Here is a 101914-nt window from a genome sequence, read left to right as displayed (position 1 = left end):
TTATTTCTTCTTCTTATACTCTGAGATCCATAATCAACTTCATTGCTCTTTAAAATATAAAATAGCCATTTTTCGTCTTATTTGTTTTTGTTTTGCTTCTGAAAGAAAATCAGAAAACTGGTTCGAGTCCTGCCTTGTATAACAAGAAAACGTACGTCACATTTCCATCCCTTTCACCATTTGCCAAAGCAATTGTTTTTAAGTGTCTCTTTATAAGGAAAGAAAGACGGGGGGGGGGGAAGGACAGAGCAAATGACAAAAGCCCGGCGGTGAGAGGCAGGGTGAAAGGTGGAACATTTGAGGAGATGAGGGGAGATGATGAGGGTGGAGGTCAAGATTACTTTCCCATCTTGCGTGTTGATGCTTCGACCTGATTTATGCTCTGAGAGCGCACCTTTTTCTTAATGTTCTTCTGCGGCTGAAATTCAGACCATGGTGATATCTTCCCCTCCAGGCCCTGACAGCTATGCTCTCCCTGCCACAGCACCATTCTCTCTGGCAAATAAATTCAGCCTAATCCCAGAGCTGGCTCATAGCTTTCCAATGCAAAAGTGGGTGCGTATAAGAAACAGTAAACCTAGTTCCACTGTCTCTTTGCTTTGTATTTTTTAGGCCTCTTCTGGAGAGCAGGTTCCTATAGCCTGCTCCAGGCTTTCTACATCCGAGTCAAGTAAACAGGTGAAGGGGGAACAAATGTCCTACACAAACCAACCCCCTGCTGCTATTCCTGTTGAGCTCCCTGTGCATTTTGGAGTCCTCATCCTCGGGGGTTCATGCACAGAAGAGGCTCCCTGCTTCAGAAGTTTGCCCTCCGACACACCTGACTTGCGGTGTCTATGTGTGTGTGGAGCTAGCTTGCTTGTCTCCACCACCCCACTCGGCTGCAGAAAGCTTGTAGCGCCAACAACAGGAAGTTGAAGGGACTGACACTTCTATCAGGGATCTGTCGTGGAGAATTGGCACCGTGTACCATGCAACTTAGGGAGGGGGGTGGCGCTGTGGGTTAAACCACAGAGCCTAGGGCTTGCCAATCAGAAGGTTGGCGGTTCGAATCCCCGTGACAGGGTAAGCTCCCGTTGCTCGGTCCCTGCTCCTGCCAGCCTAGCAGTTCGAAAGCACATCAAAGTGCAAGTAGATAAATAGGTACCGCTCTGGCGGGAAGGTAAACGGCGTTTCCGTGCGCTGCTCTGGTTCGCCAGAAGCGGCTTAGTCATGCTGGCCACATGACCCAGAACCTGTCTGCGGACAAACGCCAGCTCCCCGGCCAATAAAGCGATATGAGCGCCGGAACCCCAGAGTCGTCCGCGACTGGACCTAATGGTCAGGGGTCCCTTTACCCTTTTTACCACAACTTGGCAGGCCTTTCATCTTCCAAAGTGCTACAATCTTTCAGCAGAGCCTCGAACCCCCATAGGTGTCACTACCCTCCTGTCCCTTGCTAGAGGTGGGAGGCAATATTCCTGACTATATGTGCATGTTCACTGACAAGAGATGTCTGATGTTAAACCCAACACAGCAGAAATCGCCCCTGCTGCTAACCCTCACGTTCTTTCTGCTTCTCTGAGTGAGTTGACAGGCGCTACTGGGAGCCAATCAGGTTCCTTCTGAAAACACACATTTCTTGGAACAGTAGAGACTGGAGATTTCGGGATCTGGGTGGGATCACTGTGGCTCCGCCACAGCCTGCCCTACTCCCTCCAAAGCGTTCCCCAACATCAATCTACCAGGAAACAGCAGTTCTTCTCCAACCTAACCTTGACCCAAAAGCAGCAACTATCTCACATTCACTTGCATTTAAAGAAACGGACACTCTGGGCAGTTTCATTTCTGACCCGTGAGGACCATCAGTAGGTAGGTAACGTTCTCGGCTAAAGCTGCCCACGCCGCCTCTTTCTCTGTTGCTTCTCCCCGCCCCTCAAAGGGCTTGAAATTACGCTTGGATTCCCCAGTAGAAAGTTAAAACACCAAATTCCTGGCCAAGACCAAACCCTGCAGTGGCCTTGAGGTAGCTCCAGCAGCTTCCTGCTAGTGCAAAGAACACCTTTAAATTAAATATATATATGTATATATGTGAATGTGCCCAGCCAGTCCAATCTTTTTGACCTCCTGCAGAAAGTGTCCTATGCCATGATTCAATAATACAAAACGGATCTTGGCTTTCACAACCCAAATCCGAGGCTCTGCTTTTCCAACTAGGATGATGCCTCTGGATGTAGACAAGAGATGGATGGCAAGAGCAGCAGTGTGTTCAATGGGGCAGGGAGTCTTCGCCGTTGACCCAAGGCAGCATCTTCATGGAGCTGAAAGCAAAGCTGTACACCGGTCCTCCAGGTGACTTCTTTTTGGGAAAGATGCCAGCCAGGAAGGTCCCTTCCCTCTGGAGCAGGGGAGACGGGAGCTCTTCTTTACGCAAGACCGCAAAAGCACAGGACTCCATGTCTGTTGAGACGTGCTCCAAAGGACTCCCCCTCTCCTCTGGCTGAAGTAACACCGTGTCGCTGCGTAATCGGTTCCCCGGGATGAATTTCCCGCGGCTTCATGTTCCGGGAAGGGTGGATTGGAGGGGGGAGGGCGTCTCCTGCAGGTGCTCGTTTCGGGGTTCGGCGGCTGCTGGAGCTCACAAAAGCTTTCCTTCATCATCCGGGACGTCAGCTGTGCGGAAGGGAACAAAGGCAAGTTGTTAGCGTGAAAGAAGGGAGACACACAAGCTTTCCGAGCAAGGGAGACAGTTGGTTGTGTATTAGCTCAGACCACTAACGGGAATATGTGTGGCCATAATCCAGCAGGCTGCAGAACTGGGCCAGAAGTAAGGGAGGGAAGACAGGTTCAGTTGTTTTCTATGGAAGTCTGCTGCATCAGGCAATTTGCTTATGGTGGTATCTCGGGTTAAGAACTTAATTCGTTCCGGAGGTCCGTTCTTAACCTGAAACTGTTCTTAACCTGAGGTACCACTTTAGCTAATGGGGCCTCCCGCTGCCACTGCACGATTTCTGTTCTCATTCTGAAGCAAAGTTCTTAACCCGAGGTACTATTTCTGGGTTAGCGGAGTCTGTAACCGAAAGCATCTGTAACCTGAAGTGTCTGTAACCTGAGGGACCATTGTACTTGTAAAGATGGAAATACGTGAGGATGGTATGGGCCTGACTTCATTCCTGGTTTCAATGTAGGATTGTAAAATTCCATGCTTGGGCAATTATATCAACTCAGATAGCCCAAGACTTGGAATTTACCTAAACAGGGATTTATTCTCCTGTTCCTCATGACGGCACACAGCTTTAAGTGGTGATAAGTCTTAGGTTAATTTTCCTTTATAGCTGCTTCAGATACAAAGCAATTTTTTAGGACATGGATCTGTTCCGATCAGGCCCTTATTAAATACACTACAATGCCAAAGTATTAAGTTCTGCTGATCTAGTCTGTTCTTGCAAAATTAAAGAGTGAACATGGCATTCTCCTCTAGCAATGAGTGACAACCTGTAATTAAATTGTGACTCTCTCAATTTATTTTACAACAGTCACATCCTGTCTGTGCTGTGAGAGAGCTCAAGCTGGCAAACACTGGCATTCCCAGGTGGCCTTCCATCCAGGAACTGAGTAGTCCTAGATCAGCTTAGCTTCATTGAAGGGCCTTCATCTCCCCACAGCTATAGGTCATGTGATGCTCCCACTTACGTTATGTAAGACCAGACAAGTCTTTTTTCTGGGGGAAATCGCTAAGCGGCTTTTTACATGCAAACATATGCAATGGTTTGTTACATGCCCAAATATGCAATGGTTTGCTGCTTGCAAATATATGCAATGAAACTATTATTTAAGCAGTACAGGTAAGGCTACATTTTGGGACTGGGATCAGCTAAAGGAAGCAAGGGGCTCACCCAGTTTTGGACCCCCAGAGTGGGAAAAGCCATTGTGGACTTGGAGGTGGGGATTTGGAGCAGGAAAATGGCAGGCTGGGGAAAAGTAAAAATGCCCGCTTCCACTTCTAGAGCCTAACTGCTCCTTCTGAAGTGGCATTTTCTGTATTAAAAATGGAGGGGCTGCTGAGCTACTAATACACTTGGAAAGCCTGTTTGCCTAATAATGTACCTAAAGTGATTAAAAAAGACTAAAAGGACTGTCAAATGAATCCCTTGGTGTTCATACGATTAAATTTAATCGCAACTGTAAGAGCTACTTAATAGGATTGTGCAAAGGCTCCTACTGGGATGGCCAGATTCCTTTTATGACTCCAGTAGATGCCCTGTGCAGCCTTTCGCTGCCTTCCAGGAATGCTCTGTTCAATTTAAGAGTCACTGAGGGGAGCCTTCAAGTCCGCCTACTCAAACCCACTGCATTTCCAATGCATGGATAGAGGAGCAACTCAATTCAGCATGCCTTTAAAGCCAGACATTCCCCATTTCTTCATTCTGAAAGGAATATGCACGAATCAAAGGGACCAAGCCTTCAAAATCCGCACTCATCTGAATTTTTCAATGCCCTATACAGCTTTACGGACACAAACGCTTCCGCCTTGTGGTTTCACAGGCTTCCTGGCCACAAGGAAGCCTTAGGCCAGCGGTTCTCAACCTGTGGGTCCCCAGAGGTTGTTGGGCTACAACTCCCATCATCCCTGACCTCTGGCCTTGCTAGCTAGGGGTGATGGGAGTTGTAGTCCAACAACATCTGGGGACCCCACATGTAGAGAAAGGCTGCCTTAGGCGATGTGCTCATTAATGGCTTAAAACACTGCTCATTAATGGCTTAAAACACACACACACACACACACACACACACACATCCCTAACTACTCTTCAAATCACGTTTGCATGTCATTGTACACATTTCTATGGTTGGATGTGTTTTTGAGCCGCCCTCCGTCAGCTGAGAGGCAGCGTGGATATCTTCATATATGGCTTATGTTTTCAAATCAGATCGAAGCTGTTCTTAGGGTAAATGCCCCCAAATACAACATTTCTCAAAAACAAACAAACAAAACACCCTACAAGACATCTGGATTGTGGCTAATGTGCGCACACAGCTTCACAAACCAGGAGCAGGAGTGCACTGGCTGCAGAGTAAATGGGGCTGGGGGCAGAGGCCTCTCTCTGCAGACAATCACAGAATCATAGAACTGTAGGGCTGGAAGGGACCCCGAGGGTCATCTAGTCCAACCCCCCATGGTGTAGGAATCACAGCTAGAGAATCAAGATGCCCATCCGACGTCTGTTTAAAAACCTCCAGTGAAGGCGAGTCCACCACCTTTGAAGGAGGTGTGTTCCACTGTGAAACAGTTCTTACTGTCAGAAAGTTCTTCTTTCTGCCCAGAAGTGGAAAGAAGAGGACGTACCAACAAAAGAAGAATGGAGGACTAAGATGATAGACTTTGCTGAAATGGCAAAACTTTCTGGGTAAGATCAGGCACCAAGATGAAGAAAAAGTGTAATAATGAACGGGGAATTTTTTAATAGATTATTTTAAAGAGCACTGGGGAAATGTGGAAGCATTAGCAGGATTGTCGTAGGATTTATAAACTGAAGGTAGAATTATGATGTGAAAAATAATCTGAAATTAAGTGGAAATATAATTAGATATAATTAGATGCATGGAAAATAAAGGGGGGAATGCAAATCGGTGAGGGGGGAATGCAAATTTGGATTTGATATGTAAGCATATGAAAACTGTTATTAGAAAAAATGAAAATATTCTAGATATAGATGGGTGGCGCCGTGGTCTAAACCACAGAGCCTAGGGCTTGCCTATCGGAAGGTTGGCAGTTCGAATCCCCACAATGGGGTGAGCTCCCGTTGCTTGGTCCCTGCTCCTGCCAACCTAGCGGTTCGCAAGCATGTCAAAGTGCAAGTAGATAAATAGGTACTGCTCCGGTTGGAAGGTACACGGCGTTTCCATGTGCTGCTCTGGTTTGCCAGAAGCAGCTCAGTCATGCTGTCCACATGACCCAGAAAAACTGTTTGCGGACAAACGTCGGCTCCCTTGGCCAGTAAAGCGAGATGAGTGCCGCAACCCCAGAGTCGTTCACGACTGGACTTAACTGTGAGGGGTCCTTTACCTTTTTTATAGATATATAGATATAGATATTAAAGTTTTTCTTTCTAAGGTTTTGCCAATCAATCAATGTTTATTAAGGCAAACAGCCAGCACACTCCTAAGGTTTTGTCAGAATCTCCTCCCTTGCATTTTGGATCCATTGGCTCAGGTCCTACCCTCTGGAGCAGCGGAAAGCAAGCTTGCTCTCTCTTCCATGTGACAGCCCTTCAGGTATTTGAAGATGCTCCCCTTCAACACATTTAGCTCCCCTTCAACACATCAGCCCAAAGGCCCAGCAACCACCTTCCAACCTGCACACAGAAGATGCACACATCTCTTTTGGTTTACTCACCGCCTTAGACTTTCACAGAGGCTGGAGGCATCATGAGTTGATTTACTCTGCAAAGCAAGAGGGGGAAGGAAAGGTATTAGCTAGTTCCAAAAATAAAAAAACCCACAGAAACTTTACAGACACAGACCCTGACATCGAGAGCAGCCGTCACTGAAGCCCATCCTGCTGGCTCACTTGTCATTTTTGGACAGGCGAGCCATTTGTGGAAGAGAAAATGTAAACAGGCAAGCAGAAACGGCATCACCCAGGTGCGCTGGGCATCCCTCCCACGGTGGCCGTGCAAGAGTCGCGCTGCTCCCACACTGGGAACAGTCAAAGACCCAGCAGCATAAACTCCCCAAAGGTTTCTGCAAGCGATGTCACCCCTTCTTTAGCTGGGGGAGATGGATGTTTTTGTACAGCGCATGTTGACAAGCCATCTTTAGACGACTCCCTGCCTGTCATCCATCCACCCCCTCTGGCAATACAACAACATCTGCCTATTTCCTGTCCTTTCCTCCCCATTATCTGTTTGTGAGAAAGTATAACAAGCACAGTGTGCCAAGCAGGGGTCTCGGATTACTGGCACAAGATATTAGAGGCAGGGTTGTGTGTGTGTTTAATAAAATGGCTATAACACTTTTCTAAAATAGAGAACAGAAGAGAATAATCAGACGACAGGCCAGCGTACAGCAATAGAAAACAGAAAACCAAACCAGCCGCTCAATAAAGTGAAAAAACAAGGCGGCTTTATATTAAAGTTAGAAAAAGCTAAAACAACAACAACCCCAAACTTCAAATTTTTAAAAAGAAGACCACCACACATTTGGCGCCCGGTCTAAAGCAATGCTGTCCTTGAGAAAGGCCTCCTTTGCCTGGGCTGCTTGAACCTGGGCACACAAAGCACAATTCCTGCTGGCATTGCCCCTCAAGGGCTTGGGTGCTGTCAGGTGTTGGTGTGGTTGCTCGAGAGCAAGGCAAGACTCCGACCTGTCTTTTCCAGCTTTACTATTATTAGTCCAGAATATTTACGGTGAAGAGCGTCGCAAGTTCATGTCTGGCTCAGTCGCTAGCAGAATCTGGGAGTGGCTGGTCCTTGTACCTCCGCCAGCATAACAGCCGTGTGACCCCCATCCTTCTCCTCCCCTCTCTGCGCCGAAACCTACTGCGCAGAGTGGGCGCTGGCAAAGGGGGGCTTTCCCCCCCTCTGCTTTGCACAGGCTCCGTGTTGAGGATCTCCCTAGCATCTCCTGGTCCCTGAACCTCCTCCCCACTGGAGGCGGCGCTTTCCTCCTTGCTAGAGGAGGAACTGCTTTGCAAGATCTTCGGAGGTTCCCTATAACACAACTGCCCTTCCACCTCTCGCCTCTGAGCTGATGGCAGCTCCCTGACAGGTGCTCTAAGGGAGGGAAGCAGCACTGCTTGGAGAGGGGGCTTGGTGAGCTGTGGGGCCCCCATGGATGCTTCCCCTGGACACCCTTTGCAGCACAGACTGCGGTCGCTGCCTCTGTTATGAGAAGGGCTGGGGAGCCAGTAGCCCTCTAGGTGCTGCCAGACCACGACTCCCATCCTCCTTGACCATAAGCCAGGCTGACTTGGGAAAACTGGAGTCGGAAGTCCACGAATATCTGGAGGGTCACAGATTCCCCTGCCTGGCTGTAAAGGAACAATTTGAGGGCCATAAGGCCTGCCTTGTACTCGAGGTGAGCCTGATGAACACGCTCCAAATAATAATAATCATATTCCCAAGCTTGGAAATATTGCCTGCTGCTCTTGTCACCCCAAGAGTGCCTGCTTACCCACCAATGGTTCAGGCTTTCTGGGTTGGAACAGGGCTGTAGTGTCTCAGGCCATATCTCTGCCTTATAGGGAACCTCAGGCTCAGGGGCAAACTATGGCCCCCAGACCCCTCTGACTGGCCCTTGGGAACTCTTGTCAAGTGCTTCTGCATGGTCAAATGTCATCAGGCTTCTCGGTTGCCTGGATGAAGGAGATGTGCTCTGCCTTTTTCGTGGTCCTAATGAGCACAGCCTCCTGTACCAAGAGTCACACCTGTTGCCACACCCACCAGTAGTGTGCCATCCCCAAGTTTTTTTTTTAAAAGCCCATTCCCATTATAGAATTAGAACTTCATTGAAAGCAGCTCGGATTGGTTACCTGAGAGCCCTACTATATCTCCACGTGGGATGCCTTATTTAAGTCGCTTTGAGTTCAATTTAAAAAGCGACAAATAAGTGCAGTAAATAACTAAAAACAAACCCACTCCAACCTACTGGGGACAGATCTCCTTTATAAACAGCCTTCCCAAAGAAATCTATTTTTCTTGAGATTGCAAATCTTTTTGTTCCTTAAAGAGGGGGAGGCAGCGACATCCTTTTCTGCTATTTTCTGAAAGGAAATAAGCTGCCATTGTTTTCTTTTTTTAAAAAAAGTAGCAGAAAAGTAGAGAAAAATGAGATCTTGGAATTCGGAAAAGCTCTTTGTCTGCTGTTGCCTTCTGCAGGGGTTTTTTGTTTTGTGTTGCTTTTGGAAAACACCCCTGTCCTGTTTGTCTGTTCCACCTTCTCACTCACTATAGTATAGCTTGCTGCAGTGTTTAATCCAGGACAGACTAAAACTCATTTCACAACCTTTGCGAACTTCTACAATTAAGGAGGGTTTGCAGCAGTTGCTATTTTATTCTCGCCTACCTGCTCCAAAATGAGTCATTCAATTATATCTAAAGGTATGTGAAAAAGGGATCTAATTTGATGCCCTGAAAGCTTTCCTGGAGAACCCTCAGGGCGTCTTTGCGCTTCTATGCCCCTTCTACTGGTCAACCGCTGGTTTCAGCGGAACGCTGCAATTTCCCCATATGTCACCAGCCTGCGTTTTGACCCTTCCACGTGTCACCTCCTGGCGTTGTCTTACTTTCTACGGCACTGGGAAGAAAGCCAAAAGCAGCATAACGTTCATTGTAGGAACTTCAGGTGGCCCTGGCCTAGGGATGGGGTGTGTAAACCTGTCAACTGCAGTTTCGCTTCTCCACGTTTCCACACCTCTTTGCCATTTTTAAAAGTCCTCAGGAAAATTCACCAGCATTTTAGTGCAAATTTCTCCCATGCACATTTTTGTACTCAAATATAGGAATTTTTGCAATGCATTTTCCTGCAACATAATGCATTTTGTGCATTACTTCCACACATATATGCATTTTAAAACACACACTTAGGTGCATGCGTTTTAAAAATGCGTTTTTTTAAAAAAACAGGATTAATTTAGGAGTGGGGAATCTGTGGCTCGCAACAAGTTTTTGAACTCCAATTCCCATCAGCCTCAGCAGCAAGGCTAATGGTCAGGGATGATGGGCTTTGGAGTCCAGCATCATTGGAAGACTACCCCTGATCTCCCCAATGAATCTGCTAAATGTTACAGCCCAAGAAAAGCGGAAAGGAGGAAAAGGCCTGAGCTGATTGAGCTAAAAATATTCCATCTAGTTACATATTGCTTGACAAGCAACGACAGTGACTCCAAGCCTTTAAGGGAGCTGGCTGTGCTTTAGGAACCAAAGGCCGGTTTGCTCAAAGGAAAAGTCACAACCGATTAGGCCACTTGAAAACATTAGTGCAAGAATGAGAGAGGATGCTGTTCCTGAACAGATCTGGGAGACTCGTGTGTTGAAGGCCAGCCAGGGGTTTGGACATATTAATGGAGGATAAGAGGGCCTTACCAGCAGTCATTTGCTACGAAGGGATAGACAGAATAGTGTGGCCGCACCCTCGACTTTATGGAGTTTTATTTGAAGGAGTCCTTTATTTCCAAGTCAACTTACAAAGCATGGGTTATTAAATTGGCTTGTGCACAGTTAAGATTAACCACAGTTTAGCATTCAGATGCAACACTAAACTGGAGTCAATCAAAAATGGAAGTGAGAGCTTCCTGACTCATGGCCAAGCTGGAGGAGTCAAGGGGAGCACATGAATCCAAGACTTGCTTTGGCTCATTCCAAATAACTGGTTGTGTTTGAGTGCTACACTAAACAACAGTTCATCACATCATCCAGATGTGGCCAGCTACTTAGCCCTGATTTGTCTCTTTCTGCCACTGCTATCTCCAATGCTTCTCTCAAGGTTTTTACCTTCCTTCAACAATTTGAAGGGGAGAAGGATTCAGGTCTGTCATCTAGCTCCTTTTCCTTCCAGAGGAAAACTCAGGAGGATAAAAGCCAGCATTAAAAAAGAGAGCAAAATCAATAGCTTTCGCTTCTCTCTTCCCCAGGCAACAAAGCGTCAAGGGCTCTTTATTAAGCAACCGAGTGTCGAGACAGAGATAAAACTCCAAAAGACAAAGATGCCCTACACTTTCAGCAAGTAGGACTGAAGCTCAAAGCTTGCCAGTCTCCTCCTTATAACGACGGATTTGCATACGGGTAACCTATATACCAGGTACCTGCAAGAAAGTTGTTCTACTCCAACTCCCATCAGCCTAAGCCAGCAGGGCTAAAGTCAGGGCTGATGGGAGTCATGGTCCAAGGCTAGATAGCTCAGTCGGTAGAACATGAGACTCTTAATCTGAGGGCTGTGGGTTCAAGCCCCACGTTGGGTGAAGAAATTCCAGCATAACAGCTTTCAACAAGCAGAGAGTTGCCATTTTGCATGGAGGAGCAGTCCATACCATGAACCCCTTCTGACCTGTAGTGGCACAATGCGAGGCACAACTGAAAGAGAACTAGCCCCTGGAGTCCGAAACCATCAATGGCTACCCCAGTCCTGTGATAAAGCCCTTCTCACCTTGCACAGCCTAACTGGTTGCAAAACAAAGATCTCCCACCTCCAAATCATCTGCCCTAATCATTTTTAAAGGATGCACTCGTCATCGCTCCTCCACACTTGTAAAAGCTGCTAAAAGCCTGCCAATATTTCTGTCACACAGGAATATTCGCAAACACACTGAGAGGGGGGAAATGTCAAAACTGTGTGTGCGCGCACTTGCAATTGCTTTTGAAGCTGTTGTGCCACATTTTGGTACATCGCAAATATTTGGCAGTTTACTTTCCTGGGTGACACCAGATTAAATGCAAAGAACTCGGGAATTGGGGCAAATCAGCCTGTTGTCTGAGCTTGAAATGAACCTTGTCTCCTGATATCTGTGAAAATGATTGTTACATACAGTACATAACCCACAAAAGGTTGGGGGTCGCTGGCATAGAACATCTCAAGGGAACTTTAGACAGCTCTGATCATAGCTGGACATTTTAAGCATTTGCCCCAGGTATGTTCCACAGAGCTACAAGCCAGCTCTATGCTTCATTTACATACATCAATACTTAAAAAACCCCAACACTTCAGGACTTTTCAAATACCACTTTGAAACTTAAAAGACTGTTTCAATACCACTTGTCTTTGTTTTAATAGCAGCTGGAAGATTTTTAGTTGATCAGGCTGCTTAACAAAGATTTCAAACTTTCTGCTTTGTGTGTGATTTTTATACTGAATTTGTCTACATTATTCTGTGTTACACTTTTATTTCTGTTTTAAATCTAATTGCTGTATAACAACTAATACCAGTGAACTAATACCAGTGTATTGGAAGAAGCAAAGATCACCAGTGCTGAAGCTTCAACATCAACTTCGTTGGACTGGTCATGTTGTACGGATGCCTGATTATCTTCTTCCAAAGCAACTACTCTATTCCGAACTTTAAAATGGAAAGCGTAATGCTGGTGGTCAACAAAAGAGGTTTAAAGACTATCTCAAGGCAAATCTAAAAAAATGTAGTATAAACACTGAAAATTGGAAAACGCTTGCGAGTGCTCCAATTGGAGAACAGCCTTCACCAAAGGTGTCATGGGCTTTGAATAATAAAAAATAATAATAATAATATTTATTATTTTTACCCCATCCATCTGGCTTGGTTTCCCCAGCCACTCTGGACGCCTTCCAACAAAATATTAAAATACCGTAATGCATCAAACATTAAAAGCTTGCCTAAACAGGGCTGCCTTCAGATGTCTTCTAAAAGTCTGGTAGTTATTGTTCTCTTTGACATCTGGTGGGAGGGTGTTCCACAGGGCGGGCACCACTACCGAGAAGGCCCTCTGCCTGGTTCCCTGTAACTTGGCTTCTCGCAGTGAGGGAGACGCCATAAGGCCCTAGCGCTGGACCTCAGTGTCCAGGTAGAACGATGGGGGTGGAGACGCTCCTTCACATATTGAAGACACTCAAACTCAGGACTCAAGGGAGATACGTCCTAAGAGGAAGGCATGCTTGGCAAATCCACACTGTGATAAACTCCCACACAGTAACCACTGTCCCCACTGTGGAAGGATGTGTGGATCCAGAATTGGCCTCCACATTCACTTACAGACTCATTGTTAAAACCGTGTTTTATGGAAGACAATCTTACTTGGCTACGAGTGATCACCAAAGAAGCAGCAGCAGCAGCAGCAGCAGCTGTATAATGTTTAGGGAACTTACATTATGAAGGGGCAGGCAAATGCAAGTAACACCTTAACCTCTCTATAATTGGAAGTGTGTGTGTGTGTGTGTGTGTGTGTGTGTGTGTGTGAGAGAGAGAGAGAGAGAGAGAGAGAGAGAGAGAGAGAGAGAGAAAGACAGGGAGAGCATCTTTTCATCCACTTGTCAAGCACTCTTCTTATAACTGTGATTATAGGGCAGTCAAGAGGTCTTAAGGGACACTCCATCTTAACCCTAGGATTTTGAAACAAGCAGCCTTTCAAGCCCCAACCTGTGCAGGCCAGCATGCGCTCAGAACGCGATACCAAGATTAATTCGTTAGCGAAGCCTGCGACCTTCGACCCCTTGTGTCCCAGTCTCGATTATGATAAATGGGTTTAATCTAAAGCTTATGTGCTGGAACCTATGGTCAACGAGTAGGTCCGCAAACCACTTACATCCAGCCTTTCTCCAGGCTTGCCATTGGTGGGATAAATCAGGGTCTTGCTCTGAATCCAATTGGGGAATACACATATCAACAAATGAGTCTGATTTCCAGGTAGGATTTTAGACACAGAGGGGGCTTTCTGGAAGGTATCCGCTGCTATTGGCTACACTTCTCTCTCTCTTTTGCTTACCGTACTTTTCCGTGTATAACAAGCCCCCATGTATAAGACGCCCCCTATTTTGGGGGACTCAAAATTCAGAAAATTGGGGGGGGGATTGCCCTGAGTTAGTGAGCTTTTGGGGGGGGAGAGAATTGCCTGGCCAATGCTGCCAGTAGCACATGTTGCATAAGCCAACAATAGTCAGCCCCCTCACCCGCCCAATTGACGCAACAACAGCCAATCGACAGCAGCCCTCGCCGCAGCCACCAATCACCAGAACAATCACCGCAAACAACCTCCTACTCGTGGCAGCAACCAATCACCTGTCCCCACTCTGAACTGCACATGTATAAGACGACCCCAATTTTTAAGCATTATTTTAACAGGAGAAAATCTTGTCTTATTCACGAAAAATAATGGTACTTAGAGACAATTCTTATCAGATTTACGGGTGAAGTAAAATATCTGCTTGTAGACATGTGAAGGACATGCATCTTATAAGAGAGCTCAAATCGACAACAGCAAGCATAAAAGGAGGTTCTTTGTAAACAGAAAAATTGCAGCCCCTCCAGCACCTTCTCTGTGACTGGCTGGGAGGCCAGAGTCCCAGTTTGTAAGTCAATCAAACGATGCAAAACAGGACCTGACCATTGTTCTGAGAAAGAGAGAGACTGGAAAGAAGCATGTAAGTCAAAATAATTATAGCAAATACTGGTAACAAGAGGAATCTGCGTCAGCATCTTTTTGGTCATGCAGTTCTCCAACCAGGCAACGTTTAAAAAATGCACATATTAGTGGAAAGTACGCATAAAAATGAAAGTACTGGTGAAAACAATATAGAAAAATGACTTGCAAAAATGCTATTTTGCACTTGCAAAAATATGTACAGTACATTAGTCCCAACTATACACAAAAATGTGCTTATTAGGAGAAATTCACACTAAAATGCTACCAATTTTTATGAGAATTTTTTAAAAAGTATCACAAATTGCTGCAGAAATGTGGTGGACTGAACTAATTATTGGAAAAATGAAAAACAGAGAGAAACAAAATGGATGGATCTCTCCACCCCTAATGTAGGGCGATTGCCTGCTGAATAATACCGCCTAGGCCAGTCAGAATGGAAAGAGGAAGGATGTCAGAAGGGAGACAGAAAATAAAAATAGACAGGTTGGTACCAGAGCGTCTCTCTAGAGAGAACGCACAGAGGACAGAGTTTGGATGATGCCTCTGGTTTTCAGAAACAAACTAAGCCGGAACACTCCTCAGAAGACTCAGCCTGGACTAGATAGCACTGAGGATATACCTGGCTGAGATCAAGGAATGAATCTACCACAAAAACATTAATCTGCTCATTGCCAAGAAGGGACTGGAGAATGTGATCACAGGGACATAAGAAGATCCTGCTGGATGAGCCCATCTAACCCAACATCTTGTTTTCACAGAGGCAAGCCAGATGTCTACAAGAAACTGGCAAAAAGGAGGTTCTTAGGTGGGGGGGGGGGAATCAAAACTTCTGAGTTCAGAATCAAGCATGCAGACCAGTCAGGCAAAGGAAGAATGCCAGAGATTTTATCTGCTTGCATAATTTCAGTTTGATATTTGAGCTCCTTCAAGGCGAAGTGGTAAACACAAAACACCCCCTTCCTGGACCCTGTAACCAGCAGTGACGTCAAGAAATCCTTGGCAAACGCCAATTCCTGACTGCAGAGGCAGCCAGAAAGGCATTTGGCAGTGACATCTGTAAGTTACATTTTAGGGTTACAGTTCTCTGATTCGGGCGCCGGCAAAAAAGGACTCTTCAAAGAACCATTGGAAGCTGGCCACAAGTCTCCCAACCCGCCCTCCCACACAACTTACTAACACATGCTGCGCTCCCTAAATCTCATAAGGAGATTATCATCTCGCTCCTTCCAGGAGAGACATTGCTAAAGGACTCACAGTGCAGTCTAATGACAAATACCTGCATTAAAATGTGCATATTCTTATTGGCATGTCTTGATGACTCTGGGAAATTAACAAGGCCAGGCCGGGCTGAGGTCCCACCAGCACTGCAATTTTGGCAGCTGCCTTATAAGTAAAGGTGTTTTTCTTTGGAAGCTTAAAAGCAGTTCAAAAAAGGTATTGTAAGAGTTGGAGAAGGTTCTGAAAAGGGCAACCAGAAAGATCAAGGAGATGGAGTGATTCCCTTTCAAAGAAAGGTTGCAGCATTTGGAAATTTTGAATTTAGCAAGAGATGACACAGTAGAAACTTATAAAATCATGCATGACGTGAAGTAGACTGAAATACCTTCTTCTCTCTGTCTCCTAATACCAGAACTCGTAGACCTCCAATGAAGCTGAATGTTGGAAGGAGAGATAAAAGAAAGTCCTTCTTCACACAGTGCCTAATTAAACTATGGAACTCATGTCCACATGAGGCAGTGATAGCCACCAACTTGGAGGGCTTCAAAAGAGGGTTGGGCCAATTCATGGAGGATCAGCCTATCAATGGCTAGTAGCCATGAATGCTATGCTCTTCCTCTACTGGAAACCCCAGGAGAGGACTGCTCTTGTGCTCCTGCTTGCCAGTTTCCCACATGCATCTAGTTGCATAGAAAAAGACATCTTCACTATACAGCTTTCATTTTATGCTGAAGATACACCTCTTTTCCCTGGTCTTTTGCGCTTGAGATGATTGACTCCATAATCCATACAAGGTGACCAAAGCTACTTGACATCTCAGATCGCATCCCTGAAACCCTGGAACCCTAGCGTTCTGTGCATCTAAAATTATTATTATTAATTATTGTTGTTATTAGGTTGATTGGTAATCTTGTGCAATACTTAAATCCCTGCAGATCTCTAGCATCGTCCACCAACCTCCACTTAGCAAATTTATCTAGGCAAGAGGACTTGTGGAAAGGTTGCTTGTATAGAAAGCTCACTCTCTAACCAGGAAACCCTGTAGCATATTTATTGTTGTCATCATTGCTAAGGGTAAAACGCCTAAACTTTCTTGAAGCTTTTATAGAACAATGCAAAACAGGACAAAGCAGAGTTATGATTCAACACCTGCAAATCTGAAGCGGACTGGAGACACACAGATCTGGCCGCCCCTTATCCCTGACCCCAACCACAAAAGAAGTATTCCTCCTTTCCCACCCCACAGGGAAGAAATGTCTCTTCCGAGATTGTGCAACAGGTGCACGTGCTGCCCACAAACAAAAGCTAGCGAGTTTTCTTTCATCATAACTTTCGGCTTTCTCAGGCGCAAATCTATGCAGGTTGAGCATCATCTAATTCCATCAAAATAAGGTTTCTTCAGTGGAGTTGCGTTGTAGGAAAAAAACAGGCTCGTTAGAATTAAAAGAGTCGGGATCCTAAATGCTATAGTGCCAGTGGCGGTGCTCAGCTGCAGGGAGTGCACGAGTGTCGTGACACAGAAATTCATGCAGTGCTATTGCAAAGCCTTCCAGAGCGTTTGATCTCAAGCAGAGATGGGGAAACGGGGGCCCGCAAGACACTGATGGACTCCGACACCCATCAGCCCCAGCCAGCATACCCAACAGCCAGGGATGATGGGAGCTGTAGTCCGTCAACGTCCCAAGAGCCACAGGTTTCCTATCCCAGGGCTAACGAACGACAAAGCACATGCTTTCAGAAGGTTCTCGCCTCCTTCCTCTTCCGCAGTGTAGCAGCTTTGCCAGCTCTCCCTGTGCTCTGTAATTGACTTAATGTCATGGTTTCATAGCCAGGTTCTCGCTATCGTTTGCTCCATGCTGTTTTTGTTTATTGTTTCAAATTGCAGGAGGTTGGCAATGCTGCATTCCTTCCGAGCAAGCAGCTAAGTAAAGGCTGATCTGCAGTTCTGCTGGCAAAGAGGAAACCCATCATATATGTAGATATTTGAGAAATCTCCCCGAAAGGGAAAGAAAACCAGCTTGGGTTGGGGGGGGGGGAGACAACAACCCAGGGAAGCTTGTGGAATAATCTGCTACGAAGGTTTCCAAGTAAAAGTGGACAGATATCCCACCAAGCGTGGTAGGATGCCACAAAAAACATTGAATGCGCTTTTGATTCCAGACTGCAGCTTCCTAAGAACCTCAGATTCCTTCTCAAAAACAACTGGCAAAGCTGATAGTCCTCATGGTTTTCCAGTAGGCATGTGATGCCTGCTGAAATTTCAGAAAGCAGAGGAGTGGTGTGAATAAGGTTTTCAGTATGGGGTGTGTGTGTGGGGGGGGTGCTTCAGGACCCCACATTAGCAAAACTGGAATAAATAATGCAAATTCGCTCGAGTTGAATGAATTGAATAGCTCACAGAACCAAGCCTCCTCCCCAAGCAGAGGATTCCGTAAATGTTAATGTATTTATTTATTTTAAATCACCTTAATGTAAAGTTTTAATGTCAGCTCTAGACGAAGGAAGAGGCCACAGGATGAGAACGGATGCCGTGCCAGCCACCCTGAGCCACAAAAGGATTGGGGTGGATTATAGGTCTAAATTCATAATGCATTAAAAATAAATACACGGCTATTGAAATCTGCCCAAAAACGTATCGCATAACGTAAGAGCAGATCCACAAACATGCCTATGGAACCACACGTTTTGGAAACAGCCGCCCGCAAGAAGCAGCCTGGTCCAAAAAATAAAAAACCAATTTCCCAGCAGAAAAGAAGTTCAGATTTCTGTGTGTTTTCTTTTGGCACTGAAAATATTTACATATATGGTGGGTTTTCTTCCCCTTTCCATCTCCTGGCCAGTGAGTAGAAGCCTTTTTTTTCCTTTAAAGAAAGAAGACAAAAACACACACCAACTAACCCCAAGTTGTAGCGGTCATGTGGCTGTGTCTTCCGAGTTACTGGAGGTGCCCGTGGCGAGGCGGTCCAGATCCGTGCTGAAAAACACGCAGCTCCAGGTTGGTTGGGTTTCACTTTTAACAAGCCCCCCCAAAGGCTCAGCAGAGATAATTACCGGTATCTTTTGAGGAGAGGAGTGACAGGGCACTCAAGTATTATTTCATATTGTAAACAATATCTAGTCAGACACTCTCTCTCTCTCTCTCTCTCTCTCTCTCTCTCTCTCTCTCACACACACACACACACACACACACACACACACACACTGTATTTGGTGTTGTTGTTTTTAATTGCATCTCTATCCCACCTTTCCTCCAAGCTCAAGGTGGCACAGTTTTTCTTCCCCACCTCATCCCCACAACAGCAACAACCCTGCGAGGTAGGTCAGGCTGAGAGACTGGGACTGGCCCAAGGTCGCCCACTGAGCTTCACGGCTCAGCAAGGATTTGAGCCTTGGTCTCCCGGCTTCTGAGTCCAATTCTCTAACTGCTACACCATGATGGCTTATATTTCATACAGTAAACCTGCAGTTTGCACATTCAGCCTTATAGGTATGGCCGGGGGGTGGGGGGTGGGGAGTAATTAAAAGAAGAAGAAAAATGACTTTGGCAATTCCACCCGCCATTGTACCCAATGTGTTTTGACTATGATTTTGGCATGAAGTGTGATCCCCAGGACGTAACCCCCCACGTAAGTTGTTGGCTTACTGTATATTATTAGGTAAAGGGACCCCTGACCATTAGGTCCAGTCATGACCGACTCTGGGGTTGCGGCGCTCATCTCGCTTTACAGGCTGAGGGAGCCGGTGTACGGCTTCCGGGTCATGTGGCCAGCATGACTAAGCCGCTTCTGGTGAACCAGAGTAGCTCACAGAAATGCCGTTTACCTTCCCGCCGGAGCAGTACCTATTTATCTACTTGCACTTTGATGTGCTTTCGGACTGCTAGGTTGGCAGGAGCTGGGACTGAGCAATGGGAGCTCACCCCGTCGCGGGGATTCAAACTGCCGACCTTCTGATCGGCAAGTCCTAGGCTCTGTGGTTTAACCCACAGCGCCACCCGCGTCCCTGTATATTAGAGCCGAGCTAAAATGGCTGGTATGATCCTTCTGAACATTTCCCATACTGCTCGGCAAAGGCTCTAGCCTGCTGTTTTCTGGGTCTAAATGGAACCCCTAATTTATATCCTGCCTTTCCTCTGTGCAGCTCAGGGTGGCGCACGAGGTTCTCCCCCGTCCCACTTCAACCTCACAACAACCCTGTGAGGTAGGCCAGGCTGGAAGGTAAGTGACAGGTCCAAGGTCACCCAGTGAGCTTTATGGCCAAGTGGGTGGGTGAGATTTGAATCAGGGTCTCTCCATTCGTGTTCTGCCACGCTATCTCACAGAGAAGTGGGGTGCGGAAGGAACCTGCCGGCCTCCTTACAGAGGCAAACATAGCTGAGGCTCTCTTGCATTGACCTGCCCACCCCACAGCACAGCCGAATGTACGTGTCCGTTCAAGCAGGCCCTTTTAAATTAATTAAACTGCCTCCAATCCAGTTTCTGGCTGTGACAACATTCCCCCCCTTCCCCTGCCCCCCGACTCACTACATGAGCTTTTAACTTAATTAAAATTAAAAGGTGGTGGAGGGAGAAACAGCAGCTCTTCTATCCTATATTGAGAGCAGCTTCTGATATTCTGGAAGGTTGTAACACTTGCTGGATTGGGGCCACTGTAGATCGCATGTGGCCTGAAGGTTTAACTTGAGCCAAGCGTCTGAGCACGTCCAGAGTTGAAAATGAATAACCGCAGCCCAGTCTTTAAAGTGTCGTATTAGGGGGCAGGGATTCCACAGCAAAGGGGTGCAGTTTCCAGATAATACTGAGCTCTGCTTCGCTCTTTTCTCTAACATTACGACGATTGCTAAATCAGTCAAGGACTGCCTATAGGCCTTCTTTCCCTTCCCTTCAATTATGACCCCAGTTGCTGCCTCATTATGCTCTCTTGCAGTCGCCGGGTATAAAATATGACCGAGATGCTGTGGTCTGCCAGAAGAGCTGGGAGTTCCAGCATTCCCTTCTTCAAATCAGATTTCCCGGTCTCAGAATAATGGGGCGTCTTTACAGCGAAGAGCTTCTTGTGCAGTTCGTCAAAGCTGCTTTTACAAGATGGTGATTTAGAGCTTTGCGGAAAAGTCTCGGGCCCAAGAAGCTGGAAAGTCATTCCAAGGGAAGGGAGCTTGTGCCAGTTTGACAAGTGCCAGGACGGGGAATCTTCCAGGCAAAGCACCAATAAACTGTGCCACGCTTATGCTACGAATATAAACTAGTCAGAAGTCCATTTGGCTACCAGGACTTGCTCCATCAGAGGCACCGGGCATTGGACGAGGCCCAGGAACTGACAGAGGGACAGGGGGCCACTGCCAAACTCCAGAGTCCCTTGGGCCAGGGGACGGGCTGTAGCACAGTGATGGAGCAAATACTTTGCATGAAAAAGACCCCCCAGCATCTTCAGACACACCTGAGAGAGCTGCTGCCAGCCAGAGCAGGCAACACTGAGTTGGATGGACCAGTGGTCTTACTTGGTCTAAGACAACTTCATATATATATATGCAAAATTCATATACCGCCAGTGATAAAAAAACATCAACAAAGCGGCTTACAACAACCATGCACAGAACCACACAATAAAAAACCACATACAAATTTGAAACCTGCTAACTATTATGGAAAGATGCACTATTCTTAATTGCCTGCATAAGCCAGCCAGATGGAAGAGAAAAGTTTTGGGACAGAAGGGGCCTGCTGAATCTCTCTTGACAATACTGAGCCAGCGACACGAAAGGCTCTGATTCTTGCTGCCATCAAATGAGCCTCACCATGACCCACGGTGCTCTGCAGATGTTCAACCCGGGATATAAGAGTTCAGGCAGTTCCCTGAGGTACCTTGCACCTGAATTGTTCAGGTCTTAGTAAATTATGTCCCTATGGAAAGGAGCTCACTCACAGAGGGAGAGAGCCTATGGAGGTCAACACACCCAGGTGCTCTCCAAAACCTGGGAACTGGCACCAGCTTGCTGCCCCCCAAACAGCCCTGGGAAAGATAGCTCCGTGAAGGCACCAATCTTGCTTTGTTAGAGATCGCGCTCCCTTTTCGTGTAACTGGGTTCCTTGATCAGGAACGGCGACGGTCAAATGGGTCTGAATCTCATTTGACTGCGTAGTGCGGACATGCTTTTTCCCCCCACCTGCTGTAGGGGGCACCAACCCAAAGCTGGCATATTCCATATCATGTGCAAATGGCGGATACTCACTGTTGCTCTGCTTTGGCTCGATCGCTCAGGAAGAAGAGGGCCGTGGCTAGGAAAAACATTCCCCCCAGGACGACGACGAAAGGGCAGAGCATAAGTGCGTAGCCTAAGCTGAGGAATTCCCAGAGCGGCGATTCCTTTGTGCTCTGGCGAATCAGGTCAGAGATCTGGAGAGGAAGCAGAATTGGGATCGGGGAGAGGGGGAGATAAGTTAGCATCTTTCCGGGTGCAGTTTATTCAGTATGACAGTGATCGCTCGCTTGCAAAGATGTGTGGGACACTCAAGAGGTGTCAAGAGGGAAAGAAATATGATGGTTGCTACGATAAACTGGCTCCTTTCCTCATTGTCAGTCAGGGTTTCCAATTGTTATGCTTCCCTCCTGCTGGTCTGCAAAAACCCCTGCATGGAGGGCAGGAATAGCCAGGCTAGATTAGTCATGGATAAGAGCAGGGAGTGTCACCCACAGCTTGGTGGTACTGCACATGCGTGGTTAAAGAGGGTCCCGGGTGCAACCCCAGTGAAGAAGAAGACGAGAGAAATGATTTTGCCTCCTCTTCCCCTGCTCTAGTCCTTGGTACTTTCAGACGCTCCAAGTGCCCCAATTTTCCAGGGACAGTTGCAGATTAACAGAAGCCATTCTGGTTTCTTATTTTATCCTGGAATGTCCCGCTTTGCCTTAGGACACCCCTATTTTCATCGGGGAAATGTTGGAGGGTATGGAGTTATGTGACCCCCGAGCCAAGGAGATAAGTTTAGAAGACATCGGAAGGCAGCCCTGTATAGGGCCTTTTTTAAAAAAAAGTTTAATGTTTTATTATGTTTTTATATAAGTTGGAAGCCGCCCAGAGTGGCTGGGCCAATCCAGTCAGATGGGTGAGGTATAAATAAATTAATAATGATGATGATGATGATGATAACAACAACAACAACAATAATAAGTAGTAGTAGTAGTAGTAATTGAATAGGACATCCCTATTTTCATCAGAGAAATGTTGGAGGATATGCACTTTCCTTCCTTTGATGGGGAGACACGATTGCCTTGCAAATGAGAGCCAAGCCTCTCAACACATCCCTGACCCAGACACCCCAAAAATTCACTTACAAATCCAATCAGGTAAGGGCTCCCAGCATCTCCCAGAAGGTGTGAGGTGAAGCTTTGCAAAGCTACTGCAGTTGCCCGGCGTGTAGGAATAACCACGTACTGGCAGGGAGAAATATATTATTTATTATTGTTGCATTTATATCCCTTCTTTCCTCCAATTAGCTCAATGTGGCATTTACGGACCTCCCACTCTGCGTATTATCCCTAACCACTGCCCGGCTCAGGGTGACCCAGTAAGCTTCATGGTCAAGTAAGGATTTGAACCCTGGTCTCCTTGGTCCTTGTCCAACACTCTATGGGTGAAGCATTTCAACAACCAGTCTGTCAAATGACTAGCCCACACTGGGATATGCCATTTAGCACAAGCATGCATTTGGGGATTACAGAAAAGAAAATGGCGGCAGAGCTGGCCTGATCTTGGTTGTACTTGTACCAATCTAAGAGTAGACCTACTGCAATTAGAGGCCTATACATTTAAAGATGTATCAAAACAACAATGGCTTCCCCCTGACTGCAGGAGAGAGAAGCCCACAGTTCTGTGGCAAGCCTATACAGTACTTGCCATGGACTGGCTGGATGGAGAAGGAATGGTGAGAGGAACCAGCCGGGGAACTCCCAAGGGATTGGTGGTGGTACATTAGGTCCCTCAGTATTGTGAACACCCAAGGTAGGGAACCTGCAGCCCTCCCAGAGTATTGACTGACTGGGGTATTGGCCCACCCTCAGTATTGACTGACTGGGGTATTGGCCCTCCCTCAGTATGGACTGACTGGGATATTGGCCTACCCTCAGTACTGACTGACTGGGATATTGGCCCTCCCTCAGTATGGACTGACTGGGGTATTGGCCCTCCCTCAGTATGGACTGACTGGGATATTGGCCTACCCTCAGTACTGACTGACTGGGATATTGGCCCTCCCTCAGTATGGACTGACTGGGATATTGGCCTACCCTCAGTACTGACTGACTGGGATATTGGCCCTCCCTCAGTATGGACTGACTGGGGTATTGGCCCTCCCTCAGTATGGACTGACTGGGATATTGGCCTACCCTCAGTACTGACTGACTGGGATATTGGCCCTCCCTCAGTATGGACTGACTGGGATATTGGCCTACCCTCAGTACTGACTGACTGGGATATTGGCCCTCCCTCAGTATGGACTGACTGGGGTATTGGCCCTCCCTCAGTACTGACTTACTAAAGTTAGTGCCTAACAACATGTGAAGGGCCAGAGGTGCCACATCCCTGCTCTGTAGCCACTGGGGAAATCTGTGGGGCCCTCTGGAAGTTATCAATCCATAATTCCCATCTGGAGGGCCAGAGTTTCCCGATACTTGTAGCAAAGGATGGTGGGTGGGTGCCCTTTTAAAGAGCACTTAGAAAAGAAAAAAAAACTCCAGCCAAACATTAGTTCCTGCCCAAGTTTGGAAAGTAAGTCAATTACAGGCCTGAGTGAACCAAAAGTGCACCACAGGAGCGGGCTCGGATATCCCTGCCAAAGATGGCGGCGTTGGTTAAGCCAGGAAGCAGAGCGTGGGATCGCCCCGGTTGCTTCGAGCTGAGCTGCACACACAACTCAGGAAGCCGGAGGAAAGACCACAAGGGTTGCCCTGGCAAGGCCTCACCTCCTAAAATAGAGGCCTGGGGAAAGGGCTAGCGTTGCCACCAATGTCCTCTTCGCACCACAAAAAAAATGAGCAGAGCTATTCGTGGCATCACACAGAGTACCACTAAGGTGGCTCTGAGGGCCAGGCAGAGAGGCCTGGAGGGACACATTGGGTGCCCGGCCCAGAGGTTCCTCACCCCATCCTTCTTAAGATTCCCCCATAATGGCAACAGGATGCTGAACTCTGCACCAGTGCAATTGCAACATTATGGACTGTGTGTGGCCTTCACCAACACAGTTAAGAGCACTCCCCATGCCAGCTTACCATGAGTATGTCAGCAGTGATGGCCCAGTTTGAAAACAAGAGTGTCTCACCGATAAAAATGCAGACCTGTTGATGAAACACAGACAGCACCAATTGTTTAGTTTTTACCACATTTTAAGCAGATTTCGTAAAACAGTAGTACTCGCTCCCAACACAGCCATATGCACAGCAATTTACTTTATTGCACTGCGAAATTGGGCTGCTTGTTTCCTTTTGTTTGGGAGGAAGATTGGAAATGTTCTTAGACAGATACTAGTCAAATTCTCATTAATTATGGTTGTGGGCGGAGTTAGCTGGAGGAGGGAGAATCTGTATATTGCAAGGAGAGAGATAAAGGGAGCTAAACAGCAGATAGAGAATATTTACTTTATTGATAGTATTTATGTATTCACTGTGAGTGTTTGCATAGTGAGTCAATGATTTCCATTGAACTCTATGGGAACATTTCTAATGTGTTCCTCACCACATGCGGGTCCAGATGTTTGGATATGTGAATCTCTGGTGCATAGCTGTCAACTTTTCCCTTTTCTTGCGAGGAATCCTATTTGGAATAAGGGAATTTCCCTTTTTAAAAGGGAAACGTTGACAGCTATGCTCTGGTGTGCATAGCAAGGTTTGGGTACTAATTCCTCGTGCTTGAATAAGTCAATTTTCGTATAAAGAGTGTTTGGGTAGCGGGACCTTGGGAGCTTGTGGACTTTCCTTCCTGGGAAGTTTTAAAGCAGAGGTTGGATGGCCATCTGCCATGGATGCTCTAGCTGAGATTCCTGCATTGCAGTGGGTTGGACTAGATGACCCTTGGGGTCCCTTCCAACTCTACAATTCTATGATTCTATGACCTGCGTGCAATTGCAATCAGGAAAGTCAGTCTCTTCCCCACCCCCAAACGCTACCCAAGCTGCTTCATACATACGTAGGCTCCCACAATGCTGCTCTTTGCCGCAACGAAGATCAGGCAAGTGAAGATAGCTGAACCCAACATCCCGACGGCACAGACGAGGGGATCCGCCCGCTGCGTCTTCAAACGGCACCACTTGGTCGCTCCGGCCCCGGTGATCACGCCCAGAAATCCGGTGAAGCAAGTGATAGCTCCGAAGATCAAGCTAAGGGCAAGGAAGAATTCCAAAAATAGAGGCCTCTCTCACTGATACGGGCATATTTTTATACACAGGAAGGTGAGAGGCAGGTGGAGGCCGGGATTAGCAAAGCAAAAGGCATGAGTAAGATGTGCTAAACGGACATTTATGGGCGAAAACCCAAAGCAGGGAATTCATAAAATTAAGACGCTGGCTCTGAGGACAGTCTAGACGTTTTCCATGGGAATCTGAGGTTCTCGGGTGACTGAAACTCGGGAGGGGGGGGAGGACCTTTTTCTGAAGGGCGGCAATCTGTAATTGGATTTTAAAATTCACCTGGTTCACTTATGTGCTCTGTCTCTCATAGGAGTCTATCTCTACCTTTTTGTTTTCTTTCTTTTATAGAATTTATTTATTTTGTGTTTCGAATTAAAATTTTACAGTCACATATTCAACATACAACATAAAAAACAAGATTCCAAGAAATCTCTTGGACTTCCCTCCTCCCTGTTGTGGGTCCTATTGTTAATCATTTCCTCCTGCATCTTTTATGATAATCCAAATCTTTTACCCCTCCTTTGTGTTCAAAATTCACTATTAAACTACAAGTGATATTCCAATCTTACGAACGATTTTAACTGGTCTTTAACATGGTCTTTAAGAAAATTATAAATTTTCCCCATTATCTATCTCCACTTTCCACTCATTGCCTAACCTTGGACAAATCCCTGATTCCTCAAGTTTGAGTTCCTCCAACCTTAAACAGGAACCCCCCTCTCAGTGGGTTGGCATGACAGCAAACCTGTCCAAAGCCAGTAAAAGGGCTCTGAAAAACTGAAAAGGACCTTCTATTAGTGAAGAGCCAGTGTGGTTCAGCATTTAAAGTGTCAGACCTGGGAGACCAGGGTTCGAATCCCCCACTTGGGAACGAAGCTCAATGGGTGACCTTGGGGGCCAGAAAAAAAGAAGTAGAAAGTTGGTTTAAAAGTGTGTGAAAGAAAGTAATAGAAGTGGAAAGAAATTACAATTGGGTAGATTAGAAGTCAAGCACAGGGTGGGGCGAGGGGTGAGGGATTTTGGGATTGAGTGTTGGTATGTATAAATATTTTTAAGGATTGTATGAAATGTAGTTTGTCTGTAATTTCCTAATATGTATGTATTAATGTGGAATTATTTTAATAAAATAAAATTTTTAAATTTTTAAAAATTAAAAAAAGAATGCATGTACTGACTCCCCAGAAATGCCTTATGTCCAAGGAGGGTGATATAGCTGGCACTTAAGAGAATCTTAGAGCAGGGAGACTGGGGGTGGGGGGCATCTAGCCCCACCCCACGCCAAATGCAAGACCGACAGCGCAGGCTGCCCCTTGCGGCATCCCCACTAGACGTAAAAGCAAAGCAGGCGCTCACCTGTCCTTGGTCCCGCAGGGCTGAGATGTGCAGGTCTCTGCGGTTTTCTGGACCACTTGCGCCCGGTGGAGGTAGAGGGGGATCCACATGCCCAGGGCCCCCGTGGCGAAGGAGACAGCCGAGGTAGCCAGAGAGGAAAAGACGTAGCTGCGGCTGAAGGGATAAAGGGGTTTTGGGTTAGGGCCAAGAAGGGGAGGTTTCATATTCCACGCATGCAGAGGAAGCTCTCGCTGCTTCCCCTGGAAGGTTTTGCTGCAAACCTGGAAGGTTTTGGTTTTAATTTTATAATAGCATGGACAGAACATCAGAATGGACAAACCAATATAAGATGATGATGATGATTACTATTATTATTATTACTATTATTACTATTATTAAATATTTATACCCTGCCCATCTGGCTGGATTTCCCCAGCCACTCTGGGCGGCTTCCAACAAAGTACAGTGGTACCTCTGGTTACGTACTTAATTCATTCTGGAGGTCCATTCTTAACCTGAAACTGTTCTTAACCTGAAGCACCACTTTAGCCCATGGGACCTCCTGCTGCTGCTGCGCTGCTGCCACCCGATTTCTGTTCTCATCCTGAAGCAAAGTTCTTAACCCGAGGTACTATTTCTGGGTTAGTGGAGTCTGTAACCTGAAGCGTATGTAACCTGAAGCGTATGTAACCCGAGGTATCACTGTATTAAAATACAGTGGTCTGTTAAACATTAAAAGCTTCCCTAAACAGGGCTGCCTTCAGATGTCTTCTAAAATAAAGCCATTCCAAAGAGCATGACGGGGGAAAGGAATGCACTGTGCATCTTCATTACCCACTTTGTTAAGAATATATCTGTAAATGTGTATACAATGAGTGTGATTTAAATGAAAATTTGCAATAGATAGATAGATGATAGATGATGATAGATAGATAGATGATTGATAGATGATTGATAGATAGATAGATAGAGATTAGATAGATAGATGATAGATAGATAGATAGATAGATAGATAGATAGATAGATAGATAGATAGATGATAGATAGATGATAGATAGATGATTGATAGATAGATAGATAGATGGATAGATGATAGATGATAGATATAGATAGATAGATAGATGATAGATAGATAGATAGATAGATAGATAGATAGATAGAAGAACATTAGAAGAGCCTGCTGGATCAGGCCAATGGCCCATTGAGTCCAGCATCCTCTCCTCACAGTGGCCAAACAGATGCCACAGTGGGAAACCAGCAAGCAGGTTTCACACACAAGAGATCTTTTCTGATCCCAGCACTTAGGATTCAGAAGCATTGCTACTAGCCATCATGGCTAGTAAGGTAAAAAAAGGTAAAGGACCCCTGGACGGTTAAGTCCAGTCAAAGGCGACTACGGGGTTGCGGCGCTCATCTCACTTTCAGGCCGAGGAAGCCAGCATTGGTCCACAGACAGCTTTCCGGGTCATGTGGCCAGCATGACTAAACCACTTCTGGAGCAACGGGACACCGTGATGGAAGTCAGAGCACAGAGAAACGCCGTTTACCTTCCCGCCGCTGTGGTGCCTATTTATCTACTTGCACTGGCGTGCTTTCAACTGCTATGTTGGCAGAAGCTGGGACAGAGCAGCGGGAACTCAGTACATCATGGGGATTCGAACTGCCGACCTTCCAATTGGCAAGCGCAAGAGGCTCAGTGGTTTAGACCACAGTGCCACCCATATCCCATGCTAGTAGCCATGACTAGTAGCCATCAATAGCCCTCTCTTACATCAGCAAAAAATCAGCAAAGAAACTTTGAATTAGGGGGTGCAAAACTGACACAGGATGGAAACAGGCTGCATAGTTCTCTTACTTCCTTATCAGGGCCTTCATGTCCCTCAGCCATGAGGTCCGAGCCTTCAGCTGCGCCCCCAGCTGCTCGGCGTTGCCCCTCTTAGCAGCTGGAACAAATATTAAGATGAGTGTGCCGGTGATCATACCTAAAAGCGGGGAGACCTGGAGGAGAAAGAGGTGTGCGGTGTGAGGAACCAGGAATCAGAAACATCTAGAGCACACGGCCTGTTTTTTTTAAAAGGGCGGATGACTGGGACAAAATGAACACCCAGCTTAACTGCAATCGTCTCTGAGTGGTGCACAAGAAACTCAATACAATGGAAATGTTAAAAAAAGATCAGAAAAAAATGATACAATTGCAATTGAGTTCAATATGCTTGCTGGAAGAAAAGTTTCAGCGGACACTGGATGTTCACAGGGAGGGATGGGAGACTCTCTGACCTCGACAGGAAGGGAGCTGCATAAAATTGGGTGTGCAATACTAAAAGCACAACTCCCTTAGTACGAGCTGTGTGTTCGAGCCACTGGGGACCACTAAGAGGGTGTCAGGGAACTGCCATCAGGGCCAGAGGGAGAGAGCGGGCTCCAGAGGGATTCCAGAGAGCGTCCCGGATGGGGAGAGGCAGCCCATCTTCTGGGGAAGAGAATCAGTGTAGCACCAGTGGAGAAGTGGGGCAGATGGGGGAATCGGCGAGGCGGTCCCATGACTCCTTGCCGGGGAGCAGCGGGGAGAGTAAGGGTCCTCGGCTGCCCACACCCTCCTTGCGCAGAAAGCTTCCGCGCAGGGAGAGTAGGCGGAGACTAGGCGTCAAAGAGCTTCTTTGCTGGAAGAAGTTCAAGAAACGCCCACTGACGGATTCTGCCAGCGATTGAGACAGCCATGGGCGAGTGGCTGTCCGGACAGAAAAGGTTCACTCAGGCAACCCAGCCAGGTGTGGCGCCGGTTTATGCACGAGCAACCCCTAGAACCATTACAGAGGGGCTCCCCGAAAGAGTTCCGCGATTAGGCTGGGATATAAAGAATTAGGTGGTTTCTTGGGGTATTCTGGATCAAAGTTGTTCAGGGCCTTGTAAGCTAGAACAAAAGCCTTGAACAATACCAGGTAGCAATATAGGCAACTGGTGTAGAGCTTTGAGCACCTGAGTTATGCGCTGGCAATAGCCTGGCCCCATCAACAGGCCAGGAGACCTGATTTTAGCATTATCTACAAAAGCCACATCTCCCATCCCATAGTTTTCACCTTCCTAAAATTCCATCCACGGGAAAAGTCGCCCCTCCACTGGCAAGGGGCCAAGCGGGGTCAAAGGTTAGGAAACAGTTTTGCTGCCCTGTTTCCTGTTGGCTTTTTCTTTTTTTCTGGTCAAGCGCTCTTTGTGTTTGCTGTGTCCACTGCACGCTTAAAGTGTTCCCCGCACATTTCTCAAGGTCCCCCAAAGTGTATAGAAGGAAATGGAGAAACCTTCATGCAGGAAAATGAATGCAAAAGGGAAACAATTATCCCTCCCGCAAAACAAGAAAACATCCCTGGCTGAGTTTCATGGCAGCCAAGGGACACTTTGACTAAAGAGCAGCAGAGGGAACGGAATGCTGCCGCGACCTTTCGTTTTCCTGTCCTGACAATAATCTACCTCAAGCCAGAAACATCCTAAATTCTTCCGCAGATTTTTCCTCCACTTCTAGCAAAACAGTGGTCCAGGAAGCTATTTAGCCTGTAATGTTTCCCATGACACTGGCATGAGGGGAGCATTCTAATATTTAGCCAACCGAAAGGGTGCCTGATTCTTGTTTATTATTATTATCTTGGGCAAGTGTTGGAAGGGGCCTTGATAGTCATCCTGTCCCCCACTCCTGATGCAGGAAACCAGCTGCTGCAGTGCCCCTGACTGATGGGATGCCCAGCTTGCCCTGTCACGAGGGTCTTCATAGTAATAGTGCCTTGTAATCTGCTGAAGAGGCTCTACGCGTGCACCAATGTTTGCAGGTAGAGCTTCTCTATGCTCTCCCTCGCATAGCTCTATGTGATAGCCAGCGTGCAGGGGCAGCCAGTGCAGTACCCCCCAGATGCTGTGGACTACAACTCCCATCATCCCTGGGACTGATGGGAATTGTAATCCAATAACATCTGGAGAGAACCAAGCTGGCTAGACACGGTGTAGATCTTCTTCCAGCACGCCGATGGTGTGGTCACTGGGGGTGAGCATGACTCACCCATAGAAGTCCCACATGTATTCTTTTCAATGTGTGGGCAATGTGATCTGTAAACGGCACCTCACTTAGGGGCAGAGCGGAGCAGATCCTTGAAACAAACACCAAAAAACAGGCTGCTTGCTCACCCGAAGGGCCCAGTGCCAGTCACCAGCTACTTGCTTGACGCTTGATCCAGTGATGTACCCTAAACCGCTGGGGAACAAAGCAAAAGACAAGAGGAAAAATAGGGGAATTAGTTCATTCATTCGTTCAAGTTCCTAGCCCACTTGATCTCCCAGCGGCACCTGAAGTGCAGAATCCAACATGCGTAGAACGGCTAACCAAACGGATTGAAAACATGGTACTTTAAAACTTCACCTGTACCAATCCAACAGCTGCACTGTGGCCGCCCAAAGCTTCTTTTAAAGAAAGCTTCACTAGATCATGGCTGAAAGGCACTCATGAATTTCATGGGGAAGGGAGTCCCACAGTCAAGGAGAACATCTAGAGCTGTTTGTGCATTCTGCAACCAGTCTCAGGAACTACACAAACAAAGCTACTGGTATTTTTTGTCAGCATCCATCTTTCTAGAGAGACAACCGAGTGTGCCTCTGAGGTTGAAGTCAACTGCTGCATTTGTAGCACCAAAGTGACACCCCCAGGGTGAAATCCCAGGCAGTGTGTATGAAGGTCCTGGGCTGTCCAATGACAAGGCTCCCCTCTTGGCCTCGCTGATGTGGTCCAAAGGAAAGCAGAGCAATACGTTTGGCACCAGCTTGGCCAAAGTTGCCGGAAGAAGGTATACCAGGCGCCATCCAACCGTCTTAGGGACTCTACTTTGGATTTGTGTAGGGTTTACTCCTTAGTCTTTTCTTCTTCCACAGATGTCCCTCAAGGCAGCGGGGGACTACTGGTATAAGCGTGCGGAATTCAGCATCCTGGCCATCTCATTTGAAAAAAGTGTGATGCAATTGAGCTTTACTCAGACCAGACACACTGAAATAATCTGACCCAAATTAGTCATTTCCATAGTTTTCAGTAGGTCCACTCTGAGTAGGAGTAGCATTGGAGAGCTCTCCAGGTCTTCAGCCCTTAAGGTTACAAAGTCCTCAAGGTGTTTCGTCTAGTTTAACAGCTGCTACCTGTTCCATAGGGACCCTTGGAAATCCATAGTGCTGAGAGGAGGCCTACTGAAATCCCCCTCACCAAAATGAAACTCCCAGGATTCTTTAAGAGAATCTAGGGCAGTTTGGTTTCACAGACAGATCCTGACCATCTCTAAGTACCAGTTGCTGAGGAGCAAACAACTGGGGCTGGCTTTTGCCTTTACAAGTAGCTTTGGGACTTCCAGGAATAATCTTACTGACCCCTCTCAGATAAATGGCCCAGGGACCCCATTTGATCTGACCCTCCTCACTACACCACCCAAACAATATCGAGCTTGCTATTTTAAAGCCAGCGTCACGGGCAAACTCACAGCCTCACTTCCTGCTGTTGTTCAGGAAAAAGCTGCCCCCAGCGTTCTCAGGCGGGCCTGGGGACGCATTTTTTCCTGAAGAGCTAAAAGGAATGCTTTCAACCCTTTGTCTCCAGGCTGGCCTGCAAACGGCGAGTTCAGGATAGCTTGTTCGCCAGCCCGCCACAGATGTTTTGTCACCCGACTGATTACGGGAAAGGTTTCCCCCGCGCCGATGGAAGTAAACATGCGGCGCTGAGATTCCCCGCAGGAAACGGCCCTGCCAGCTGGAATGTGGAGCGCCCACCCTGTCTGTCACCATGCCAGGCTGGGGCAAGGAGGCATTGTGAGGAGAGAGGAATCCCCAGAATGCACCAGGCTGATAAGGGCGGCTCGAAGAAGGGGCCAGGAAGCCATTAGCCCCAAGCTTGGCACCGTAGCCGAGGTGTCCAAACTGGGCCCTCAGTTATTCTGTACCTCAGGGACACTCTGTCGGGGCTACATGCCCCCGGTCGGGGGGCCAGGATGAGTGGTGAGTGGGGCTGAAGGTAACAGTGGGCTGGGCCAGAGCAAAAAACAAGGCCGCTTCCACGCCAGCCATTTAAAGCACTACAAACTCACTTTAAACACACCCACCCCAAGAATTTTCTGGGAACTCTAGTTTGTTAAGGACACTGAAGGTTGTTACTGCTTCAAATGTAAGGTGCAGACATGGCCCAGGGCTCAAGGCGTTTTCTGTGTTCAGAGTAAGAAAGCAAAGAAACGAAACACGATGCGTGTAGAAACAAGGAGTCAAGGGGTCCGTGGAGTTCCATACCTGCCCAAAGGGATTGCGAAGTAGAAAACGGAGAGCATGAGGGTCCGGGTGTTTTTGGTGAAGAGGTCTCCGATGATGGTGGGCGCAATGGTGGAGTAGCTGGCTTCGCCAATGCCGACCAAACCCCGCGAGAGGACGAACAGCCAGAAATACTGAGGGTGAGAGAAGGAAAAGGGGAGAAGGAGTCAGTCAGTTGTCATCACGATTCACATAGCAGTCCCAAACTCCCCCCAAATGACTGAGCCAGAGATCAGAAGGAACTCCCTCTCCAGTTCAAACTCTACTGTGGAATAGTGTGGTGTAGCGGTTAGAGCAGGGTTTCCCAAACATGGGTCACCAGTTGCTTTTGGACTAGAACTCTCATCATCCCTAGCTAGTGGTCAGGGATGAGGGGAATTGTAGTCCAAAAACAGCTGGAGAGAGACCCAAGTTTGGGAAATCTCAGTTTAGAGTGCTGGACTAGGAGTAGCACCTGGGAGACCAGGATTCGAATCCCCCACTCGGCCATGAAGCTTGCTGGGTGCACTTGGGCCGGCCACCGTTTCTCAGTCTAACCTACCTCACAGGGTGGTTCTGAAAACAGCATGGCAGAGAGGGAAGCACCTATGCTCTCTCTGGAGTAAAGCTGGGGCTGGAATATAATAGATAAATGGAACACCCCCAAGCCTCAGCCTCCCTCAGTTCCCTCTGGCCTGCCCTGCACACAACACTTAATCTGCTGCTGCCAGTCAGTGTCGACAATACTGAGTTAAATGCACCAGTGGTCTGATTTGGTATAAAGAGGCAGCTCCCTGTTTGAATCACTTCTTTAATTTGAACCATGAGGACTAGTATCTTACTAGTCTAAGGGAAGATACTAAGATACTACTAGTATCTTACCTCTAAGGGAAGGGCAGTAGCTCAGCGGTTTTGCATGCAGAAGGTGCTAGGTTCCTACGTTCCTCTGTGCAAATGCCCCGCCCGTCCTGCAACCCGGTCTAAAAGCAGGTGGAAATCTGCTGTCCCTGCACATTGGCTATGCACCGCGCTGCAAACCAGCCAACCTCTATTTGCCTTTTGTGCGCTTGGCAGCTCCACCTTGGTACCCTTTTTTGGGAACTGTTATGCTGCCGCCTGCCCTATAATTACAGGTCCAATTAAATGTTTCCTGCTGCCCTTGTCATATCAGAGACAGATGTGTGTGGGCTGAGCCCTAAAGGGCAGGCGCATGACTCAGGGCCATTTAATGAGTGTCCATCGCCCAACACTAAACCGCTCCGGAATACCGTGGGGAATCTGCTGATGCCCAGTCCAGAGGAGAGCCAAGAGGCCTTTCAAGGAAGCGGCCATTCTCACAGAGCACACGCTGAACAAATTAGCTGGCAAAACATTTGCAGCGGGAACAGACAAGGGGTGTTTCTGCTAACGCAAATGCACAAGCGTGCGCGCACACAAATATATATTTGAGGATTTTTACTTGAGGAGAAGAATCATAGAATTGTAGAATCAGAAGGGACCACGAGGGTTACCTAGTCCAACTTTCTGCAATGCAGGAATCTCAGCTAAAGCATCCATGACAGATGGCCCTCCAACCTCTGCTTTAAAATCTCCAAGGAAGGAGAGTCCACAACCTCCCCACTGTCAAACATCTCTTACTCTCAGAAAGTTGTTCCTGATATTAAATTGGCAGCTCCTTTCTTGTAACTTTTTCTGTGGGATTAGTGTTATGTATTGAGTTGAATAGGATCCAAAATGCAGCAGTCTGATTGGTCCTAGAACAATGCAGCAGTATGATTGGTCTGCAGAAGCCACCCAATCTACTCCAGATGGAAGTGAATCCCCAACCTGATTGGCCTACAGGAGAATTCTGGAATTAGCCAATCACATGCAGCCCATTGTGTAAATAACGTATATAAAGCAGATACTTTGACGGGACTTCCATTCCTCCTCACCACTATGAGCTGAATAAAGAGCATGAAATCCACTCTCGACTCCGAGTATATTTCAATTAGCAACACCTTTGAAGGACTATTTTGATTTAGAAACAAGTAGGGAAGGGAGACGTTGAACACCCACCCACCCACCTGCTTGTGCAAATTTCATAGCTAGAGAACTGGACTGCAAAATTCGGAGAAATTCTAATTTCGAAAGGTGGCTGCATTGAGGTCCCACACAGTGTTCCGGAAAGCGCAAATTTAAACACAAGCAGAACTGACTTTCTCCCTTTTCTCTAGCCTTGAGTGGACAAAGCCATGGAGAGCTGAGGTGCAAACCAGCCTTCACAACCTGCTTGGCACGTATACACAGAGACTTCAAGGATGCCCAGTCCTCAGCGGCCTGTTCCCAGGGTTTCCCTCACTCTGAGAGTTTCTGCCCTCTAATTTGTGTGTGTGTGCGAGCTTCTGCAAACTGGGACACTCCCTCAAGCCTTCCAAAACCTCCCTCTTATGCGTGAGGATGATAACAATCGGCACTCGCTGTCTAAATGTCGGAAGTAGAGGGAATGGCCTTCCTTTGGGAGCCAGCAGAATAACAACTACAGGAAAATGGAGGACAGAAATATATATATCTATACTGCCAGCCAACTCAGAATGGATGGTTAAAGTCTGGGACATTGTCCTTTTGAGTAAACAGATATATTACACCCATACAAAAGAAATGTCAAATGGCTGCTGAGTCATTAGCCTTACTTGCTGTATGATAATGACACGGCGACTGCCTGGCATTCCTTTCGTGTGTTTTTTGGGAATAATTCGAGACAGGACAAATAAACAAGACAACTTTTGATCCTTTTTAAGTCTGCAACAGTATTTTAAACCAAGGCTGTGGTGCAATGGGTGTGTGCAAGAATTTCATGGAACAATGACGTCCCCATTGTGAAATACCCTACTCCACTCCCTGAAATAACGGGGAGGGGGGGCTGCAAAAGGGGCACAAAAACACCCAACCATTCAGAGTGAGGGCAGGAAGTACAGTTCACATGTCAAGGCTTTGCGATGACATCACTTCCTGAAATCTGGTTGGCGCAGCGATGCTATGATGCTAGCTACATAGTTGGAGTAACTCGGAGCAGGGCTTTCAGTGCAGATGCCCCTGTTCTGTGCAGCTGTCGAGATACAACAGTATCTGCACTTTCCAAAGGCGATTTATATTTTTATTGTGACGCGCTTTCCCAGTTGGATGACCAAGTCTCTGCCATAGATGGCGACCTTGTATTGCTTCTAAACTAAGCTGCTGTAGGGAGCCTGTGTGGCCTAGTGGTTAGAGTGTTGGACTAGGACCAAGGAGACCAGGGTTCAAATCCCCTCTTGGCTATCAACAACAACAACAACAACAACAACAATAATAAACTAAGCTGCTGTTATTTTCCATTTTCCTTTTAACTGCTTTAGGCTGTTTTCATTGCATTATGTATATCGCTCCGAGACACATTTTTGGAAAGCGGTTAAATTACAGTTGCTATTTCCACTACCAGTACTACTAATACTAATAATATAAATCCTGATTGGCTTCATCGCAAGCCAGCAAAAGGAAAAAAACTGTCTTCAAAACACTGTACGAAAAGAGGGAAGCTGCGAACAGGCTGTGAAGAAAAAGACAGCAGCTTTGAGGAGTTTGCAGGAAACACCCCCAGCACACCAAAGCTCTTTGCCCGTCAAAATTTGGCTCAGCCCGGCAATGTACTCCTCCCTGGTATTCTTCTGCAATCTCTTTAAGTGCATTAAAATCGAAATAGTATTTTTTGCAAAGGTTCGAGAACCCCCTCCCCACGCTAGCATTCCTCACCAACACCCCATTCCTGCATCCGTGCACGGCCAGCCATGCAAGTAATCCATACTTTAATAAGCCTAAATGTGTCCCTGCTCCTCTTGCTCTCCTTCTAAATTGCTTAAGAAAAGGAGAATTACGCTACTGTTCTCCAAGAGCTCCGCAGCCAGTGATAAAGCGATAATCTGCTGAAGTATGTCTAAAGCCCAGGGGCAAACTGCCTCGCCATCTCAAAAAGCACATGATCCTTAAATCCCGGGGTCAGAAAGCATTAGAAAACGCATGTGATGTGATCGGAGGCTGCAGGAAATCCCGGAGAGAGCTGCGAGGCCTCTGGGCTAGGCTTCCACGCATCCAGATCCTGAGATACGTTTACGTGGAACTGAAATTCTTGTGGTGTATTGTTGTTTTTTTAGAAACACATAGCTGGGACCAAAATATCCTAAGGCCTTGTAGAGGAGAAGGCCATAGCTCAGCACACAGAACATGTCATTGCCATGAAGGAGGGGAAAAAGTTCCTGAATTTTTGTATTAGATTTTTGTATTAGATTAAAGCAAGGGGCAGGGAAACGTTCGTCCTGGAAAGTCGATTGGGGTCCACTATTGATGGTGGACATCTGGTGGTGGTGGTGGAGACACCAGAGTCAAGAGGTGGCACTTGAAGCCGTGGTGTATGCAGCACTGCAGCCGAACCACTGTGGTACAGGATTAGGACCCGGGAGACAAGGGTTCAAATCCCTGCTCAATCGTGAAGCTCACTTGTGTTGGTCCACTCAAAGGCTGTGTACACGTAAGGTTTTATTCTAGAATCAGTGGAGATGGAGGAGTTGTTGTTTTTCTACGTACTCCAGGCACAATCTAGATCTGTTGCATATACAGTACCTTCTGACCCTCAAAAGCATTTTTTTTTTTAGGAAACTGGTTTCATTTTGAAAACAAAACTTTGCAGATTCATGCTTCCTTGCTCCACCTGCAAGCAGTTCTTGAAGAAGAAGAGAAGAGTTTGGATTTGATATCCCGCCTTTCACTCCCTTTAAGGAGGCTCAAAGCGGCTAACATTCTCCTTTCCCTTCCTCCCCCACAACAAACACTCTGTGAGGTGAGTGGGGCTGAGAGACTTCAAAGAAGTGTGACTAGCCCAAGGTCACCCAGCAGCTGCATGTGGAGGAGCGGAGACGCGAACCCGGTTCACCAGATTACGAGACTATCGCTCTTAACCACTATACCACACTGGTTGAGCATGAGAGGCCTCTCCCCTCCTGAGTTTTCCAGCAACTGATATTCAGAAGCATTGATGCTTCTGACAGAGGAGGCAGCACACCATGCCTAGTAGCCATCGATAGCCCTCTCCACCATTTGTTTCATCCATTTTCAAAGACATCCAAACTGGTGGTCATCACTGCCTCCTGCAGGAGCCAGTTCTAGTTTGTGTTGCCTGAGTAAGTAAAGGTAAAGGTAAAGGGACCCCTGACCATTAGGTCCAGTCGTGGCCGACTCTGGGGTTGTGGTGCTCATCTTGCTTTATTGGCCGAGGGAGCTGGCGAACAGCTTCTGGGTCATGTGGCCAGCATGACTGAGCCGCTTCTGGCGAACCAGAGCAGCGCACGGAAACGCCGTTTACCTTCCCACCAGGGCAGTACCTATTTATCTACTTGCACTTTGACGTGCTTTCGAACTGCTAGGTTGGCAGGAGCAGGGACCGAGCAACGGGAGCTCACCCCGTTGCGGGGATTTGAACCGCTGGCCTTCTGATGGGCAAGTCCTAGGCTCTGTGGTTTAACCCACAGTGCCACCAATGTCCCTGAGTAAGTACTCTGTCCTAAATCTTCACTGCACATCCCTGAGTTGTAGTGTTGTGGGGAAGGGAAATAAAACCTTCCTCTACTATGTGTATAATTTTATATACTTCTAGCTTTCTCCCCCACAGGCTCCCCATTCCTGCTTTATTGCAGCATTTTTCTTCCTACCTCCCCCACAATTTTTTAAGATGCAGATTTAAATGGACGTTGCATGATTAATCGCTGAATATTTCTTTGAATTGGGTGGCTGCCTACCTTCCGAATTAACTTCCAGGAGGGTGTGCAGGCCCACCTTATCTTGGCAGGTGTCCTGGACGAAGCGCCAGCTGATTATGGGTTTCCCTTTCAGGATGCATGTGTTCCTGCCGTATAATTAGCTGTGCTTTTTATTGCTCCCTCTACATAATAGATCACCGGTTTCACCTTCAAATCGGAATGCTAAACTCCCCTTGTATTGATTTGCAACTTGCCTTGAAAGTAGGAGCGGTGGGATAAAAATAACGCAGGTTAAAAATAAAAATGAACACCTGGTTTCACGGGACAAAAGGAGTGACAGTTGTACCCTTTGGGTTTGGGGGATGTGGGAGGCCCGAAATCACACCCATGGATAGCCAAAAAGCTCACTGTCTGCCTTGAAGGTGGTAGTAGTAGCAGCAGTAATTTGTATCCCACCCATCTGACTGGATTGCCCCAGCCACTCTGGTCAATGTTATTTTTCTTCCTGGCATAAGTACTTCTGCAGCTTAGCGGTCGGCTAGCTGGCTGTCAACCTCAACAGGAGTCTTCCACTCTGCAACAATTTGTTGCAGGTACCACTTGGGCCATCCACATTGTGAGAATGAACTGGCAGTGAAGAGACACCAAAGGGCACGATAACTAAGCTTATTCCGGGAATTTCCAAGCCGGCTATCCATTCTCACACTGCACCTCACCTCCCAAATACGGGAAGCCTTTTGCTAGCTGCCAAAGTTATAAAAAGGGAGAGAGAGAGGGAGAACAAAGTCTGTATTTTAACATGCCAACATAGGAACAGGATGCTGCAAAGTGACCCTGTCAGATATCCTGTTAATTGCGTTCCCATTAATGGATTCAATGCTTCCCGATGACCGTTGCCGTGGCAGAGGAGAAAAACACAGAATAATAGAAATAAAATAATAAACGCAGTTGCGTGCACTGATGGCTGCAAAACAAGAGAACTGGACAATTCCATGGAGTTCCTTGGGAAGAGCGATTGATTGTTGTTAAAGCAGTTTCTGGAGGAAACTGTAGCTCTGTGAGAGGAACAGGGGTCTCCCAGCAGCTCTCAGCACCCTTGACAAACTATACTTCACAGGATCCTTCCCTGATGGGTTCTCCAAGGGCAGCCTTGACGAAGAGGAAGCTGATGGGCAGAACCAGCCGCTGAACTGGTTGTAAGGAAGGAGACAGGAACGGAGTTGTGGCTGGTGGGGCAGTGCCCCATTCTCCCTAATGGACCAGCCTTCGTTAGGGGCAACAGAGAAGGGAGACAATGAGAAAGTGGGTGGCTTTGAGGCACTGACCACCTCCCAGATGCCAGAATTTACATACTGGGCCTTCCCAGCTACGTTTTGAGGTGTCGATTGTAGGAGTGCCATTAGGTCAGTTAAAAGGTACACAAGGAAACACGATGAGGAATGAAATGTCCTCTTGCCTTTTGGAAATTGGTGGGAGGCAGGAGAAATGGACGAGGTCTAGAGCTGGCAGAGAAGGAGAGCCTTTGGCTGCTTAAATTAAGCAACATGTAGCAGCTGGTAACTGGAGGTGGGGGGATTCGTTTGGACAACGGTATTTGTCATGAGCACTGGAACACCAAAAAGCATGCCCCACTCTTCAACTGTGCGGGAAATGGAGAGCTTTATCATTCGATCATGACAGAACTGGTAACAAGCTCTCCCTGATATGTTGGAAGTAAAGCGACAAAGCATGCAATAAGCTACCTGAAGCAGCAGGCAGAAAGACAACCTTTTCTTCCCTTGCTGATTCCTTCTTAACTACCTGCAGGTTGGTTTTCTCTCTCAGGCTTTATTTCCTTCCTGCTGCTTCTCCAATGAGACCTTCTTATTGTGGCTCCATGACAGCAGCATGTGAGCTGGCACTCAGAATGGCCTTGTTTGCCAGGAATAATAAACCTTATGTTTCTATATTCTTTCCACCAGATTCCTACTTTGCAAGGGGTTGGACTAGATGACCCTTGGGGTCTCTTCCAGTTCTAGGATTCTGTGATTCTATCAGGCTATTTCTGTATGATAGGACACCTGCTAGAGCAGCAATGGGGAGCTTTGCATGCAGGCTTCCAAGTCCTCTCAATCTGGCCCATGGGACTCCCCTAGGCCACACCCACCCACCCCAGGCCACACTGCAACATTTTGTTGCAGATCCCACTTGTGCATTCTAAACCAGTTTAAAACTCTAGTGTAAACACACCCTGCAGGGTGGATATTCCATTTTGCTTCCCATCAATTAAAAAAACCCCACTCCTTGTGACTCTGAGGTGACTAGCCAAGCAAAGTATGATGGCGGCTCCAAAGGCTTTTAAGAAATACTCGCCTTTTTGTCACACCGCAGTCGGCAGCTGAGGAGCCCAGACATGCACCCACTGACATAATTAAATGTGTATTTTTATCCCCAAGGTATCTAAACTTGAAATGAAGGGTTTTGGGGGTGGGGTTTTGTTTTGTTTTGTTGTTGAGGCAGGCACAGACACGTTTCACCTCAAGATAGCACGCTTGCGGTAACCTACAACATGTGGCAAAACACCACTTCCTGACGTGAGGTTCGAAAAGGAAAAAAGGAGAAGTTACCGCATGATGGCCAACCACCAAGTGGAAAGTGTGAGGGGAAAGGTGGGGTCCTTTGTCTCCGAGGCACACCCAGCCACCCCTGGAAGTGACCGCAGCTATGAGGCCCTGCCGGCCACAAGGCCAGGGACTGTCGTAAGTGAAGCAAACAAGCTCAAAATGAACCACCTGGCCTTGTTCATTTATGTATCAACGGCTGCAAGAATACTCCTGGCCCAGAAATGGAAGCAACAAGAACTCCCCACCTTGGAAGATTGGCAAGTAAAAATGGTTGAGTATGTGGAGCTTGCAAAGCTGACGGGGAAGATCCGGAATCACCGTGATGAACTGTTCCAAAAGGACCCGGGCAAATTTATACTTTATATGAAAGAAAATTGTAAAAAGTTGAAAACGTTTGTAGGTTTAAGTTGAAATGTTTGGTAATGGGAAATTAAGAAGCTGATTTACATATAAGAAGGTGATTGCTTTAAGACTGATATAAGGTAAAAAAGTGAAATATAGGAATGTGAAGAAATTGGTAAAGTGATATGGAAGTCTGTTAAAGGGAGGGAAGGAGTTTGATTTAAGCAATGCTTTAAGCTATAAATTCTTTGATTTTTGATTCTGAAATGTAATTAAATATGGAAAACTTAATAAAAATTATATTTAAAAAAACACACCAAAATGAACCACCTGCCCAGCAAACTGAGAGGAAGGTTGCCCTTTACGCCGGGCACTAGCAACCAAACAAGTCTTGCCGAAGCAGATACCTGACCCATTTTACTGAAAGGAAAACTGAGAGGGCGAGAGAAGGGGGATTGAGGTCACAAGGCAAAGCCTGTGGCAGAGGCAGGAATCCCTTTTGGGAATGTAAACAGTGAATAGTCCTGGGAAATGGACCTGCGCTGCCGGCCGGCCTGCAACATCTGCCCCCTCCCTGCGAGGTGACAACCAGCATTCAATTATTAGAAACGGCACACCCCGTGGGATCACGTGGGTGGCTGCTCACCATCTGGGTGTGACAGGATGAGGGTGATCCCAGGAATGCAGATGGACCAAGGAGACGAGAGGAGTGTGGGATGGTTGGCTGGTTCCCTCCTTCTGGAGGGAAATGGCCCGGCACGACTTTGATTGATCTCGCCAGGAATACATTAATTAGCCCTCTTCAACAGCAGGTTGCAAAACAGGAGCATTTCTGTTCCCAGCTGTGGAGGACTGTGGCGTCACAGCGCTGGCAACAGAAAGCAGCAATGTCTCCGGCACAAACAACCCCTTCCCACTCCTGGGTCCAGAAACAGGTGTGTGACTTGGAGGTTGCTGGAGGATGCTATATTTAGCCTCCCAAAATTAGGCAAGAGCAGCGCCCGGCACGCCAAGACCAAATTGCACCTGACGAGCTTGGAGCTCAAAGGGCAAAACAGAGGCGACAAAGAGGCAACGGTGAGGTTGTTTCGGGGCAAATCTTCCCTGGGCGGTGGGGTTTTGTCACACGCTAGGGAGGGGAAGGTCTGTCCAATTCAGTTGACAAAAGTTTCTGCTGGTATTTTTCTATGTCACTGCATACGATTAATAAATAGACTTTTGCCTCTCTCTCTTTTTAAGCTAGCAAAACTTCCACATGGAAGCTTAGAAGCAAAGCTGCGATACTTAGTTGATCAAGACAGCCCAGAATAAGCTGCAGAGCACCCACTGCTTCCTCTGCACCTGATCTTACCTGCTCAGTGATGAAGGAGCTGGAAAAGGTGATGGCCGACCAGAAGAAAATGCCACAGCTGAGAATAATTTTCCTGTTGAAACGGTCCCCCAGGTAGCCGAATATTGGGGCTGCTACCATGAAGCTGCAGATGAAAACTGTAGGAGGAGAGAGAAGCAAAGAGATGGGTTGAAGAAGAAGCATTTCCCAAACTTGAGCAGGTGCTAACTTATGCTGCCCCCAAACCAAGCACCAGTCATCTCTCCTACTCGTGGGTGAATTGTCTGGTGTGCAATTCCTCACCTACAGCATCCTTTGCCAATCTGATGCCCTCCATATTTTGGGGACCACAACTCCCATTAGAGCTGGCAGGAGGTGTAGACCGATGACTGGGCTGAGAGCTTTAAAAGCAACTCCAGAAAGCTTTTTGGAATGGAGGATTTCGATAAAGAGGAATAAAACTATGACAGCACCAACAGTTGCCAAAAGATCTGCTTTATTTAGATATAGGGGTGAAATAATTTGCTCAATGACAAGGGGTGTCAGAAGACATCGCTTCCTGACCCGGTCTATATTCACTGCATGTTGTAGCTTTGTTTCTGTTCTGCTGCAGTTCTTCTTCCGTCAAAAACCACATGATTAAATAATAGAATCAATTGAATAATTATTAAATTATAATAACACAACAAGATGGAAGAAGTAAAATATTGAGATCACAGATGGGTGAAGGGGAGTGGGGGGTATATGAGAATCTATAATATCATTCATAATATAATTTGTTAATTGTGTTGTATTTACATATAGCAAAGGGAAGCCTAGAGCAATTAGATATATTTTAATTTAGGTAATCTATGCAATAGGCTTATGTTCAAAAATGAATATGGATTTTGAATTTGATGTTTGTATTTTTGGGGGGTTTTGAAATAAAAATTAAAAAACACACAAACCACATGATTAGTCTCAATGTCAATTTTGCAAGTTGCGTAATGGGTTACACACGTTGCGTTGTTTGGACATTATCCCACTCCATTCCTTTCAATGCAAAGGAAACATAATGCAAATGGGGGAGGGGAAACACAATTGTGTATCATAGAATCGTAGAATTGGAAGGGATCCTGAGGATCATCTAGCCCAAGGCCCTGCAATGCAGGAATATACAGATGTCCCATACGGGGATCAAACTTGCAACCTTGGCATCATCAGCACCATCCTCTAACCGACTGAGCTATCCAGGCCGTTTGCAAACTGAAAGCAATAACAGGAAATACCAATTGTATTTGCTAGATTGATCTCTGTTGCAGACATGAAAAGAATAGGTGAGCATCCACAAATCCCCCTGCCCCAATTTCTGTTCTCATCAGAATTATACAACATCCCTACTTGAGATACCTTTTTCAGAGTTGAGTATCTCCTGCTAGCACACACTGGAAAATTCCCTGCAAGATCTAGTAACCAACAGCATAGAATCCTGTTCTTGGGCGTTTCTTCTTTAGCCAACTCCATAAATACATAATGGAAGCTGTGCTGGTTCAGATCAAGGTTCCCTCTAGCCCAGCATCTTGTTCCCCAAAATGCCCAACTACATGCTTCCAGTTACCCCACTGGTACTAAATGAGAACAGATTTCCCTTGCTGTACAACCCCTCCTATGGGACGCGGGTGGCGCTGTGGGTAAAAGCCTCAGCGCCTAGGGCTTGCCGATCAAAAGGTCGGCGGTTCGAATCCCCGCGGTGGGGTGCGCTCCCGTTGCTCGGTCCCAGCACCTGCCAACCTAGCAGTTCGAAAGCAACCTCGGGTGCAAGTAGATAAATAGGGACCGCTTTCTAGCGGGAAGGTAAACGGCGTTTCCGTGTGCAGCTCTGGCTTGCCAGAGCAGCGATGTCACGCTGGCCACGTGACCCGGAAGTGTCTTCGGACAGCGCTGGCCCCTGGCCTCTTGAGTGAGATGGGCGCACAACCCCAGAGTCTGGCAAGACTGGCCCGTACGGGCAGGGGTACCTTTACCTTTTACCTTACAACCCCTCCTACAAAGGGTATCCAAAAGTGCAAGTTAATTAAGCTGGGTGTTGCAGTATGGAGTGTTCCTGCTCAGGGTTTCAGCCAGCCAGTCAGCAGTGCCCAGCTCCACAGTACTCCATTCCGTTCCCTCCCCCCACCAGCTCCCCCACTCCACCCCAGTCAGTGTTGCTTGTATAGCTGCTGTACTGGTTTTTTTTGGGGGGTGGGGTATATCTACAAACCTCAAGTCTGCTGCTAACCCTGAGTTAGGCTGCTAACCCTGCTGGCGATGTTCTGCCTCCACTGTCAGAGGCAATATACTTCTGAATACCAGTTGTTGGAAACTGCAGGAAGGGAGAGTGGCTATCCCAGATAACCGACATAAGCTTGCAACCAAATTAATAGGAGTCGTCACCCAATTAATGACATCTTAGCCAATTAATTTCATGGCCCTGATTAAATCTGCATTACCTTGCATATGAGAAAATCCAACCGCCTGCAAAGGAAGGAGGAGCCCATTTTGCTCATGCAGAGCAGCCTCAATTATATTAGAAAACCTGTTCCCATGGGATATAGGAAGCTGCCTCCTACAAAGTCAGACCACAGGTCTCCAGAGTTTCAGGCAACAGGCATTTCGAGCCCTATCTAGAGACATCAGAGGCTGGAACTGAGACCGTCTGCTTGCAAAGAAGGTGCTCTAACCACTAGGCTGTGCTACATAGGCATTGCTAAGTTGCCACTAGAGATGGAGAGACCTGTCACTTCCAGGTTTCCCCAATTCCCCACATTCCTGCAGCAATTTGTAAAAAACAATCCACCAACAACTTCTCTTGAAAAATCCTCTCGAAAATTATTCCACATTTTATGGTGAATTTCTCCCAATAGACACGTTTTTATATGCAGTTTTAATTAATGCAGACATTTTCTTGCCAGCTACGTCTCCAAATAGCATGCATCTTTGTATACTTTTAAATCGATTTATTCAATTTTAGGCACACTTTTACCTAATGAATGCGTTTTTATAAGCGCTGGTTGGAGAACTGCATGCAAAATTCAGATACACGTGAATGTCAAAGGATAGCTGTGTTTTGGTTCTCATGCTGTTTCATAAAGTGCAAACTTGACACGACTCATTTTAAAATACAAACCGAATTAATTTTCTCCCCGCTCCCTAGTTGTTATTTGCAATTTGTTACACATACTTGTGTTAAAAGTAAGTTAGATGTGCTCCACAATTCACCAGCAGTTCTTTAGTCCATCAGAATGTGAACTAGATTGAAATCTCAAACATGGGTTTCTGGTCATGTCACGAGTCAATGGCAGCCGCTCCCCGTAGCTCCTCTGTGGGCTGCAAGGAGGTCCAGGCAGAGGAAAGCCAGGATTTATGAGGCACAAATCCTGGCAACGCTCCCCAGTGGGGTCTGGGGAGCTCACTGCATCCTGATGTGCCGCTCAAGCCTGTGTCTGCCAAGTTGAAAGGCAGAGCGGGTGCGAGCTGGGAGTGTGTCCCTGCCATGGAACAGCCTCCGGCATGATTTATGGCTGGTTCCTCCATAATTTGGACAATTGGCATTAATCAAGAGGCACTCCTGGACCTACATATGCTAATCGGCTGCAATCAGTCAGCATGCAAGCCCATGCTTGCAGTGTTTGAATGTTTTCTTTGAAGCTTAAGAATCCTGACAATAGCCAGGAAAGGAAGGGGGAGAACAAGGTGTTTTGTGCTTTCTTGTGGTTTCCAAATGGTCTCTTTTTTTCATTGTCCTCCCTGCATAATGAAAGAGTCATGTGTAGCCGCTGCTACAGTGGTACCTCGGGTTAAGTACTTAATTCGTTCTGGAGGTCCGTTCTTAACCTGAAACTGTTCTTAACCTGAAGCATCACTTTAGCTAATGGGGCCTCCCGCTGCTGCTGCGCCGCCGGAGCATGATTTCTGTTCTTATCCTGAAGCAAAGTTCTTAACCTGAAGCACTATTTCTGGGTTAGCGGAATCTGTAACCTGAAGCGTCTGTAACCTGAGGTACCACTGTATGTTACTCTGTTTGTTAAATCAAAAGCCCCCCCCCCTTTTCGAAGTAAGCTCAACAAGGAATTTAACAAGGTTTTCCTATATGCCACCCCCCCTCGACTGAGGATGAATGGACTTTATTTAAAATTATTCCTGGACTGCTGTTGGAGAAATGCAGTGGGGGGAGGGGGGAATGAAATGCTGCTGAACAGATGTGGTAAAGAGGCTGAATTTGAGGGAAAGATCTTGCTTTTAACTGTGTGCTGAGGAAGAACTCCAGAGTGGAATTTTAATGGCGGAGTTTGGATATGCATTCTGTGAGTTATTTATGGCTGCAGCTCCTACGCTAGTCTGTAAACAGTGGAAGGAATGGAATGTGATTTTGTACCATCCAGATAAACATTGCAAAGAACTGAACAATGTTCCAGCAAACCCGGTCTGGAACAACAATGTATATGAAGGATTACACACGTGAAACGGATTATTTATTTATAAGATGTAACAGAGGTGATGCTTGTAAGGTGGAAAAAGCAGCCAGCTAGAAGAGTGGTTAAACAGCAAGTGAAGGATGTCAGCTGGACTCTAAATAAGAAATGATGAGACTATGAGAGAAAATAGTGGTGGTCATGTTTGGAACAGGAAAGCTGATTTTAAGAAATGGTATTAAATTTAATTTGGTTTGATTTGTAATGATTTGGAAAAATAATTTTAAAAAATTGTGTAATGAAATCTCAAGCATGCTTACAGTCCTATCAAACACAGTGAAAATGACTTCCAAGTTAAGCATAGGACTGTGCTGATAATCAATGAGATGAACTGGTAAACCTATAGTGGAATCCTATAGATGCGCACTAAGAAATAAGTCTCACTGATCTGCACAGACTTTGGCTTACTCCCAAAGTAAGTGAGTGCAGGATTGCAACCATTAGCGTAACAGCCTTACAAAATCACTGTCTTGGATTTTTTTTTGCGATGGAATTTGGGAGTGTTATTAAACGCACGACAGGACACAATCTTCCATGCACACACTTAATTATTACTCTAAGATGTTGGAGAAGCTGTTAATAATTCGAATAAAAATGAACAGCAAACTAACTTGCTCATCAGGAAACAGCAACCCATCAGGAAATGTGAGATCTGAGCAGCATTCAGTTCTGCATACATTTTCTCCCATTACAAATAATTTGTTGGCTAAAAGCAGATGTCACCCTGCGTTGTGCAATGCGTCTTGCTAATATTTTCCATTTTCCCTCCTTGTATTAGCAAGTTACATTTAAAAGCCAACAATTAAAAGACTGATGCTGATGTACAACATGACCGGAGAGGGGAAGAGATGCATAGAGGCGGACAAAGGAATAAATTCATTGCCAAGAACAAAGAGATGACAGAGCCCAGATGGCACAATAACGAGGCCAAGCCTGTCACAGCTATACATTTACAGGAGCCTCGAATTACGTGAGACATCCAAACACTGATTGACTTGTAAACAAATTCAGAAAACGACTCTTAGCCTATCAGACAGATTGCTTGCCAGCGAGTCTTGTTAGGCACAAATCAATACCTGTGACGCGTTTGCATGTGATGGGTGGGGCTTCTGAGCTCTGGTGACAGGTCTTTGTCCACCTAGCTTACCCTCCAGCACAACGGAATGCAGGTGAGCGCATACCTAGGCTAGTCGACAGGCAGACACTGGGCCAAAACCCAGGGATGGGGAACCTGTAGCCACGCAGGTGTGGTTGAAGGACAGCTCCTGGCCATTGGCCATGTTGGTTCAGGGGATGCTGGGGTTGCAGGCCTGCCCGACAACATTTGAAGAACCCTCTGATGCAGAGGAAGGAATAGATGCAGGATGCAGGGGACAGAAGTAGGTATGAAATTCCATCTAAAGGGGTGGGCAGGCCTTGGACCTGGCGCTCCCACAAGGCTGGGTTGAAAGGGACCTCGGCAAAGTGGGATCTGGTGGAACCCCATGTGGTTTCTGGAGGTCTTTCAACGATGGCACCGGCAGCTCCAGACGGTGGCCATTTCCACAATGCCCAAGAACAGTGGTTCTCAACCTGTGGGTCCCCAGATGTTGTTGGATTACAACTCCCATCATCCCTGACCACTGGTCATGCTGGCTAGGAATGATGGGAGTTGTAGTCCAACAACATCTGGGGACCCACAGGTTGAGAAACACTGCCCTAGAAGTTGAACCATCTTCCATGGTGTCATGGAAAACCAAGATGTTGGCCACCTGGAGCCTGATGGAGGGGAGGGTTTGGTGTCTGATCTTAAAGGATGCTTGGGGGAGGCACCACAGGGGGGTCCTGCCAGGGTACAGACCCCTCCCCCAGTTGCTAACTGGGAAGACATAGCTACTTACGGAGGATACACCACGAGCATATGGGGAACCTCCAGCCCACAAAGGGAGCTACAAAATGGTTCAACAATCAATCCCTCTTCATGGGGGACTTTGAGACTTCCAGCTCTGAGAGGGGAATAGAGCTCTCCTGAGAAATCTCAGCAACTTAAACAAACTACAATTTGCAGGATTGTGTGTTGGGGGGTGGGGGAAGCCTTGACTGTTCAAAGCAGCATCACAGCACTTTAAATGCATGGCGTGAAGGGTGGTCTTGGTTTGGGCAGCCATTTTGTAGACCAGGAAGGAGAAGCAGAAAAGGACCGCTTTCAGAGGCGAGCCACACCAGAGCCATTTAAAATGGCGCTGGTTAAGCTACCAAGTCCCAGTCTGGCAAATGCAAAACTGCTGGCTGAAAGGGAGAAGTAAACACGAAGAAACAGAGCATACGAGCTTCTATCCCATTTCTTTGAAAACTAATAAAATTAAAAATATATTTTTAAAAAGATATATATATATATATTTTTAAAAAAGAGATAAACATGCTTTTTCAGCAAAAGAACAGAAATTAGCTTTCCGTAATGCCACTGAACGAAAACTAATGTCAATTTCTGCATGACATGGTTGCTGAGCATTTATGGCAGATCGAGCGCTTCTGCGTCGCACCCCATGTTTCATTCCACCTTGCATTCTGTGGATCTATAATTTCATTAAAATGTTGCTTTTGGTGGGGGTGGGGAAAACAAGAGACGAGAAAAGAAACAGAACATACGCCCTTTCCATTTAAGTTCCTTCCTAAGGGAGGCGGATTTGGGGTGGTATTTTGGAACTACAACACACAAACACACAGAGGAAAAAATGCATTTGTTTCGCTATAATTGTGCTTTAAAAAAAAAATCAGAGGAAAGGCTGAATTAACGAGACAGGATGGGCAGTTCAGTATCTATTTCTGCCTTCAGTTGCCTGACCCACCCTGATACAGGTGGGCCGCTGTTTCTCTCAAATATGTCCCAGTTCTTTTTTGGTATGTGGTTGGATTCTTCGCTCTCTCTCTCTTTCTCTCTCTCAATTAAATGAAGAGGGAAAAAGCAGTTCATCCTCCCGGGCTCCATAGCTTCCTTCACGCACTGCTACCCATGAGTGTCCTGCTCAGTTATTCCGACTCGGGAGAAGCCATTCAACCGACAACTTGGCTCTCTGACAGGAAATGTGAGGTGCTGCTGATTTTTTTTGATTTGAAGAAATAAAATAAAATAAAACCAACACAGGGGATAAGCAGGACGTACAAATTTGATTTATTTTCAAATACAAAACCTGGGTGCTGTAGGAGATTAATATCATTAAACCTGCTGTGGTGTTTTGAAAGTTCCTCCGCAATGTCAGAATAAGGAGATTAACTGAGGGAAACCGAAAGCCCTCAAATGGGCTTTGGATTTCAAGATATCCCCCTCACAACCAGAGACGCGGGAGAAATTTGGTTCAGTTTGGATTTACTTGCTTAAAATTCACCCTTCCTGGAAAAATAACGAGACACAACCATCGTTCGAAGTGTGCGTTTCTCAGAGGTTAGGGCTGCAGTTCCCTAGCCAAATGAAAATGGATGTATTTGCGGAAATAACTTGTGAAATGCATTGTGCTAGGGGAGAGTCCTTCAAAAATATGAAAATCGGGCAAAATTTGCATTCCCTGTCAGAGGCAGCAATGTTTCTGAGTATCAGTTGCTGGAAAACTCAGGAGGGGAGAGGCCTTATGCTCAGGTCCTGCTTGCAGGACAGGGTAATGCAAAAATCAATCTACAATAAACTTTTGTTTTCAGAATGAAACCAGTTTCTCAAGAAGAGCTTTTCGGGGTCAGAAGATATGCAACCGATCTAGTTTGTGCGTGGTGTACGTAGAAAAAACAAATACTCGGTCTCCACTGATTCTAGGACAAAATGTTGTGTGTACACAGTCTGTGAGTGGCCCAAGGCTACCAAGTGAGCTTCACAGCTGAGCAGGGATTTGAACCCACGTCCTGGCCCAACACTCTAACCATCATGCTACCCTGGTCTCCGCTTCCACCCCAAGCACTTCCAATTTAAAAGGGATCAACGTTAGCTAGGATGGGAAGAGACTCTCTGCTTGGGGCACGGTTTCCCAAACTTGGGTCTCCAGCTGTTTTTGGTCTACAGATCCCATCATCCCTCATCACTGGTCCTGCTAGCTGGGGACGATGGGTTTTGTAGTCCAAAACCAGACGGTAGTCACTATCCTTCATTAATTTGTCTAATTCTCACTGCCCTGGGTTACTCAGAGCATGCCAATGCCCCCCTCTTTTATTTCTCAGCGGTTTCCATTTGGCTTCATTTTAACCAGCCCTCACCACCCAAGTCTGGCATCAGAACGAGAGATGCCCCAGTTTCCCAGTCAACAACAAAAATTCCTGCATTCAGCAACCCGGGGTTCCCAAGGTCTTTAAAAAAATAAAAGGAGAACGAAGTCTGCTAATTACCTTTAAGGAACAAGAAAGAAGCATGCAAATTAATATCTTTAGCCAGAAACACCGGCCTGTATAGGACAGATAAGACAGCTGAGAATCACATGTGAAGGGCTTCTGTTGGACACACCCACCCAATGTTAAGATTCCCCCCCCCCCCCATTTAACAGTAATATGGGCTTCCATGTCTCTCACTAATGGCAAGGAGCATACACGCCAACTCCTGGGGCCAAGGCAGTTTTGGGGACCCCAATGTTTTTTGGGAGGGGGCTGTACCCCCTCAATGTTCAGGTGGCATTTGGCTCCACCCCCTGGCTCCTTGTGATGTCACACGCGTGACGTCAGGCTGTCGCATTGGGCCCCCTCAAACAACTTGTGAAGGTGACGCTTCTGGCGAGGCAGTTGAGCGGGTCCCGGAAGCCATCAGCTTGAACTGCAGAACTGGGCTAGAGGCTGCAGTTATATAGGGCCAGGAGGGATCTTATTGGCTCCTCGGGTCACCTGAGCTGCTGGGCCTGAAAGCTGCAGTGCCTTTTCTGGCCACACGGAGAGGTGGCACTGTAGTGGCAAAACAGCACAGGGGCAGGAAACCATCAAATGATGTCACACGTTTGGCCCCTGGGGTCCCTGTCGCCCTTGCCCCTAGTCTGAGCTTCTCCCATCCCAACACACCTCTTCCTTCGTTGCAAAACTCCACAGGAACAGCTATTCAAAGGCCCAAAACCTTCAACTTCAAATTTTTAGAAGCCATAATTATGCTCAGATTTCTAAGCCCCAGCCTTGACCGCAGCTGAAAACAGAACTATAGGTGGAAATGGAGAATGAAGACAAATTTGCAGAGGAGGCGAACAATTACCTTGAACTGTTTATATACCATTCTTTCCCTTGCTTGGTTTTGTTTTTAGGTTTTCTCTTGTTTATGCTATGTTTGATTTGCTCCTTTCTATCCTTTTATACAGAGGATTCAGTCAACCCCTAGCAGCGTATATTTAGAAATCTACGGGGCAGAGAAATTTGTCGCCTTCTAGCCATTCTGGGGCTCCAGCTCTCATCAGCTCCGGCCGGTATGGCCAAGGAATGGGGATGATGGGAACTGGAGTCCACTAACACTCGGAGAGCACCCAGTCCCTTTCCATTTACTCCAACCATGGGGTGCCTTGCTGAGAACTATTCTGCCTTTAATAGGGCATCACAATCAGGAACAGCCCGAGACACTTTGTGGCCTGAGGGAAAGAATAAACTGACCCCCCACACACACACACACACTTGAAGGCAACTGATAATTAAATTTTAGTTCATCACTGCTGATGGGACCACAGAGAAGGCCAAGTGGGTGCCAGTCCATTAGGAAAACTGGGGCACCAAGCTCAGCCTAATCCTTCGCCAGTCCTCACTTGCTTAACAAGCACAGCAAGGGGGTGGCATTGAGTTTTGACACCCTCTTTCTCCTGCTCTCCAGCCTTAGTGTTGCCCACATGGAGAAGGATGAGGACAAAACCAGGCCTAGCTGCCCCTGCCTATCGTTTGCCTATGGCTTCACCCTAGTTGGACTCCCTGCCTTCTGACTTATCAGTCGCAATAAGCACCGGCCACCACGGGCCGCACACAGATCTCTCCTCCAGGGCCACCACCCAAGGGTGGATCAACTATGAAACTCAGGAAGCTTAAGCTTCAGGGTCCCCAGAAGTAACTTTAGTCCTCATTGCTTTAGAAAAAATGGGTCTAGTAGACCCGATTTCATCATTCTGTGATGCATCATGCTTGTATAGAACATTTCCATCCCCCTGCTTAACTCGAAAACTATAGGTAAAGGTAAAGGGACCCCTGACCGTTAGGTCCAGTTGTGACCGACTCTGGGGTTGCGGCGCTCATCTCGCTTTATTGGCCAAGGGAGCCGGCATACAGCTTCCGGGTCATGTGGCCAGCATGACTAAGCCGCTTCTGGCGAACCACAGCAGCGCACGGAAACATCGTTTACCTTCCCGTCAGAGTGGTACCTATTTATCTACTTGCACTTTGACGTGCTTTCAAACTGCTAGGTTGGCAGGAGCTCGAAAACTATAAGGCATAGGGAATTTTCGCTCACTTTATTGACTTTGGCATGTGTGGTAATGCAGGACAGCAATTTTAATCAAAATCTGAAATGCAGTCGTTAAAAAAATGCAGCCATCTGTTGTGGAGCAACCCCACTGAAGATGATAACAGTGGTTACCCAGACCTCATTGTTGTTTGTGAAGGGGCCCCCATAACAGTTCAAGCTTCAGCCCCCCCCCCAATGTAGATCCAGTACTGCCACCACTCTTTGCATCTGCCGCCCGAGGCAAGTGCCTTACTCTGCCTAATAGTAGAGCCGGCGCTGCTGACAAAGAAAGGTGCCAACAGTCAACCTGGTTGGGCAGCGGTGTTCCCTAACCCCGAAAAGGCAGGGCAGAAGGGCTGTGGTTTCTCAGCACAGAGGTAAAATGGTATCCTGTCTGCCCTGTGGCTTCCAGGCAAGCCAGAGAAATTGAACCATGGGTTATTCCAATGGAAAGGGGAACAAAGTCATACCACCAGCTTCCTAAAACCAGATCAAAAAACCACACCAGTGGCTTGGGAAAGCATTGTTGCTTTGATGTTGCTCTCGTGTAAAAATCCAGACCTTTCCCCCCAAAATGCACATTTGAACATGCACCGGCAGAGCAAAGCAGGAGAGAGCTGAAATGTCACCATTCTCCGCTCCACGCAGGGAATGCGTGAGTATCAGTTAAAGTGCAGGCGCAGAGCTGAAAACCATTCCTGCCTTTTACTTCTTTCCTGTGTCAAGGTTAATTCAAATCCCTGAAAACATCTGAAGACGCACAGCAAAGTGAGGCTGGCAGTAGCCTCTGCCGATCCTCATTCTTTAAGAGTCACAGAGACATTTGTCAAATTATATTGGAATTCAAGAAGGGGGGGGGAGTGCACTTGCAGAGGGAAGTCGCTCAGGGAATGCTAAAATAACCAGCCTTGGTTTACAGTCCTTGCTCATCGCTGGGCCTTGTGTTTCTGTATTCAGCCCCATCTGGGCTCTTGGGCTTTATGCAAACCTCTCTCTTCAGGGTCACCACCAACAACATAAGAAGATAAGATGAGGCTGCTGGATGAAGCCAATGGCCCATGTAGTCTAGCATCCTGTTCTCACAGTGGCCAACTTTAGCCTATCCAAGTTTCTGCCATAATGTGTTAAGCCTAACAGTTGCTTTTGCTCAGACAGCAAAATATACCAAAAGCCACAAATTGGTGCAAACCAAGGTTTAGTGTTACATCCAAACCAAGAAGCTCTGGTTTGGGGACATTGCTCCACCCTGCTGAGGATACTCAGGATATGGGGTGAGGATGCACAAATCAATGATTCATGTGCACATTTTTACCACATTGTGGTTTGGGAACCAGACTCATTTAGGGAAAACCATGGTTTGGTGTGAAACCTGAACCAACTGCAAACACCATCTTCCTTGCTCTACAGGAACAAGCTACTAATTTTGGTACTCTGGGGTGGGAGATCAGAGGGAAGACAGACGTACAGTCGGGTTCTAGGTTTTATATGAATAATATCCACCGTGCAACAAGGAACGGAATTAGTTAATAAGGTCCCTGATGCACACACGCCTACGCTGCGTTGGATGCAACCAAGAGATGCGGCTTCTTTCTAGCCGGGCTTGGAAAAAGCCAAGGCCGTCTGTCTGCAGTATGTGCCGCGTGCAGCAGCTTCACCAAACACCGCCTTTACAAAAGAGCACCATCTGGCCACGTGTTTTGCGAGCCAGGATCGGCTGGCAGAAGATTCAGAGAGCTCTGCAGCCGGGGTGGGGAACCCGTTTGGCTCCAGGTCTTCTTTGGAAGGTGGGTGGGACAACAGACCAGTCAATCATGTGGTGCCATCACAATGTGCCGTGATTGGCAGGTGGGTCGTCCAACCCACCTGCGAAAATCCCTTGCATGGACTTTGGGACGCACGAGAATAGGGCCGCCAATGAGGCTACTTTCTCTTTTCTCTAAATTCAAAATTCCCAAATACTGCAACTGTTTGATGTACAGCATTAAAACTGTATTGTTTCATGACCCCTCTTAGAACCTTCCTGTGATGGGCTAAATGTTCCAAAACCCTCTCAAAGCACGCACCCCTAATTTTATAAACTGGTACGGGATTATTGGGGTTGCCGTCCTACAGTATTGGAGAACCCAAGATTGAATCATTCATTTATTAAATTTATTAGCCACTCTTTTTTCTGTGGCAACTCAAAGCAGCTTACAAAAAAACCCCACAACACCCACATACATTAAAACTAGGGGAAAATGTCTTAAAGCATCCCACCCATTCTAATACGCCACAGATAGTTAAAAGCCAAAGACGTGGTTAAAAAAGGAATGTTTTTGCCTGGCACCTGAAGATATGTAATGATGGTGCTCTCCCTGGGGAGAGAATTCCCACCAACGGGAAGCCACCAGTGAAAAGCCATCAGGATGATCTGCTTGTGGTAATACAGTGGTAAAGGTAAAGAGACCCCCTGACCATTAGGTCCAGTCGTGGCCGACTCTGGGGTTGCGGCGCTCATCTCGCTTTATTGGCCGAGGGGGCCGGCGTACAGCTTCTGGGTCATGTGGCCAGCGTGACTAAGCCGCTTCTGGTGAACCAGAGCAGCGCACGGAAATGCCATTTACCTTCCCGCCGGAGCGGTACCTATTTATCTACTTGCACTTTGACGTGCTTTCGAACTGCTAGGTTGGCAGGAGCAGGGACCGAGCAACGGGAGCTCACCCCGTCGCGGGGATTCGAACTGCCGACCTTCTGATCGGCAAGTCCTAGGCTCTGTGGTTTAACCCACAGTGCCACCTGGTACCTCGGGTTAATTACCTAATTCATTCCGGAGGTCCATTCTTAACCTGAAACTGTTCTTAACCTGAAGCGCCACTTTAGCTAACAGGGCCTCCTGCTGCTGCCGCGCTGCCAGAGCACGATTTCTGTTCTCACCCTGAAGCAAAGTTCTTAACCCGAGGTACTATTTCTGGGTTAGCGGAGTTTGTAACCTGAAGCGTCTGTAACCTGAAGCGTCTGTAACCCAAGGTACCACTGTAAAGTGATGGCGATTATTATGACCGTCATCTGTTTCCTAAGGCTCAGCACTGCCTTAGGTTCAGTTCAGCTCCCCAAAGCTACACAAAACAGAGGACGTTGTCTGCTTTACCTGGGATACTGAGATGCTCTTTGCCCAAGAGAAAAAAAGATGCTACAAGCATCTATATCATTCCTCACACCCATCACCTGCCTTGCTCTGCTTTGCTTGGACGCTGAAGGCCAAACTGCAGCTGAGCTGAGTCAAAGCAGGGCGCAAGGATGTAAAAACCGGCGTTTGCCAGCCAGCTGCGATTTAAAACCAAGCCAGCGCTCACTTGCAAGGGCACTGTGACCTTGGATTAAGAAGCCGCACAGAAGAGGAGGGAAAACACACTCAACAGTTCTCTTACCTGTCTGCAGCAAGCCGGCTCCGCTGTCCTTGACTCCGAAATGTTGCTGAATGTCTAGCAAAACACCTGCAGGGAAGAGAATAACAGCGGATGAATGAAGTTGGATTCTGAATATCTGTGAAAAGCAGCAATCCTCAAGGCATGTTCAAGAGAGCTTGCTGTCCCCATTTACTAAAGATAGGCCTGATTATTATTTTTTAGAAGGAGGTGGCATCATCAAATATCAGCTTCCCAAATTCAAATGTTAGCACTGTTGTTTTTTAAAATTAAAATTATAAATCAATACAGTAAGCTGCAGCTAAACAGTCATTTCCTCAGACTAGATAAGGGAAGGAGGGAAGGAGATGGGACTGCAGGACCTCTTCATTCACTTTGCTAGAAGATCAGGAATAAATATTTCCATTCCAGCTAGTTAGTAGGAGAGGCAGTGTGGTGTAATGGTTAGAGTGTCAGACTAGGACCTGGGAGACCAGGGTTCAAATCTCCCCACTTGCCCATGAAGCTCAAAGGATGGTCTTGGACCAGTCACTGCCTGTTCGACTAACCTACCTCAAAGGGTTGTTGTGTGGATAAAATGGGAAGGCATGTAAACCATTCCCAGCCTAGCGAAGAGGCAAGACACCTACCAAAGGACAAACGGCCGCAAAGTATACAAGGTCTAGCTTTCCCGCAGCACATTTGCAATTACATTAATCAGATAAACCAATCTAAGTGTCAGTTGATTAATCAGTCGGGGCACAACAAAGTTGATTGACAAGTTCCGAAAGGCAAAAAGGAAGAACTTATTTCACAAGAAATCTAAGGGTCTTTTATCAGAAGCGCCTAGTAACACCCAGGCTTAGCTGCCAGCTTCAACATCTTTTTTATTCTTAGTGCTCTCAGATTTCGGGTCATCGTCCCCCCAAAAAAGTGTTCTTTGCTACTGCTTTAAAAAAACGAGCTTTAGTTGCACTTTTACTATTATCGGTGTGCCGTTGGTTATGCCGCTCTGCAAACTTTTATCAGGCGAGCAGGATATTATGCTGATTCTTTATTGCTGTTGACAGGATTGTAACCCTAAACATCTGGAGAGCACCAGGTTGGTGAAGTCTGGCTTTAGGCATGCTTTTTTTTAAATAAAGAAGAGAAAGCATCCATGCAATGCTTAAATCAGCCTTTGCTACCACAGGAGGGATCTGCACCACATTGTCCCAATTCCAGCGTGAATACTCGGGAAAGTAATCTCCCGGGTCGGCCAAGATCTGCCATGCTAATTGGAGCCAATTTCCTATTTCACACACAAGCCCATGTGGGACGTCCACTGGGCCCTGAGAGTGTTTTTCTACAGTTTCGGAAGAATTAAATTGGAGAGGCAGCCGGGGAGACCACATTGGTGATGTAAGGGGCGCCCGAGGGAAGGAGAGACTCCTTACTTCCATGCATGACTTTCTGCCCTGAAACCTCCTTTGGGGGGAGTTGCTGCAATTGCCAGGTTTCCTCGATTGCATTTCAACAGGCCCTTTTCTCCCTTCGTCTCCTCCAAACTCTCTCTCACCCTTTGAATGCCCGCAAGTCCTTTTTTCAAGGAGGTGCACTGACAAACTGCCACATATCCCAGGGTGGTGAGGGGTCTGTAAACCGAGTCCCCAGAAGGAACAATTAGGTACTTAGAAAATTGCTTTATCCCACATCCGGCCTTTGGTCCCATTTAGTTCAATATTGTCAACACTGACAGGAAGACTCTGTGGGGTTTCAGGCAGAGGTCTCTCTCCCAGCCCTGGGAGAAGAAGAAGAGGAGTTTGGATTTGATATCCCACTTTATCACTACCTGAAGGAGTCTCAAAGCGGCTAACATTCTCCTTTCCCTTCCTCCCCCCCAACAAACACTCTGTGAGGTGAGTGGGGCTGAGAGACTTCAGAGAAGTGTGACTGGCCCAAGGTCACCCAGCAGCTGCATGTGGAGGAGCGGAGACTTGAACCCGGTTCCCCAGATTACAAGTCTACCGCTCTTAACTAGTACACCACACTGGCCCAGTGAGAGATCACTGGGCATTGAACTAGCGGCCTTCTGCATCCCAAGCAGCTGCTCCACTAGGGTCTATGGATGCCTCAGAGAAGCAGCTCTAGCCTGGGAACGGTGTGCTGGGCCTGGAGGTTAAGGACAGGTTAAGGAGAGACATGGTAGCAGTCTTCAAATATCTGAAGGGCTGCTGTCATGGACTGGCTGGACGCAGAGAATTGGTGGGAGGAACCAGCTGGGGAACCCCCAAGGGAAGAAGGCCCAGAGCCCCGGGATCGGTGGTGGGATGGCAATGAGAGGGAGAAGCCTAGGAAGAAGTGCTGGAAGATGAAGAGGCAACAGGGTTTAGTGAGTGGGGAGAGTCTGTGGCAGAGAGCAGTTCAGAAGCAGCAGTGGAAGCAGGAGAGGAGGGAGACCAAGAGGCAGAGAGGAATAAGGCTGGTGAAGGAGCCAGAGTATCTCCCCCTCCTGCTACGACAAGCTCCCCTCCCTGCTGGTCTCCCAGAACAAGAAGAGGTATGAAGAGGGAGCAGCAGAGACAGACACGCCAGCAGAGTCTCAGATTGCTTGGGAAGGAACCGGGAGAAGAGGAGGTTTAGGCAGCTGTGGGAAGATGGGGACCGTCAACTGTCCCCACAACTGTCTCGTAGGGGCAAGATCTACCGGGAAGAGTTGCTGTGCTCATTAGGCCTGGCACTACTCGGCAGCCCTAACTTCTTCTACTAAGAAGTTAACTTCACTTGGTTATTGCTGACCCTTTCCTGACACCTGCTCCTGGAGAACGACAGGTTAAGGAAAGACATGCTAGCAGCCTTTAAATATCTGAAGGGCTGCTGTGAGGGAGATGAAGAGACTTGTTCTCCATCGTTCCAGAGGACTGTAATCAGTGACTGGAAATGAGAGAGAAATCAATTCTGGCTAAGTATTAAGAGACACTTCTCAACAGTGAGCGCAGCTTTACAGTGGGCTCTCTTTCACTGGAGACACTTAACAGAGGCTGGATTGACATCTGTTAAGGACGCTGGGGTTGCATCCTGCATTTCATAGGGGTGAGACTAGAAGACCTCTGAGGTCCCCTCCAACTCCACGGGCTGTATATTATTCAGAGCAGGCCTACTGAAATTAAACAGGGCATTCATTTCGGCAGGTATTCTCTGAGTAGGACTAAGTTGCATACAACCTAACTATTTTACTCAGGCAATTTTTTACCACGGCAGCACCAGAGGATGGGCTGCGGCCCTGAGATCAGAGTCACCAAGACTAGCAGCGAAAGGGATGGAAGGTGCTTTTAAGCGGCAGGAAACGGTGCATCCTGTGTCTCCGTGCTGGAGCGAAGGAAAGAAGGAGCACCTGATGCAGCCGTGGATAAGCGAAGTAGTCGCCAGTGGCAGACAAAAGTTTGTGCTAATCAGAACATTCATCAACGTGTCTCCGGAGAAGCGGCAGAGTGACAGCGAGTGAGCAGCCAACACCCTTCCATGAGAAATGGCGGGGATTTGGCAATCGCCACGCAGGAGAGAGAGAAACTTACGACACGCTCAAGCTGACTAATCACCACCTTCGTGGGCCTGTATCATTATGCACACCTCTACTGCTTGCTGCACAAAAACACCTCCCAGGATTTGTGGCTCCGGCTCTGCATTAAGCAAGCCACCCACCTGAGCCATCAGCATAGCACCTGGGTGATTTAAGCCCATTGAACAATGCCGAATGAGACAAAAGGAAGGTGCAGCCAGCCAATGTACCAAGAGCCTTGACCGAGAGAGACAGAGACAGAGACAGAGAGAACCCATAATACAGGAAAACGATGATGGGGATATAATGCTTCGTGGATAATTAGCTGGTTTCCATTTAGCGACGGCTGGGGCTGCAGGCTGCATGCATCAGGATCACCAGTGCCCGACAGAAGCCTTGAAGTTCCCTCTGCAAAAAGGCTTAGGAGAGATGCAGTCACCCACAGACAGAGATGCTGTCAGAAGGTGATAGTTGCAGGTCCCGCTCCAGACAAAACAAGCCGATTGGCACTTATCGGACTAATGCACAGTTACAGGGGGCCTTCTCAGTAGCGGCGCCCGACCTGTGGAACACCCTCCCACCAGATGTCAAGGAGATATATAACTGCACAACTTTTAGAAGACACCTGAAGGCAGCCCTGTATTGGGAACTTTTTAACGTTTGATGTTTTATTAGGTTTTTACATCTGTCGGAAGCCACTCAGAGTGGCCGGGGCAACCCAGCCAGATGGACTGGGTACAAATAATAAAACTATTGATATTATTATTATTATATCGGAACCTAGGACCTCTCCACTGGGTTTTTCATGCCTCCAAATGTTTCGCAGGTTCAGAGACAAATGTGGAGATGGAACTAAGTGATGGGTGAGGGCCGTGCTTTTCCGCTGCAACAAGATGCAATAAAAGGAATTCCTGTTCCTTAAAGATTAACAGATTTATGTATCATGGCAGAAGCCAGTCGCCTGGGGCTGATGGAAGTTTTTGGTCCAGAACTGATTTAGGGAGGGTTTTTTTTATGCCAGTCTATTTAAGCTGGCACAAATCATCTATTTGTTTATTTATTACTATTTATATCCCACTTTGCTTCTTTCCTGGAATCTAATGCAAGTCTCCCCTTCAGGCATTGACCAGGATCAGGCCGGCTGAGCATCAGCAAGGGAGTGGTCCTTTGGTGCTATCAGATCATCCTGGGACCTAAGTGTATATGAACTAGGGACTGCTGCTTCTGCTCGTTCCATTCGCCAGTTCCACCTACTGCTTTGCCATTCCGCTTTCCCTCCTCCCTTTCCACCTCATCCACCCTCTCGCCTATCCCCTCACAGGTTGCCCAAACTTAACCTCCCCACCACAGGTCTCTCTTCCCCTTACAACTTGCCGCAAGCCCCTCCTCCAGTGGGAGGCACTTCAGAACGCAGTTTGGCAAACTGCTCTCTGAAGCATCCTCTCCCTGCCATTAAACTGCTCGCCTGGGCCAACTGCACCTCCCAAATGCTCCTTACTTGCTCACCTGCCTGCCTGCCTGCTGGTCTGTCACCCCACTGGAGTTGGCATGGCCACCTGTTGGCCATGCAGCGTGACGACAGCCTTACAGTTTTATTATATGGTAAGAAATGGGGAGGTGTGAGGTTAAGAGGAGTATAAGATGCGGGAATTACAGACTGTGACAATTTCATAAAAGACAGGCTATATGCAAAGCCCTCACAGCGGCCAATTAACAAAGCCGTGATGATGTTAATACAAACATCATGGCGTTTGTGAGATAATTAACAGTGACACGTATCAGAAGCAGGCAGATCTGCCCAACCCAGCCCATGAGTGGCACAACCTGGAAGGCTGCTGATTAGCAGAAAGCAAGCTCTCTGTTTTTAAGAAGTCAGGGCAACATTCCTTATCGTTCAAAAGCAGCCAAGCACAAAACATAACTAACAGTTTATATGGTTCTTCTGAGAATAGGTCAAATTACTGGAATCCAGAGTCACCATAGACAGCAACGGCCACGACTTACGTTCATTTTCAAGGTGAACCTAGAATTCATTGAGAGGGATGGGGTTTCTGTATAGCCATCAGCTGAGATGGTGAAAGGGAACTTCCATCTCTAGACTCAGTATTCTAGTTCTGCAGTTCAGGACTGAGCACCCACTGGCTACATAACCAAGAAGAAGGGTTTGGATTTGATATCCCACTTTATCACTACCTGAAGGAGTCTCAAAGTGGCTCACATTCTCCTTTCCCTTCCTCCCCCACAACAAACACTCTGTGAGGTGAGTGGGGCTGAGAGGCTTCAAAGAAGTGTGACTGGCCCAAGGTCACCCAGCAGCTGCATGTGGAGGAGCAGAGACGTGAATTCGGTTCACCAGATTACAAGTCTATCGCTCTTAACCACTACACCACACTGGCTCTCAACCAAGACAATGCAATCCACTCAAAAAGGAGAAGAGATCATCAGAACAACAAGAAGAGCCTCCCTGATCACACCATCTAGTCTAGCGTCCTGTTCTAACAATGGTCAACCACATGACCCAATGTGACAGCACTCTCCCCTCCTGCTGTTTCCAGCAATGTGAAGAAGCATACTGCCTCTGATTCTGGAGGGAGGTCATAGCCACTAGTTAGTAGCAGGCTTGGAGAAAAGAAAAGACTTAGAATCATAAAATTGTAGATTTGGAAGGGACCCCAGGGGTCATCCAGTCCACCCCCTGCAACGCAGGAATCTGAGATTGAAGCCATTGGAGAACTAGATAAATTAACAGGAAGGATTCGAAACCTGCGGGATCAGAGATTCTTAGAGGACTGGAGTAAATAATATGAACTATTTGAAAAGTAATTGTGATGAACAGATTACGCTAGTAGGACTGCAAGAAGTATTGTAAGGTAGGTTATCTGAAATATTACAAGAAAGACTATGAAAAGAATTATTAGTTAAGGACAATTAAATGCAATATAGAAACTAAGGAATGCAGAATAAGTGATAAAAACAGAAAAGGTGTTGACGGAAGTCTAAAACATTGTATAAGATGAGAAGTTATGTTGTATGACTGTTGGAACTGATATGCTAAAAAATTAATAAAAATGTATATTTATATATAAAAGAGATTGAAGCCATTGGGTTTGGGTCCTCCCCTCCAGAGCAGGAGAATACAATCTTGATTTGAACCCGGCTCTCCAACATACAACCCCAGCACCTTGATCTGCCGTGCCCCAGTGACTCCCAGAAAACACCACCCGCCCCCAGGATTGTTTAGCAGAGTTAGCTACACATCCGAACTCTCAGCTGCTTTGCAAGGGATACCTCGGCCTGCTCTTCTGGAAACCTTCCCAGTCTCAGAAGGAGAGCAAGAGTTTCGCCGGGCGCCATGTTGGCCGCCCTTCCCAAAACTCTCCCTTTTCGCCCAATCAGCTTCTCCTTCCCTTTGTTATCATCCCTGTGGGAAGAAGAATCTCTGCACTATTCCTTCCTCCCTCAAGGGGTTCTGGCTCACCTCCAGAACGCGCAACAGGTAATTATAAACATCAGAGGGGGAGAAGGCCATGCAATTAGCTCGGGGGAAGAGAGATAGAGGAGAAAACAGCTCCGGAAAATAAAGTTAAAAATTCCTTTCGCCGTGGGGGTGGCTGAGCCAAGATTTCTCAGGAACCGATGACAGGATAGCGCAAGTGTCCTGCACGGCAAACCCAAAGAGCCTTTTAATGCAATCGATTTTTTTGTGCCACAAATGCATTTACTTCACATTCCCTCGAGGTCTGGCTTCTCCTGTGGGTTTGTGGCAAGAGGGGCGTGGGGTCTCCTATTTTTAGAGTTCTCCAAGCAAAACATTTTTCTACTTGGGGAAAACGCCCCAAGGGTGAAGGTGTGTAATAGAGTGTCTTGCTGTTGCAAGTGTCACCGCTGAGAAATGCGAGTAAGTGGTATGTAAATGCCTTGAATAAATGAAGTACTTCCCGGTAATACAATGTGCAGGGCAAAGAAAAAGGGATCAGCTCATTCTGCCTCCTTATTGTAATATGGGTTCACTCATCTCAAATAATACTTTCACTATAGTAGAACTTCTGGAAAGAATTCCAGAAGTGGAAGATTGTCGGAAGAGGCTTTATACCAAGTTCAGACCATTGGGTCATCCAGCTCACTGCTGGCAGAGATTCTCCAGGGTTTCAGACAGAGCGGTCTCTCCTAGAGCTATCTGGAAATCCGAAGGATCGAACTGTGGTCCTTTCACATGCTGTCAGGTACACAACACTCAGCTGCAGTCGTCTCTGATGCGATGGAGCTATGCCAGCATTGGATTTCAGGGACAGCCTGCCAAGGAGATCAATAGTCTATGGATCCTATCCCCTATCGCTAAGGCCCCATTGGCACCATATCTTTAAAGCATTGCTATACCACTTTTTTTTGTAGTTTCTCTGAACCATGCTAATTCATTTTAAAAAAACAAACAAATTTGTTATTTTCAATGCAAAAGTACAACAAAAATTGCAAACATACAATCCCAAACAAACAAAAACAAAGCAAAACAAACAGAAACCAAAAAAAGAAAGCAACACACCTACAAAGAAAACCATGCCATCATAATAATCTTTAGGTAAAGGGACCCCCGACCATTAGGTCCAGTCGTGACTGACTCTGGGGTTGCGGCCCTCATCTCGCTTTATTGGCCGAGGGAGCTGGTGTACAGCTTCCGGGTCATGTGGCCAGCATGACTAAGCTGCTTCTGGCGAACCAGAGCAGCACACGGAAACACCATTTACCTTGCCGCCAGAGTGGTACCTACCTATTTATCTACTTGCATCTTGACGTGCTTTCGAACTGCTAGGTTGGCAGGAGCAGGGACCGAGCAACAGGAGCTCACCCTGTCGCGGGGATTCGAACCGCTGACCTTCTGATCGGCAAGTCCTAGGCTCAGTAGTTTAACCCACAGCGCCACCCGTGTCCCTAATAATCTTTAGGTACATATACACATATTGACTTCCTTCCTCTGTTTTGAGACCTCAATTTTTTTAATCTTTCTGAATTGTTGTGTCTAATTACAGATAGGTAGCTGTGTTGGTCTGCCATAGTCAAAACAAAATAAAAAAATTCCTTCCAGTAGCACCTTAAAGACCAACTAAGTTAGTTCTAGGTATGAGTTTTCGTGTGCATGCACACTTGTGTATCTGAAGAAGTGTTCATGCACATGAAAGCTCATACCTAGAACTAACTTAGTTGGTCTTTAAGGTGCTACTGGAAGGAATTTTTTTATTTTGTTTTGTTGTGTCTAATGTACATTACCTCTATCTTTATACCTTTTGCACCGTTTTTCAATTTATTTAACCCTGCAAAGCTTCCTTCATTACATACCAATATACTTACTCCACAACATTGTTTTTTTCATATATTATTTAACACAATCCCATTCTTTTGCTAATTTTTGGTCCATACTCTAACATATGTACTGTTTCAAAGGCATGAAGGGGTGATCGGGACCCTGAGTACGTGGATGGTGAGGGGTTGGGCTGGCTAGAATGACCTTAGGACCCCTCACATATCCTTTTAAAACATGGGGGGGGGGTCCTGAGAGACCTACTGCACCACCATTCAAGGGATGTTCGCACGGTACATAATTCAGCGAGGGCATGAGCTGTACACCGCTGTTCACAAATCATTGAGCCGCACAACAGTTCAGCAGTTCACACATACTGTTCAACCCACACGTGATCTATGTATCTGTAGGTACCACAACCGGGTTGTACAAGTGAACAGGCGTGCCCTCTTTCACACCAACATGTGTGCACGTGTAGAGATGGCTCGTCCTGGCATTGAGTGCGATGTGTGAACAACTTCATAAGGAGCGAGAGATGAATTCCGATCGAAACTTTCCCCCAGGAAGCCTGACGCAATCTTGGGTTTGCGTCAACCCTCGTGGAATGATCCCATTGCAGACGGGGAAACGTGTGTGGCTCTATCTAGAGACATCTTGCCCACAAGAGTGTGGAATGCTAACCTGGATCGCGCAAACATCTGGCAGCGAAGCTACACCCTAATCAAGCCTTTGATCTTGCTAATTAAAAGAAACCACACAAAGCCAACCCTGTTCTCATCGGTGGATTGCCTGGGAAGCAGAAGTTCCTGAAGGGTCGAGAGGAGGGCAAAAAACCGCACAGGCAAGGGATGGCAGAGAAATTCAATTCAGTTTCCCTTTTTAAAGGCCGACCTACCGAAACAATCTGCGAACTGAAACACAGCAACCCATGGGAATGTGCATTTATCCAAATTCTGCAAAACCACTCACCAGCCAAACGACGTTTGAAAATATTAAGGGAAACTGCGCATAAAAGCAAAGACGTTATTGGAAATAGCATACAAAACCGCCTCTATATGAGGGGAAACCACTTGCAAAAAAACTAACCCAGTACATTAGACAAAAATGTGTTCACTGAGAGAAATTTGCGCTAAAATGCTGTGAATTTTCATGACACTTAAAAACAACAACCCCAGAACAATGGACTGCAGATTGCTGCACAAATGTGGAGATCTAAATTTAAAATTGGAAAAATGAGAGAAGAGGAAAAACAAAATTGGCAGATTCATCCTCACTCACAGGAAACAAAGCAAGGAGCATGGTGTTCAGGGAGAATATTATGTGGAAATTGATGTCCTTCCTGAAGGTTTAAAAGGAGAAAGTCTGAGTGCTTGAGAATTTTTGTGCCTCAAGGTGCGAATTTTTTGTCCTTTTTTTCTTTGATGGATTGCAAAATTCAGAGGAATGTGATTGTTAAAGGCTAGCTGCATTTTCCGTTTGCGTATTTATTTGGGAAACGCTAATTAGGCAGGTTCACGTTAAAGTGAACCAATTCCCACCTTCCCCCATCCTTACTCCAAGCTAAGGGACGCAGGTGGCACTGTGATCTAAACCACTGAGCGTCTTGGGCTTGCCGATCAGGTCAGCAGTTCGAATCCCCGCGACAGGGTGAGCTCCCGTTGCTCTGCCCCAGCTCCTGCCAACCTAGCAGTTCCAAAGCACACCAGTGCAAGTAGATAAATAGGTACTGCTGCGGTGGTAAGGTAAACAGCATTTCTGTATGCTCTGGTTTTTCTCACAGTGTTCCGTTGCTCCAGAAGCGGTTTAGATATACTGGCCACATGACCCGGAAAGCTGTCTGTGGACACACCGGCTTCCGTGACCTGAAAGCGAGATGAGCACTGCAACCCCACAGTAGCCTTTGATTGGACTTAACCGTCCAGGGGTCCTTTACCTTTTTTACCTTTTACCTACTCCAAGCTAAGTGTGCATTCGATTGCAGCCCTAATTTCTCCCAGGGGTTACGAAACCAGTTCTCTGGCAACATATAATTTGTGGACATCCATTGGATCTGAATGCAGGAAGGTTTGGGAAGCTAGAATTTCTTCACACAGCACATAGCTAAAAGATGGTACTCACTCCCACAAGTGATGGCCACCAACTTGGATGGCCTTAAAAAAGGATTGATTAAATTCACGGAGCAGACTATCAATGGTAGCTCCACTGTCAATATGCTTCTGAATCACGAATGAGGAGAGTGATGTTGCACTCAGGTCCCCCTTACAGGCTTCCCATGGGCATCTGATTGGCCACTGTGAGAACAGGATGCTGGACTAGATTGGCCATTGGCCTGATCCATATGGGCTGTTGACATTTCCCGTTGCAGAAAGGACCAAACAGATGGCCGGGATTGGCAGTATGGCGGAAGCTGCGACTTGGGATCCAAACCAGCCAGCCATTCCAAGGATCTGAAACTGAGCTTGTGGATCTGGAAGACTGGGGCCAAGGAGATCATTCTCAGAGGTGAACACCCACTTGAGGTTTACTCTTTCTGAAGTTTCTGCCCTATGCATACTCATTTAAAATGTTAATCTGCTGGAGGGCTGGTGGTTTAAATTGGTTGACTAATTTAATTAAGAACTCAAACAGAATTTTAATTTCATCGTTAATTGAATTTAATCGTACTCTAACCAATAAATAAATGTGCACGTTGCTAAAACACCAGCGTAGGTGTCTTTCCGAAGAGGTGAATGCTAGGGTTACTCTCGCCAATGGCCACGAATCCTATTGCACTCAGGTCCTGCTTGTGGGTTTTCCACAGGCTTGTGGTTGGCCACTGTGAGAGCCAGCATTCAAAATTTGACAGGCACATTTTGCACCTGGCGATCGGCCACTTGCAACCAAGGGAAGAGGCCCAGGTGCCAGGATTGCGCCTGATGTCTCCACCATCTGGAGGTGCATGCCTGGGGATCCCCACATCCCATAGAACACTTGGCCGTTCAAAGTGGTATGATACTGCTTTAAATATCAGGTGCGGATGTGGCCAGAGTGTGTAAGGAGGGGAAGATGCATGTGGACCAGGAAGATCTGAGTCGGGGGGGCGTGTGTCAAAGTCCTGTAGTGAGGAAGTCCCCACAGGAAACAACTGCCCCGCACCCCATTTACTTACTGGCAACTTTCACTTCTCTCTCACACACACTCAAAAATCCGCTGGCTTGCGATTCTCAAGGGGTCACTTAGCCACCAGCAGACCTACTTAGCTTCAACAGCAGAACTGCACCATTTTCTGGGCACTGAAGGCTGGAGATGTTAGGCCCTATCTGCACCTCCCCCTCCCCCCAAATGTGTGTGTGTGTGTTTGTGTGTAGTGGGAAATGTAGTTTGTTAAAGATGCTTCTGGAAATTGTTAGGAGAGCCCTTACCCCAGCTACAGTTCTGAGAACAGTTTAATAATCAATTCCCTCTCTGAGGGGAATATTGGGTCTGGGAATTGAAGCTCTGAAAGAGAATACAGTACTGGTTTCCTAACAGCACCCTTAACAAACTACAGCTCCCACAATTTTGGGGGGAAAGCCATGCCTGTTTAAAGTGGTTTGACACAGTTTTAAGCATACAGAGCTGATGAAGCCCTCGGTAGTCTGTAATGTGTTGTACTTCAATTTGAACACAGCAACAACCACCCATTTTGCTTCCGAGTGCCTATTTTGGCTCCAGCCTTGTCCACTGCTCACCACCCGAGCCGACTGTTAGCAGGAATGATACAACAGTGCAAATTATTATTTATGTAGCACTGTCAATGCACATTAGTGGCCTGCAATATAGGCAAGGAAGAATGGGCCTCTGCCCCAGGAGGTTTGTTTACAGCCTAAAATTTCGGAAGAGGGCATGCTAAGGAAGGATATTGTTGCTGTTGCACGTGTCAAGCCTCTCCCCACCCCCCTAGGAATGAACACACCTCAATTTCTTGACCCTCCATTTTGGCATTCATCAAAGCACACGCTCTGGAGCTGGTTGGAAGCGAGCGAGGCGCCAGAGACGGCCGCCGGTCGGAACGAGGGCCAAATTACAGCGTTGCGGGAACTGCCGTTCCACAGGCAAACCTGTAATCTGCAAAGAATTCGAACTACCAGGGAGAAAACAAATTAAGGCCACAATGAAGAAGGGGGGAAAAAACACACAGAGAGAGAATTAGACAGGGCTCTATTTAAGCATCATTCTTTCTGAGGTCGGGAATGGAGATGAAGCCGGGAAAGGGGAGAGAGTTTTGTTTGTTGATGAGTTGTTCAAGTTTCCATGAAATTGGGGCGGATAGCAACCACCCTTCCCCGTAATTAGCTCTCACTTCTTGGGCAGCACAAAATTAGCCCAACGTGCTCGTGGGAGAGAGGAGACAGAGGCTTCTCTCCAAGCAGCTAGAGCCCTCCTCGTGTCTGCCAGGCGGAAAGATCAGCGGTGTCGAAAAGTCTCCTTGCTTTGGGGAATTCCCACCACCCCCAAAAAGACCTTGTCTGTTGCAGGACTCCTGTGTGTCGCAGAAGTCTTGCACCCTGCAAAGGGTTATGGGAAATGGCCAGGCCGGCTGAGGCCTAGTTGCTGTTGACATGGCACACATTATGGGGGGAGTCCAAGAGGGGATAAGATAAGAGCAGGTATGGGGAATCTTTGGCCTTCTAGATATTGCTGAGCTGCAGCTCCCACCAGCCCCAGTAGGCATGGCCAATGGGAGTTGTGGTTCAGCGACACCTGAAGGGCCAAAGATTCCCCACACCGGTGACAGAGGTTTATAAAATTATGCATTGTGCGGAGAAAATGTACAGATGCTTTTTGACCTTTTCTGTAATACTAGGCCCTAGAGTCATCCATCCGTCAAACTGCACACCACCCACCATTTCAGGGGAGCAAAGTGGGACATACACACATCCAGCCCACCTGATCTCTGATCTCTTTCTCCCTCCCACCCATGCAATCTCCAAACTCTTTCAGCCACACCACATCTGATCTCTGCTGCTGCTGCTGCTGCAAAACCAATGCTGCTGTGAGGTTGAAGCCTCCACCACTGAGGCAAGGCCTTGTCCACTGCAAAGGCTTCCTCAGAGGCCTGCCATGGCTGCAGACGTACTTCCAGAAGCCAGCACCAGCAGAGCAGGAACCTTCACCATGGCGGTGGAGGTCTTGGCCTCACTGCAGTAGCAGCAGCAGAGGAAGCGAGACACCCGGGATTTCTAACAGGAGCCAGGGTGGCTTTTGTAAATCAAGGATGTCCTGCTGAAAGCGGGACAGTTGGCAGGTATGCAACTGATGTGCAGAAGAGTCAGCGTAGACCGCAGAAAAGTGTATGTTTTAAGCACATCGTTTTGTGGAATTTGTTCCCATGATGGTAGAGTCAGGATGGGGAACCTGTGGCCAATAGTGAAGGATGATGGACGTTATAGTCTAGCAACATACAGAGAGCCAAAGGATCCCCACCTCTGGCAGTAGAACATGTGTGTTCAGAAGGTCTCAGGTCCAATTCCTGCAGCTTCAGGTAGGGCTGGGAAAGGCCTTTGAAACTGGAGAGTTGGTGCCAGCCAGTTCACTGTAAACAATATTAAATTTGGGCACATGATCTGAGTCGATTTAAAGCAGCTCTCCCTCATCCTGATAGGAAGTCTTCCTGGCGTTCAGGAGCAGAGGCTTGCTTAAATATAGTTTTTTTAAATTAAATTGTATTTGTAAAAAAAGAAAAGGGATGTGTCGTGAGTTTTTCTTCTGAATGCATTCGTAAATTATTACATGAATAATAAAGTTTAAGAAAAGAAAAAAAGGATTTTACAATGCCAAGTTATGCATATGGGCACTGAATATTTTGTGAAGCACCATGCAGAATGGCAAGACAGAGCACCATGCCTAGTCTCCACAGAGCTTATACCATCCCCTGGACCTCTCTAGATTTTAGGAGGAGCTCTTTTCCCCTAAAAGCAACGCTTTCAAGGATTTCAGAGCACAACTTCCTGCGTGGGAAGGTGCATTTATGCAACAGGCACCCTCGTCGAGGCCTGAAGGCTATTTAAGTCAGAGCAACTGGAGAGCTACTATCTTACAAAAACACACACCACCAGCGAGAGGCAAGCCCAAGTCATAATCTTGCGGCGAGCTCATCCACTTAATTGTCAACAGGCCGAAAACTTTGAGCAACAGAGCCACAGCTAAATTACAGGGGGCACCGGGCAAACAGCAGCTTGGCAATTGGATTCGGTAATTTGCAGTACAAAAACAGAGGGCTGTTCCGCGCACCCATTTGCAAGATGCTAGCCTCACTTCTTAAAAGGAGATCCCATGACACACCAGAGAGGGAGGGCGACGGGGGGTGGGGTGGGAAGGGGAAGCTGAATAATTTTCTGTAGTTTTTTTCCACCTTGAGAGGAACAAGATTTCATTGGTTTAAAAAGTTACTTCTCTGAAATTTCTCGCTAAAACCTTCCCTGCGCGCTGGACTGCACAGTTGCTAAGCTACACATCGTCTTCAAAGGAAATGTCCACATAGTTCCACTGGGTTCCATGTCCTTTGGACCGGGTTGTTAAAATCCCCCCATGTGTTTAGCACCACAGCACCATCAGCCCTAGCCAGCAAGCTCATTGGTCACGGATGAGCTACAGCCCCATGGAATCAGATGAAGGAAGGCTAGCCTAGTGGTGTTCAATGTAGGTTTGCCTCGAACAATGGCAGATCAGTCTGTCAGAATTCTTATCTGGGGAAGCTTCCCCCCCCCCAAAAAAGGCAGGGAAGTCTGCCAGTTTGGAAAGCCCCGCTCCAACCCATAACAGATTAAAGTGCTTTGTGAATGTCAGAGGTGTCCATCCCATTTTTTACTGCAAGAGATCAGCGGTCATTTGGGTTGCTGTGATCTCACAAAAGTTTCCCTTGAAAAAAACGGGCCATGAACTCATGTTTTTGGGTGCCATGCCTGGAAAAAAAATCACTTGGGGGGAATTACAGTGTGAAATCACGCGAGATCATGGCGTCCAGGAAGACAGCATCCCAGATTTTGGTTTCAAGGGGTTGGAGGGTATGCATCTGCAAGTCAGAAAACTGCTGTGGGAACCATACCCCAACTTTGTAACCAAGAACAAACTATGTCTACAACAAAATGCTAGACTGCACTATAAATTTAAAGCAGCATCATACCACTTTAAAGGGACGCGGGTGGCGCTGTGGGTAAAACCTCAGTGCCTAGGACTTGCCGATCGTATGGTCAGCGGTTCGAATCCCCGCTGCGGGGTGAGCGCCCGTCTTTCAGTGCCAGCTCCTGCCCACCTAGCAGTTCGAAAGCACCACTAAGTGCAAGTAGAAAAATAGGTACCGCTTTATAGCGGGAAGGTAAACGGTGTTTCCGTGTGCTGCGCTGGTGCTGACTCGTCAGAGCAGCTTCGTCACACTGGCCACGTGACCCGGAAGTGTCTCCGGACAGCGCTGGCTCCCGGCCTCTTAAGTGAGATGAGCGTACAACCCTAGAGTCGGACATGACTGGCCCGTACGGGCAGGGGTAACTTGACCTTACTACCACTTTAAACTGTCATGGCTTCCCACAAAGAATGCTGGGAGCTGTGGTTTGTTAAGGGTGCTGAGAGTAAGGAGACCTTTATTACCCCCACAAAGCTACAATTTTTGGAGTGGTTTAATGTTTGATCCCTGTTTCTGGGAACTGCAGCCTTGTGAGGGGAATAAGGGTCTCCCCAACAACTCTCAGCATCCTTAACAAGCCACAGCTCCCAGGATTCTTTGCCGGAAGCCATGAATGTTTACAATGATATGATACAGCTTCATATGTGAGGATGAGGCCCTAGTCTCAAGTCTAAATTGAGGAGGTGGGAGACTGTGGGTCCTAGGCAAAGTCTCTGAGGGGACATGTCTACCTACTGGATCCAGATTGCTTATCCCTCTTGCATATTTTCCCTGTGTTCTTTATGACCACTCGTAAGGCAGGCTAGTATTACTCTGTCCTTTCTGCAGATAGCATACTACTCAGTTTTCCTGCTTTAAGTGGGACATACTGGAACGACAGAAGCCATCTTGGGCTTCTGTGATCCCAGGATGCCCCCTTTTGGCTCCCGCAACAGTGCAGTCCCAAAACACTCTCATCCCGCTTTTCCTCTGTGGAAGGTTGGAGGGTAAGAGGCAGGAGATTCAAGGCGAAGGAGGAACAGCTCCCGTGAGACGTACAGGCAGCTCTCTGGGAGAAGGAAGATTCCTACAAGCAACTTCTCTATTCACAGTGCAGACTATACACTACACAGGAAGGGAAAAAAATGTGTTTAAGAGGTAGAACACAGTAGGAAAAAACCCAGTTGTTTGTGTGTAATGCTCAGTATCAAGGCATTGTGTGGGGAGCATCTGACAACCGCCCCACTTTCCCATCTCTGGAGCATCACTTTTTTTCAAAAAGTAATAGGGTGTTTTCCAGAGGGGGGGCATTTACCCCCACCAGCAGAGGGGCCTAACAGCGCTGCCATTTCCCCTTTGCACAGAGAAACCAAGATGTTCGGATGCAGCTTTGGCAAACTCTCTTTTTGCAAGTCCCAGATCTTCCACATTAAGAGGGGACTCATCAGGGCTTCTTTGCTTGTGTCCCCCCCCCCAAAAAAAATCACAACACCCTGGAGCCAGCTTTGAAAAGCAAGACCATTGCTTAGTCACAGCATGTCCTGCCCTGCATCCTCCCGTTAAAACTGTTACAACACTGCAGTAGAATCTAAATTATATCTTCTAAATTATATACATTAATACGCCGCGGATGTCATCGTAAAGAATGGGTGTAATTACAGCATACTCTTATAACCTACCATGACTCCTTTTGAGAGAGAGAAAAAAACCCAGCCTAAAATAAAAAAAGCATTCTTTCCGAGCTGTTGCCCTCCCCCTCCTTTACCCCTCTGGTCCTTTTTCCAAAATAGAAGCGGGTTTTTTGGCATGAGCCAAAGGCAAAACTCACACAGGCCGGCTCCCGCCTCTTTTGACAGCTAACACGAGGGAGCCACGAGGCAAACAGATTCTATTTCCAGGATTTCAGCTGCGCCGGTGTAATCAGAAGCCGCTTTCTAATGAGATGGCTGGGGCTATTCTGAGGGGTGATGATGACTTTACTGACGTCAGAACTAACAGCACTGTCCTGCCTTCTCTCACGGACCCAGGGCTCTAGAACCACGGCAAGCCTTTACACCTGAGCGCATGGAATGATATCTGTCAAAATGCCTTTCATGCCTTAAAACAAGCTTTACTGCAGTTTCAAATGTTACTGGCACCTGATCCAAAGAAGACTTTCGTAGTTCAGACCGACGCTTCACCTTCAAGTAGACCTGGACCACATACATACAATACACAGTCGCACCTTGGAAGTCAAGCGGAATCAATTCCGAAATTCCGTTCAACTTCCAAAACATTCAGAAACCAAGGCGCAGCTTCCAATTGGCTGCAGGAAGCTCCTGCAGCCAATCAGAAGCTGCGTCGGACGTTTGGGTTGCAAAGAACGTTTGCAATCCGGAACACTCACTTCCAGGTTTGTGGCATTCGGGAGCCAAAACATTCGACTTGCAAGGCGTTCGACTTCTGAGGTTATATACGACTATATTTAGTATAACCATTCTACAACCAACGATAACCGAGCAAATAAATTACAAAACAGGAAAGATACATGAAAAAATATCCATAATGCATACTGCAAGACTAAAATGCACTATTTAAAATTGATTTTAATCCTCATAATCCACACAGATTCTAGATACACAGCCAGCAACTTTGTTAGCACTTCCTTTTTATATGAACTATGTCAAAATCAAAATCCTGAAGAGCGAGACTCCATCTTAAAAGCTTTTGGTTAGAGTTTTTTTACTCTAACCAACATAACACTGACCCCAGAGGTAAGAGTGTAGTTTATTAAGGGCCCATACTACAGGTGAGGTTGGGACATGGGTGGCGTTGTGGGTTAAACCACAGAGCCTAGGACTTGCTAATCAGAAGGTCGGCGGTTCGAATCCCCGTGACGGGGTGAGCTCCCGTTGCTCGGTCCCTGCTCCTGCCAACCTAACAGTTCGAAAGCACGTCAAAGGGCAAGTAGATAAATAATTACCGCTCCGGTGGGAAGGTAAACGGCGTTTCCGTGCGCTGCTCTGGTTCACCAGAAGCGGCTTAGTCATGCTGGCCACATGACCCGGAAGCTGTATGCCGGCTCCCTCAGCCAATAAAGCGAGATGAGCGTCGCAAACCCAGAGTCGTCCACGACTGGACCTAATGGTCAGGGGTCCCTTTACCTTTACAACAGCTGAGTAAGAAGGCATGCAACTCAACCATCCTGTACCCATTGGCAATAGCTGCATCCATGCAACCGTTCTGCTAAAAGTCATATTATATAAATATCATAATATTTTTCATTATATTCAGATCTTCCCCCAAAATATATGGTTCTTCTCTACACACACGTTTTATCCTCCTAATAACCTGGTGTCAGGGAAAGAAAAGTGTGTGTGTTGAATTGATTACGCTTGGGTCTGCTTAAATTAATATGCCAACAGACTTCGACGCCTCCGTTCTCTTTTAGAATCTAAACTATTTCTAAGCAAAGCTCATGCGACCCAAATGACATGTCTCAAAATATTTACAAGTGTTCCAATAAACATAGAAATCTTCTGCTGAGGCCGCATTTACAGGTCACTCTGATACACATCTACCTCAAAAGAAATCCAAACGAGTTAAACAGAGCTTAAGGATGGTACATTATTCAAGAACAAACTAAAACATCCATTAAGCAACAGAAAAGCTCCCCCCCCTTCTCTCTCTCTCTCTCTCTCTCTCTCTCTCTCTCTCTCTCTCTCTCTCATCTGCAACAGTCTTAGGGTCTAGTATCTTGAGCTCCTGCCTTCAAAACTTGGACTACATCAACTCCAAACTCTGATGAACTGGAAGGCATTAAAACATGGACTGGATTCAAATTATTACATGGCAGGGGCAGGGAATTTTTTTGGCTCCACAGGTCAGAATTTTATCACAATTCGCATCACAGACTGAACTCAACTGATGGGCAGGTCCGCCCACTTGTCAAATGCCTTTGACAGCTCTGCAAAGTATGTTCTGAAGCAACCTAAACCCCTCCTTTAATTTGGGTGGGGGGCAGCCAAGCACTTCAAGGCAGTATTCTGTGCTTCTGTCAGACACACAGGAACTTCCCTCAAAGCAGAAGAGCACCTCTGCTTCTCCTTCAAGCGGGCAGGAGGCAGGAACAAGGCAGCATAGCCAATGCAGGATTAAACCCTGCCCTCCTGCCCAGTGATGCCAGCTGATGAGTTGGTAGGAGTGGGGTTTTTTTGGGGGGGGGAGATCCCATGAGCCAAGTTGGATACCAGGGCAGACCGATACTAGCTCACAGGGCCAAGAGAAATCAATTGAGAAATCCAATATTTTGATGTATCTGGGATTGGACACAAGTATATGCTCCCGCTGAAACAGCCCATTGAAGGCTGAACATGCTCAGCGGGGAAGGATTGTTTACTTTGGGGAGGAAATGGGAAACCCTACAGAATAATATTGTTCCGCCCATGCTCTCTTGTTGATTGTTCAGCTGTTAAAAATCGATAAAATAAATATGCATTTTAATAAAGAAAGCCAGGGGGACGGGAGATTGAATGGAGATAGCATGGCTAGCAGGCACACTGTACAGGAGAACTTCACACTGCAAGAATCTGTTGCAAGAGCCAGGGGTAAACAATAAAGGAACTCATCCTCCCGTATTTTATATGTGGATGGGGCAACCAGGTGAACGACGACCCCGCCGCATCACATTTGGACATGAAAAGAAAGCTATATATATATATATTACTTATCTACCACTCCATTGCAGGGAGAACCAGAACTTGCAAAGGCTGCAAATCTGCAGGCAAACCTGCTTGTTCAGCCTTTGGTGGAAGAGAAAACAATAATAATAATAATAATAATAATAATAATAATAATAATAATAATAATAATAATATGAACGTTACATCTGCAGGGTGTAAACGTCAGCAGATGCTAATGGGAAAGATTACCTGGGAAAGTCAGCCAGCCGTTTCAGCTGCAGAGAAGAACGAGGGCTTGAGTCTTGGGAAAGTGCATGAAAATTCATGTCACTGCAGAGGCTCGCAGACTCCCCCATTTAACATGAGATGTGCTTTCAATGCATGGTGTGGAGGTGGCAACATTTTATTCAACCTGGGGGCTGCGACACCCTAGGAGAAAGCCAGGGGCTGGCAGTGCAATGGATGTGGCTCTATTCCAGCTATGCCCCCCCAATGCCCCCCTCCCATGATATCTCTTCATCCAGGCAAGCAAGCAAGGGGGATTATCAAAATTCAAGTGCACCCACCAGCTCAGCATGCGTCCTTGAAAAAGGGAACAGGGGAGACAAAGTTTGCAGCCTGGGGAGAGATTCACAGGCCAGAGAGAGAGGCCTGGAGGGAGACATGCAGCCCGAGAGTCCTCACATCCCTGCTCTAACCACTACACCCCACTAACCAGATGCGCCAATCAAATTGAGGCTCCATTCTACGTGGTGTGGATAAAAGTGGGCAGAGAAATGCTTTTCCTCCCTCCCTCGTAATACTGGAACTCAGGTACACCCGATGAAGAAGGATGTTGGAAGATTCTGGGCAGAAAAATAAAGCGCTTCTTCGTGTAGTGCCGAAGAGCTGAACTCTGGAACTCACTGCCACAAGAGGCATCAACGGCCTCCAACTTGGATAATAATAATAATAACAATTTATGGCTTTATTAAAAGAGAGCTGGGCAAATTCATGAAGGAGAAGGCTCCATGATGGCTATGCCCTGCATCCACGGTCAGAGGCAGTAATGCCAGCTTCTGGAAACCACATGAGGTGAGAGGGTGTTGTTGTGCTCTGCACATGCTTCCAGGCTTTCCAGAAGAGGCATCTGGCTGGCCACTGTGAGAACGGGATGCTGGACTAGGTACGCCACCGAGCTGATCTGGCAGGACTCTTCTTCTTCTTATATTATTATTATTATTATTACCCCCTCCTTTGGTGATCCTCGTAGAACTCTGGCCCAGTGGTTGCCATTTGATTTTGAGTTGATTTTAGAATACTGATTTTAGAATGCTGTGTTACTTTTATTGCTTTTAGCCGCTCTGAGCCCAGCTTCAGCTGGGGAGGGTGGGATATAAATAAAATATTATTATTATTATTACCCTAAAACTGGAGACTCCATGGCTGACATCAAGTTTAAAAACAGTCACATAAGAGGACCCAATCGTCTGCAAAATGCCTGTTTTGCAAACTCGTTCACTGCGGCCCAGATTGCAGGAGCCTTTCACTTCCCACTCGGCTCTTTCCCTCAGGTAACCTCTGCGCATAGCTGGAAGGCTATGCCTGACCCCAAGCCTCTGGGGCGTGTGAAGAAACAAAACAGGCACACCGAGGCAGAATTTCAGGACGTTTAATAGTAATACATTACATACTAAGATCCGCATAAGTGAACAGGACTTTGTCACCGAAAGGAAGCCTGATGATCCAGCAAATCAATGCACGATTTGGCAAATGTTGGTGGCAAAACCACCACAGGGTCTGAGGCCACAACTACAGGACCAGACCACTTTAAACAGTCATGGCTCCCCCCCCAAAGCATCCTGGGAATTGTAGTTTGTAAGGATGCTGGGAGTGTAAGGAGACCACCACCACCCCATTCCCCTCACAGAGCTACAGTTCCCAGAGCTCTCTGGGAAGATGGATTGCTTGCTAAACTACTCTGGGCATTGTAGCTCTGTGAGGGGAATTGCCACTTTTTTTATACTGATGGCTTTTCAAATGAACCCATCGAACCGAGTGTCCCGTAGCAAGTTTCACCTCCGTACAACATAATAGTTTCTACAGACGCTCGCACATTCCTCGCCGTCCTCCACCCCTTTAGGCAAAATGCATTATCGGAGTTGAGGGGCACATTTCAGCCAGGCAAGGGGCACTGCTGGTCAGGGGGTGTGGCCTGAGGAAAGGGGGCGTGGCCTGTGGAGAGTTCAGAGGGTCAGATAGAGATGGTTTAAGGCAGGCGTGGCCAAACTTGGCCCTCCAGCTGTTTTGGGACTACAATTCCCATCATCCCTGACCATGGGTCCTGTTAGCTAGGGATGATGGGAGTTGTAGTCCCAAAACAGCTGGAGGGCCACGTTTAGCCATGCCTGCTTTAAGGGACACATTTGGCCCCCAGGTCTGAGCTTGCCTGTGAATAGTGCTTGCACACTATATTGGGACGTTTTAGTTGCCCTATTAAAAGGGAGCATCCGAATATGGATTTTGGATTCCCCCCCTTAAATTTAAGACTAACCCAGAACTAACTCTGTTTGATTGAGACTTTTTTTTTTTTTTTAGGGACAGAGGAGGAATTTTGCAAATGTCCAGATCGGACCAATTCTAATTTGTCCATCCCTACTTATTTCTGAGAAAACATCTTATGGTATTTATGTCTTGACTGTATTTATTTCCCATCTTTTTTCTCCAAGGATGAAGCAGTTAAACTGGATGCAACTTAAAAGCAACAGTTCCTGCGTGGGATGTGCAGAGGCGTTCCTGTTTCAAAAGATGCATCCATACGTCTCCATAGAAGCTGTCTTCCAGGAAACATTTCTCTGTCTCTCTCTTTCTCTGTGCACAACTAATGTCCATGGGGAAATTCCAAAAGACAGTGCCTAGTCCTGGATCTTAGGCAAGTCAGTCGGGGAAAATGTACTTTTGTCGTTTGGAGCATTATTTGGGGGGGGGGGGTGCCCTGGCTTTGACTTTTTGAAATATGGCAACCCTATATTATATCGCTTTGAACCATCATGGTTCCCCCACCAAAGAATCCTAGGAACTGTAGTTTGCTGGGGGTGCTAGTCCCTTCCCAAAACTACAATTCTCAGAGTGGTGTAAGAACCTTCCCAGGGAACTCTGCAAAGGAAATAGGGGTTCTCCTAACAACTCAGCACCTTAACAACATCAGTTTGAGAACCATTAAAAAAAGGGGGGTACATGAAAATTCATCAGCATTTTAGTGCAAATTATGTACCTTTGCAGGGTGGCGCTGTGGGTTAAACCACAGAGCCTAGGACTTGCTGATCAGAAGGTCGGCGGTTCAAATCCCCACAACAGGGTGAGCTCCCATTGCTCGGTCCCAGCTCCTGCCAACCTAGCAGTTCGAAAGCACGCTAAAGTGCAAGTAGATAAATAGGTACCACTCCGGCAGGAAGGTAAACGGCATTTCCGTGCGCTGCTCTGGTTCGCCAGAAGTGGCTTAGTCATGCTGGCCACATGACCCGGAAGCTGTATGCCGGCTCCCTTGGCCAATAAAGCGAGATGAGCGCCGCAACCCCAGAGTCGGTCATGACTGGACCTAATGGTCAGGGGTCCCTTTACCTTTACCTTATGTACCTTTGCATGCAATTCTGTCTAATATAAACATTTCTGCAAAGCGTTTTCCTCCAAAATAATGCATGTTGATCTTATTTTCACTAATATCTGTAATTTTTATGCATGTCACGTGGCACTACAAGATTAAGATGAGGGCACATTTTAGAGGATGGTTGTGCTTCAGTTCCCATCTTGCATCGGAAAGAGTGATTCAGGTAGGTTTGCCTTTAAATGCGCACTGAGTTGAATTTCTTCTCTATCCTCACCTCCAGTAAGTTCGCTCCAATCTCCTGTACAGAAGCAGCAAGATTTCCCATTTCCGAAGCATCCCAAAAATCCGAAAGGCAGGAAGGAAATTCCACAGCCTTCCAAGGAAGTCTGGTCCGTTGACAACCTATTCCCAGCGCCATCCATCTCTGCATAACCCAACACAGCAACAATAGCATCAACTAAGTGGGATTTTGATAGAGTGTTTGAACAAATAGTCCCCAAGCACAAATTGTATTCTCTTTGGCAACGTTCCTTCTATTTCCAAAGTACAGAGTGCGAGTGCCAATCATTTTGTAGACAAAGAAAAGCCAGAGCTATCTTCACAACAGCAGGCTCGGGGGAACCATAGAATTTGGAGTGGTACCCCCAAAAATGTTTTTTTTAACCCTGGCCAGGAGGCGGCAACCCCAAAACAGCCCAGTGAGGACTGTGTTTACTCACTGGTCACATAATAATGCCTGCCTACTGGAGGTAGAGACAGAGACGGAGAAGGAATCCTGAGCAGTTGCGGCGAAATAAATTATGTGCAGTTCAAATTCATGCAAATCTCTAATCCCAGCCATATTGCACTCATTTAAAACTCTTACACTCTGCCTTTCCAAGGTGACTTACAATTCCTTTCTTGTTTTAAAGTCAAATGAAATCCACAATAAATTAAAACTAAGCACACAGACGGCCGCAGAACCACCGGCAGAAAAATAGCCAGGGGGGGAAATGATTAAAAGATCATGTTATTATGCACCAAAAGCTCAAGAGAATAAGGCTGTGCACATGCCATACATTTAAAGCACAGACTTCTTCTCCTATGCTCCTCGCCAAAAGAATCCTAGAAACTGCAATTTGCGAGAATCGTAGCTTTGTGAGGGGTGAACTATAGTTCCCAGGATTCTTGCAGAAGGGGTGCTTTAAGCATGGGATTTAAAGGGGTTTTTCATATAAATGGATTACATATGCCAGCCCTGTATGGTACATTAGGCTGAGAGAATCTGGCCGTGCCTCTGTTTGCATGTGTGCACTTAACCCTTTCTCTAGGTAAAGGTAAAGGGACCCCTGACCATTAGGTCCAGTCGTGACCACTCTGGGATTGCGGCGCTCAACTTGCTTTACTGGCCGAGGGAGCCGGTGTACAGCTTCTGGGTCATGTGGCCAGCATGACTAAGCCGCTTCTGGCGAATCAGAGCAGCCCACAGAAACGCTGTTTACCTTCCCGCCGGAGTGGTACCTATTTATCTACTTGCACTTTGATGTGCTTTCGAACTGCCAGGTTGGCAGGAGCAGGGACCGAGCAACGGGAGCTCACCCCGTCGTGGGGATTCGAACCGCCGACCCTCTGATCGGCAACCCCTAGGCTCTGTGGTTTAACCCACAGCGCCACCTGCGTCCCTCCCAACCCTTTCTCTACTGGCCAATAAAATCCACCACTCCACTCCCCTTTTGCTGTGGCTTTTCTTTCAGTATAGAGAGATTCACAGATCTAGTATATTCCCTCCTGCTGCTGAGAAAAATGGTGATTTGATCAGAAGGATGACCTCTGGGGGATGCGTTGAGACACCCCCTTCTCTGTGTTGTTGCTTTAATCAAATCTGAACCCTCCCCTTCACAAGCACACAGACACCCCCTCAAATGAAAGAAATGATTAAAACAACCCAGCAACAGGGGGAAACTTGAAGTAAATCTCCCGTGCCATACCTAATACAGCCCCAAGACATGAATCAATGTCTACTCTTTCAACCGTATTCACAATTTAGGCTTCCAAGTCCCTGGTTCACGCACAAACACACACGCCGACTTCACCATCATAGCTTGAAGGATGTAGGCTGGAAAAGCAGGCTAATTATTATTTTTTAAATCTGCATCCGTTGGGATCACATTTTTTAAAAAAAAGGAATGTCAAGAGCGAAACATATTTGCATGCTTCACCTCGTCAAACTCTGGAGCCAGAGGAAAAAGTTACACAGATACACTGAGATATCTCCTCTGAGGATCATCTCAACCACAGGACAGCTGAAGCCTTGCATACAGATCATCTTTGCTCTAACAGGCTGGCTTTGCAAGCAAGCCTCTGGAAGCGAAGTTAAAGAGGGAGAAAAGGCCTGACAACATAGGGGTGTTGAGTGTGTACATCTCAGGTTTAGCGATATGTCTCTGACTGACCCCGACTCGTGGAGGCAGCTGAGGTCTTGCAATGTCCTCTGCTGCAACCTCCGTTCTGGTGAAGCTTCTCTTGACCTCATTTAGGAAGCATGGATAAAATAATAATAAAAAAAGCCGCATGGAAGCAAATTTTGCAGTGGTAAACCAGACTCTAAAGAGAGGAAGGGAAAGCATTCTGCCTAAAAATAGATCCTCTTGCCTTGCAAGTGACAAGCTTGTCTTTAGAAGGTAGAATAAAGACTCTGGGTAGTATCCCACCAAGTTCTACAGATTCTGATTAATGACTGAGTGAGGTCCGTTCATTTCAATGGGTCTACTTAGGGTAAAACACAGTTGACTCTCTGCCCTTAACTGCAAGGGGCTTATCTCCTTTCTCATAAGCTTAGAACCCAATGGTTTCATTCCATGTAGCCTCAATATCGGGAGATACAGCGCAGACAAAACAACAAGCTTCTTTACACAACAGCTCATAGTTAACTAACGGCTTGAAAAGGGAATTAAGACAAACTGGAGGAAGATATCAGTGGCCGCTAATCAGGATTGCTATATCAACTGCAGCCTCAGAGACAGGAGGCCTCCGACCAGTTGCTGAGGGACATGAGTGGGAATAATAATAATAATAATAATTTATTATTTGTACCCCGCCCATCTGGCTGGGTTTCCCCAGCCACTCTGGGCGGCTTCCAACAAAGATTAAAAATACATCAAAATGTCACACAACTTCCCTGAACAGGGCTGCCTTCAGATGTTTTCGAAGTGTCAGGTAGATGTTTATCTCTTTGACATCTGATGGGAGGGTGTTCCACAGGGCGGGTGCCACTACTGAGAAGGCCCTCTGCCTGGTTCCCTGTAGCTTTGCTTCTCGCAGTGAGGGAACTGCCAGAAGGCCCCCGCACTGGACCTCAGCGTCTGGGCAGAATGATGGGGGTGGAGACGCTCCTTCAGCTATACTGGGCCGAGGCCGTTTAGGGCTTTAAAGGTCAACACCAACACTTTGAATTGTGCTTGGAACAGTGGACTTTGGGCTTTCAAATTCCAGCAGGGCCTGTGCAGCACCAACATTCAGCACCTTCCACTGATCATCATTGTTGTGGTGCCCCCGGTAGCGCCCAGTGTGGGTGAACCAGTTGTGCTCTGATAAATCTGCCTCTGAGTGGGAGAAGGGTAACTGAGCTCACAGCCCACATTCAGGCTTTCATAGGCTTCTGTCTGGCCAGTATGAGACTAAATGAGCCTTAAGTCTGATCCAGTGGGGATCGTGTGAATCAGTGTCAGGAACTCCCCAGGCATGTTTTGCTACTGGCCCGGGTCCCATTGCGACTGCGTGAAGGTTCCTGGGCACTAGGTTGGTGACTGCAGTTTAAAGACTTCTGCCTTTGTCCGTAGTCAATGCCATTTCCATTTCTACTGTGTGTGTGTGTGTGTTTCTCCTTCTTGCACACTGGGACAAGTGAACTGTTGTAAGAGCAAGCTGCAGTCAAGGAATGTAAGCTGACATAATAGAATCGTAGGATTATAGCATTGGAAGGGACCCCGAGGGTCATCCAGCCCAACCCCCCGGCCAAAACAGACATTTGGTTGTGGCAACCTAGCTTTTTCGCACCTAGTTTATATGTCTGAGTTCCTAACACTGGCGTGAACCAAAGCAGCTAACTTCTAGGGGCTGAGGTCCCTTCAACCCCCTAAATAAAATATTTAAGGTGGGTAGGCCCACACAAAGTTGATGGCCATTGCCTTTCAGATGGTGTGCATGTGGTCGATTACGCAGGGCAGAGCTCACGTGACACACACACACCCCATATTTTATTCAAGTTGGCACCCTTGTGAGCCAATACATCAGGCAGAGTAGAACATACAAAGTTACCTTAACCAAGCCAGACTGGTGGGTCCATCTAGCTCAATAGTGTCTACACCAACTGGCAGCAGCTGTCCAGAATTCAACTCCCAGCCCTACCTGGAGATGCAAAGGATCCAATCTGGGGATTTTTGCATTCAAATGAAGATGCACTGCAATTGAGCCACAGCCCTGCCTTTACAGAATTGCTTTATTTGGGCAGTGACCCTTCCTCCGAGTATGGAGGTGTGTTGAGATCAGGAGCCCCCTCTGCAAGATATTGGAAGGAAACTCTCCTGTGGTTACAGAAACCATAAAGAGGGATCAGGAAAGAGGAAGAGAAGATCAGAAAGAATGCAAAGAGTTACTAAAAGGAGATGCGAAGGATGAGTCAGAGGCAAAGGCAAAACAACATTCCAAAGCCTCCGAATCTAGAATCCACGTGACTTTTGCGGAAACGTCATCTTGAAGGAGGGGCGGACACCGTGCCAACAGGTGTCTCTGGAATGCCGCTCCGACAATTCTCACCGTGGCGCTGCAATTGCCTCCGATGACAGAGCTCGCTCTCATATCCTCAACCACTTCCCTTCCTTAGTGACAAGAGGCACACAGTTTTCGTCTTCTCCAGGAAAAGCCATGTGTGCAGGCAGGGGAAGAGAAAGCCAACTCCTAACACCAGGCGGACGGAGGGTAGCTAACCCCTTCCACAGTACGCCTTTGGGGGCAGATGAAGGCTGCAGAAACTTCTGTTGTGGTTGTCTGCAAGTTGAACTTGCTGCTTAAAGGCAGAGGAGCTGGCTGCGCAGATTTCATCCCGGTCAGTTGACAACCCTGTTCTAGACAGCCTGTTCTGGACACTCTCAGACACTTTGAAAGCCTGCCATCATAAACTCTGGAGGGTCACACTGTGCCAATTTGCAAAGCAGTGAATCACTAGATAACTCAGTTGGTTAGAGTGTGGTGCTGATAACACCAAGGTTACAGGTTCGATCCCTGTATGGGACAGCTGCATATTCCTGCAACTGCAGGGGGTTGGATCAGATGATCCGCAGGGTCCCTTAAAACTCTGCAGTTCTGTGATTCTATGAACGTGGGACTGCTTCATTAGACATTAAGCCAACATGGCCAGAGACAATGGGAGTTACCTGGGTAAGCTAGTCTCTTGAGCAAATACACGCACACGCCAAATTTCAGCTGTTTGTTGGGGAAGTCTTACAGCTGATTTTTCCCATCAGCAAGTGAATGAGTCAGTGATGACAAAATGCCAGGCAACAAAACTCATTATTTTTTATAGATGGTTCTCTGCACCACAACCTACAGCATACACTATACCCTCACAACAACCCTGTGAGGCAGGCTGGACTGAGAACATGGTGGCCCCATGTTCCTCCACCGAGTGAGGATCTGAAACTGGGTCTCTCTAGGCCTAGGGAAACACCTTAACTGCTGGACCGCGCTGGATCTAAGAATGAATTCCTGAGATTCTAAACCAAAAACTTGCAAGCTATACTCGAAGGTGGAGATGACCACAAATATTTATGCATTTATTTGCCTACCCCTTCAGAAGAGTTTTGTTTTGTTTGTTTTTTCAAAGACAACCAACCGAGAGCTTAACAGCTTACTCACTGCAGAGCCGGAAGTCAACAGAGAAGCCACATATTGCTAACCAGGTATCAGGAAATGAGCACGTAAGGTTTGGCTTATGACTTAGCAGCCAAGGATAAGGATGTGACCAAGGCAGAAACTGCACCTTATCCTCTGACACACACACACCGAAATCTGTCACCTTGCGGATATCCCTCTGGGTCCAGCTCCTCCCTTGCAACTGGGCCGGGGCCAAATTTCCAAAGCTGCTGCGTTCTTTAATGAGCACACCATGCTTTGGCTGCATTAAAGAGCAGGTAGTGCTAATTGCCACCTGCCCTGAGACACAAACCGGATTTTTCACCTGATGACCTGATTCGCACACAAACACACACATACATTGCTGGCACCTGTCTGGGGCTCGATGTGCACCCAGATTGCTGAATCACCGATTCCAAATTAGAGCCGGACAGGGTGGGGGGGAAGGGGGCGGGAAACACATTTGCACAAATATAGCACAGGCAGAGTAATTAACCTCAGCTAATCTTTTCATTACCTTGGGCTGCTGCCTTTCCATTTGCAGAGTTAGCAACCCAGAATTCGTATGCAAGCTACATTTCAATTACACTGGTGCTCTGCCGCACTAGCTTCAAGGCTCTAGTCCTCATCTTTTACATGCCATCTCAGCCACACCCCATGACTTTTGAGAAGAATGTTCACAATGAAAAATCCTGCGTATTTCAGTGACCTGTGGATTATTATTTTTAAGGCACCTACTCAAGTCACACGGAGTTCTGGGCACATCTGTCCCGATGCAAACATACCTTGAATACTAAGGTAGCAGCACATTAGAAAAGGGAAACAGGAGTGGCAAGCAAGGCACATGTCAGCTTCATTTATCCCCTTTATATCGCATATTTTTCTCCAGGGAGGTCAAGGTGGGGTACATGGCTCTCCCTCTCTCTGTTTTATGCTCACAACATCCTTGTGAGGTAGGTTAAGCTGAGAGTTCACAACCGGCCCAAGGTCACCCAATGGGCTTCATGATCAAGTGGGGATTTGAACCCTGGTCTCCCAGGCCCTAGGTCAACACTCTAACCACTACAGGCTTATCCACAATCTTATCAACAATTACGGTGTTGCTGAGGAACCCCAATAAACTTTGAACTAATAATAACAGTAGTAGTAGTAGTAATAGTAATAGAAATTTAGAGTTGCAAGAAACCTTGAATGTCACCTAACCCAACCCAAGGCTCAATGAAGGAATTCTGTATCTGCCAGCATCCCTGAGAGATGTCCATCTAGTTTCTGCTTAAATATCTCCAGCGATGGAGACCCCACCACCTCCAAGTGCTGTATGTTCCACAGTCAAACAAACCATTAATTTAGAAATTTGGGGGCCACATCTCAGTGGCAGAGCATCTGTTTTGGAAGCAGAAGGTCTCAGGTCCAATCACTGGCAGCTCCAGGTAGGACTGGGACTGTCCCTGCCTGAACTCTTTTGCACAGCTGCTTCCAGTCAGTGTAGACAATACTGTTCTTGATAGAGCAACGGTCTACCTGTCCCTATGAAGCAGCTACCTATGTTCCCAAAAATCTGCAATTTCTAATCCTGATCTCTGGAGCAATGGAGCACACAAGGAGCGCCTTGTTGGATCAGGCCGGTGGCTAATCTAGTCCATCTTCCATTTGTCCTTCCTTCATAGATTTGTAAACGGCTTCCATGCCTACCCTTGAAAGTTCTCTTCTCCAAATCTCTCTCTCTCTCTCACTCACTCACACTCACTCACACACACACACACACACACACACACACTTTCAATAGTTCTCCATCTGATGCGGTTTCTCAGTTTGGAGCACAGCTTGGTGGCGAGTGTGAAACTATCGCCCTTATCACTTTTCCTCTTAGTTAGTTCCTGCCTCTCTATACCCAGAACGTGCCACTATGAATAATGCCACCCGCAACCCGCATCTGATGTCCTGGCCAGCTTTTTGGCCCATTAAGGAGGGCTTGGGACTTCCCCAGCTTTATAGCCATCTTCAGAACCAGAAGCCAAACAGAAAAAAGGACAAAACAAAGGAATGTGTTAGGGCTGAGGAAGCCACCCATTCCACAAGGCCAGCTGACATTTGCCCAGGCTTTTGTTTACACAGGCGTTTCCTGGATTTCCTGAAAAATGGTGGCCGGCCGTCGCTCCGCGCCCTCTCAAGAAGGTCTCTTGCCACCGCCTCGTCCTGGGGTCTCTTCCCTGGCAAAATGGATGTGAGGGACCAGGGTGGGGTTGCAAAGAAGGATCTCGTTTGTGTTCTCCCTGAGTGAACAGCGGTGGTTTTCTGCAGCGTAAGCAGATCTGACCAAACGCTAGGAATACAAAATGTGCTTGGTTTCCCATCCAGCCCAGGAGGAAGTTCCCTCCCTCTTCTCCCCCCCCCTACCCCCAACAACTCTGGCTGTCCCTGACACCATTTCTCACAATAATAGCATGTCACTGCCGGTCTGCGAGCTGTTTTTCCGCAGTTTGGTTTTCACTGAAATGTCATATTGCATTTTACAGCTGTTTACATAAGCCAGTTCGAAAGGGCCTTACCCTAGGAATGGTTAAGGAAAACAGACAACCGTCAAAAAATTAGGAGCCTTCCCCTCAGCCACCCAAAAGTCAGGTCTATATGACTTGCAGGCTCCACACAGGCATCTTGTGGGTCACTGTGAGGAAAAGATGCTAGACTGTCAGCATGTTCGCACCATACGTTTTGAGCATTACGATACCACTTTGGAAAGCTGTGGCTTTCCCCCCAAAAATCAAGGGAGCTATGGTTTGTTATGGGCACTGACAGGGATTGTTGTTAAAGCGCTCTGGGAATTGCAGCTACATAGAAAACTACGCTCAGCTTCCTTAAGAAACCACAACTCCCAGAATTCCTTGGGGGAAGCCATGGTTGCTTGGAGAGGTATCATATGGTATGAATGGGGCCTAGATGGGCCTAGAATTTGGCCCAATGATCCAACAGTCAGGCTTCTCTTTGTCTTGTCAAACACCCTGAGGTGGTCACAGGGACATAGGAAGCTATACAGAGCCATGCCACTGGGCCACCAGTACGGCCTCAACACTGACGGGCAGTGAATTTCCAGGATCCACATTCCTAAACCTACCTGGAGTTGTTGGGGGTTGAAATTGGGGATTTCTGCATGCATTGCTCAAACACAGAGCCCTGCTGCTTCCTTCTCAGCATAACTAGGGTTGCTATACATCTGGAATTTCCTGGACACAGAAGGTATTTGGCCCTCTTTTGTAGCTGACATTTGCAGGAAAATGAATGGCAGCCCATGTCGGAAGTATAGATTTTGGTGAATTTCATTTTTAAAAAACCCAATCCTCAACAGCTTTGTCCCGTCCCCCCCCCTAAATATGGCAAACAAAAGCCCCCACTGTCCCCAAAATATCGCCTCTCATTTCTCCCTGTGGCTGGAAAGGTGCTTCTGGGAAACTGGCAAATAAAATACATTTTTAAAAAGCCCCGCCCTGTTGTGTATACTCCGTGGTAGCACCACTTGTGTTCAGGAGAGTTTGCCAGTGGCCCCCACCACACACCGCAGTAGCTAATCTGAACCCCTTGCTAGCTCTGTAGAGAAAATGGGTCCAATTTCAAACACAGTAAGGGGCTTTCTGAACCTGCCCACATAAAGAATGGAGAGAACGTGGCTCAGTAGCAGAGTGCGTGCTTTGCAGGTTCAATACCTGACATCTCCAGTTAAGGAGGATTGTGCAGGAAGTGAAGGGAAAGTCTAGCAGAGACTTTGGAGAGCTGCTGCCAGTCAGAGCCAACAGCACTAGGCTGTAGGGATAAACAGTCCAACCCAGTATAAAGCAGTTCCCTCTGTGGGCTTCGTGGCTGAATAGGCGTTGGAACCCTGGTCTCCCAGGTCCTAGTCCAGCCTTTCTCAAACTTGGGCCCCTAGGTGTTTGTTGGACTACAACTCCCATCATCCATAGCTACCAGCACCAGTGCTCAGGGATGATGGGAATTGTAGTCCAACACTATCTACATACAAATATGTGCTTGTTAAGGGAAAAAAATCAAACTGCTGAAGAATGTTCATGAATGTTCTTTTTTAAAGCATTAATTGCTGCAGAAATGTGGAGGATTGAATTTAAGACCAGGAAAGAAATAAGAAACTGAGAATAATGACAATGTCAGGTCCTTCCATCCCTATTTGACAGTGTAGCAGTTCCCAGCAGGAATTATAAACTGCCTCCCCATATTCTCTTTCCCAATCAGAAGACACTCTGTGGCCTTATATAAGCACTATCTAAACATGATTACAGAGGCAATATAGCATAGTAGCCAGCACTGGCTTTGGATATGGGAAGCGCAGATTCAAATTCCTCTGATGAACCATGAATGTCCCGCAGCTAGTTGCTACATCTAAGTTTAAGCTAACTCAGAGGGTTGTCGTGATGATTAAATATGTTTTCCGGGTCCCTGGAAAAAAGGCAGAATTCAAAGGGAGACAACCATTGTTTACATGTACAGGGGGAAACTCAAGCTTCCCTTGGCACAACAGACCTGCAAGGTAGGAAAATATGCTACAAAATGGAACAAGCCTGAGAACCATCAGTTCTGCCTGCTGAACTGTTTCCAAGAAAGAGGCATTGAATTCTGAGCCATGGCACCTTGCACAGCTGAGGACAGTACTTGTGTCTGTTGGAAATGCAGCATTTTCAAAGTGTTCAGCATTTCAAGGGAAAACACACAGCAACTCATTCTTGCTGGCTGCCAGTTCCCCTTCCAGCATGTTTTCCCCTCCAGGCAAAAAAAAGGGGGGGGAGAAATCATAGCCCATTTTCTCACCCAGAAGAAGAAAGCTCCCCTACAAATCTCTCCATGTGCTGCTGCAAAGAGCAGTGTTGAAACAGAAGCCAAGATTGCCCTCTTCTTGTGCTCCAGAAAATCCAGGATATATTATACACACACAAGCACACACAATGACATGCTTGGGCAGTACACACACACACACACAGCAATATTTTTAAACTAACTGGAAAATACCTATCCTTCCGACCCAATTCATTTTCAAAGTACATCTTATCTCAGGTCTAACAGCTGTACCTGTCATCCATGCAGAATGCAGAGAGGCATCCCATATTTCCCTCACAGCCCTCTCTCTCTCTCTCTCTCTCTCTCTCTCTCTCTCTATCACACTCACACACCCCACAGTGTCAGGGATCTGGGATGTGCAAACACAGAGGAGTTACTTTCGGGTGCCCCATCAGGGCTGGGAAGCAAACATATCTGAGCTGGGACCCCAAACGACTTATTTTTTTCGCAAAACTCAACAGGGGAAGGGACAACAGAACCTTCCTTCATTTACTGGGAAGCACAATTAAAAGACAGAGCGGAAGACAATGCCGCAAGCCTCCACACAAGGAGTGTTTAGTTAATTACGTTGCACGGGCCCCGATTTATTTATTTATTAAAACCCAAAGCGCTGCAATTCAGCCATCGTAAACATGGGTGGGGGGGAGAGAGAGAGTGGGTCATCTAGCGTGGGCTTCTTTTGACCTGAGTAGTTTTAAATTCTTTATCATTTTTAAATGACACACAGAGAGATAAGCCTGGCTCTGAAACCACCTCCAGCTGACCTGCCTGGAATTAAGAGAAAGGCTTCAAATTCTCACACCAAGCCAGCGAAAACAGCGAAGGCTGTCAAACCACCACAATGGATTCCTTCTGGGTATGCGAAGCATGTTTGCAGCGGAGAGATGCGGACCAAAACATCCATCCATCTATCCATCCATGCCAATGGCACTGGCCACCTCCAGCATACCCAAATCCCTGCTTTTCCAAGGTGCCTAGCGGTGGGCGCCCCTCACCGCCCCCCCCCCGCAGCTCTGCTCAGCCTTTTGTATGCACATCCCCATGGCAAACCAGAGAGCTGCTTTTATTCCAATAGGACAGCTAAACAGCATGCGGCAGAGAGAGAGAGAGAGAGAGAGAGAGAGAGAGAGAGAGAGAGAGAGAGAGAGAGAGAGAGAGAGAGGAGCGCAGATGGAAGAAGGAGGGCGAGCAGATCGCTGGGGACGGATGGGGAAGAGGATGGGGAAAAGAGAGACGGGGAGAGGAAGGGAATAGGAAAGAGGAAAGGGAGAAGAACAGAGGAAGAAGAGAAAGGCTGGAGATGGGGAGGAATGGGGGAAAGAGAGAGAGGGAAGAGGAAGCGAATGAATGGGGGGAACAGGAGGAAGAAAAGGATATAAACGGAAGGAAAAGGGAAGGCGAAAAAATTAGACGAGGAGGGAAATAAGAAAGAGGGCGTGGGGGGAGGGAAGCGCAGGATGGAGAAACAGGGGGGGAAAGAAGGCGAATAAATGGGAAAAGAAGAAATGAGAACAGGGAAGAAGAGGAGGGAGTCAAAAGAGAGAGAAAGCGACTGAAGGAAAAGATCAGATGGAGAGAGAGAATGAATGAATGAATGAATGAATGAATGAAGGGAGAAGGTAGAGAAGGGGGAGCGCGCGTGGGGGAGCCCTTCTCGGCCCGCCTGCCAGGGATCTCCCGAAGCGCCGCCTCACCTGCCACGGTGTACCTGTCCAGGTAGTTGAGGACGTTCCCCACGCTGAGGATGGCGGCGGCCGCCACGCGCGCTCTGCCCAGGCTGGGAGGCGCGGCGCCCGCGGCCGCCGCCGCTGCCTTGTCGGCGCCGCCCGGGGGCGCGTGGACGGCGCCCGACAGGGTCTGCACCTCGCCGCTCCGCCCGCAGCAGCCGCGGTCGCCGTTGCTTCCTCCTCCTCCTCCTCCGTCGTCCTCCTCGTCGTCGTCGCCCGCGCCGGCCGCGGCCGAGACCCGGAGGCGCCCGCTGCAGCCCGGCGGGCCGCCGCTCGACGAGCCGTCGCTCTCCAGGCACATCATGAGCCGCCGCGGCCGCGCTGCCACTAGACGCGCACCTGCCGCCCGGCCGGCCGCCGCTCAGCGCCAGCAGCGCCGCATCTTCCACCGGCCCCGCCCGGCCGCCAGGATTGGCTGCGCCGCCTCGGCTCCGCCCACCGATCCTCCGCCCCTGCCCGACGGCGCGCAAAGGGCAGCCGGGCGGAGGATCGCAGATACGCGCGCGCTCTGTCCCTCGCGCTCTGTGGCGGGGGCCACTTCTGACTTGTCCCTTCCTCAAGTCGGCGAGACTTACTCCCGAGGAGACGCGTACCCAAGTCCGGTGGCGTAAAACTGCCCAGCTACGTTCCTCGACGGGCTTCCACCCAGTTAGAAATCAGCCATGGCGCACAGTGGGGGCAATGGACGGATTTTAGCCTCCGGTTCTTCTTCAGGCACGCTAGGCTGAAGCTGCCTTATGCAGAGTCAGGCCTTGGGTCCATCGGGGCAATATGGCAGCGGCTCTTCGGGGGTTTCAGGTAGGGGATGTGGCCATAGGGTTACCTGGAGGGGGGCTGATGAAGGGACTCAACCTAGCATTCGAGAGGGGAACTTGCTTCTGAAGAAAGGTGAGCAGGATAAGGGCGCTGGCCCCCAATAACTATTTCGTGTTTACTTAGAAGTAAACGTCAGTTGGTTCCATGGGGTTGGCACCCCCGAAAAGTCCGACATTGGCTATGGATTATAGCCCTCAGAGCCACTTTGGCTATTCATTCCCCCACTGCTTGCCCTGGAGGAACACAAGCTGGAAATGTTTTCTGTACATAAGCAGAAAAGACCCGGGGTTGGGGTTAAGAACCTTCCCCAGCACTGTGGTTTGGATCTGAATCACTCCGCCCTGTGGCATCTTAAAAAAATATAAATAAATGTATGCTTTTGTACTTTCGCGTTTTCAACAATGATTTATCGCATATTTCGTAAAACCAATTATACACACACACAAAAACTATCTATCTATCTATATTTATATATAATATCCACACAGAATCTTAATCATGTTTTCCCACATCACAAATAGCATGACTAAAGGCATGTGCAACGGGGCAAATATGTCACTACACCGCTAGTGTTTGTTTATTTCAAGCACTTCCCCCTTTAGAGCCCCACACGGTCTCAAGGAACACAGGAGACCGCCTGTGATAGAACTCCTATAATCCGTGGCCATCTGATGATTGACACGTTGTTGGCATCCATGCTGTCTCGAGAGAAAACAGAGGGTGCCTTGGGAGGTGAAGTCAAGCGACTGTTTTTATAGCACTGAACTGACCTCCCCAGAGCACAAGTCTGAGCAGTGTGTCTGGAGGTCCTGGACCCCCTCTTGGCCTCGCTGGTGTGGTCCAAAGGAAAGCAGATTTGGCACCAGCTTGGCTGCAGGAGTTGCTGGAAGGAGGCGTACAACATGCCATCCAGTTGTTTTAGGGACCACACTCCGGATTTGTATAGGGTTTATTCTTCAGCCTTTCCTTCCCCCAAAGATATCCCACAAGGCAGTGGAGGTTTAGGATCAGAGTTTGCCTTCTCCTAGATGGGCTACCTTCACAGGTTGACAAGCCCCATCTGCCCCACTTTTCCTCTACAGCATGTGCAGAAACCACCTTCTTGACCATTGGTCTCCTCTGCTCAATGCATAGGAGACTGTCTTTGCATGTAGGGGAAGCCCCTAACTCACTGAGGGTTTGAGACCCATTGGCTACCCTCACCTGGTTCAGCCGGCGAGTTGAAGCTGTTTTTCAGAGTGTAGCCGCTGTCACACACTACCACCTGCCAGGAGCTGCAGGTAAGAGTTGAGTATTTGGTGGGGACCAAAGATGGACAAACTACCCCAGAGGGAGCACCATGTATCCCCCACCAGAATTACTACCCCTCCCTAACACCCCATACACCCCATTGGCAGGTATATACAGTGGTACCTCGGGTTAAGAACTTAATTCGTTCTGGAGGTCTGTTCTTAACCTGAAACTGTTCTTAACCCGAAGCACCACTTTAGCTAATGGGGCCTCCCGCTGCTGCTGTGCTGCCCTGCCACCACACGATTTCTGTTCTCATCCTGAAGCAAAGTGCTTAACCCGAGGTACTATTTCTGGGTTTGGGGAGTCTGTAACCTGAAGCATCTGTAACCCGAGGTACCACTGTATTGTCTAAACCTGGAATGGGGATCCTGTGACCCTTCAGATGCTGTTGGACTCCAACTCCCATCAGCCTCTGCCAGTTTGGCTAATTGTCCAATGCCCAGAGATTATTAGATTTCTGTAATCGAGAGCTGAAGTTATCCTTAGCCTCCCCACTTTCTAAACACCTCACCACCCAGCTTCTTCTTATGCTTCATTTTGTAGATTTTTCGCCTTTCTAACATGTCTTCTTCGTCTCTGGCGATCACTCGTAGCCAAGTAAGATTGTCTTCCATGAACATGATCTTAACAGTGACTCCGTAAGTGCCTGTGGAGGCCAATTCTGGATCCACACGTCCTTCCACAGTGGGGACATAAGTGGTGGTGATATTGATAGTGATTTATTATTTCGAAGTCCGCTTCAGTTTTATTTGTTTTAGCCAAAAGAACGGGCGCAGAGAAACACAATAAGTGAGGTAACTGCAAGGCGAGTGTTAAAATAGAAACTGAGATCAAAGGAGCAAAGCGTCGCCTGAGCAGCATCCACATTATCTAATTTACAACCTCAGAGGGCCTGCTGTCTTACTTAGTTTGTCGCAGCAAAAAAGCAACAGAGGCTTCTCTGCCACCCTAAAGCATCCTCAGGCTCCCATCAACCCTAGCCAGCATAGTCATTGTGGCTAAGGGCTAGGAATAGGGATGAAATTCAGCCCGGTTCTCATTTTAATACAAACCTAATTCCCCAAAGATGTGCCCCGAAACACAGTTATCCTTCACAATTTCCACTTGCAATGCGATGTACGAAAATACATATTTTGGGGGAGGGGTGCCAAAAATGCATATATTAGTGAAAATAGCATACCAAAAAAATGTAGTATATTAGGGGAGGTTGCTTGCAAACATTAATATTATTAATTATCAATAATAATATTTATATTATTATATTTATTCACCAGCTATTTATAATTCAGTATGAAGAACAGTTAAAGCATATCTCTGTCACTGGAGTAGGGTGGGTCCTGAAAACACACGTCGCAGGTGTAAAAAGCAAGGTTAAAAAGCTATGTACTCAGCATTCGCTGGAAGCTGTAGAGCTGTGTGTGTATATATTAGACAAAACACATTTCCATATTTGACAAAACTGCATATTAAAAATGCACACTATAATGTGGATAAAATTTACAGAGGACTTTATAAAAAAACTGATGAGAAAATAAAGGCAAACTCTACTTAAAATGGGAAAAACAAGGTACCGAGAGAAACTAAAACAGATACATTCATTGCTAGCTGGGGCTGCTGGGAGTTATAGTTCAAAACATCTGGAATTCAGGGCGCCAGGTTGGGGAGGCTGCTCTGAAGACTGGCACTTAGGGCTCAACTTCACTTCTGTTTGCCCCACTACTTTCCTTGGGGAAAGCCTGTGGTTTAGACCAGAATCGGGACAAATAGCCATTGGGTTTTCTGCAGATTGCTGTTTGTTCCAATTTAGCACCCATGAGCAGGTTGCCCCAGGGAAAGGTGGTACGGCAAAGGCAAAACCGCTTGAACCCACTTGGAAGACAGAAGTTTTTGTGGTCCACAATCTCCTTCCCTGGAGTTGTGTGTCCATGCACAGCATTTTCATCATTGTACCCATTTCACAGATCAGGGAATTGTGGCCGAGTACTAACCATTTCCAAAGGGATGCGGGTGGCGCTGTGGGTTAAACCACAGAGCCTAGGACTTGCCGATCAGAAGGTCGGCGGTTCGAATCCCCACGATAGGGTGAGCTCCCACTGCTCTGTCCCAGCTCCTGCCAACCTAGCGGTTCGAAAGCACATCTAAGTGCAAGTAGATAAATAGGTACCGCTCCAGCGGGAAGGTAAACGGTGTTTCCGTGCGCTGCTCTGGTTCGCCAGAAACGGCTTAGTCATGCTGGCCACATGACCCGGAAGCTGTACGCCGGCTCCCTTGGCCAATAAAGCGAGATGAGCGCCGCAACCCCAGAGTCGGTCACGACTGGACCTAATGGTTACCTTTACCTTTACCTTTTACTAACCATTTCCACACTGATACTCTCAAGCCAGCCCCACTCCTTACTGGACCTAAATTGCCATCTGTAAAAAACTGCCACCCCACCCGCAAACAAATAACCTTTCCTTCTGGACTAGCATACTGAAATTCACCAAGCTATCATTGGTCACCATGGGTTGATTTGATGTTTCTATGAAAAAATCCCTGTCCCCAGCAGGATATCCATGTTCCAAGTGAAATTACTTTTGCGGTCTCCCTGCAGTTCTCAGCAGAGACTGTGCTCTCCTCTGAACCACATCTTGGCACATGAGTGTGCGCACACACACACACACACACCGCTTCTGCCTGGAAAGAAAACAGGGCGTCTGGCCTTCAAAATGCTGATGGCTTAAGATTTCCCAAGAGGGACAGCGTGTATTTTAACTACAACCCAGAGCGTTCCACCTCTTCAAACAGCTGCCAATTTCTTGGAGGTCTGGTAAACTACAGTTTAGGAATCTCATGCAGAAATAACTTAAGGCAAGTGTGCAGGATCAGTCCACCTTGTCTACCATCCTGTTCTCACAGTAGCCAGCCAAATGCCTAAGGGAGGCCCGCAATCAGGACTTGAACACAAGACCCTTCTCCCCTCCTGCGGCTTCCAGCAACTGGCATTCCGAAGCATACCAGACCGTGAGGGCAGAGTATAGCCATTGATGGCTTTTCCCAATCTTTCTGTGGCAAGTAACTTAAACTAGATGTTGTGTTGTGATGATGTCACATTGCACCCACCTCAAAATGAATTTGAATACCCCGGGGAGACACACAAAGTACTAGGTAAAGGTAAAGGGACCTCTGACCATTAGGTCCAGTCGTGACCGACTCTAAGGTTGCAGTGATCATCTCACTTTACTGGCCGAGGGAGCTGGTGTTTTTCCACAGACAGCTTCTGGGTCATGTGGCCAGCACAACTAAGCCGCTTCTGGAAAACCAAAGCAGCGCATGGAAACGCCATTTACATTCCCGCCAGAGCGGTACCTATTTATCTACTTGCACTTTGATGTGCTTTCGAACTGCTAGGTTGGCAGGAGCAGGGACCGAGCAACAGGAGCTCACCCTGTCGCGGGGATTTGAACCGCCAACCTTCTGATCCGCAAGTCCTAGGCTCTGTGGTTTAACCCACAGCGCCACCCACGTCGCACACAAAGTACTAGTGGACACAAAGTACTAGTGGACTTACAAATAGTTCTTTGATAAATTGAAGCCAAGTAGGTTATTTTTGCAAACTGGTAAGTCTTTATGAACCATTTTGCAGAACGAGTCGACCTCATCCCTATCAGGGGACATGGCCTGGATGGAGACTGTGTGGCCTGGGGAGGGCCCTTTCAGACCCCAGCCTGAGGTTGGTTCCCCGCCTCTGCCCTATGGCATGCCCACAAGCAGAACATGAGAATGATTGTCCTTTCCCACTGCATTCAGATGCATTCTGCCTCTTGTCCTGAAGGCAGAATCCATCATGGTGGATTTTAAGCACCATCATGCCACTTTAAACAGTCATGGCTTCCCCCAAAGAATCCTGGGAACTGTAGTCGGTTGAGAGTGCTGAGAGTTGTTAGTAGGCCCCCTGCTCCCCTCATAGAGCTACAGTTCCCAGCAAGCCCTTTCCCCAGGGAACTATGGGAGTTGCATACCCTCCAACATTTATCCAATGAAAATAGGGACATCCTATCCATGGCCTCCAACATTTCTCCAATAAACATATGGGCATGACCAGTGCTATTTTTCAAGCAAAAGAGGTGGCAGAACTCACCACGAACACCTCCCTCATTTTCTTAGAATGCCAATGGCGCCCACCCGAGAGATGCCGGAACTGAGTTCCAGCTTCCTATTCCATACCCTCCAACATTTCTCCGATGGAAATAGGGACATCCTAAGGAAAATCGGGGCATTGTGGGATCAAATCAGAAACCAGGACGGCTTCTGTATATCCAGGACTGTCCCTGGAAAATAGGAACAATCGGAGGGTATGGAATTGTACCTCTGTGAGGGGAACAGGGACCTCCTAACAACTTTCAGCACCCGTAACAAACTACAGCTCCCAGAACTTTGGGGGTGGGTGGGAAGCCATGTCTGTTTAAAGCAGTACCGTAGTGCTTTAAATGGATGGTGCAGATGCTATCTCCAAGATTGCTACTCCCTCAGAGCAACATCCCTTCTACATGTTGGGGAAGGACGTGACTTCTAAAGTGGTTTGATACTGCTTTAAATGTGCCGTGCGGATGGGACCTAAGCGCTGGTCTACAGAAGCTCGCTGAAATGGGCGGAGGGAGGCGAAGAGACCTTTGCTCAACTCAGCGCCGGCCAATGTTCTTCAGTTCTGTTGACTGCCACAGTGCTCAGATGTGGGGAAGGTAAGCTTATGAAAGGAAGCTCTGGAAATTGCAGCGAATCATCCGCTTCCCGGAGAGCTAAGGAGGCCAACTTGCTAGAAAATGCCCTAAATGCTAAGGCTACAGCCAGCGGTTAGAGGAAAAACCTTGGAATGTCTCTGTGGCTTCCAAGGGCAGGCTACTCTATTTGATCAAAAGTCCTGCGGGCTGATGTTTTGTATTTAAAAAAAAAATTCACCAAAAAAATAAAATGTTTTAACAGCTTGGCAGTGCTCAGACAATTCCTTTGGTTTGGAAAAGCTTTGCAGCAAAGTCCCATAACCGGCGTTTCAGAAAGAAGCTCATAAAACCAAGAACCTCTTTGCCGTGGGAAACATGAGCCCAGATTTATAAAAGAGTCACTGCCAGGTTTAGATTAGGGTGGAGGGTTTTTTTGCTTTCAGTTTGGAAAAAGATTGAAAATAAAGGCATGTTTGAGCAGTGTGTGAGTTTGGGACATTCTGGACAGGCTTTTTGGGATGTGTGCTTAATAAAGGGGGAGGGACAAGGGCATGGGCCAGCCCCCTTGTGTTAAAATTATTGTTTTAACAGGGATGGGGTTTTAACTTAGGAAGGTGCTGTTTTATTTGTAGGATGGGGTTGTTTAAAATTGTTGTCAAATGTTATGTTATAATTTGGATTCTTGTATTTGTATTTGCAGGCTGGAGTATTGTTTAGGGCAGCCTTTCTCAACCTGTGGGTCCCCAGATGTTGTTGAACTACAACTCCCATCAACCCTAGCTAGCAAGGCCAGAGCTCAGGGATG

At 47.2% G+C, this 101914-nt stretch overlaps 1 protein-coding gene and 1 long non-coding RNA gene across 3 annotated transcripts; one reads left to right on the top strand and one right to left on the bottom strand.

Moving 5' to 3' along the window:
- Positions 1-2067: 2067 nt before the first annotated feature.
- Positions 2068-94604, bottom strand: SPNS2 (SPNS lysolipid transporter 2, sphingosine-1-phosphate; the record flags this gene model as incomplete). 2 transcript variants are annotated; one of them, XR_014163243.1, is made up of 14 exons in its annotated part: positions 2068-2652; positions 6377-6423; positions 18201-18276; positions 21532-21695; positions 22632-22730; positions 24564-24629; positions 25477-25666; positions 27050-27202; positions 28884-29026; positions 31199-31265; positions 33326-33477; positions 43384-43520; positions 57672-57737; positions 94268-94604. XR_014163243.1 is itself a non-coding variant. In XM_081890444.1 (13 exons), the coding sequence occupies 12 exons, from the start codon at positions 94602-94604 to the stop codon at positions 6381-6383; spliced, it is 1617 nt and encodes a 538-aa protein (XP_081746570.1). In that variant the 3' UTR covers positions 2068-2652; positions 6377-6380. The 2 variants fall into 2 exon arrangements, 1 of the variants encoding a protein (XP_081746570.1); XM_081890444.1 differs by lacking the exon at positions 18201-18276.
- On the top strand, positions 7636-11373 carry LOC309357515. Its single transcript, XR_014163154.1, has 2 exons — positions 7636-10361; positions 10398-11373. It is a non-coding gene; the product is annotated as an uncharacterized lncRNA (long non-coding RNA).
- Positions 94605-101914: the final 7310 nt, after the last annotated feature.

The sequence above is a fragment of the Podarcis melisellensis genome, assembly GCF_964234715.1.
Source record: "Podarcis melisellensis genome assembly, chromosome: 15".
NCBI lineage: Eukaryota > Metazoa > Chordata > Lepidosauria > Squamata > Lacertidae > Podarcis > Podarcis melisellensis.
This window is presented reverse-complemented; position numbering and strand designations above follow the sequence as displayed.